Below are 102085 nucleotides of genomic sequence, written 5' to 3' on the forward strand. Positions count from 1 at the left end.
ACAGAAATGTAACTTATCAAAGACTAAGCATGGCAGCCAGGGTTTGAAACCAGGTCTCTCCCACGCTGACCGGCTTCCTTCTACTATCGCAGCAGCAGTTTTAATGCGGCTGTTGGCTGTGCTTCTGCCGCGCGCCACACGCAAGGTGAGATGCTCACATGCATCCTCTCTGACCCTCAGGACTTTTCTTCACTACAACATTCAAAGCACTGACTGCCTTGCTGGGAGTCACACGGCCAGGCCAGCGTTCTAGCCGCACGCACATCCTGGGACCCGGAGCCGCTTTCTTTCTCCTGCCTGCCCTGGGTGTTTGTAAAGCCCTGCCCGCAGCTGACTCACCCAGTAGCCAGGTGCTTCTAAGGTGCTGCTTGTGAGCCCAGAGCTCTACACGGCAGTGACCGAGCAGCAGCAGGCACGCCTTTCTCTCTCTCTCTCTCTCTCTCTCTCTCTCTCTCTCTCTCTCTCTCTCTCTCTCTCTCTCTCTCTGTGTGTGTGTGTGTCTTGGTGGGAAAGGCCGCTGCAGGCTGTTGTCAAGTGGCTGTACTTTCCTGGGAAGAGCTGAGACCTAGAGGCAGGCGCCTGGGCTGGGAGGAGGCAGGCCGAGCTCTGACCTTCGCTTTGACTCCCGCTGAGGCCCGGCAGGCTGCTGGCATCTGTGCAGGACTGACTGGGAGAAGGGGAGGTGCCCGGAGAACTGGAGGGGGGCGGCCTCCTTCGGGGAGGTGTCTGCACACCGCGCAGTGAGAGGCCCCGGGAAAGCGCTCGTCTTCCTGTCACCCTGACCGTAAACCACCCCCTGCCAAGCACCCCGGGCAGCCAGGGCCCTTCCCTGACGCCACGGGGGACCCTTCACTGTCACACCACGGGGTGTGCTGAGGGAGGGCCAGGAGGGGAGGCGCCAGGGTGGGGGGTGCATACGTGGGAGGGAGGGAAGGGTATCTTATGTCCTGTATCAGCTTGAAGTCTGGTTTACGTAGAAACAATGTCTGGGTGTTAGCTTGGCTCTTGGTTGTTCATTAAAGCCTATTCATAATTGTCCCAGGAACGTACTATATTTCATATACAAACAGCACTGCGTTTCATGCCCTTTCGGGTCCAGTAGATTATGAGGAATCAGAGTGGAGGCGTGGCCATCATTTAAAACATTTCTGGGACAAATCTGGGGTCACCACTGGTACTCCAAGAAATCGCTTCTCTCCCCTCCAACTGCCTAGCAGTAGAGTGCCCATTGGGGGCCCAGGGAGGAGAGGAGCAGCTCAAAGCTGGGTGCCCTCTGCTTTGATCACAACTCAGTGCACAGCACGCTGGCAGCCATTTCTTCCCTCCCCTCGTGTCCTCCCCCCCCCCCCCCCAGCAGCCTGCCGTGTGATACGAGCATGTAGGGCCGCTCTCCCACCCATGGGGTAGGGTCCAGTCATGAATGGAAACCGGGACGTTGGTCGCCCACACGCAGTGACAAAACGCTCCCGAGATCACCTCCTGTCTCCGGGATCAGGCGCATTTCAATGACTAGACTTTAGGAGACCAAGTGGCTGTTGCAGGGAAATATCGGGGCGGGAACTTTGCTGTAAGGGCTGTAGGGTGCTTCCGATTACCTGGAAAGCTGACGGGAAGAAAACGATAAACTCCAGCATTTACACTTGCAGCCTAGAGCCCTGTGAGAGTCAGAAGGCTTCCCTGACTCAGGTCTTACATCAACAGGGCTGAGGGACCCCAAAAACAAGCCAGGTTTGATCGCAGCTTTATGCATCACCACGCAGGGCTTCCGGGCATGGTGAGGAGAGTGGGGGCCTGGGTAGGTTGTAACAAGACCAGCTACCTGGAGCCCCCAAATCCCACTGAGTCTTAGTTGTAGCAAAAGCAGTCTGCCTCCTCCGCCTGCTCATCTCAGCCTCCCTTTGCTGGTAACCGGTTTTCATAGAACCTGAGGTTGCCGATTTGACCATGATGAGTCTCCTCAAGGTCAATCCCATGCTCCTCACTGCCTCCAGACCCAGGCCCGTCTCGTGGTAGGTTCAGATCCTGAAAGACTCCAGGGGAGAAGGGGAAAAGAGAAAAACTGGAAAACATGCATGATGAATACAGTCCTCATTTCTGCAGTTCATGGGCCAAAGCTGGTATTTGCCCCACTCCCGTCCCCTCTCCCCTGTGTCCTCAGCTCCCACGGTAGAGGGCTGTGATGGTTAGCAGCCAGGGTGACCAAAGTCCCACTCCCGGGAGATCTGGGCCGTCGGTGGGTCTTTCTTGGCTTGGGTTGCTCTCATCTCCCAGGAGCTGGGAGTCATCCTGAAAGTCGCCCAGAGAGTCCCTGACTCCCAGGCAGTCCTCCCTCCCTTCGCTGTGCAGCACCAGCTCTTTTTCTACTGTATAATCGGGGCCACATGCCCCAGCGAATACAGTAACCCCTTCTTTGCTTGTGCTTCGAGTGGCTGACGAGGCAGCCCCGGCTTCCATTCGGCGAATTCTGGTGTTTTTTAGAGGAAGTTTCCTCCCTAGGGAAGTAAGAGCCCAGCCTTGTGTGGGTGGGAACAGAGGTGTGTGAGGAGGTCATTAGGAACTGCCACGAAGGGTCCAGCGTTACTTCCACATGTTGGCCCGTGGAGCTGTGTTCTGGCCGTGGAAGAAATAACACTATGTCGGAGTTGGCTCAGAGAACATAGTGTTACTGTGTGAGTTCCCGTCCCGCTGGTGTCCATAGAAGCGAGCTGTCAATCAAATCATCCCCCTTCTATCAAGTCAGCTTCTTCCTACGGACACCGAGCATTTATTCACACCTGATTCTCTACAGGGAGCTCCTGAGCCAGACGCTGCATTTGATGGGGACCTCGGGGAGCGAACGCAGCAAGCTGCAGCCATGGGCAGTGGCGCCAGGAGAAACCACCGCAGGTCAGAGGCGCGGCCCTCTTCCGGTCGGTGTCTTTCCTGCAGGATGCGAGGGCTCAGCGTGGCCGCGGCAGCAGGTGGCTGGCGGGCCCTGGGCGGGGTCCTTCAGGAGCCAGTGGGGTCTGGTGGTGGTGAGCGGGCACTCGGCAATGACAGCAGCCACGTGGGCCTGGAGAAAGGGAGGCTGGTGTTCTTAACCCGCTGCTGCCAGGGCCATGGTTCACCGAGCCCATTGTCTGTGTGCCAGGGGAGCTGGGAGAGATGCTGGCGGACATCCACAGGACGGTCCGACCCGGGGAGTCAACCTCGCTGCTGTTATTCCCGTTTTAAAGAGGACAGCGCCGCAGTGGGGAAGGACCAAGAGGCTTTGCCAAAGGTTCCTTCTGCCTGGGAATGTAAGCAGGAGCCAGGATCCTGCCGTGTCCGGTGACTGGAGAATAAATGCCCAAACCCCGGGGTCACGAAGTGCTGGGGAACTCGGATTTATGGAGCAGAGGAGAGGTATTTCTTATCTTTTTTGAGGGTTTTTGTTGTTACTGTTAACCCTCACCCCAGGGTATTTTTCCATTGATTTTTAGAGAGAGTGGGGGGAGGGAGAGAGACAGAGAGAAACATCCATGTGAGAGAGAGACATTGATTGACTGCCTCCCGCACACACCCCGACTGGAGCAAGGCTCGAGCCTGCAACCGAAGTCCGAGCGCTTGACAGGAATCTAACCCGAGATTCAGTCCAGGGCCAGCACTTAACCAGGAGCGCAGCGGCCAGGCAGAGAGGTATTTCCTGGTGGAAGGAGCGGAGAGCGCTCGGCAGCGGGGGAGGAGCGGCCAGGCTTCTCGGAAAACCCAGTAGAAAGGCGTTGCCACCTGTGTGCCCGTTCTCACTGCCGTACCAGGAGCCTTTAGAGGTGGAGAAAGGGAAGGACATCCAAAGCAACTAAACACCAAAGACATATTTCAAAAAGACCAACATCGCAGAGATGGGGCCTTCGGTACCCTAGGAAGGAAGAACCGCTAACAGTCCAAACGCAAGCCGCAGCCTGACGTGAAGTTTGTATAAACTCAGAAGGGCCAAAGGGGGAAGAAAAAGTCAGTGTCATGTGAGTGCCGATTAGAAGATCAGAAATCCCTCTTCTCAGCAAAAGTGAGTCTGAGTCACCAGATCAAGTGGATGGTTTGTTTTAAAACCAGCGCAAGCTCCCGCGCCGCTGCCTGGCCTCACTGCTCCGTGTGTCGCAGATCCTGGCGTTTGTTATGACAGGGAGCCCCACCTGCACAAACAGCCAAGAGCCGGGCAGAGGTCTTCGTTTCCCGGCAACCCCAGGCCTGTGACCTACAGCAGGCACTTCACCTCTTCGGGCCAAAGGCCTGTTCCATCAATTTGAAATCAGAGACAAGGCTAAATGTCCGCTCAGCCTCCTTCCAACTTCCAGACTCAATTATTCTATGGAAACTGCGGTTGCCCTTCCCAAGCCTTTCAGTGGTTCTCAACCTCCCTAATGCTGCGACCCTTTAACACAGCTCCTCATGTTGTGGTGACCCCAATTTCATTGTTACACATTGAACATAATGAAAGCATAGTGATTCATCACAAAACAATGTGTAATTATAGATGTGTGTTCCGACGGTCTTAGGCGACCCCTGTGAAAGGGTCGTTCGACCACCAAAGGGGTCGCGACCCACAGGTTGAGAACCGCTGCTTGTTGTGGGCTCTTGAGTTTATAGATGAAAAGATGGCGCCAGCAGGGGTCACTGCAGGCACGCGGAGCCCTCGGCCGATCTTCCTGTTGCCTGGAATCACAGGGGCCTTTGTCCCGATTCCCCTCAGCGGCTCATAGACCCTGTGTCCCAGGGGTTATCTGACTTGATCTTAAATGCACTCAGAACACCCATCCCAAGTGCTGTCTTAGTCTTGTTTCTTTTCCTTGATTTTATTTATTTTTCTGCCGGGAGATCATTTTCCTCCGTGGACTCTGAGGTCCTCCTGGATAATGTGTTTGTTCAGTTAGCTGTGCTGGCTCTTTCACCTCTGAGAATGGTGGTGGATATTAAATAGTGTCTACGTCTTTAACTGTAGGAGATTATATTCTAACAAACACACAATTCAAGTCTCTCCGGAGGGGGCTTTCTTAAAGCCTCTGAGCACCTCTTAGAGTCGGTCCCCCACCCCTGGGGTTGCTAGCGTTCTCTTCATTGCTCGCACTCCCCAGGCTATTCTGCTGTGTACATGAACTCCCAGGGACTCGGGCATCCATCCACGAGCAGGTGAGGTTTTCAATGACAGTTCTACCTTCAAATATCCGGTCTATTGTCAAATTATACGTTTTTGCTCTGAAAACATAGTAACTATCCATCTAACATAGAGCAAGCCTGTCAAACTCACAGCTCGCGGGCCACATGCGGCCCACAACGAATATTTTTGCAGCCCAGCCAATATGATGGTATGTAAGAAACATTTTAATAAAAATTTCATAACTTCATTTTTACATTATCCTGTTATACATAATTATTTTTTTATTTTTTTTCTTGGAGGAGACGGGGAGGCGATCCTGTTATACATAATTATCAATAATGAACTACAACGCTCGCTAATGACTGATTACTATAATCGTGTTGCATTCATTTCCCTTATGCACAGGTGCACCATTTATCTCCACTAATACTAACAGCGAATATTCTAGCAGCCGATGGCCACATCATTAGTCTTGGACTGACTTGTTTGGTGTGCGCAACAGGAAATATTTCGCTTTTGGAGAACCAGAAAAATAGGTTTATTTGTGTTATGCTTGTTAATTTGTGCAGTTTTTCAGTGCTGGTAAGTTAATGTTCAAGAAAAAGTAATAATTTTTATTAAAATGTCCTATTTATGTTAATGATGACTCATTTATTTCAGCCCTTTGTATTCAGCATGTCGCTATCGAAATAAACCTATGTTTCTATGAAAATGGAAGCTTAAACCTTGTAATTTGGCCCCTGTTAGCCTGCGAGTGTGACATGCTTGATGTAGAGAGTCGGGCTACTGTGTCTATGAGCTGAAAGGTAGGCACCCAGCAAAGTCAGGGTCACCCCAGAAAGTCAGACTCCCCAGAGGCCTGTCTTAGAATTCAGTCCTTAGTCTTGCTTGTTTGTTTTTAAGTCCTTAGTCTTAAATCCTGAATCTTGGGACCCTTTAGAACTCCAAAGAGGTTCCGTCTGCCCCAAAGCCTCTCTCCAAACTCCATCATGTGTTTATACAAAACCTGTCGATGGCTGCATTGTGCCAGGAGCCAAAGAAACGGAACTCTGGTGCCACAAAGAGCAATTTCTCTGGCTCTGTGGCCTGATGGATGTGGCACCCCGTCATGACACTCCATGTCCACAGTGGTGCTTAACAGGCAATGCTCTCTGGACCATGCGTGGACAGAGGCCACAGCCATGGTTGAAAGGATGTAGACAGGACACACATGCACATCAGGGCACTAGAGGAATGTTTACAGTAGAAAAGATCGCTAAATATGAAACTAAACTAATCATACATGAGGCAAGAATAAGGAAATAAATCATCTTGGATGCCTGGTAACATACGTGGGGAAGCCAGAGGGTTTTAAGGTTGTAGAGTGAAGATTTGCACTCGCCACCTCCTATTTTTAAACTGATGCCTGGAGTGGGGTAATGTCTTGTCTCCCTGCCTTCATTTCTTCACCCATGATGTTGCTTCACTTTGGGGTCATTTTTATGTGTGTGATCTCTTCCTTTTCATTATCTTTTGGGAGTAAGTGTCCTGTGATTCCAAGGTCAAGTTTGGCCCCGTGTGTGATGGTTCAAAGGTCGCTAACAGATTCCAAACACAGCAGTCAGGGGTTTCTCCCCTGGGGCTGTCCTCCCTGGCTGGGGAGCCTGACCCTGGGACCTACAGAAGGTGGGGAGGGCGGAGGCCGTCAGAAAGGCAAGCGAGCTACTCACCCCTCACTCCAAGCTCCAAATCGGGCAGGAAGGGCCTGCCCCTGCCCCTGTGTCCTCCAGGGCGGTGGCTGCACGTGGACAGCTCCCACGGCAGCGGCTCTGATGGCGGCTGGGCCTGGCCTGTCTGAGCCTGAAGCCCCCGCAGGAGTTCCCATCCTCCCTCAGCACGAGGAGGGCGCTCCTGGCTGCTCTGGTTGGACCGCAGGCTGTCAGAGGTTTGGAGAAGGCGGGCCTTGTGGCTGGGAAGAGGGAGAGGCCTCAGCCACGGGACCTGTGGCCACACCTGTGGGCTTCCAGGCTGCCTTTCTCAGATGCATTTCTTTTTTCTTTATTCTTCTTTTAAAATATATTTTATTGATTTTTTACAGAGAGGAAGGGAGAGGGATAGAAAGTTAGAACCATCGATGAGAGAGAAACATCGATCAGCCGCCTCCTGCACACCTCCTACTGGGGATGTGCCCGCAACCAAGGTACATGCCCTTGACCAGAATCAAACCTGGGACCTTCCAGTCCGCAGGCCGACGCTCGATCCCCTGAGCCAAACCAGCTAGGGCTCAGATGCGTTTCTTAATGAGCAGGCAGAGGGGACACCTGCGCCCGCCCGTGAGGTGTTCTGCAGTAACAGGGAGCTTGTGTGCAAGGAGGCACGCCCAGGTCAACCGAAACAGTTTGAAGACCAACAATTACAGGCATTGTTGGATGAAGATGCATGTCAAACTCATAAACAACTTGCAGAAAGATTAAATGTTGCTCAGCAATTTCTGATCATTTACAAGCAATGGGAAGGATTTTAAAGGAAGGAAAATGGGTGCCGCATCAACTGAACAAAAGACAAATGGAAAACCGAAAAGTCATCAGTAAAATGTTGCTTCAATGGCACAAAAGAAAGCCTTTTTTGCATCGAATTGTGACTGGCGATGAAAAGTGGATTTATCTGAGAATCCCAAACGCACAAAATCATGGGTTGATCCAGGTCAACCATCAACATCGACTGCAAGGCCAAATGGCTTCAGAAAGAAGACAATGCTCTGCGTTTGGTGGGATGGGGAAGGTGTGTTATGAGCTTCTAAAACCAGGTGAAACCGTTAATACTGATTGCTACCGACAACAAATAATCAATTTGAACCACTGTTTGATGGTGAAATGACCAGAATGTTCCAGAAGACACGGCAAAGTAATTTTGCTTCATGATAACACAATCACACACTTCAAACCAGTTAAAGACAAGTTAAAAGATCTTGCCTGGGAAGCATGAACCCACCCACCGTCTTCACCAGACCTTGTGCCTTCAGATTCCCACTTGTTCCAATCGATGGAACATGCACTTTCTGAGCAGCACTTCACAACGTACGAAGAAGTGGAAAGCTGGGTCCCTGAATGGTTTGCCTCAAAACAAGAAAAGTTCTATTGGGACGGTCTCCACAAATTACCTGGAAGATGGAGGAATGTGTAGCTAGCGATGGACATTACTTTGAACAAAGCACTTTTGGTGTTTCTCTTGAGATTATCGTGTTTTCTTTGATTACAAAATCCGCACTATTAACCGGTCCACCCAGTATATGCTCTCAGCCTATGGACTATGTTCAGCTTCACGGAGTTGCTTTAGCTTCTCCTCTGGGCAAAGCTCCTCCCGCACCTCCAGCCACCGCACCGGTACCCGCGGGCACGCACCTCATCCTGCCTTTGTCCGCTCCCCGTTCGCCTCCCCTCTGCTGGCTGCTCCGGTCCCCGGTGTTGTCCAGCTCTGGAACATGGGGGTTTACCTTTTCCTCGCCTCTCTCCTCATCACTGTTTCCTGTGCTCCGGCCATTCTGAATATGGCGGCCATGAGGTCGCTATCGCTTAGGCCCAGATTAGTTCCTGTCTGAGCACATCCGAGTTCTAGTCCGACTGAGGTGCCGTGACAGCCAGCACCGCCGTCCTAGATGTGCGAGAACCGCAATCAGCTCAGCGAGATGCCGTTCAGGGACCGTGCTCCCTGTCTCTGCCTCAGACAGCAAGTCCTAGCGGCTGATGAACCCTGGCTCCTGGCTCGGGCTCAGACACTCACCCAGCAACTCAAGAGCCTGTCTTTGCTGAGGTCACAGTGAGTGGCGGCCCTCACGGAGGAGAGGTTAGATTCCCCGGCCCGAGAGCTTCTGTTCCCAGGCCCCTGCCCCCCAGCAGGAAGCAGGAGCTGGGAGAGGGGAGGGGACAGGAAGGGTGGCTGAGCAAGCCCTGGCAGGGGGCGGGCTGCGAGGAGGGCCGTCTGGTGGGGTCAGGTCCTCGGCCCACGCGCCTGGCCATGCGCTCAGTGTCCGTGGCCGTGCGCTCGGTGTCTGTGGCCATGCTCCCTGGCCATGCGCTCAGTGTCCATGGCCGTGCGCTCGGTGTCCGTGGCTGTGCTCCCTGGCCGTGCGCTCGGTGTCCATGGCCGTGCGCTCGGTGTCCGTGGCTGTGCACTCAGTGTCCATGGCCGTGCGTTCGGTGTCCGTGGCCATGCTCCCTGGCCGTGCGCTCGGTGTCCATGGCCGTGCGCTCGGTGTCCGTGGCCGTGCACTCAGTGTCCATGGCCGTGCGTTCGGTGTCCGTGGCTGTGCACTCAGTGTCCATGGCCGTGCGTTCGGTGTCCGTGGCCGTGCGCTCGGTGTCCATGGCCGTGCGCTCGGTGTCCGTGGCCGTGCGCTCGGTGTCCATGGCCGTGCGCTCGGTGTCCGTGGCCGTGCACTCAGTGTCCATGGCCGTGCGTTCGGTGTCCGTGGCTGTGCACTCAGTGTCCATGGCCGTGCGCTCGGTGTCCGTGGCCGTGCGCTCAGTGTCCATGGCCGTGCGTTCGGTGTCCGTGGCTGTGCACTCAGTGTCCATGGCCGTGCGTTCGGTGTCCGTGGCCGTGCACTCGGTGTCCGTGGCCGTGCGCTCGGTGTCCGTGGCCGTGTGCTCGGTGTCCATGGCCGTGCGTTCGGTGTCCGTGGCCGTGCGCTCAGTGTCCATGGCCGTGCGCTCAGTGTCCATGGCCGTGTGCTCGGTGTCCATGGCCGTGCTCCATGGCCGTGCGCTCGGTGTCCGTGGCCGTGCGTTCGGTGTCCGTGGCCGTGCACTCAGTGTCCATGGCCGTGCGTTCGGTGTCCGTGGCCGAGCGTTCGGTGTCCGTGGCTGTGCACTCAGTGTCCATGGCCGTGCGTTCGGTGTCCGTGGCCGTGCTCTCGGTGTCCGTGGCCGCGCGTTCGGTGTCCGTGGCCGTGCGTTCGGTGTCCGTGGCCGTGCGCTCGGTGTCCGTGGCCGTGCGCTCGGTGTCCGTGGCCGTGCGCTCGGTGTCCGTGGCCGTGCGCTCGGTGTCCGTGGCCGTGCTCCATGGCCGTGCGCTCGGTGTCCGTGGCCGTGCGCTCAGTGTCCGTGGCCGTGCGCTCAGTGTCCGTGGCCGTGCGCTCGGTGTCCATGGCCGTGCACTCGGTGTCCGTGGCCGTGCTCCCTGGCCGTGTGCTCCGTGTCCATGGCCGTGCTCCGTGTCCATGGCCGTGCTCCCTGGCCGTGCGCTCGGTGTCCGTGCTCCCTGGCCATGTGCTCCGTGTCCATGGCCGTGCTCCCTGGCCGGCATCTACAATGGGAAGAGCGTGAGACTGGCGGGGCCCTGACGGAGTCTGCCACTTCCTGCTGGTGTGGCCTTTGCCGAGTCACCAAGTTTGAGACTGTGTCTCCATCAGTGAAAAGGGAGAATAACACTTACTTCACGGAGCTGTTAAGATAATAAGTCAAAACTGGCACTTACAGTATCTGAGAGCACGTCACACTGCGGGCACTGTTCCCAGGAGTTCTGTTAAAGTTGTTGTTTGTCTCTCATTCTCCACCTGTGCTTGTCCCAGGACTGCGAGCTGGAGAGGCAGTGACTGGGTTTGACCTTCGTTTCAGACACCTGGGGCTCGCCCACAGGACCAGGCTGCCGAGACGCTCTGCCTGGGGCCAGGGTGACCGTCGCCTGGGACCGCCTGTTCCCGGAGCGAGCGCGGTGACACGCAGGCCCCCGGTGGGGCGGGGAAGCGGGCCAGACAGTGAGGGATGCAAAAGAATAGACCACGTTCACCGTCAGCAAACATGTCTGTCCGGGCGAGACCTTGAAGGCTTAGCTGTTACTACAGCCAGAGCAGGGCCTGCATTTCACAGGGCGGAGAAGCCCAGGACCTGCCCGAGCCGCAGGGCGCCCTCCGCCGCTCCCCAGGGCACCTGCCTCCACGCCCTGGGGGCATCGCCGCTGCTGGCTCCTGTTTCTGGCGGCCTTTAGGGAGAAGCTGTCCGCGTTTCCAAACAGATACATTCCCGGCGTGGCTGCTTCCCATGAGGAAGGCTGAAGGTTACATTAAAAACGTCGTGGAGATGCCTGGGACGACAGCGCTGCCCACGGCCTAGACGGCAGTCATGCTTGGTGCCCGCACGGCCCCTCCCGTGGCGTATGGGCCTGGAGGAGAGCCAGCGGGACTGAAGGATGACGGGCCGAGCGGGGAGGGTCGCGAGCCTGGGAGCCTTGTGACCGACGCAGCGTCCGGCATCAGAACACGCGGCCGGGGAGACCTGGCGCTGCCAAGGGCACAGGGCCCACAGTGCTGAGGGGCGCTCAGGACCACCGGGTTCTCCGGAGACGGACGCTGCTGCCCCCCGGAGCTCCGCAGGTCAGTCCCAGGCTATGCTGATGCCTCTGCCAGGAGCCACGTGGTGAAAACAGACAAGGCGATCTGGGGGACTCCAGCAGAACCCGGACCCAGCACCAGGTCTGGCCACGCAGCCGCCCCCAAGGGCCACGTGAGGAGGGCGAGTTCAGACACACACGTTCGGCTACTTTTCAATCAGACAGAAGCCACCTTTATCTAAAAACTGACAACATTCAGGCAGAGTATCGCCTTGTGAGATGGCAGGTCAAGCAGGAAGCTGCAGCCTCGCCTGCCTCACTGTCAGCTCCTCGCGGACCCAGGCGCCCGCTGCCGCTCAGACTCGCACACCCCGCGCACCCCGCACACCCAACACACCCTGCATTCCCCACATCCGTGCCTCCTGTCCAGCCGCGGTTCCCCGGCAGCAGGGAGGGGATTCCGACTTCTCTCCTTCAAACGCCCTTGAAGTCCTTGAAATACTAGCTTTACCGCAGGTGCTGCTCGGTATAAGTTGGTATCAAAGGCACAATAAGGAGAATTGGTAATAATGACATCAAGTGAGGTGCGCGTAGGGCAGAGAGTAATGGAGCAGCATAATGAGAAAATGGCCACTCGTTTCCCGCTCTTGGTGGGACGACCATGAACCTCAGTGACATCACTATTTCCTGTCAGGTTTGCTGGGCTCAGAGGGCCCTGTGAGTGTGAGCAGCGCAGGCGGGAAGACGGCTGGGAATGGAAGGCCCGGCCAGGACTACCCTCCTGCAGGAGCCGGGAGAGGGTGGAGAATGTGGACGACTGAGGCAGGGCACCCCGCGCCCAGGGCCGGCTCTCTGGGTGCAAGGTCAGGGCGATGTCTTCCCGACGCCACCTTCCTGGGATAAGTGTCAGAAGCTGGAAAGCAGTGCTTGTTTAAAGATTTTCATTGCTTTCAGAGAAGGAGGGAGAGGAAGGGAGAGGGAGAGACACCAGTGATGAGAGGGCCATGGACTGGCTGCCTCCTGATCACAGGGGCACAGAGCCCGCAGCCACGTGCCCTGTCGGGAAGGGAAGCGACCTGACCCCCTGGCTCCCTGCGCCCGGGTGGGCGGGAAGCAGCGCTTCTGGCTGTGCGAGGGCAGGGCCTGGGTTGCTCAGGGCGCAGAGGACCCTCAGGGCGCAGGGGAAGGTCTGCCTGGGGGGCAGGCCCGGCACAAAGGTTCCCGGTCTCCCAAAGGCCTGCGGTGGGAACGGGCAGACACAGCCCGGGTCTGAGCGGCGCGGGCGCTTTGCTTCTTTCCACCCAGAAACCCGATCAGATTCCCTCCCGAGGCCGCGTCCCATGGCGGGTCCTCGCATTACCGGGAGAGGCCGAGCCTCAGCGCCGCATCCATTAGCCCCGGGCGGGCGGGGCTGCATTGGGAGCTGGCGAGGTCTGTGTTACTCGGGAGACGCATGCGGGAGGCTTCCATCATCGTCCTCACTCGGGGCCTGGCAGCAGCATCTCCGTCCACCGGGCGCCTCGGAGTCCTCAGGCCCGCGAGGCCGCAGGGGAGTCGCGCGCAGGCAGTCACCACCTGGGTCTCCAACGTTCGCCCCTAAAATGGACGCGCATCAGAGCACATCGCCACCAGGCAACAGACCTCACGCCAGGGTGCGCGCGTGTGTGCGTGTGCATGTGTGCATGTGTGCATGTGTGTGTGTGTCAGTGTGTGTGTGTCCTAAAAATGCGGGGTATAGTTTTTGTGTGTTTATAAATTTTACATAAATGTTACCAATTTAGTTCTGTTGAGTTTTTCACTCGACGCCAGCGGTTCTCAACCTGTGGGTCGCGACCCCTTTGGCAGTTAAACGACCCTTTCACAGGGGTCGCCTAAGACCATCCTGCATATCAGATATTTACATGACGATTCATAACAGCAGCAACATTACAGTTATGAAGTAGCAACGACAATAATTGTATGGTTGGGCCACAAGATGAGGAGCTGTATTTAAAGGGCCAGAAGGTTGGGAACCGCTGTGGACGTGGTTGTAGATCCCATGCCCCTATATTCGAACAACATCTCCTTCTCCCTTTGCGTGAACATGGGACAGCCCTTCCTTGGTCGAGGCCTTGCTGCCACCGTCAGTAGAATTCTGTCACCTTATTGGCAACCTTCCAAGTCCACATTTTCCGTGTGCACTCGCTGCTGGTTTAGGAAGGGGACCTGACATTCTTTTAACGGCTGTGACACCTTATTTTTTTATGTTCATGTCATGATCCTGTTCCTGCTCATGTGCTTGTTGGGGCGCGGCTCTGTGGCCAGGCCTCCGGGGCTGTGTGTCAGCCATGAGGAGGGTCTTTGCGGTCCTGGGTGTAGAGGAAGGCCTCGCCAGCGTTTCCGGAACGACTCCTGCTATGCATTTACACCAGCAGGAGGAGAATTCTTGCTGTTGTGAGAAGATGTACGAAAAGTCATGGAGCAGCTGCAGCTCCCCGTGGGTTCCTAAGCGCTCCTTGCAGGCCCCGCTGGCTCGGCTCCTCACAGGCCCGCCCACCTGCCTGCAGAGGAAGCTGCGTGTGCAGTGCAACCAATGAATGGAAAATGAATGAACAAGTGGAACACCATAGACCTCTCTCCCTTCCTCTCTCTCTCTAAAAATCAGTCAATAAATAAAAATCTCTATATAATGGGCTAATATGCAAAGTGCTCCCTTGGGAGTTCGACTGGGAGAACGGAGTTCGATTGCTCACCATGCAGTGCGCTGACCACCAGGGGGCGGTGCAGAACGTGGTGGGTGTGGGGGGGGTGCTGATAGAGCAAGGGAAGGGGGACACAGGGAGGTGCACAGTGGCGGTGTGCGGGTGGCAAGGGAAGGGGGAGGCAGGGAACCTGATTGGCCCTCATCGCCAGCCAGGCCTAGGGACCCTACCCGTGCACAGATTTCATGCACCGGGCCTCTAGTAAATAAATAAAAAGCTTAATCCTGAATAAAGCCTTCGTTTTCCTATCTGAGAGAAACCTCAGGTTTATTTCCAGGGTCTCAAGGAGCTATGTCATCCGCATTCTGAATATGGCTAAAGGAAATGTAAGGGGTGCATTCTATCTTACGTGCTTCTCTAACAGAAAAAAATCCTCCTTTGGTTGTTAATATTACTTAAAATCCATAATAAAAGTCCCTGGGTACAGAACTATGTGAGGGCACATGAGAATCAGCTACAGAATCAGGGCTGTAGGGCACCTCCAGGCAGGAGGTGGGAGTTCAGAATTGTTTGGTGGGGAACTGACGTTGGAAATGATTCGCGACGAGAGCAGGAAGGCATTGCTTCCGAGCAAGGCCCGGGGGACCAGAGCATGAGGCTCCCGGCAGCTGAGGGCCGAGAGGTGCTGACACTAGATCCTCTGATTCCAGACTAAAAACAAAGTCAGCTTCTGGCAAAGAAACGGAGGCAGCAAGACGATACACGAATGAGAGCGTTGCACAGGCGGGTGCAGAGGACGGAGCGGCAAGGCTGAGGGAGGCGCGTCCGCCCTGGCCGATGCGGGAGAGGCGGTTTGCAGGGGCGTGGACCGGGCTCCGTCCTCAATGGCTGTCACTCCGGCTTCCTGAGCGCAGTGCCAGCACCAAGGCAACACCCAGGTGAGCCCTCCCCGCCTGGAGGGACGCCTTTGCTTTCTCTGTGTCCCACGTTCTCAGGACAAGGCCACTGCATAGTTTAAAGGGAGATTCAAGTGAGTGAGCGGCAGTCGTGCAGGGTGTGGGGGGTGAGTCAGCAGCAGGACTTGGGAGACAATGTGTCTCAGACCCTTATTTCTCTCCGGCCCTGACACCGTTCACCGCGCTCCGAGGACGTGCGCGCTCCCGGCCCTGAGATCCCGGCCCAGAGGCAAAGGGCATCTCATCCAGGAAGCAGCTCCCGGCCCCCAGCTCCGTCCTGAGGCATCGCCCCTCGGAGCTGCTGCCAGCCTCCCGCCGGGAGACCCAGGAGCAGAGAGGGGAGGCGGCCGGCCCGGCCCCGTGTGATCACAATGCTGGTCGCTGGGGGGAGAGCGTTTGTGAGCACATCCAGGCTTGCCTAGCAACCGCCCAGCCAAGGGCCGGGGAGCCACAGCGTCCTGGCATGTCCTAGAGCAGCTGCTTGGGGTTTTCTGGATTCCAGTTTCAGGTACGGTTTGCTCAGCAGCTCTTACTGCGAGATGTTCTGCTTTTTAGTAATGGACTCAGTGAACCTCACGGATGGCTCTTCATCCGTCGCTGAAGGCTCACAGGCGCTCACTGGGCTGGAACTGGCCTGCGGTGGGAGCTTTCATGTTTTCCAAAACCACTGCTGTCCGTTCCCTGTCGGCCCGAGGACTGCACGCATTTCTCCCCACTCCTGAGAGTGCGGGATGTGGGGGTCACCCCCCCAAACTGCCTCCGTTTCGTGCTCCTGAAAGAGCACCCGGCCTCTGTGGCCACTGCCTCCACCTCCAGTGCTGACGGGTTTCTTTTGTCCCCCATCTCCCCCTCCACCCTCACAGCAGGACAGAGGTCAGCAAAGCAGGAGTTTCCAGAGGAGCTGGGAGGGGGGGGGTGCGGGGAGGACCAACCTGATGAGGGAGGCAGGCCTATCCCTGGAGTAGAAGCCTTTCGGGGAGAAGGATGCCCAGAAGGTTCAGGGGAGCGTGGTGAACTCCCCGCTCACAGGGCTGAGTCCTCCTGCTGCTGGAGTAGCTCAGCCCCTCAGCTCTGCCCAGAGCCCCCCGTCCTGCGTCCAGAGCCCCGTCCTGCCCCAGGTGCCCCCTGTCCTGCCCCAGGCGCCCCATCCTGCCCCAGGCGCCCCGTCCTGCCCCAGGTGCCCCCTCGCACTCGCTTGGTCGTCCACTCACTCCTGACCCTCGGCTGCTCGAGTCCTCCCTCCCTCGCTCACTGTCTGTCTCCTGTCCAGTCTCCCCGCTCAGTTCCACGCGACCTGACAGCCTCTTCCCTCGGCCACTTCCAGAGCCTCTCCCGTACCTTGTGGTTTCATTTACTTACATCAGCGGTTCTCAACCTGTGGGTCGCGACACCTTTGGGTGTCGAACGACCCTTTCACAGGGGTCGCCTAAGACCATCGGAAAACACATATATAATTACATATTGTTTGTGTGATTAACCACTATGCTTTAATTATGTTCAATTTGTAACAATGAAAATCCATCCTGCATATCAGATATTTATGATTCATAACAGTAGCAACATTACAGTGATGAAGTAGCCACGAAAATGATTCTATGGTTGGGGGCCACCACACCATGAGGAGCTGTTAAAGGGTCCCGGCATCAGGGAGGCTGAGAACCACTGACTTACACTGAAGTCTTTGGTCCGTGGGGCCGGCCCCCTTCCTGATGTACATACAGCACGGCCCGGAACCGGCTTTGTTTTCCCCGCTCTGCCGGGTCTTCCCGACACCCCCTGTTAGGGCGCCCCCTCTCCCCCTGCTGGCTTGCACGCAGGGGCAGTGCCCTGAACCCCCCACGCAGCGCTCCGGCTGGACCTTGTTAGTTTCACTGGCTAATCCACGTCTAGCCCCTGAGCGGCAGGGCCCTTACTGCTCTTCCTCAGAATTCCCGGCTCCGCTTTCTTCGCTTATGTCCATGGGAACTTCGGATTAATTTACCCAATTCCAGTCTGTACTTCTCTTCTGATAATTTATGAATGTAAAGCACTGCTTTATGATAGTGAGTCTTCCTAGCAGAGAACACAGTGTATCTTTCCATTTATTCAAGCTAATGTTTGAAAAATATTTATTTTATTAAAATATAATTGACATATGAATTATATTAGTTCCATATGAATTATATTAGGCATATAGCATAATGACTTGATATATTGTCTAGTCTCTTTTGAAGAGGGGCAAACTCATGTCTTTTTTATTTTAATTTTTAAATTATAGTTGACATTCAATATTATATTAGTTTCAATGTATACTGTATTTTATAAAATATGTTTTTATTGACTTTAGAGAGAGAGGAAGGGAGAGAGAGAAACATCAGTGATGAGAGAGAATCACTGATGGGCTGCCTCCTGCGCGCCCCACACTGGGCAGGTGCCCTGACCTCCTGGTTCACAGGTCGAGGCTCAACCACTGGCCACCGGCGGCCTGAGAGGAAGGGGCAGAGCGGCCCCTGGCAGCGGACGGCGAGGGACAGGAGGACAGGAGGACAGGAGGACAGGAGGACAGGAGGGGCCTGCCGCGGGCTTGGGGAGGCCGGCAGACTGGTTGCTTCTGCCCTGGGAGCTGGGAGGTGAGTACCCATCTCTAAGCTTCCCCTTCCGGCCCCAGCTCACGCCGGACAGGACAGGGGCCACAGGGCGCGGGGGGGGGGGGGGGGGGGGGGGGGGGGGGGAGCCCGAGGTCCCTGAGCCACTCCAGGAGGGCTGTGCCCTGGAGCTGGAGGGAGGGACTGGGCCTCAGGCGGGGCCTGGCATGGAGCCGATCGGTCAGGTGGTCAGCGCAGCGGACGGCCAGGTCCGGGTGAGTGTGCCCACCTGAGCCCACAGGTGCGCACTGAGGAGGCGCAGGCACGTGGGCGCCCACACCGTGTGGTCGGCGTGCTCCCTCCAGTGCCCTCACCAAGCCCTTCCGGCCCGTCCTCCGTGCGGCGTGCCCATTGCCTGGGTGAGTCCGTCACCGTGAGGAACCGGACGCTCCAGTCCCTGTAAAGTCTCAGGGACCAGCTGGTCTGTCACGTGCACGGCCCAGGCCCTGCCATCTGGCTGCGCTGCACCCTCACACCTGCGGGCTGTGGGCACAGGTCCCAGCCTGGGGGACATCTCTGTGGGGTCAGGGAGGACATCTCTGCGGGGTCAGGGAGGGCATCTCTGCGGGGTCAGGGAGGGCATCTCTGTGGGGTCAGGGAAGGCATCTCTCAGGGTCAGGGAGGGCATCTCTGCGGGGTCAGGGAGGGCATCTCTGCGGGGTCAGGGAGGGCATCTCTGTGGGGTCAGGGAAGGCATCTCTCAGGGTCAGGGAGGGCATCTCTGTGGGGTCAGGGAAGGCATCTCTCAGGGTCAGGGAGGGCATCTCTGCGGGGTCAGGGAAGGCATCTCTCAGGGTCAGGGAGGGCATCTCTGCGGAGTCAGGGAAGGCATCTCTCAGGGTCAGGGAGGGCATCTCTGCGGGGTCAGGGGGGTCATCTCTTTGGGGGTCATCCCTGGGGCGCCCCTGGAGCACCGCGCGCTGAGCGCAGAGCGCACGGGAGGGAGGTCGCCTGTGGATCGGATGCTGTGAGCGGGTTTGTGTCGGAATCTCACTGCTCAGGAGGCGCCGGCTGACGCGTGAGGCGGGGACCTGGGGGGGAGGAGCTTGTTTTAGGGAGAAACAGGCCCGAAAGTGTCTGGAGAGAGGGCGTGGGCGTGTCCTGAGTGCGCGCCGCCCGCACCGTGCTCACCCCACGCGGGCCTGAGCTCAGGGCCGGTGCCGCTCGGCCCTGACCCGACGCGGGGCGCACGGTCCCGGCGGCGGGGCGGGCGGGGCGCGGAGGCCGGGACTTCGGGGTCTTGTTCCCGCTGGGGCGGCGCCCGCAGAGTGTTTGGGGGCGTGAGGGTCCCGGGTCCCGCCCCCCGCTCCCGGCGGTCCGCCCGCCCGCGGCCCAGGCTGCGCGGCCCCGCCCGAGCTCCGTGCGCCCGGCGGCGGGAAGGCGGGGACCCGCGAGGCACGGCGGGCGCGGCGGGAGGAGGGGCCGAGCGCGGCCGAAGGACACCCCGTCCTCCGCTGGCCGCTCCCGGGCTCCCGCCGCCGCCTCCCCGCCCCGCGGCCCGCGCGCAGCTGCGGAGATGCCGGGTAGGTGCACATCTGGGCGCGCGCGTGTCAGGGTGTCGGGTGTCGGGGTGCACCTGCTTGTCCGCTTCGCTGGTGGTTGTTTCCGCGGGAGACGCGGGAGTTGGGGGCGCAGATTCCCGCAGACCCAGGTCGCAGCTGCGCGGACGGAGCCCCTCGCCCGCCGGGATGGAGACCAGCCCCCCTTCCCCGCTCCCCCCGCCCCCAGGACTGAAGGGAGACTCGGGGGAGGCTGCCTGTGCGCATGTCCCTGTCCGCGGGCGCAGGGTGCGATCTGATCCGCAGATGATGGGGTGTCAGGGCTGCGGGGCCGGGGCGGGGAACTGGCTGCCGGGGAACTGGGGTGCAGAGGAACTGGGGTGCAGGGGAACTGGGTGCAGGGGGACTGGGGTGCAGGGGAACCTGGTGCAAGGGAAATGGGCGCCGAGGAACTGGGTGCAGGGGGACTGGGTGCAGGGGAACCTGGTGCAAGGGAACTGGGTGCAGAGGAACTGGGGTGCAGAGGAACTGGGGTGCAGGGACGGACCCGAGCCGCCGGCAAACCCCTGGCCTTGGCGAAGCTACAACCTGAACAGCCGGAGGGAGCGCGGTGGCCCCGGCGCCCCGCCCGCAGGGACCGAGTCCCGCGAACCCCCTCCTCCCGGGCCGGTGCCGGGCGGGCCGGGTAACCGGGGCGGGCGGAGGAGGCGCTTTCAGGAAGGAGCGGAGCGCGCCCCTCCGCCGCCGCTGCCCGTCCCGCACCGGGAGCGCCGCCTCCAGCGTCCGTGTTCGCCACCGAACAGCTGCTACCGATGGAGACAGCCTCGCGGGAAGGGCGCCTCCCACCTCGGCGTCTCCCGACCCAGGTCCGGGCGCGGGAGCCTCCCTCCCCCTCCTCCCTCCCCGCCTCCCCGCAGACCCGTGTCCACAGAACCCACGGCCGCCCCCGGGCACCTGGCCAGCCCACCTGTGGCACCGCGTGCGGGTTCTGCGGGAGCGCTGCCGCCTGGTCCAGGGAGAGTCCGGGGCGAAAACGACAGTCGGACACGGACGCTCCAGCGTGGCCCGAGCCAGCGAGGCCTCCCCACAGCTTCAGGTCCGAGCGGCGGCGGGGAAGGGGGTCTCCGTCAGCTCAGGCGGGGACGGAGCAGCACAGCCCCTGCCTCACTGAGCGGCCTCCGTCTGCCTCCCTCGCTCGGCCCCTCGGAGCTGCAGGCCTCCCCGCTGAGCTCAGCCTCGGCCTCACCCACAGCGGACAGCGGACAGCGGACAGCGGACAGCGGACAGCGGACAGCGGACAGCGCCGAGGGCAGTGGTTCCGGCCTCCGCTCGGAGTCGCCAGTGCAGTGATGCATCTGCCCATTTCTTCAGCGCAAACCTTTTTTCCTGGTATTACGTTCAGCCTCCAATTTCCACTGCCCTGTGCTTGAATCCTGGTGGTGGCATCAGCCACCGTGTTACTCTACGGGCGGCCGTCACCTGCACAGGCGGTGCGGGGCTCAGGACAGCGGGACCGGCCTCTTTGCTGAGCCTCTGGGAGCCCGTGCCCCGCAGTCGGCCCTGACTTTGGGAGCCCAGTTTTGGAGCCTGGCCCTGACCCCTACCAGCTTCGTGACCTTGAGAAACTTCTTTTCCATGTTAATGAAATTAGGTTGGTACCATCTACCTTTCAGGGTGCTTGCTGGGAGTCAGGGTACCATCTACCTTTCAGGGTGCTTGCTGGGAGTCGGGGTACCACCTGCCTTTCGGGGTGCTTGCTGGGAGTCAGGGTACCATGTACCTTTCAGGGTGCTTGCTGGGAGTCAGGGTAACATGTACCTTTCAGGGTGCTTGCTGGGAGTCGGGGTACCGCCTGCCTTTCGGGGTGCTTGCTGGGAGTCGGGGTGCTGAGTGCCGAGTGCAGTACAGGCTGGGAGCCTGGTCAGCGTGGCAGACGGCGCCGAGGGGAACTGGGGGAGCCGCTGAGCTCAGCACTGTGCTCACAGCAGCGGCGGCATAAGGACACGCGAGGACACGTGATCACACCTTGCGGCGAGATCTTGAGTATTCTCTGCCCCGTCCCAGAAGTAAACTGTTTAAAAACCACTGCTTCTTAGCGAACTGCTAGTTCCTGGACATCCCAATCTTTCCCCCAAAATGTTCCCTGTTTACGGGTCAAATTTTGAATTTTGCCAGAGATTGGTATTAAACAACTGGTCTGTAATGCCTAGGAATTCTGATCGTCTGCTACAGCTTTGCTTTATTTTTTTCAAAGATAACTGCTGTTTATCGATCCAGAATTTCTCAAAAGTGTCCTTTTTTTCAATTGCAGTTCACCTTCCTATTACTTTGTATGGGTCTCGGTGTACAGCTGGGGTGGGGGGGGGAGTCTCTGCCTCCTGCTCCGCGTGCCTGCACTGGCTGTCGGATCCTGTGCTCACACGTGGCTCCTCCTGCCCCTCATTGTGTCCAGCGGCCTCTGCTGCTTCTCCCGCCATGAGGGTCCTCTGGCCTTTCAGCTTAAAGAGCACTTGCTTTTAGGAAAGCAAACTAGTGGCCCTGTCTCCTTCCCCTAATTCAGTGGTTCTCAACCTTCCTAACGCCGCGACCCTTTAACACAGTTCCTCATGTTGTGGTGACCCCCAATTTCATTGTTACACACTGAACATAATGAAAGCATCGTGATTCATCACAAAAACAATATGTAATTATGTGTTTTCTGATGGTCTTAGGCAACCCCTGTGAAAGGGTCGTTCGGCCCCCAAAGGGGTCGCGACCCACAGGTTGAGAACTGCTGCTCTAATTAACGTGCACCTGCCCTTGCGCCGGGAGTTTTCAGCTGGAGTTTCCCGCAGGAGGCTGTGCGTGAACACGTGGCAGGTCGGGAGGAGAAACGCCCGCCGCGGCGCGGGGCGTGGGAAGCAGGGGAGTGACGGACACTCCGGGCGGCTCTGAGCTGGGAAGAGCCTGCGTGAAGAGTTGACTGACTCCTCACGGATTCCGAGCTGTGAGAGGCGGTGTTTCACCAGGGCTGACGGTGACGCAGGAGAGCAGCGATGAGTGCCAGGCGCCGGGCAGGAGGGCCTGAGGGCCGAGAACTAATTCAGGACACGTAGCCCGTGCCCTGGTCACGTGACACCCGGGCCACGCTGCTGCCGGCTGTGGCCTGTGCCTGCAGTCCCCTGCAAGAGGGAGAACTGTGTCTATTTCAGTTTCATCCCCAGCATCTCACACTGTGAGCACGTGGGTGTCTGATGAATAGCCAGCCCTTAATTAGCATCGGTTAAGTGCCTCCACACAGGGAACTGTTCTGTGCAAATAGGAGAAAGGACTGCTGCCCTTGAGGAACCTTTCATCTCATTTGGGGAGACAGCATTTATATGTTAAATAGACTTAAATAGCCTGGGTATCTGATTAGGAGGATTCCGAGAGGTTGAGGAATCCCAGGAAGTCTGCCTGGAGGAGGTGGGCTTCCCGTAGCCTGGAAGGTGTGCACATTTGGTTTAGGCAGGGAAGAGGGGGAAAGGGTGCTGGTGGAGCAAAGGGGCAGTGGTGTGTTTCCGCACACGGCAAGGCTAGGAGAAGGGAACCCTAGGAGAAGGAACCGGCTGTGTAAGGAAATGTCTTTGGATTAGTGAGAAATCCAACAGATAAGAAGCAGGGCTGTACAATGTTTAAATTAAATGTACCTCTGCTCCCCCTCACACCCCAAACTACTGCACCATCAGCCACGGAGCGGGAACTCTAGATGCCCCTTAGACCTGGGGGGTGTATCACGAAAGAATTGTTAAATTTTAAATAGCGAACTTCCTGAACTCGGGGTCCTTTGGCCGAGAGTCCATGTGGATTTGGACACTGTGTTCTCATGCCTCCACAGAAGAGTAATGGCTCTTCCAAGTCTCCAGCGTTGTCTGTGCTCCGCCGGGGACTGAATTCTGTGCTCAGCGCTTAGCACTCTTTTCATTTATTATTTACGCCTCCACTCGTTCTAAAACGCTTGAAGCGGTTTTACTACATAACATAGAGACTGATCTTGAGTTTGTAGAGAAGGGAAAAACCCTTCCTCTACCCTTCTAGATTCATTGCTGGGCCTGCAGATGAAGCTGATGATAGATTAACAGGAAGACCCATTGAATTACCTATTTACGCCTGGGGGTCGCAGAGGGAAGGACTTACATGCCATCCTACGAACAGGATCAAGTGTGAAGAGGCTCGGAAAAGGGGTCTGGGCTGGGGGCGGGGGAGGGGTGCTGTGGGAAGGTGGCCAGAAACGTGTCATAAATAGGGTGGTTTAGTGCAGCGCCTGCCAGCTGGGCGTCTGCGGACCAGTGGTGGCCGTGAGGCCTGACAGGCTGGCGGCCGTGGGTCTAGTGCGGTTTGCTCAGGTCTAAGAAAGGGGACCCTTCACAAAAGGTAACGGCACCTGATGCTGGGGAACCAGGGAAAGCAGAAGCCACCCGCCTTCAGCGCCAGTCCCTCAGCCAAGGTGGCGGCCTGGGGGGGGGGGGGGGTTAACCAGCTCTGTCCCTCCCAGCGCTGCTTCTGTGTGCATCTTTATCGCTGACAGCACTGAAGCGTCCCCTGGCCTCCCCTCCCACCCCTGCCGCCCGCCCCCACTGTTCGCTGTGCAGAGGGACGGGCAATGCCTGTGTCAGGTCTTTGGCTGATCTCTTCCTGTCCGCTGCGCCCACCTGCCCTCTGCGATTGGTCTGTCTGCCCCGGGGCCACGCCTGTTCCTGTTCTGTTCTTCAGTTTATTGTGTTCATGGGACCCCACGTGTGCGTGAGATCATGTGATGCATTACTTCGCCCAGCATCCTGCTCTCCAGGGCCTCCGTGCTGTCCCAAAGGCTCAGGGTTCCTTCTTCACAGCTGCATCGCATTCCCTGGTGTGGACGTACCACAGCTTTTTATCCACTCACTGGCTGATGGCATTGGGCTGTTTCCAGATCTTGGCTACTGTAAATTACGCTGCTGTGAACATAGGGGTGCATATATCCTTTCTGATCGGTGTTTCTGGCTTCTTAGATATATTCCTAGGAGTGGGCTCACTGGGCCAAATGGCAGTTCCATATTTAATTTTTTGAGGAAACTCCATACTGTACATACAGCTTGCAGATGAATAAAAAGCTACACTGGTAGGGAAAACGCTGCCCTGACGTGGACAGAGACAGGAATGGAAGAGTGAAGAATATTTAGCCAGGCCGATGTGGCTCAGTGATTGAGCACCAACCCATGAACCAGGAGGTCACAGTGGGGTTCCTGGTCAGGGCACATGCCTGGGTGGCAGGCTTGATCCCCCAGCAGGGGGCATTCAGGAGGCAGCTGATGGGCGACGTTCCTCTCCCATCGATGTTTCCATCTCCCTCTCCCTGCCTCTCTCTCTAAAAAGTCAATGCAAACATAAAAGGAACGTGTAGGTGGATCCCAGAGGATAACGTGGAGTTGACAGGCGATGGGAGCTGCTCAGCTTCTTCCCATCCTCTGCGTGTACAGGCTGCCCTCGGGGGCCAGCACGAGGGCCTCTCCTCACAGCTGCCCCTGCCTGTGGGTCCTGCCCGGGGTGTCTTCCCTGAAACGGACTGAACTGTACCCCGTGAGAATGGGCCCCTTTGTCCGCACTGGTCCGCGTGGCCGTGGCTGGCTGCCTGCTTCCGTAAATGAGGCTTTGTCAGAGCTCAGCCATGGCTCACGCTCACATGTTGTCCATGAGGCCTGTGTGAAACAGCGGGCCGAGCGGTGTGACAGAGCACAGAGCTCACACATTACGTGCTGGTGGCCCCAAGGGAAGGCTGGCCAGCCCTGCAGTGCACCCCGACTCCTAGGGCCCCACTAGCAGGTCGTCGCTAAAGGCCTGATGTGTTTGGAGCCTCTGCTCTGGGGCTGGTGTGAAACCCCCAGGGCGCCCAGCACTGGCCCCTGGTGCGGGGCCCAGCAGTACCGGTGCGCTGGGTCTTACGGACAGACTGACGGACAGAGCCTTCCTGGGCACCCCTCCCAGCCTGCAGGGAAGCCTCTTGATGAGCCCCCTGCCCCTTTCTAAAGTCCTGCTTCGGTCCCCAGCCTCTGCCAGCGTCTGCTCCCATGACCATGCTGGCGCTGCCGGAGCAGATCCGCTGTGGCCTTACAGCTGCCGCCTTCCCTCGGGGTCCCTCGGTGCTGCCCGCTGTGCAGGGCCTGACGAGGCCCGATGTGGGCGAACAGGGGTCCTATGGAAAGGACCCCACAGGGCAGCGTGAACACAAGTTCCCAACTGGGCAGCTCCGGTGGGGAGTCAGGCCCAACTAGTAACCACTTTCCTAAAAGGCTTATCTCTGCCTTCGGCCAGGCCAGGGTGTCTGTGCATCTGGGCTAACACACCTGGAAATGCGAGAGGCCGTCCAGCCCCGCCTGGCTCCCTCCCTCCCTCCCTCGCGGAATCTTCCTTGGCTCCTCCTCCATCTCCGAGGGGAAGAAGCTGGGAGGCGGTCCCTCCCTGGAGCACCTGAGATCTTGCTCCCCAGCACAGTCCTCAGTCTGGCTCAGTAAACGCCGAAGAAGTCTGTAGCTCGGACATTGGTTCTGTCCAGGCTTAACGCTGGTTTTGGTGAGAGGGCAGGCCTGGCACTAGGTCTGATGAAACCGCTTCTGCAAACCTAAGACCCAGAAAGACGCTTCCTGGCCTGCCTGCACCTGGCACTCCTGGGTCCCCAGCATCATCTTCAGGTCAACCAGGTCCAGTCCCCTCAGCCACCCAGGCGCGAAGCAGAGGCCACGTCACCCGTGCTCTCCAGGAAGTCGGGTCTCGTGAATGGGCCGCCACGCTCCCTGCCGGTTCTGCCGTCACCTCGGAGCAGGCACGCGGAGCGGATGCCACAGAGCGGACGGCTGGGCTTCCTCCCAGGGGCCGCAGGGGCACCAGCGTGCGGTGGGAGGAACTGGGGAGACTGTAGAAGCCGACACGCACAGCAGTGAGGCCTGGGCAAGGGCCACCATTCTGGACTTGCATTATGAACTGTTGACAATAATTAAACGCACGCTGATGGCTACTCCTTTCGATCGGGGGGCGCAGACATCCATCAACCCGGCTTATTTTGCGACTTCTTGGAGCCGGGCCTGACCCGACCACTAAGGACGGTGCACAGCCCGCCCGCACTCCGACGGCGCCCGCCCCCAGGAGGCGCCTGTGTAAGAGCTGCATTCAGTGCTCCCGTCGGAAGCTGAGCAGACACATCACAAGGCTGCGGCCCCCTTGCAGCGAGAGAAACGGCCAACCTGCTGCCAAGGGCCGGACAGTCCACAGAACACAGCCGCACTGTCTCTGATGCGCTGAGATGCGGGAGGACGGAAGGGAGAAAGCCAGGCGAGCGCACCTTCCTGGGCGCCACTCGGCATTTCAGGCGCGCGCCCACACGCACAGCCGCAAGGGACGGGCTCCTTAAACCCCTCAATGGGACGGACGCCCACCTACCTCCCAGGAGGAGTGGTGGTTTGTTGGAGCCCCCTTTTTGGTCAGCATCCCAAATAAGAGTAAGAATGAGATATTCAGGTAAGGAACCTCTAACCTTATTTTAAGTTAATCTGAGCTTTTCACAGGGATATCCAATTCAGCAGAAAACCAGGTGCACATATGCATCACCCATGGACACGGATAGTAAGGTGGTGAAGGCTAGGAGGGGGTGGGGGGAGGGGACATATCTAAGTTTCAACAATAAAGCCTTTTAAAAAGATTGTGTATTTGTGGTGTGTGTTGACCCCTGGCTTGCGGTCACCCTGTGTGAGACCCCTGCAGAGTGAGGAGTTAACAACACCCACCCGAGTACTCGCAGGAAGTGAAGTTACATCGATGGGGTGTGAGCAGTGGGCACGCCGTGTCCCGGGAGCTTCCTGCACCAGCAGGCGGCGATGGGGCCCAGAGACCAGCGTCGTCGTCCCGGCCTCCACAGTGGATCTCAGCTAGAGGGGTTGAACTGTGTTTTCCAGGTCGTAAACTTTTCCTGACCTTGAACAAACGTGTTCCTCTCTGGTCACTGGCCACGTTCCCCGAGCGGCTCTCCTGGTTTCTGCTGATGAGACAGAGCTGGCGTCTGGCCCCCGGAGGACGTGGGAGCTGAGGGATAAGGGCGGAGTGATGGCGCCCAGTCCGCGTGCCAGGCCTTCACCGTGAAACTCCTCTCTCTCCACAGGCAGACGCCCCATGTGAAGAGGAAGGGGCGCCATCCAGGTGCTGGGGCGCGGTCAGCATCCCGTGGACAGGCGTTTCCCAAGATGCTGCTGAGGTAGCCTCCGGGCCGGTCACGGTCACGGCGTCCGCGCAGCATGGGCTGCATGAAGTCCAAGGAGACCTTCCCCTTCCCCTCCACCATCGAGAGGTGTGAGCCGCGGGTGCCGACGCCCGTCACGCAGGACGGGGAGGACGTGGAGGACGTGGAGGACGTGGAGGAGGTGGAGGGCGTGGAGGAGGTGGTGGAGGTGGAGGAGGCGGAGGTGGAGAAGGTGCAGGCGGTGGAGGAGGCGGAGGAGCCCGCACAGCCCGCAGAGCCCAAAGTCGTGGTGTCCGAGTTCGCGCACCGCCTGTCGCAGGAGATCCTGAGCGGCGCCCTGCAGCAGTGGGCGGACGGCAACGCCAAGTACGCGGACATCCCGTTCATCGAGAGCGACGGCCTCGGCGTGGCCCAGCGATGACGCGGCGGGGCTGTGGGCAGAGTCGGTGCTGGTTCACATACGTGAAACAGAAGCAAAGCGTTGTATGAATAAACACATGTGACTCCTTCTAAGTAAAGGCCAGTCTGTGACAATCGCCACAGCACAGGCCCCAGGTGAAATGTGTCTGCAGCAGGTGCTCCCCGTGGTGGGAGTTCAGCGGAGAGGGCGAGCCACAGGCCTGTGGTCCCGCCGCCATCAGGGTGCCCGAGACAGGACAGCAGCGCCATCAATAAAAACGCAATAGTGCCCGAGGCTCCAAGCGGCCTAGAGACACCCCTAAACTAACTAGTACCTGTTGCTCGTTTACACCGAAACCCCACGGCACGGAGAGGATTTTTCGGGAAATGCCGTGGCAGTGGTGGTGCTCGAGCCACAGGGATTCGCAGTGGGTTCTGTTTGTCAGAACCATGTGCGTCCAGGATCCCCATCTCCTACCCCAATGGCCCCGCTTTAGGAATCAGCTCTGAGGAGAGAGCCCCCGGGAGCCTGTCCTTCGGACACGTACGCTGCCCTGGCCAGGGCTCGGGGGTGGGAGTGGGGTCCGTACACCCAAAGGCTGTGGCTTGATTCCCGTCAGGGTCCATACCGAGGTTGTGGGTTCAATCCCCGATTGGGGCAACCAATCGATGTTTCTCTCTTCCACCTCCTCTCTCTCAAAACAATAAAAACATCCTGGAGTGAGGGTTAGAGAGACAAGAGTGCTATGCTTTCACCTGTGACATGTTCCGCCGTGAACCTCAGGACCCTCGGCAGCGCCGTGAGCAGATGACCCAGACTCTCCGCGGAAGGCACTTCCTAAGACAGTTGATGAAGTCCTGGCAGTAACGTTTAGTGCAGGAACCAAGGCCCGGGGACAGAACCGCACGAGAACACCAGCGGGTGCCGGTAGGAACAGCGACGGCCGGCGGCAGGGCCTGGGCGTGGTGCTGAGCGTGCGCCAGGCTTTGCTCCCTGCGAGGTGCAGGGCTCGAGGCTGCTGCTTATTGTGACACTGTCCCAGGGCATTACCGCCATACACGGTGCTGTCCTCATAAAGCTGACTTTCCAGGAAGCTTCTTTAAAGGACTTTAGGACCGTCTGAGGTCGCTAGTGGCAGAACATGTAGAGGGAAAGGAAGGTGCTGATATAACTTGTAGGAAGACTGGGACTGAGTCTCTGGGATGGTCTTTCCAGGACCTGCCCCCGTTGAGTTTAACTGGAAAGAGCTAAGCCCGTGTGAGAGCCTTTCGTTAAGGAATGGGCTCGTCACGGAAGCCTCTGGAAGCTGAGACAGGCGTGGCCTCTCGTGAGGTAGCATGCAGCGGGCCTTGCAGCAGGCGAAGTGCCACCGCTCACTTCACAGCCGTGCGGAGCCTCCGGCGAGCACAGGGGTCCGAGTCACGGGCTGAGGAGGTCTGCGACGCGCGTGACGGGCCCCCCCCCACTGCCCGGGACGCCTGTCACTCACCTTCCTTCCACTGGTCCCGGCCGTCCTAGCAGCTCAGGAAACCCCTCGAATATGAGGAACCGAGTCTCAGGCTGAGGCAGACACCCTCCCGACACGGCAGGTGCTTCCACGGAAGGAAATGCAGGTTTCTGAGTGTTTACACGACTCAGACGGGAGCCCGGGCCGAAGCCCGGAAGCTGCCGCTCTCACTCGCTCCACACCTCCGCCTCGGGACCCTGCACAAGGCCATGTGCTGGAAGACAAGTTACATGAACAGCACATGCGAGGGGAACAGAGCCACACGCCAGCCGCACACGGAGGCCGCAGGCTGCTCGCTGGCTTATGCCAAGTGTTTAACCTCCGCTCCTGCTCTGCTCAGGGGTCACGGAAAGCCACCTGGTCCCCGTCGCTGCGTGTGACCCTGACACGGCGCACCTCCCTGACCCCGCGGCCGGGCGCCCTGGCTCCCGAGCCCTTCCTCGGGGTGTGCTGTCCTGCGACACACAGCCTGGACATGCACCTGCGTCGGGAGCAGGCGGAGGGAGCCGCCGACACGCTGAGGTGCACGTGGTTGGCGCCAATGCCGAGATGCAGGAGGCCCTCTTTAATGGGACAGCTCAGGCTCCCTCAGGCCTTACTTTTAAATATTAGGTTTACTTCCTTTTAAAGGGGAAAGGACTGTTGGAGGGAGGAGACATACAACAGGGAAAACATCTGCTCCAACTTGTGTCACACGCAGATGAACTAAATGGCCAGTGAGGGAGGAGAGCGGGGCAGTGTGAGGCGCAGCACGAACGCCAGCTCCCCAGAAACACGTTCCCCACTGAGGACAGGCCAGCGCCCCACACAACACCAGCCCGGGGCCAGCACGGGCCACAACCCCCTGCAGGCGGCAGAGGGAATGTGCCCACCTCCGTTAGGCACGTGACCTCCCGGACCGCTGGGCCTGGCCTCCTGCCAGGTCAGGTCACCGCGGGCAGCACAGGCCTGGGTGCGAGCTCCCTCCGCTCTCAGAGGTTCTCTGCCAACTCCCCATTTTATTATTAGCTCTGAATGCACAGGGGTGAAGGGGATGGAAATGACTCCGGTCCCAAGGAATCCTTTGTCAAATTGCCTTATTGGCACTAAAAATAGGCACAGTAAAGGCACAAAGCATGATATCCTGCATCCTAGTCAATATCACGGACATTTACGAAATGGAGAGACTGTACTTGTATAATGTGAGAAATCTGGAGGTAAGACACGCTGTAAATCCCGTCAGCAGTCATTTAAAACAAAGCCCTCACACAGGTCTACTTCCTCCTGCCTGTGTGTGACCACGTGGGACACGCACAGCTCAGAGGCACTCTCTCCCTCTCATTTGGCAAAACTGACATTTTATCAGCCAGTTCCCTTCCCTCTAAGTCTTAGCTATGAAATGGAATATTTTTTCCAAATATTTTTGTGGAAACACTTCTTTGTACAATAAAGGTCTAGTTGCAACTAACTAGCTATGAGTTCCTATTTAATTCCAGGAAGCAAATGCTTTTAACACGGCGCACTTACAGCTTTAACACAGAGGTCTTAGTATTTCCTGTGTTTCTCACAAACACAAAGTGAGCAGAACCCACTAATGCACGTGGCTGCGTGGCTGCGTGGCTGCGTGGGCCATTCGGTCCGACTCAGAGCGTTGAGAACAGAATGGTCAGTGTGCTCCTTATTGGGGCACCTTTATTCCTACTCTGCTCCTGAAGTTTCTGGAAGCTCCTTCCTGCTGCATAGACTAAGAACAGAATGGAAAGCCAGTCCTCTGGGCTGCAGCTCCCCACCTATGGAAGGTCCAGGATAAAACCTTTGATGTCATTTTCAGTTCTACCACTTTCCTTTAAAAAAATTTTTTTTTTAAATTAATTTCAGAGAGGAAGGGAGAGGGGGAGAGCCAGAAACATCCATGATGAGAGAGCCATGGATCGCTGCCACTCTTCTGTTCTCAGGGACCTGCGGGAGGGTCAGCCCTCCGCTGACCAGGTCTGTTCTTAGGACCCTGACATTCTTAGTTTCTGAGGGTTTCCCCACGCAGGAAAAACTGTACGGGTTACAACATAAACAAGAAGCTGACCTTTAACTTATTCTCACCTGGACTTGCAGGTCCCTGTGGCTTCTGGTGCCCTGAACACCCTCGTTTTGTCAACAGGACCAGTTACTGAAGGGATTTCTATTCTAAGTGGAAGTCCCGTGTTCACGTCTCCCTCCTGACTGAACTGGGTAAGGACCAATGGCAATGCCCACACGGACGCTGGATGCCAACTGCAGGCACCAGGGCGTCCCCATCTCGGAGCCTGGACTCCCAGCTCCCACCTGCCGGTCAGCGGGTGCTGCGGAGGGAAGTGAGGCCCCACTCTCCCAGGCAGGGGAGGGTTAACTTCAGAAAAGCCGAGGCTGAGTGACTAACACTGGGCAGACAACTTCACGAGAACTTTCTCTTTGCCTGAGATCTCTAATGCTATAAAAGGAACACTTCTGTCACAGTTACTCATAATCATTTTAAAATAGACTTATACATGGAGAAAACTCTATGAAGCATTAGCACAGTATCCAAAAACATGATTTTATTTTTTATCATCTGTACATAATCTACTTAATCAACATATGAACGCCTTCCCAAAGCCGGACATTAAGCTCCCATTCCCACCAGCTCTCCCACCCAGTCTCTGAGGACCTCCGTGTCCCATCTCCAGTCAGGGCGGAGAGCAAACAGCTTGGGCGTGGCAGGCCTCGTCTGGGCTGTGATCTCCCGAGGGGAAGTGCACACAGGCGAGTCCAGCTACGCTCCAACGCTTTCCTTGCGGACACCGGTGGTTCATGAAATGCCCGTCTCTGCTCTCCTTCCCCCCAGTAACAGCAGAAGCCGCCCAGCTCGCGGGCATGTAAAGCAGCAGCCGACTCGGGCACGAGCCTCCGTTTGCCAGCCTCTGTTCCAACTGCCTCCCAAACCCAGGCACTTCACAACTTCAAATCGTTGCTCCCCAGAGACTTGAAGTAACTGCTCACAGCCTCATCAGTCACTTCCGCCAGGCTGGCCGGCTTCCACTTGGGACTCTGGTCTTTATCTATTAAAACTGAAGTGAAGAACAAGAAACGTCAGTTCATTCCTTGCTGAGTCACGATTCTAATTACCGAATGACACACGCCTGGTACGAGGCGTGGCTTTCCAGCACGTGTCTTTCTGCAAAGCGTGAATTTGTGTGTGTCTGTTCCTCTTACAAGTGAAGCCCCACAGATTCCGGAGGGGCGGCCACGTGCTGATGAGGACCGTGTGGCAGCCGCCAGCCCAGGCCTCCGAGCGGAGCCAGGGTCCGGGGCTAGAAGCCTCGTCGTCTTCCGGCAAAGCCGTGAAGGAAGCCTCCTGTTATAAAGCAGCTGGACCAGCGCTGGGGTGACGGGGAGGACAGCAGGAGGGAGAGGGCCTCCCTCACCCAGCTGAGGTGAGGGAAGATGACTGAAGGGAGAGGAAGGGGCTTACGCATAACTCAGCGTGGACCCTGCCTTCTGCTGAGCCCTCCGCTCACAGCCCCGAGTCAGAGCGCCGACGCCACCGGCATCATGAGAAGCCCCTCCAGCCTCAGTGGTGTCATCACTGAGTGCAGCCAGACAGACCCCACAGGAGGGTGAGCGCAAGGCGCCTGTAAGGCCCCTTTAAGGGGGGGTGTCAGCTTCTGGCTGACAGTGCGCAGCTACCGATGCTGCCACTGGGGACTGACGGCAGGCAGGGCCGCTCTGTGGGGTTTCTTACGTTGTCGCAAAGCCGTGAAGGGAAGGGGCCGCGCTCACATGGCTGTGGCGGGCGGTCTGAACCATGCTTACTAGTAAAACGTGCACAGTCCCTGTGAAGAGTGGAAACATATCAACAGACAAACCCTACATGAACCAGACACCGCCTTTAGGGTTCAAGGTAAATGACGAGAGCAGCCACCTGGGACAAGGAAGCAGGCTGCCTGGGGGGTGGGGGTGGATGCAGAGTTAAGTGTGGACACCGGGGTGCAGTTCAGCTGCCTGGCTGAGGCCCCAGCATCAGCATCAGGTTCAGCATCAGCCCAGTGAGGGTGCTGACCATGATGTCATCCTCCCAGCCAACCTGAGCTGCACATCCGGGGCAGTGCCCGTGCAAGCAGCCCTGGGACAGGCTTTCCGCCAGGACCCCCGGGCCCCCTGCCAATGCCGTCTGCCGCCCGGACGTCCCCTCAAGGGCAGAAGAAAGAGTGATCAACTCGGAGTCTATTTTATTCCCAACGAGCACTTTGTCAGCATACAGGCAGCCTGCATGGAGGCAGCTCCGCCCGCAGGTCCCTGAGACGTGGTCCAGTCCGCCCGCCGCTGCTCTGCTAGAATGACCTGCTTTGCTTTCCCTGACGCCCAGAAGTCTGCTCTACATGCTGACAACAAACACCTCTGACAACCACTCCCCTAATTTGCTACTTTACTTAATTTGATGACATATTTTATAATTAGCAAATTAACGCAAACATTTGATTATGCAAAAACACCGACCAGTTTTCCTGAGAACAGATGCTACTTTCCGAATAAAAAGGTTATGCTGGTTAACGAGGGGCTATCCTTTCTCCTCAGTAAAAAGCAGCCTGATAAGAACCTGCATTGTAATCAGAAGTTAATGCAGCTCGGTTTCAACTCTTTTTCCTTAAAATCATGACAGTGTATCTAGAAACAACACCTGTCTTTTTTAAGTTTAAGAAGGGTTGCTCTCACATAAAATGAAGGTTTGGCAGCAGAACCCAAGTATCACATGGATCCTCCTAAAATCAGAAGTCTAGGCTCTGATCCCACGTTGCTGGGAATTAGTGGGGGAAATGCCTATTTTACTGGTTTCTGTATGACCTATGGCCCCCTCCGACGCAGCGCCATGTGCCTCTGAGAGGGTCTGAGCCCAGGCTCACTTCAGATAGGAGATCAGGCCATAAGCTCAGAAGTTCCCCACGCAGTGCCCGGTGTTGACCGAAGCTCTATTCAGGCAGAGCGCACCCGGTCTTACTACATGAAAGTGATCAATAAAAACATGAGGAAACCAGACATGCAAAGTGCAGGCAGAGGGACACTCACAGAAGTAACAGCTATGTTTTTAGGGAGATGGGCATATGCATAAAAATTATTGCAAATTTGCTAGGAATGAAAAAAATCAACCACTTGCTTCTTCTAAATATACTGGCTTTGAAGATAAGCAAAAATATAAATAAAAACATTCCCGTATTTTACTAATTATGTATATGGTTTTTCTCCTGCATTGTGCGGAATAAACGTCTCTCTCTGAGGCTTCAGCAACAGCATGAGTGACAAGCTCACACTGCCTCTGCCCGCGACTTTAAAAGCAGGGTGACCTCTTACATATAAATTAGGGAGCAGTGAGCAGTCATGTAAGTTTTTAAAACAATATTGGACGCAATGACTTATCTCCCCTATATGCCAGTTGGTAATTTTTTAACACTTTGCAATCTGTATAAAAGTCTAGTTTTCACTAATTACACAGCAACCATCTTGGATGAACAGTGTGCACTCACACGTTCTGCTCCCATGAGAGCCGAAGGAGCCAGCTGTCACTCACCTGCCCGGACGCCTTCGGGAAAGTCATGGCCCCCCTGGAAGACACGAGAGGAGAGAGAGCTTGTGAGCGCCCTTGCTCTCGGCGACCTCTCTCTACACCCGCTGAGCTCCCACTCCCACGGCCACTGCTGCCACAGCATCAGAGACGGACCGACGGGTCCCCACTCCACCACCACCCATCCCCTCTGCTCAAGTGTCTCCACGGCACCTGAGCTAACTGGCCCACTGTGTTTCTACAGAGACATCCACGGCCGTTTTCCTATCGGTGGCTCCGTGTTTTGCACGCTCTACAATGACCATACGTTAGCTCGTAGCTCTGAAATGGTAACACTTAGACCAATGCTCACCACACAAGCTTGGCTCAGCCGGTACTCCATGGTCAGCACGTCCTTCAGGCTCTTTGAGGACCCCTCTGTGAGCTGCCGCAGGGTGATCTTGAGAGACGTTGGAGACATCTTCTGAATTACCTGTTAGGAAAAAGCATTTGCTCGTTTTATACCAATAGTTCCTCTACTGTCTATAACAGGGGTGGGCAAACTTTTTTACTTGAGGGCCACAATGGGTTCTTAAACTGGACCGGAGGGCCGGAACAAAAGCATGGATGGAGTGTTTGTGTGAACTAATATAAATTCAAAGTAAACATCATTACATAAAAGGGTACAGTCTTTTTTTTGAATAGTTTTATTCATTTCAAACGGGCCGGATCCGGCCCGCGGGCCGTAGTTTGCCCACGCCTGGTCTATAACAAACCAGCTGAGTTTTGGTATTAATCATGTTAAAATGTGCTCCTTCATACAGCACTTTCAGATGACAAAGTCCTAGCAAAGTTAGGCTACACTTTAGGCCAGTGATGGCAAACCTTTTGAGCTTGGCGTGCCAGCATTTTGAAAACCCCTAACTTAACTCTGGTGCCATGTCACAAATAGGAATTTTTTGATATTTGCAACCATAGTAAAACAAAGACTTCTATTTTTGATATTTATTTTATATATTTAAATGCCATTTAACAAAGAAAAATCAACCAAAAAAATGAGTTCTTGTGTCACCTGACACGCGTGTCATAGGTTCGCCATCACTGCTTTAGGCTAATCCGGCCCAAGCACCAAGCAAACGTTGCCTAATCCATGACAGTCAGGAAAAGTCCATCCCTCCAACTGCTGAGACGGACTCAGCGGGAGCCCATCAGCACGTGTGTAACGTGCCATCACTGGGTGTGCACCCAACACTATGTTTCTATTCAACGATTAGTAAGGATGTTGAAGAAATGATGTCTCTCTCACAGTCAACCCTGGAGAGAAAGGGACCCCGAGATGTAGAGGCCGTGGTGGCACTTGGACAGGAACGCGGCTAAACCCCTGGGACCCGCAGGAAGAGCACAGGGACCCGAGGACACCGGGGCGAGGAGCCACAAGAGGCTCGCCGAGACAGGCACTGGGGCCCTCCGAAAATCCGTCCAGCATTTCTCTCGTCTGCAAACGTTTCACCTGACACCAAGGGCTATCTTCTCCTTCAGGTGGTTCTGGGTAATTCTGGGGTGTCTATCTCGGCCAGGAAGCCTCAGCGGGAGTTTGATCCCACGTCACGTCATGTCATGTCACATCCCTCCCAGCAGAGATGGGCATTCTGGAGCCGCGTTCATTCACCAGAGCTCCAGGTGAGCCGAGTGGGAAGGAAACTCGCACTTCCTGTGAGTGTGTGTGTGGCCTCGCGGGATGGGCTTGCCAGAACCCCTTTCTGTGTGTGGGACGATCACACACGAGAGGGACAGAGGCAGCGGGAGGGCGTCCAGCACCCCCTCAGCCAGGGGGGCAGTGCTCTCAAGGGAGGTGGTCCCTGCACGTCTGAGCTGCTGTAAAGTGACAGCAGATCGCCTGTCAGGCAAAGTGCTGCGTGGCTGTTTGCAAATAGAGCTGCTAATCACACTTAGCCACGCTGCTGAGAACAGTGATAACAGGAATACTAGTTTTTATGTTGCTCTGGAACAAGAGAACCAACGTGAAGTCAGAACCCCTGAAACAGAAAACCATCATCTACATTTATGCAAACATTCCTAAAAGCTGGAATAACGTTAATGACTTTGTGAGTCAGGGAGAGAGACCACTGTCCCACCTGCTCTGATGCGTGCCTGCCGCGTCTAGGAGTCTGAAAGCTGTCTCAGGGGTCTAACCTGCCGGCACGGCACTCCCACAAAGCGGCGCCTCCCGCTGTCGCCAGCCGAGCTGGCGGTGGAAGATCGTGTCCCTGAGACTGAGAAACTGCTGAGGCTCAGCGGGGGCTGGAGACGGAGCCCCGTGCTAGTTTGATCAGTTGACTGCCACGCGTCCAAGGCGGAAACCATCCCCACACGCCACGATATTTTGAATTTAATTTAAAAAATCAATGTGCAATGAGTACTATAAAAATAAATATATTACTCACAATCCGGGTGTTCTTGAATATTTCCAGCTGAAAATTCTCATGAAAAATGATTTTTTTTTTAATATATTTTATTGATTTTTTACAGAGAGGAAGGGAGAGAGATAGAGAGTTAGAAACATCGATGGGAGAGAAACATCGATCAGCCGCCTCCTGCACATCTCCTACTGGGTATGTGCCCGCAACCGAGGTACATGCCCTTGACCGGAATCGAACCTGGGACCTTTCAGTCCGCAAGCCGACGCTCTATCCACTGAGCCAAACCGGTTCTGGCACGAAAAATGATTTTAAGTTGATCAGAGCTGCCACTTAAGGAAAACGTTTTTTTATAGACGCTCGAGGCGTGTGGGGAAGGTTCGTGCTTGCGCACAAAGGGTTTTAAAAGATTTTTCTTTTTTTTATTAAACCTACTGCTTAGAAAGACCATATATTGAGCTGCTGCTCATTAAACAGAACTTACCGATCAGTGTCACACCTGCAACCTGCTGCAAGGTGACCGTCCCTGCTGCCCAACCTTCTAATACACACGCCCTGGTGCTTCCCCGGGACCGGAGGGCCCTGCAGGGGAAGCGTGCCCGGGCTCCCTGTGATGGCCAAGGGCTTGGTGACCGGCACCTGGGTTTGGTAAGGTTTTGTGGGAACAACAACAGTGGGCTATGCCACCCCCACAGAAACCTGCCCCCTCGCGGCCTCCCGCCCGAGAGCCCACATCGCTCGGGCAGAAGTGACCCAGGCGTTACCTTCAGCTGCTCCAGGGCGAAAGGCGAGCCGTCTCGCTGTAAGTTTTCAATAATCTGCTCCACGGTGTTGGCGGAGAAGCAGCTGTAGGAAAGGAGACACATGATGTCACATGACGATCCCGTCCTCCTGCGACAGCCAGAGCCCAGCGCAGGCTTCCCTCCGACAGGCGCAGGCACTAACGCTGCTCCGCTCTTGGTGATGCAGAGCAGAGCCCAAGTCTTCTCTGTGGGCCTCCTGCACCGTTATTTGTAAGTAAATGACATCAACACTGAAAAACTGGTGCTTCTAACTGCAGACGGCTGTCTTATTTTCCAGTAGTTTCCTCCTCCTGTGTTCCTAAGCCAGTCTGTTCATCTCTCAGATCACGACACTAAACCACTGGCCGAGGGGTTCGATACATCAGACCTTCAGGGAAGAGGACTTTACAAAGATAAAAGGTAAGTTAACTCATTTATTTCTAGCCTCTCTTTCCCACTTAAAAAAAAAATGTTTTTCAATAACATGCGTCGATGCACCTAAATCAATGGGTTGGTCTCCCCCAGTAGGAGCTGTTTCAAAGGTGAGTGAAATAAAAGCACTGTGCTCTCCAGCTGCAGCATTAGGTGCGTCCTCAACACAATGGCATTCCACTAGCAGGTCCCATTTCCCAGCCCCCAGGGGCAGGGGCACCCGGGCTCGAGTACCTGTTTATCCTGCCCAGGTGCTCCTCCAGGGCGAACGCCTTGCCCTCATCAGCTTTGGACTGTTTGAAAAGAAAAATATTGACATTCATTTGAAGTAACTCAAATCCTTAAAAATCTTCAATCAGTTCATACTGAAGGATACACTATGTGACAGATTATCGCTTTCAATCCAATTCCATCCAACCATCTCCTGACTGCCTACCACTGTGTTCAAAACTCAGACGTGCCTATTCCAGGCCAGCACCTGACAGGGTCGAAGGCCAAGTGCTCCTGTACTTTTATGTCACATCATCTCTGTGACACGTGTCCGTCACAGTGTGTCAGGAAGTTCAAGGACTGTGAGGACCGAGAAGTCGCCCTGCCCAACGCCACGTGACACAGGCATCCCGCCAGCTCCCTGCAGCCGCAGAGATAGAATAGCGCCCCGAGTGCGGGGCAGCTGTGGCTAGAGCTTGTGTTTAATTCTGGGCCAAAAATAAGCCCTCATGTTTCTAGCTCTAATTCACCCTCTTCCACCTTCATCGTTCCTCACTGCAGGGTCCTCACAACCCAGGGCCCTCGAATGCACCAATTCCAGTTTATCCAGGTCATTCATTTTTCTTTAATATGCTTTCATTGATTTTAGAGAGAGAGGAAGAGAGAGGGAGAGAGAGAGACACATCGATGATGAGAAACATCGATTGGCTGCCGCCTGCACGCCCCCTACTGGGGATCAAGCCCAGCACCCGGGCATGTGCCCTGACGGGGAATAGAACGGGTGGCCTCTTGGTGCGGGTGAGCCCCATCAGTGAGGTGCATCGGTCGGGCTCAAGGTCCTTCCTAAAGTGTGAACACACACCTTCGCTGGTGTAGCTGAGTCCTAGCAAAGCACAGCACGACGCCACGGGCCCGTCTGCTTTGGATACGAGGCTTTTATGAGAGGACCAGCTGGGGCAGTCCGGGCAGTCCTTCCGGGCTGTGCAGTCACACTCAGCACTAAAGCTTTTTTTTCCCTCAAAGTAAACAAAATGTGGATTACAATATTATTCTAGAAATATAGTCCACACACTCAAGATTTATTTAAGACTGGTCTGGGGGTGATCATGTGGTTTAAGCCAATATTAAAAATTGACTCCTATAGCCCTAATCGGTTTGACTCAGTGGATAGAGCGTCAGCCTGCGGACTCAAGGGTCCCAGGTTTGATTCCGGTCAAGGGCATGTACGTTGGTTGCGGGCACATCCCCAGTAGGGAGTGTGCAGGAGGCAGCTGATCGATGCTTCTCTCTCATCGACGTTTCTAACTCTCTATCCCTCTCCCTTCCTTTCTGTAAAAAATCAATAAAATATATTTTTTAAAAAATTGACTCCTGTAAATCTTGGTAGAAGAGATATAAGGAATGAAAAGATGACTGGTTTTTGTTCTCTTTTATGGATGAAAAGTCCAGAATCTCTTAGACCTCACAGAAAATTCACAAGTGCTACTGGTTTATTCCACACATCTGTACTTTCCTACATAAAATAGTTATATTATCACGTGCCCTGTTTTCTGCGTGTGTCACAAAGGCCTGAGGACTGATCACTGGGTTTCTGAAACAGGCTCCGTGTTTATGAAGTTTCTCCTCCTGGAGCAGATATGCTCCGTTCAGTGCCCTCAGCTGGGGAGCGCTCTATTTCTGCACTGTACAGCCCCCTTCAGTGCTCACAGCCCAAGGGTAAGGAGGCTGGGCAATGGTTTGAGGCTGCAACTTCCTCTGGCATGGGTCCACTACGAGAGGCCCACAGACAAGGGCCCTCCATAAATCATGACCATGCATAGCACTAAAGCTTTTACCCCCTGCCACCTCGGCTGCATTCTCCGTCCCGCGTAACTTAAAATGCACAGAGGCTGTCTCACTCATGGCTCACGGCTGCCCACAGCCTGGAAACATAAGCAAGCACCTTTTGTGTGAATATCTGGTCTTTTGTCTTCAGTTCCCAAAATAAAGGTGAGACGGGTGTCTTGTTTTCGTAACAAGTCCCTCTCGGCCACAGCACTGATGCTGCTAATGAGGGGACTCTGGAAAGCCCCGAGGATGGGAGGGCTGGTTGCTGGGGGAACGGCCTTGGATTTGAGTTGGACTCGGTCCCCACCCTGACAGCTCTGCAGACGCTTCCTCTGTGGCTTTCAGAAGGCTGCGCACATTCATCCACACCCACGCACCACGGCGCTCATCACCGCTCTCGTCACTCGCCCTTCCCCGGAATTAAAACCTGAGGTTAGAATACTGACAAGGTTACCTTTGCATGATACGTTTCTAAGACATCTGCAATCTTTTCTTTGGAAGGAGATTTCAGGGATAATAAATCTTCTTCTAACAGGTTCAACTAAAGGTAAAAAATAACAATAATAAGGGGGACAGGAAACAGACTTGAAACACCACGGGAACACAAAATACTTCAGAAACCTTCTATTCTTTTTTGAAATTCCTGCCTTAAAATGATGATGCCCCTCTCTTCGGCTGAGCTACTGAGGGAGGTTGTCACTGACGTTGTGCACACACGTTCCCACAGCAGGTGTTGTCTTGCGAGGAATGAGTGAAGGTGGGGGAACTGAAGAGGAGGGATCGAGACACTCATCTTTGTTCCCCTCTGCCTACGGAGCAGGTGAAATGCGGTACCACAACCAAAGATCTGAACTGTACACTGTAACTGACTTGAACTAAAATGATCCCACTGAACTGTGGCCGCTATAGTAACCGTAGGCTCTGTAACACAGCCACACCGAGCTCTCCCCTGGCCCCTCACACACCTCCCGTGCTCCATCAAATGGGGCTTTTCACTGTCTCCAAAAAACATAGCGGTGCTTGCTACCCGAGTACCCATGTCCCACCTGTTTATTAAATGTTTCCTCCACCCAGAAGGCCTCCCCTGACCATGCTCTCTCAAACCCAGCGGGGCTGCGCTCCACGAGCAAACTCCGGTCCTTCTGTACAGGGAGCCCTTCTTCCTGACCCAGTGACCTGCATCTGGGGAGCTGAGACCCTTCCCGGCGGTCACAGAGCTGTAAGCAGGAGGTCCAGGATTCAGACCTCCGGCTACCGAAGCCTAAGACCTCAGCCGCCCACTGCCTCCCATGCAATGAGTTCTTCCAACAACACAAGATGCAATTTTCAAGTACTCACCTTTTCAGAATCTACAAAGTGTGTAGCAATTCCTGCTCTGTACACATCTCTTCCTTTCAGCCTGAATCCTGTTAACGCAAGGAAGTAACCCAGTCTTCCTTGAAGTCTTGGCAAGAAATAGCCTCCGCCCACATCAGGGAATAGTCCTGTAATTAAATAACAAAGAGAGACAGCAGGGGTTCAAATGAGAGATGCATGTAACTTTCTCTGCGCTAGGTAAGACCAGCACTGAGCAGTACTCGTGTATGAATAAACCACCGTGGCTAGGGCAAGAACCCTAAGAAAGGGTTACACAGCCTGGCCAGTGTGGCTCAGCGGGTTGCACATCACCAAACGGTTGCCAGTTCAATTCCCGGTCAGGGCACATGCTCAGGTTGTGGGTTCTATCCCTGGTCGGGGTGTATATGGGAGGCAACCAATCAAAACATCAATATTTCGCTCCCCCCCCCCCTTTCCTCTCTCTCTAAAAAATCAATAAATAAAAAAGGGGAAAAAGAAAACAAAACCAAAACAAACAAACAAAAAGAGGACATCGTAATTTTCAATAATAAAGATAAATTTTAAAAAAATGGTTCTACCAGATTACGCATAGCAGACACAAGATGAAAACCACCCAATGTTTGCCAGTGAGTGAACGGATGAGCAAACTGAACTCTGTTCATGAGATGAAGTGTTATCTGACAATAAAAAATGGACAGTCTAAAGAAAGAGGGAAGAAAGGATTACACAGACCAGCACCGGGACCCGCACCAAGCTGGAAGAGTGCCTGTTCCCGCCAGTCAGATGAGAAAGCACATGATGCATGGAGCACTGAGCAGAATACAAAGAGGAAAGTAAGTAGCACTCGCCTGGGCAACTGCTCAGCTCCTGCACCAAATCATCCAAAATCTTGCAAGACTTACAAGGATCAAACTGTTTGCAAATGACTTTAGTCCTCCCAGAAGCAAGCTCACGAATATTTATAAGAAAACAAAACATCCAGCGCCCAACAAGGTGAAGTTTACAATGTCTGGAGTCCAATTAGAAACTGCCAAGCATCTTAAAAAGCAGGAAGATGCTGCCCATAGTGAGATGATAAACAACCAATCAGAATGGACCCAGAACTGCCCTGGCTGGGGCGCTCAGCTGGTCGGAGCACTGTCCAGTTTATTAGCATAACATTGTTCATAATAACCCCTATTTCCTAATAGTTCAGATTACATTGTTGTTGAAGAAATTAACCAACTCTCGTGTGACATACAGTGCAGTCAAAATAAGTTGAAATAAAAGTAATTATGAAAATTTTGGGTTTGTTTTTTACCTATTGCAGTTTCTGGCATTGCAAAAAGAGACTTTTCAGTAGCCACTCGGAATAGCCCATGAACGGAGAGTCCGACTCCCTAGGCAAATAAGGCAAAACATGTTTTAAAATACTATAAGAGAATAAAAACAAATGCGTACACTCAGAATATTATGAGCAAATAATCATCTTTCTATTCCACGAGACGTGCCTTCAGGAGACAGACTGAGGGAAACCCTGAACCACACAACTTGAGAAGACCTGACTGGGTGACAAGTACCCAGGCCTCCCTGTGTCTGCGATGGGTTTGTTTTGGCGAAGGTGTTTTTGCTCCCACTCTGTGCCATGCTTCACGTCCTCCCCCCGCAGCCCCCCAAAGCCCTCTCATTCCAAAAAGAAGAACTGCGGAACTGACTACCCAGACCACTGAGTGTCTTCGTGGGACCAAGGTCAGAAAAGCACCATCAAGCTACTCTAGGAAACTTCCGCAGCTTTAAGTAGAATGTTAGCACATCTGACTTATTCATGGTTCATCAGATAAAATTAGCAATACCATTTTTCTCAGATACCATGGGGCCAACCATGTAACTCTTTAAAAATGGTTACTAAGACACAAGTTTTAGAAAATAAAAAGGCTGGCCAGAAGCCTCTGATTTGGTGAAGGTCACTGAGAAGGGCAAACTTAATAGTCATCTCTGAATAAACATAGTTGAATGAACAGATATTTGAATAAAATAAATAAGGAGTATACACGTGATGACAAAGTATCATAAAATTTATGTCAGTGTTCACACTGTAACATACATTTCCTATTTTATATTCTCTTCACATTGTTCAAAACTTCTATTACATTTAGTTCTCATTCTTAATCCTTTCTAACCGGTGTACCCTATCTTTGACATCACACAGTTAATTGAGTTAAAACATGTAAATTATTTGAAACAATGTCAAGCACTCAGAGTTCTATCAGTGTGAACGCATTAGAAAGGGGCTCATTTCTATCTGATTATTCTAACTTCTCATTACATTTCCTCAGTTCAAGTTCAGCCATTTAAAAGCTCTTGAAACTTTTAAACCTTTTTCAGAAAATATTAAAAAACACATGCAATTTCCTATAAATTCTATGTACTATATGCCAATCTTATATTTTAAGACAATGGAAATGAATAAAATCCTTCAGTTATTACCTATATCCTTCGATGTCAACGTTTATAAAGTCAATCACAATGTTTGATACTCTCTGTAAAAGCCAATATCATGTTATAGGTGTTCTATTAAGACACAGTCAGACACCTAAGCTAAAGAAGCACCATCATTCAGAACTGCCTGAAATCAGGCTGTTAGGGATTGAAAGCAGCAGCCACCCCAGGCTGGTAGGAAAGGCAGAGACGCAGACCTGGCTGGTCCCACACCCACGTGTGGGGATGAAAATGGGAGCGATGTCTTGGCTGCAGAGGTCTACCCTGAGGAGCAAGGGGTCCCAAGCCCACACCAGACCCCCGCCCAGGGTTCCAGGACTGGGAAGAGACGGCCCCATAAGCTCTGGCTGTAAAAACCAGTGGGGGCTGTGGCTGGTGACACAGAGGCTGCTGGAGTCCCAGGCAGTTCCTCCTAAAGGTTTGAGAGTTTTTAGTTTTTACTTAAATAAAAGAAAATAATCTGTAATTATATCATTTCTGTTGCAACTATTGGATTTACACTCCATGGAGTATTTATCATTCCTTTGTGGGGTTTCCGGTATCTTTCACATTCACCACCTCACCCTCTGGCCTCCTACCACCTACCGGAAGCCTACCTTTTCCTGCCATGGAGACTCCCTCGGACCTCCCACTTGTTGAAACGTTTGTCTTTGCTATTGTCAGTGCCATACAATTTACCACTTGCTAATTATCTTACGTTTTCTCCAACTCCACATCAAGTTATTCAAGGCCAGGGACCTGTAAGACTTCTTTGTAAGAGCGTAGACTCAAAGTAAAGATTTCAACTGACAAACGCCACTTCAGAGAACGTCACAGAACAGCCACTGTCACTGAGGGAAGTTTGTGCCACAGACAAGCCCGACCCCACATCCCCACTACTCGGAGGCAACACACTAACAGCCCAGGTTCTCTCCCGACGCTGTTGGGAGCGGTCGGTTACTTATAGTAGAAAAGGGCCCTACGTTTTTAAAAACAAGATTCAGTGAGTTCTATTGGTTAAAAAATCTGTTAATTCCAGACGCTAACACAGCATAAAACATAAGACCATTTTCTTTTGGGTGGAGATAGTGTAAACGTGATAAAAGTGTATCCCAAACTTGCAAGGCTCTACAATCCAAACATAACTTTGTTTCAACAAGTTTTATTGTGTTATATTCATCGCTTCATTTCTGGTTTGTTTGGGTTTTTTTTTAATCATTTTTGGAGAGAGAGAGAGAGAGAGAGAGAGAGAGAGAGAGAGAGAAACATCGATTTGTTGTTCAGTTTATTGATGCATTCACTGGTTGCTTCTTGTATGCGCCCTGACTGAAGGCCGAACCTGAAACTTTGGTATATCAGGACGGTGCTCTAAGCAGTGACCTACCTGGCCAGGACCTATTTCTGTTTAATAACTAACTTATTTCTAATACAACTCACATAGTAATGATGAGAGTAAAACAGTCTACTTACTCCACCCATTGTAATTCCATGAATAAATGCAACATACGGTTTCTGGCAAGAATCTAAAAGAGAAAGAATTGTAATTAATTGCAATGTTTAAAAAAATTTTCCCCCTAAAAAAACCACGTTATATGAACTATTTTCCCAAGGAAATTTTTGCAAGAAATATCAAGGTAGACTAAATGTGTGGCCTGTAAAATGTTCTTCTTAAAATGACAATCCATAAACAATCCTGATCATCTGTTCATAATCACTTAACAACTCAACCCTGCAATTTGAAACAAATGGAAGCTTTGTTTAATTCAGCTACTGAGAAATATGACTAACAACTGCCTTACAAGCCACTGATGTTTATAGACACAGCTATATTTTAAAGACCATAACTTGTTTTCTATAAATCTCAAGTAACTGGATACAAAGAGAAGTGAAGCATAAAGGAAAAAGCACGGCCCAGAAGTCGGAAGGCACAGATTGTAGTCTCAGCTCCGTCATTAACTGCCAATCCAACTATGTTCAATAGACATACTGACTTTAGGCGTAAATATACTTACACGTTACATGCATATCTTATGTGTATATCATATAGGGTGTTCCAAAAAATGTATATACGCTTTGAATGATTATAAAGTCAGTGTCTATTAATACAGTTCATTTTCAAAAGTTAAAAAAACTACAGATATGAGTAAGTTTTTTGCCAATGCCTGTTTTCAAACTGATGACTATTCTGGTCCAGGCACAGCTGAAAACGCAAAGCAATGGGATCGCAGACATCAAGGGTCATTTCGTTCAGCATTTGTGTGCCCTCAATTTGTCAGCTGTCACCAGATTTGTACCATAAACTTTATCTTTTATGTATCTCCATAAAAAAAAGTCTGGTGGCACTTTAGGATACATTTTCTTTGCTCAAAGATGAGTCTGGCTTCAGCCATTATCTCAAATCTGTTAAACCTGAAAAGGAGTGAAAATTAACTGAGTTATCAGCTGCTGAAGCATGTATACACTTTTTGGACACCCTCTATATAATACATAGGTAACCAACAAACAGGTAAGCATGTAGTAAAATCTAGTGTGGTCTGGGAGGGTAAACTACGAATTAACGACAGCGGTGCTCTGCGGACGGGTAGCGGCTGCCTCTGGGGAGAGAGGAAAGCAACAAGGCAGATGGAGCTGTAATGTTAAAATGTGTAGAATCTTATTTCTTTTACATAAATTGTAAAACATCAAGCAAAATAAAGTACTGATGCCTGCTCCCTCTGGGCTGGTGAGCACACAAGCACTTACTGTATTATTCCCTGTAGTTTAACATCTAAACCCAGGCTCTGGAACATCAACTAGAGACGTTTCATCCCAAATTCTTCAAGACTTAGCAAATGATACCTCTTTGTACAGAGAATACTGGGACTCACGTCTTTTGTTTTCCAAGAAAGCCAGCCCTATGATCAGAATCATGTTTTCATATCAACTGAATGACAAATAGGTGAGTACAGCCTACTAATATGAAAGTGTGGTTTCGGAATGAGCAGTCCGAATAGTTTAATCAAATTTACTTATGACTGACACATAGCATATAAAAGATTAAATAAGATTATCTACTGATTACATTTTTAATAATTCATACTTTAATGCTGCTTTTGTTGATTCCATTTTCAAAGCTCTCAGCAAAGCACATACCAATGGCATTGTTTAGCACATATTCTTCTCTGAAGAAATCCTGACTTATCTTCCGGTCTCCCTTTACAACTTCTGAGATTGTTACAAAAAAAAAAGAAAGAACAAAAGATTACAAATTTTTTAAAAAGTGTTTTCTAGACAATAGAATCAAATAAAATAAATTTAAAATACTGTAATACTCAGTCCTGGGGAAAACTCTAGAATGATTTGTTAACATTTTGAAATTGACCATGCCACAGACATGTTATAGGTAGCCCCAGATCCATAGTCCCATGTCAACTCCAAGGGAAAAATTCTTAAGAATTTCCTACAAAATGTTTCACTTAAATTTAGAAGTTATATATTGCTACAAAATGCACTTTCTTTTGATTGTTTTCTGTAGCACCTGAGTGAATATTTGGTGGACATACATTTCTTTTGATAATATATATATTTTTTAAGTTATTGATTTGAGAGAAAGAGAGAAAGAGGAGAGGGAGAGAGAGAGAACACACATGGATTTGTTGTTCCACTTATTTGTGCATTCATTGGTTGTCTCTTGTATGTGGTCCTGACCAGGATCAAACTCACAACCCTGGCACATTGGGACGATGCTCTAAACAAAGAAGCTACCTGACAGGGTGGTAATATATATCGCAAGTATACTATACATACACACACAGAGAAATAAATATATATATCTCCCATCTAATTCAATATTTCTGCCACTTTCACTTCCCCACGAAACATTTACTGAGCATCCACCGAGTACCACGCACTGTTTTAGGTGCTGCAGTTATGAAGACAGCAATGTAAGAGTCTGCCCTGAATGCAGACCAGAGAGAAGATACTACAATACAGTGCCGGTGCGATGCTCACTCTAAGGCAGGTGCTGCAGGAGCGGGAGCAGGAGGTGCCATGGAAAGACGGCTTCCCAGAAGGCACAGTCTGAGCCAAGTTTGAACAATAGATGGGGATTTCCTAGAAAGCGATGGGGGGAGGAGGGGGGCGCTTGGGGCGGAGTTCTGAGTAGAGGAAGGAGTACCTACAAAGGCACACAGGCCAGAAAGAACAAAATCAAGAAAGAAGTCGTTTTAAAAGACTGAAGGAGAAACATAAAAGGAGAAGCTAGAGAGGGAAATGAGATAGTAAGGCCCTTATTTATTAACACATTGTTTGCGGGTAGTTTTTATTGCGCGCTAACAGGTGGCGCGGGCCATTTTTGCTAATTTTTTGCGCAAATGGCAACGTTCAGTAAAATTACTATAACTTTAGTTCACGTATTTATACGTTACCCGCATTCTACCGCTAGTCTATAAAAAACGTATTAATACGTGTCCCGCGCTCTACTACACTGGTAGAACGTATAAATACGTAAAACGTGTAAACACGTTTCCCGCATACAATGTGTTAATAATACAAAAGGAAATACATCTTCCCAAAGATGCTGCTACGGCATACTGCTGCCTGGCATAATACAAAGGTGCACAGTAAATGCCTGAATTATAAACACTACCAGTGGTTTCCTTTCTATTGCAATTGCCTATCATCCAAGCTCACACCCACTGTGTTTTCTGCAGTCACTGTCAATACCACTATGAGACCCTTCTCTCTCTCACGCACACTGAGAGAGCACATGCCTCTTCCTGCCGTCAAGGCCTATGAGACTCACCTACTAGCACACAAATTAAATGTATGCTAGGTATGTTTCTTCTGTTACGGGAAAGTCACACAAAACCTGTTGACTGTTTATAGTTTTAAACTAACTCTAATGTAATCTTCCTTTAAAATGCTCCAAATCTGACTTCTTTTCGTGGCTCTTAAAGGACATTTTACCATTCTTGTCATTCTGAAGCTTTCCCTGGTTTATGCCCCAAACGCTCCTCTACCGTCTCGGCGCGGTGCCGACCACTCCTCGCCATTCTCAGCGGAAAGGAGGGCACCCTGCACTGCATGCTGAAGCTCTTCCTCCTCCAAGACCTGCCATCTCCTTCCAGTCTTACTCTGATCAATTACTCCATATAAAATAATTAAGTGACGTTCACAATATCATTTAAAAACTTTTCTGAGTGCCCACTTCTCGTTCTGAACTATGATCTTTCAAGAAGCTAAATTTCTTGGAATTGAAATCCCTGTTTTATTTCATGTAAACTAGAATAATTCTACAATTTGTACTGTATTTCCAAACAACAATATCAAGGTAGGCTTTTATGCAAAAATAGTCTAAAGAAGCTAAAAATCAATACATAAGGCTCCACCCATCTTTAAACTGACAAGTTAACTAGCTGCGAATATATTAACTTTTTAAAAATTCTAACAAGTAACACACGTGACGAAGTAGTAGGAAAGCTTGCTAGCACTTCATCCGCTCTGTCGAGGGAGCACTCAGGGCGAGGAGGGGCTGGTACCTCTGATGTCTCCCCCAGCACAGAAAGCCTTCTCCCCGGCGCCCTTTATGATGATCAGGAAGGTTTCGGGATCTTGTTCCCACTTCTAAAAAGACGACAGAATAAGCACATTACGACCACAAACTCATTAAAGATGCATGCACTTGCACAGACACACACACTTACATGTGTACAGGCATACAGTGTATGGAGAGACTACTTCTGCCCCACCCTGTGTATATATCCATACATGATATATAGCAGAACCTTTATAAAGTATATCCAGAAGAATGGATCCCAACTTTTCATGATGGCATGTGACATCTTTGCCATGACTTTTAGACAAAGGTTAAAATATATAAATATAAATATTAATACACACACACACACATACACTAGAGGCCCGATGCACAAAATTCGTGCAAGAGTAGGCCTTCCTTCCCCTGGCTGCTGGCACCAGCTTCCCTCTGGCACCCAGAACCCGGGCTTCCCTCGCAGCCCCAACTTAGTCCAGAAGGTGGCCCAGAAGGAAGTCTGGTCTAATTAGCATATTATGCCATATATATATATATATATATATATATATATATATATATAGGCTTAATACTACTACATGTTACGTTAGTTTAGTAATCTAGTGAACAAATCCATCCAAAGGTTGTTGATAACAGAGCAATTACCTTTCTAGTGTGTTGCTATGGGGCTCCGTCCTACTGACAAATTTGTGACAGAGCGAAAACACACAGACCAAATCTGAAAGTGGGGGCAGGTAAGGCCAGCTAAAAATGAAGTGGGATAAACAATCAAGAGCCAATGTAAACTCAAAAGACTAGAACAATGGACCGATAAAATATGAGTTAAGGAGACAGAAAAATTAACAGAGGCTCCATACAGTCTACACCTGAGAGTAAAAGTACAAATGCCCAAGGCAGAGGCGGAGCTGGACAGTTAGTGGAAACGTGGTGTTCTACAAGGAGTTCTCTTCTTGCTTTCACTCTGCCCACTCTGACCTGGAACACTGGCTTATTTCTGTGTCACATTTAAGAACACATTACAAGGTATTCCAACAGACAGCAAAATGGAAGAGACTCGTCAAATGAAGAATGAAGAACAGGTGGCCAGGGAGAGCTAGCATTTGTGGAACCCCATGTGGCTGACTGTACAAGCCAGGTACACTGCTTGGCTTCTCTCCACAGCAATCCTGAGGTGCGAGCACCCTACTTCACAGCTGAGCAGAGGGAGGTACACACGACTGGCACTCTCCATCGACACAGTTAGTAAACAGAAGCCCAGGTTTCAAGCACAAGCGGTCCGACTTTAGTGATGATTTCGCTGCACCCGCAGTTCACTTAGAATAGAAAAGCTTATGTATGACCTTCCCCAGTAAAGGCTGGCCACGCAGTTAGAAACAGTGGTCTTCAAATCAAAAGGCTGCTATCATGTGGAAGCAGAGTAGATCTGTACCTTCACACGGGCCCTACGAGGCAGACCCAGGATCACGGGGTAAAAGGGGGGAGGAAGAAAGAGCGGCAGGACAAAGAAGAGACTTAGAGCCACAGAAGAGGAGGGGCTCTCCTGGGGCAACCCCTCCCGGCCTGGGTGCTTCAGGCGAACGCAGGGCCAGCACTGAAGCTAGGAGTCATGGGCTTGGGCGCCGACCCCAGGCAGGCCAATGACTCCATGGGAAAGAATGCCAGAAATGTACTATAAGGTGCACTTTTAAGGCAATCGATACAGTGGCTGTAAGAAAATGACCAACCTTCAGCTGTGGGTAGATCTGCCGGATCATGCTCAGGTTCAGCGCGTTGAGGGCCTTGGGCCTGTTCAGGGTGATCACCCCTGCGCAGCCCCGCCTCTCCAGCAGCACCTCTCCCGCTGCATCCGTGTGGGCGGACAGCCTCTGTGTAAGCACGTGAGAGCTTTACACCGAAACAGCTACAGCAAATCAAAGCCTTCACCCAGTGCCAAGGTAACCGATCACACGCGTAACTGAGCACATCTGACAAAGATTGCTAAAATTAAAACAACCATACCTACCTCTTACATCTTTTAAATTTTACTTCTACGTGAAATGAGTCAACTTGGACGATGAAATATTCTTTAATCTTTTATTACTGTATACCAACCAATATATTAGCTACTTATAAAGCAAAGATGAATACAGAGGGCAAATAATTCAGACTACAGTGGCTACCAACAACTTGGAAACAGTTGTTATTTGAGCTGGGCCTTCATATATGCTAAGAAAAAAGGGGGGGTGAGAATGCTACAGAATAGTACATGCAAAAACGTAGCAATTATTATTTGAAAATATTCACTGAAAATAAACCTGTGCAGAATAAAGGCTGGTTGAAGAAATGAGTGCTGGGAAAACAGGAAGGAGCAGTGTGAAGCCAGATTATAAAATGACAGGCTCACATGTCATAGTTATGAAGAACTTGCCCATGTGCTCACATAAGGGCCTCACACACCGTGACTTAATCACCAGGTCTCACGGCTCATGTGATAGAGGACTAACTAATGTAACACCTGGAATTAACGTTTCCAACTACATAGCAATTCCCAGGTCTCCGCTACACACCACTATCAAGGCTAATGGCACCGCCCACTTCATACATTCCTTTAAGGACAGTGCTTGAAACTTCACATGGGAACAAAGTGCAATATGAAACTGAGAGTCAGCTTAAGCTGGGAAGTTTTAACTGGAGAATGAATCCTTACTAACAAAAATCTAATAAAACCCAGAAACCCGTATTTTGACAGTATTAGGCAATATCTCTTTTTAAAATATATTTTTATTGATTTCAGAGAGGAAGGGGAGGGAGAGAAACATCAATGATGAGAGAGAATCACTGATTGGCTGCCTCCTGCACACCCCCTACTGGGCATCGAGCCTGTAAACCTGAGCATGTGCCCTTGACTGGAATTGAACCTGGGACCCTTCAGTCTGCAGGCTGCTGCTCTATCCACTGAGCCACACCAGCGAGGGCTCACACAATGTTTAAGTCCTCCTTTATAAAATCTTGTTGTATATTTCATGTTGGACTTGGCTGCACAGGATGCCTATTTATTTTTGACAGTTATGCAGTCTTACATGTCAATTTCTCAGTCCCATACTGAAAAGCATTGGGTAATTTCCACCTTCTACTATTACAATGATGCAGGGATATCTTTAAGCATGGATCTTCAAGCACTTGGTCCAAGCATTTTTGGCGGACAGTTACAGAGGGTGAGACTTTGAGCAAAGAATATTACAGAATCTTCTACCGTTAATGCCACTAGAATGATATAAAGAAGTGAATGATTTTTTTCCCGCTTGAAAAGTTCCTGTCTTTTTAAAAACCTGAAAACTACTGGTTCATTATACGCCAAGCATTAGGCTAGTTTTTCAAATGAAGTATAGTATTTATTATCCATAAGCACGCTACGGTGGATACCATTATCCACAGTTTATATATGGTCAAGAGGAGGCTGAGAGACCAAGTGCTCTGCCCACGATTAAGTGGGGGCCCATGAAACCCAGGCCTTCCAACGCGAAGAGCCGTGCTCTTATCCACAGCCTGCCTCAGGCCACCTCCTGCAAGCTATGCTGGTCACGTCTTGACACTGTATGACTGGGAACCAGGGTGTACCAAGGTCAAAGGCACCTGCCAGTACTTCTCTTCTGCCCGAACAATGGCATCCTAAGTTACACCTCAAATCTAATAATGCCAGCAAAGCCAAGTCCAAACTTACCAAATGTTGCAGGATGACATTAGTCCTTTTGAATGAGTTAAACCTGAAACAAATGTAGAGTACAATGAACACAATAATGTGAGAAGTCACATTTCAATGTATAAATACTACACACATTGCTTTAGTCTCTTTTCTGAAACGTATAAAAACAAAAAGTGTTTTGTTTTTTTTAAAGATTTAGGTAGAAGAAGTCAAACGGGGGGGTAAATGTGACCAAAGTGGACCTGACTTGGGACTTGGGATGGTGAACACACAGTACAATATACAGATGATGTATTAAAGAATTGTACACCTGAAGCCTATGTCACCCCAATAAATTCAATAAAAAATAAAAAAAGGCTTAAGCCTCATTCATTGATGGTAGAAACAAATGTATGGCCACTTTGTAAGACAGTTTGGCAGTTTCTACAAAACTAAACATACTCCACCATACGATCCAGCAATTCCACTCCCTGTATTTACCCAGATGAGTTGGTAACATTTTCACAATAAAACCAGCGCCTAAGTGTTTATGGTAGCTTTATTCACAAGAGCCTAAGCATGGATGTAACCAGAGGTCCTTCAATAGATAAAAGGATAAACAAACTGTCATTCCACAAAAAGGCACAGAGGAACCTTAAATTCATACTGCTAAGCAAAAGAAGTCTTTCTGAAAAGATACGTACTGTATTGTATATTCCACTTTACTGCCACTATGGCGACAGTAAAAAGACCAGAGGCTGCCGGCAAGAGGGGAGAAGAGGTGGAATACCTGGGATGCCTGGGCAGTGAAAGGAGTCTGTGTGACTGCAGTGGTGGAGAGCAGCTGGACTTTAAATGAAACCAAGATGGAACTCATCCACTAGGACACACTGTTCAACTGATTCGGAAAAATGTCCTCTGCATCCAGATAGGCCCAGATGTCCAGCAGCGAACATTTCATCATCACGAAAATACTGACTCGTTCATCAGAAAGACAGAATGCAGTGAGGAATCTGAGTGAGGGGGCCTGGAGGCTGAGGGTTAGCCCCTGCACAGCTAAGAAAACAGTGCCAATTCTTTAATCAAAAATTACTTTTCTGCCCTAGGTCCAGTGTCATTCCCAGAGACACACTGCACAGAGGCCCAACAGCAGGCATCACAGAAGGAACCCGACCTGCACGTCAGTCTGTTTGCTCTTTGTAGCTGTGTTAGGAGCTGTGAGGGGCTAGAAATACCAGAGGAACTAAAAGTGAAGGACCCTGCCTTTTTGAACTTTGCCAAAGCACAAGGCTGGACCCTACCCTACCACTCTTGCATGGTCCCCACCTCAAGGTGGTGGATGTGGTGTCTCGGGGCACCCACTTGGCCAGTGCCAGTAGGATGAGCGGACGCAGACCACCTGCGGCAAGTCCCCGACCGAAGGCTGTGGGCCGTACAACTGGAGGTGGAGAAGGCAGGCACACTTACCATCAATGAGTGTGAAAACAGAACTTGTCCCAGGGACTCTAGAGGACAATGTCCACGCACTCACAGATCCCCAAAGGGCATGAGCACGCTCTCTTGTGCGGGGCAAGGTGGGGATGTGGGGTCTGTGGGGCCTGGGACCAGCGCTGGGTCTCTTAGGGGGTTACCATTTCTCCTTTGTACCACAGCCGTGGACGCCAAGGTTGTGGAGCTGCCCCTGGATGAGTGATGAAGGCTGGGATATGTATGTCTGCTTCCCCTCAACCACGTGCCAGGTTTGGAGCCAACGGGAAGGAAGAAGACCATAAACTCAGAGTTATTTGGGGACTCTGAATCCTTGAATACGAGTATGAATCGGAAGAGAAGGAATATGATGAAAAGTCTGGTGAGGAACTTAGTGGTAGGTTGGTTTGTTTGCTTTCTGCTTTGGCCGATTTCTGTGACCTATGAATGCAGTGCTCACTGAGTTACACTTGCATTTGTAGGTTTTTATTAACTTCCTATGAATGAAATAAAATTCTCTCACAAATAAAACTGGGACTTGACGCTAGACCTGCTCTCGCTGTTTCCTCTCCGGCTGCAGGAAGTATTTGAGCTGTTACGTAAAACTTGCCCATCTGGCAGCACATCTTTAACCTTGGGCGGGCATTTGGATACTGGCCTCATTAAGGAATTCACAGTTGTCCTGACTTAAGGAAGAGAGCACTTATGTTTTCTGCTGGTAAAACAGGTTCCAAAGGACAGAATTAGTTTTTAAAAAACGTTAGAAATGGTGCTCCCGGGTAAATGTAGTTCAGATTTTAAATGTCCATATGAAAACCCTACTTAGAAAATGTCCTGAGAGAGGCTAGGCCAGGGGTGGGCAAACTTTGTGACTCGAGGGCCACAGTGGGCTCTTAAACTGGACCGGAGGCCGGAACAAAAGCATGGATGGAGTGTTTGTGTGAACTAATATAAATTCAAAGTAAACATCATTTCATAAAAGGGTACGGTCTTTTTTTTTTTTTAGTTTTATTCATTTCAAACGGGCCGGATCCGGCCCGCGGGCCGTAGTTTGCCCACGGCTGGGCTAGGGTCTGTCGCTTCAGCCTGAACTCTGGGAATGACACGTTTTTAAAAGCACTGATTTTAATGACAACTTGTCAGCGCTTTGGGACCAAACACCTCTGCCTGTGCCCACCTCCAGAGTGTATGGCCTCACTGGTCTTGGCTGTGTGCAAGTCTCCAGGTGATTCTAATGTGCATACAAGTCCTGGCGCCACCGGGTCAATTGCGGTCAAGGGCACGCACCTCCATTGCCCTGGTGGGGGCGCATGCACGAGGCAACCAGTCAGTGTGTCTCTCCCACATTGATGTTTCTCTGTCTTTACCCCTCCCTCCCAGGCCCCCCCCCCCAAAAAAAATCAATGAAAAAAATATCCTTGGGTGAGGATTAACAACAACAAAAGAATATCCAGTAATCCAGGTGGGCCAGGGGATAGCAACAGAACCCAGAAGAGTGCCTCTCAGAAACTAGAACGTAACAGTAAGTGCTGAATTCATGAAGCAAATTGGGGCCAAATCTTGAAGCCCAGGCGGGGACGCCCTAGCTCATTCCAAAGGCAGGAGCGCGCCTCTCGCGAGCTTCCGAGCAGAGGACCGGCAGGCGCCCAAGGACACGTGAGCAAGTTGCTAAGGGAGGCGGTGGGTGCGGACTCGGCATGGGAAGAGGCCCGGCCAGCAGCCAGGTTTCTGTAACGGGGAACTAGTGACACATTTGCGAGCACTGCCTGCGCTCCAATCGGCAGGAAGAGGCCAGAAGTGGGGATGTGGGAGAGCTCCCACCGCTTCGGGAATCTAGGAGGAAGGTGCCCAGGAACTGAAAGTGCGGGTGCCAAGTAAAGGTTGCAACGCGAGATGGTGTGACTAGCACGGGTGCTCAGGATACACTAAGGTTTACAGAAATAAAAAGCTGAAGTTATCATCAGAGAGAGGTGCTTTATTTGGGAACAAGACCAGGAATGTTCCAGGGCTGAAGTGGCACCAAGGCTCCCCCAGCAGGGCAGTAGGGTAGGAAATCCGGAGGCCCCCGGACATGGGGGAGGCCCCCGGGCATCGAGAAGGTCCCCAGACATCGGGGAGGCCCCCAGCATCGGGGAGACCCCAGGGCATCGGGGAGGCCCCCAGCATCGGGGAGACCCCAGGGCATCGGGGAGGCCGGAGGTCGCGGGAAACCACCCAACCACAGCAGAGCCCTGGCTCCTCTGGGGAGCGCGCCTGTGGCCCCCGCTCTGAATGCATCTGGGGGTCAGGATGTGGCCTTGGGCTCCGGCCTCCGCTCTGCTAGGGCCCCACCCGGAGCCCTCCCACTGCCCAGAGCTCACCTGGCCAGTCTGCCCTGACATGGGGGTGGGACACAGCCCACCTGACCGCTGGGAAGGACAAACTCCCTCCCAGGCCGTTCACTTTGTCAAGAACAGTCCCCCACCACCACCCCCTCGCCTTGGCCGGCAAGTGCAGGGGGGTCTGCCCGCGCTCAGGGCGCCAGCAGCGCGGACAGCACGGGCTGGAGGCTCAGAGCCGCCAACCCGCTGCGAGCGGCTCGGAGGCGGGGCCGCAGATTTCAGGGCATTTAACCACAAAGAGCGGTTCCTCGGGCATCTTCCAACAGATGTTGCAGAGCAACGCCCTTCCCCAAGCCAAGAGCACGCCCCCGCCCGGCCCCGGGCGGCGCCAAGGCCGAAGAACCCGAGCTCCGAGCTCCGCTGTCCGGTCCACGAGCCGGTTCTCCCGGGGGAGCGGGGCCGGAGGGCGCAGCCCACCCGCTGAGACGCCTGCTCCCCCCGGGCTCCCGGGCACCGAGGGGCGCCCGGAACCACCGGCCGCTGAGCCAAGTCCCGCCTCGCGCCCGGGGCGCCCCGGCCAAGCACACGCGAGTGCGGCCTGCGCGCCCCGGCCCCGTTCCTCCGGGCGGACATGTTCGGACAGGGAGGAGCGCGGGCCAGGGAAGGAGGTGCTGCAGGCTCAGGGCGGGGTCCAGGTGATGCCTCAACAAGGGGCCAGGGGCGCGAAGGCGGCCGGGGCGCCCGCGACGGGACGGGGCCGAGTGGCGTCCCCGCGGGCGACTCGGAACCTCAGGCCGCAGGGCCCAGGCCGACACGTTCCTCCCGCGAGCGCGCCGCCCGCCGCCCGCTCACCTTGACGCGAGGCCCGACATCTCCCGCAGCCTGAGCTCCAAAAACACCAGCGAGCACACGGCCGGGGCGGCGCTCCCACAGGCTCCTCCGCCCCGTCGGGCCCGCCCCCGCCGCCCCGGCCGCCCCGCGACCCGGAAGCAGATGACAGTCCTCCAGGGGGCAGAGCGGCCTCGGGGATCTCGCGTGACGCGACGCTGAGGGCGGGGCGAGAAAAGCTGCATGAGAGAGAGTGGGGGCGGGAGGAGGGGGCGGGGGCGGGGACTGGGTGGCCGGGGGGCGGGGCGAAGCGGGACCTGGGTCTCGGACGGCGAGGGGCGGGGCCGGTGGCCGAGGGGGGCGGGGCGGGACCTGGGGCGGGGCGTCGTCTCGGACAGCCAGGGGGCGGGGCGAAGGCTGGGGGCAGGGGCAGGAATGGGCGGGGTCTAGGGCGGCCTATGGGCGGTGGAGGGGCGGTGGAGGGGCGGAGGCGGGGCGGAGAGCAGACGCGGGGTGATTGGCAGGAGAGAGGTTCTCTCCCAGAGGCTCTGGAGCGGGGGGTGGGGGAAAGCCCACGTGGTCGAGGCTTGGTATGTTCCCTTTCACTAGCAGAATTCGACATGGAAAGCTTTTCTGGAACTTTAACCTTTTTAAAAAGGTCAGTTTCATAGTCTTTTCTTTGAGGACTCAAGCAGATGAAATGCCTCCGTAACATTCCTAATCCAACACAACTTTCGCGGAGGAAGTCGCTTAATGAGTTAAAAACGCAGCATAATGAGATGTGCTCTCCTCTCGCCTGTCCACTCTCCTGTGGCCTAAGGTTTCACCAGAATGGCTTGGTGATGTGAGGCGTGGAGATACAACGGGTGTGGTTTAGAAAACATGGATTTTTGTGTATCACAAATTTTAGGGAAGCCTCTAAATGTTGTATTTTGAATGCTTAAGAAATTAAAAGCCCTTAGTACACTATTCCCTGTTTAATTTCCTTTTCACATTGGTCTCGTGGTATCCAAAAGACATTATGAAAGTGTTAACAGTTCTGAACATAAGGCTAGGCAAACATTCCAAAACAAAATACACAAAAGGAATAAGCAATCAGGATGTAACGTTTGAGATAAGAAAGTATGCAATAGAATGATTTTACAAATGGGAGTCATCAGGCAGGATCCAACAATAAGTTGATTCTAAGGTCTTCCATAGATCGCTAAACAAGAAAATATTCAGGAAAGCTTAAGAATGGAAGGAAATGACTCATTGATAATGTGCCTGCTCCCAAGGGTAACCTTCATACCAACAGCTCAGAGCTGTACGCCCACCCAGCAGGGGCTGGGCGGGGAGTTTACTAAGAATGTTCAGATGAAGGGCCGGGATCGGCCCTTCCCTGACCTCTTTGCTCCCGGATTCCAGCCTTCAATTCACCCGAATTAGGGGAAAACTCAGATCCTAAGGATCCATGTACTTCCAGGCTTGTGTTATACTTCATACTATCTGGGAAAAGATAAGTGGGGGAAAAGATAGCTCGAATTGTATGAAGTTTAACATATATACACTGTGTGTGCGCGCGTGTGTGGTGGGGAGTGACAGACTAAAGAAAATGACTCAGGTCCAGTGAAAACTTGTGAGAGAGAAGCTTATAGTCCCACACCTTGCAAAGTGACTGTAAATATATCTGCATGACTTGTTCTAGAAATGTCCATTCGATTTAAACACCTCGGCTACCTGTGGTCCTCTATGCCACATGCAACTCCCCCTAGTTTATATAATTTAGTAAACTTGCACTCTATCTTAAGAAAATGTTTTCTTAAAAATTCCAAAATTTGAACACCATTGTCCTGTAGTGTATGAATAAATAAAGTGCAATGGAGAAGTGAAGAACATGCATAGCATGTTCCATTCCCAAACTCTGGCCTCGCAGTAACTCAAATGCCTGCTCAGGACACTTGTAAATCACTCTACAATTCCCTTGTAAGTAGTCACAGCCTCAGGCATAAAATCTGAGAATATCCAGGGCCTGCTGCACAATAAAGAAAAAATGTGTGTTCTAGGATGGCTGCCAGGCTCTTCAATCTCTCCATCTCTCCTAACGAGAACCCATGTCCACTCAGATGTTTCAACAAAAGAGATTTTAAAAAATATATATTTTTATTGATTTTAGAGAAGAAGCGAGGAGAGAGAGTCAGAAACATCAATGATGAGGATAATCATGGATGGGCTGCCTCCCGCACGCCCCCCAGTGGGGACCAAGACCACAACCCGGGCATGGGCCCTGACCAGGAATCAAACTTTGACCTCCTGGTTCATAGTCAATGCTCAGTCACTGAGCCACACTGGCCGGGCTCAGCAGAATAAATTTTATTGAAGGGACTACTTACAGAAATTTTGGTTAGATTCGGGGTTTGGGTTGGGTGAAGGGAAACAACTCCACATGGAGGTGGCAGGAGACACGGAGGTGTTCGGGCTCTCACAACAGTAAGAAGCTGTTACCAACACGAGGGCCGAAGGCTCAGGACGAGGGAGTCAAATCAGCGAGTCGTACAGGGGATGCTGCCCGTGGCTTCAGGGTGGAATGAGAGCAGGAGGAAAGGTGGGAAGGAATAGCCGACTTTTCTCCTTCACCCTCCAGCCTCCTGTTGGTGGCTCCCCCTGGCCAGTCCTACCTGAGAGCCAGCTGGCGAGAGCCCAGAGACTAATCCACGCAGCTCTGCCCTGGGGGCCAGTCTAACAGGAAGGACGGAAACCAGTTCTGGTGAAGAGCAGGTTGGAAAGACCAGCATGTTTATAACACGCAGTAGTGGGGCCCACAGGCTCCAAACTAGAGGCAAGCTTAACCACATGAGGGCATTCATCATTCCCCAATTACGCACACAATGGTGCTCACAAGACCTGCGCCTGCTTGGGGAACGCAGAAGGGAGCGGGACCAACTCCGTCTGGGGGAGTAGATTCAGAAAAGGTTTTCTCAGACTGAAAACTAGGGTGCTTCGTTGTCGCCCAAGCAAAGTGTCTTGTATTTTTGCTTGAATGCAAAAACAATACGTAGTCCCGCTAAGAAATGCACACACACAACAAAAAAACAAATATTTATAGTCTCGCTCCAGCCTGAGCCCTCGGTCAACATCTTTCTTTTTAACATATTTTTTTTTTTATTGATTTTTTACAGAGAGGAAGGGAGAGGGATAGAGAGTTAGAAACATCGATCAGCCGCCTTCTGCACACGCCCCACTGGGGATGTGCCCGCAACCCAGGTACATGCCCTTGACCGGAATAGAACCTGGGACCCTTGAGTCCGCAGGCCAACGCTCTATCCACTGAGCCAAACCGGTTAGGGCTCAATCAACAACTTAATGTGTTTATATCCTTTAGCTCTTATTCCATGCATATACAGTATACACATACGATTATGCGGTCTTTGGGATGACAATACAGACATTTGTTGGTAAACTGTCTTTTCCCACTCAAATCATAAATTCTCATGCAATAAACATCATCTGTAACTTGTTAAAACTTTAAAAAAAACTTGTTTCCATTCGGCTGACATGACTCAGTGGCTGAGCGTCAAACTATGAACCAGGAGGTCACTGTTCCATTCCGGGTCAGGGCACATGCCAGGGTTCGGGGCTCCATCCCCAGTAGAGGGCATGCAGGAGGCAGCCCATCAATGGTTCTCATCATTGATGTTTCTATCTCTCTCCCCCTCTCCCTTCCTCTCTGAAATAAAACAAACAAACAAACAAACTTTGTTCCTCCTCTCTGGTAACTCATTTGTGTCTTCAGACACTTAGCTTGCTCTCTCTCCGGGCAATTACCTAACGCACTGTGGGCGCGCGTGTTCCTGTGGTCTCTCTACTCTTTGCACACACTCTGCCCACAGGCCATTTCAGACCACAGCCCTCGAGCTGCTAATAGCTTTCATAATTTTTAAAGATTAAAAAAAAAAAAAAAGGACACACATAAAGAAGAAAAGTAATAAAGACATAGGTGGCCTGCAAAAGGTTAAAGTATTTACTATCTGGGCTTTTATAGAAAACATTTGTCAATTCCTGCATTATGAATTCCAAGAAATGCTATTTTTGAGTCAAAGAATGTGAACATTTTTTGAGGCTTTGACTGCACTCTGCCAAATTGAGGAAACATTGAAGCAACTTCTGTCCTGCTCAGGACTGGAGTGGCCATTCCCCAGGCACCTGCCTGGGGGTGGGGGTGGGGGTGGGGGTGGGGGCACTGCCCCAGAGGTTAGCTAGCTCTGCGAGTTCTTTTGTTCTCAGCCTGAAGCTGCATGAGCAGTTTAAGTTGTCACTTCCCTTAAAAACAGGGTTGGCCATTTTCTTTCTTGATTTAACTAATGGACATTTTTGCCCATTAAAACACACAGGATATTTCTTTCTTTGTAAGACCTCTTCATTAAATAAGGATGTCACTCTCTTATCTTTTATATATATTGGGAAATTTTGATGATTTTTTTACTTATCTTTTAATTTTATTTAATGGGTCTTTTTGATGAAAGAAGTTAAAAATTCTATAGTCGTCTGCCACTTTTTTTTTTTGTAATTTTGCCCTTAATGTCATGCTTACTTTGAGATTAAGAGCAATTCACTTATATTTTCTTTCTTTTTTTAAAAAAACGTTTTTTTATTGATTTCAGAGAGGAAAGGAGAGGGAAAGAGAGACAGAAACATCCAGGATGAGAGAGAATCACGGATCTGCTGCCTCCTGCACGCCCCCCTACTGGAAATGGAGTCTGCAGGGGGCATGCGCCCTGACCGGGAATGGAACCCTGACCTCGGGGTGCATCGGTGGCCGCTCAACCACGGAGCCAGTGGTCCAGTTTTCAGCAACATCTCCGGCGACAGGCCCCTGGCCCGGGCTCCCTCGGGGCTCCTCGCTGCTCCGGGGACCGCGGGCGGACATCCAGGAGGCGGCTGTGGCGGTCTGGAGCCGCACAGGTAAGAAGCCTGCAGCCCGAGCGGCACAGCAGCTCTCCCCGTGCCCGCCGCGGAGGGGCTGCAGGCAGGGGTCCTCTCCCCGCCGCTCCCGCAGTAGCCCCCCCGCTCCTGGCTGCGCCTGCGGACACTGCCGTTTCCTGCGCGTGGCCCGGGGCGGCCCCTGCGCCCCAGGCAGCCCCCGGCACCTGCCCCAGCCTGGCCCCGCCCTCTCAACACTCGGTTGCCCTTTAAAAATGTCTACTGCTCCGCCCACCCAGCATCGCCCAATCCGAGCCTCGCCCCGGTTTAAGGCCATCTTCCAGGTGTACCGAGCGCCACCGGTGACAGGGTTCAAGAGGGGGTTCCAACCCGGGGCGCGCTCCCTGGCGGGGGGCGAGGCCCGCACCTTAGGGGCGAGCACCCAGGAGACGCCGCCACCAGCGCACCCCGCGTTTCCATTCGAACCGGGGACCCTCTTCCCAGCGGCCCACCCCGTCAGGCCCACAATCCCCCCAAAGCGCCCAGAAGAAGGGGGGAGGCTTGTAGCAGCGGCTCAGGGGTTGAGCATCCACCGATGACCCAGGAGGTCCCGGTTCCGTTCCCGCTCAGGGCGCAGGCCCGGGTGGCGGGCTCCATCCCCAGCGTGGGGCGTGCAGGGGGCAGCCGGTCCATGACTCTCTCTCGTCGTTGATGTTTCTCTCTCCCTTCCCCCTCCCTTCCCCTCTGAGATCAATAAACACATAGATAAAAAAATAAAATAAAGCGAACTGGGGGCAGCCCCGAGGGCAAACGCGGTGGATCGGTGACTGGAGTCCCCCCCCCCCAACCCCGGCGCTCCCCGCTGGCCCCGCGCCCCGCTTGTGACGCCTGCGGGCGTGGGTGCTACCCGTCCGGGGAGCCTGGGCGGCGCCACGCGGTTCCCGGCCGCGGCCCGGGGACGGGGGACGGGGGGAGCGGGAAGGCGGCCCAGCGGAGGCGGAGGCTGGCGAGCAGCGCCCGCGAGGCGGCGGCCGGGTGCCTCCCTCCGCGCCCTCCGCGCCCGCCCTCCCGGCCGACCCCGCGCCCCCAGGCCGGCCTCCCGCCGCCGCCCCTCGCCCCTCCTCCTCCTCCCCCGCCCCTTCCGTTTCTCGGGGTAAGGCTGCAGCCTCCCCGGCTCCGCATCCCCGCGTTGGTAGCGCGGTTTCCTCCTGCGCCCTCGCCCGGCGCCACGACTCCCGGCCCCGAGCCTCTGCGTCCCGAGCCGGCGGGCGGCGCGCTCCCGATCGCCCGCGGACCGCAGGTGAGTGGCGCGGCCTGGAGGGCTCCTGGGTGCCCGCCCGGCCCGCGATGCCCCACCAGGGCCCTGGGGTCCCTGCAGCGAGGCCGCCGCCCGGCCCGGGAGACCCGGGTCCCTGCAGCCGCCGGGCGGAGGAGCTCGCGGTCCCCGGGCCCTGGCTCTGCGGCCGCCGGGAGAGGTCGAGCGGGAGGACAGGGGAGCAAACCGCCTCTGTTTAACGGGGGAGTCACTCGCGTTTCCAGGGGAGAGGCTGCGAGCGGAGGCCCCGGCTGGTCGGCAGGTCGGTGGCGCGGCTGTCAGGCGCCCTGGCCCTCGCGTTGCCCGATGCCCATGTCCAGGCCCCGGCCCCGGTCCTGACCCCCCGGAGGGTGTCACGGGGACACGACGGGCCTGGGTTTAGGGGAGTCGTGCCCCCGGCTTGCGGTTCTCTGCCTGTGGAAGGCGGTTTGTGCGACGTGCAGCTGGTGGGGCCGGGCCGTGGGTGGGAGAACATAGTTGTCCTGGGCGCGGACGCATCCCGGGCGCTGTCACCACGCAGAGCTCGCGAGCCCCGGGTTAGCGATGCCCCTGCGAGGAAGACGCGTAAGCCAGCAGCCGGGGGTAGGGCCGAACGTCCACTTTTAAAGCTCGTTTTGAAGCTGGTCCTGAAGTTGCCCACAGGGAGGGGCATCTCATGCAGAAGGACAGCGGGCTGGGCTGCGTGGACGGTCCGCGACCTGCGTCCCTCAGGCCGAAGGAGACGTTTCTGGCCCCTTTCTGCGGCGCGCAGCTTTGAACCCCAAGAAACGCATAGGGACGGGTGCCCCGCAGTGACAGCGGTCGGTGGAAGGATGACAGTGGTCCCCCACCTGCGGTGGACGGCGACCTCATCCTCGCCTTCTAAGCAGGGACTATAGGGACACAGAGACAATGGAAGTTCATTGTTTCAGTGCATTCGTATTCAGAACCCCTTTCACTTTAAAAAATACATATTTTTATTGATTTCAGAGAGGAAGGGGGAGGGAGGGAGAGAAATATCAGTGGTGAGAGAGAATCACTGATCCGCTGCCTCCTGCAGGCCCCACACTGGGGATTAAGCCCGTAGCCCAGGCCTGTGCCCTGACCCTGACCAGGAATTGAACTCGTTACCTCCTGGTTCATAAGTTGACACTCAACCACTGAGCCACGCCAGCCGGGCCCTCGTAAAGATTTTTTTTTTTAAATATATTTTATTGATTTTTTACAGAGAGGAAGGGAGAGAGATAGAGAGTTAGAAACATCGATGAGAGAGAAACATCGATCAGCTGCCTCCTGCACATCTCCTACTGGGGATGTGCCCGCCACCCAGGTACATGCCCTTGACCAGAATCAAACCTGGGACCCTTCAGTCCGCAGGCCGACGCTCTATCCACTGAGCCATGCCGGCCGGGCCCTCGTAAAGATTTTTAAAAAAATATACAAAGCAGGTGGTACTGTGCTTCCCTTCATACGCTCCATAGTTACTTGAACAGGCAACACCCTGATTTACAACAACATAGTAAGACCAGCTCCCAGCCACCAGGACAACATGTCCAGTTCAGTGCAAAGGCAGGAAAACCAAACAAAACCCATAACCCCAATGGTCACTCCAAGCTCCTGATGCCAGGCGGGCCTCGGCGAGGCTGACCACCATCAGGACGGCCGAGCTCTTTCTTCCAGACCTTCCAGAGAGACTTCCCGGTGAATCTTAGGGTCCTCCCTTCAACGCCCTCCCCGAGGAAGCCCACTCAGGACCCCCTCCAGCACGGCCGTGGGTTAGCGCGGCCTCGGACTCGATGTGCTGCTTCTTTAGAGCCTTAGCTTTGCCTGGTTTTGAAGGTCAAATAAATGACATTGCCCAGCACATTTCTCTCGCTGGGCGGCATGTTTCCCGTGAGGTTCGTCCATGTCGCTGCCCAGGGCAGGAATTCTTTGGTTTTCACTGTTAATTCCGTGTTATTATTGACGGTTATGTGGGCTACTTCTAGGGTTGGGTTACTGCCGACGCTGCTCGTAATGTCTGTGCCTGCTTTTCATGCACATGTGCATCGGTTTCTGCCCGGCCCGGATCCGCAAGGGAAGCTGCTGGGCCGCGGTGATGCCCATATTCCACACAGTGCACATCGATCCCCAAGGGGCTGTGCTGGTTTGACTGCCAGCAGTGCCTCCTCCCCCACGCTTGGAGTTTTCAGTCTGAAATCCAGTTGTGATTTCCAGTTGCGTTTCCCTCATTCCTAAGGAGGTAGGCTCTCTCTCCCTCCGCTTCCCGGTCATCCGCATGCCCGCCTTTGTGAAGAGCTTGTTCGAGTTTCTTGCCCTCGAGCTGACCCTGAGAGGGGAACGGACGTGCGGTGTAGACGGCAGAGGGAAGGCACGCCGACCAGACGGGACAGCACGTGCGAGTGAATGGCGTGTACGGAGCGTGGGAGGACATGGACAAATAGTGGGAAATCAGCTACTACTAGTAAAACGCTAAATTCAATCGGAGCCTGGGCCGTGATGACAGCCATCTCACACAGATCAGAGTAAGGCAGCGGTTCTCAACCTGTGGGTCGCGACCCCTTTGGGCGTCGAACAACCCTTTCACAGGGGTCGCCTAAGACCATCGGAAAACACATATATAATTACATATTGTTTTGTGATTCATCACTATGCTGTCATTATGTTCAATGTGTAGCAATGAAAAGACATCCTGCATATCAGATATTTACATGATGATTCATCACAGTAGCAACATTACAGTTATGAAGTAGCAACGAAAATAATTTTATGGTTGGGGGTCACCACATGAGGCACTGTATTACAGGGTCGCGGCAATAGGAAGGTTGAGAACCACTGGTTATATATGTGTTTTCTGATGGTCTTGGGTGACCCCTGTGAAAGGGTCATTCAACCCCAAAGGGGTCGCAACCCACAGGTTGGCGACCCACAGGTTGAGAACCGCTGGAGTAAGGTAACACCCGAAAGTCAGGCAGCCCGCAGGGCGCTGCTTGTGGTTCTGAGATGTTTGACAGCCACACTCTGAAAGCCGAGCAGGGTTTGTTCACGGGAAGGACTGCGTCTCCAATGAGCTAAAAGGAGCTAAAAGGCGCCGTTTGGGAAATGCTGGTGACGCTCAGGTGACAGTGTCCCTCTGGCTGGGGAGCGCGTGGCTGGGGCGTCCTGGAAGCGTCTGCTGGCCAGTTGCACCTCACCAACCCTGGTCACTGCGGAAGTTGAGCAGCCCGAACCCCCACAGATCTCACCTGTGCCCACGCCTGCTCCCCGCCCCTCCTGCCTCCGTCCCTCGCCCACTCCCTGAAGCAGCCCTAAGATGGGGCCACGGGGAAGGAGGCCGAGGCCTGGGAGGACCCTCCCGGGCAGGGGGAGCTAAATCCAGCCTTGGGCCAGCCCCTCAGCACCTGCCCCGGAGAGAGGGCACAGACACCTTCGTGTGAGACAGACACCCAGCGGTTTCCTGGGTGCGGCCTTTCCTCTCCAACAGGGCCGCCTACAGCAGCGTCAGGGCCACGCCTAGGCCCTTGGGCTTAGCAGGTGGGAGGAAGGCCGGGTTCAGGAGGCGAACCGTGGAGGGGCTGCTGGAATCCAGGCGGCCTGTGGGCTGCAGAGGCCGTGGTTCTCCGGCTGGAGGGATGCCCACGGGCGCCTGACGCCCTTCCCTGCTCCTAGAGAGAGCTGCTCGCCGGCGCGCCCGTCCTCATGCCCCTGTCCCTGCGCAGAGGGCCAGGCTGGCCCTGGCCCACCGCTCTCCATGCACTGGGCACCCCGGGCCTGACAGAACATCCCCCAACAGGACAATGGCCCTCCAGATCCCACGGAGGCCTCGCCTGCCTCCTCCACCCGGGGAGTCACCGCTCCCCGAGCCAAGTTTCCGCCCGACGCCCAGAAGCTGCGCAATCAGATCTGGCCGCACCAAGGAACTTCGTTCCGGCCGCTCAGAATCACCAGCGGTGCCCAGCCTGTGGGATTCAGTGGGCGAGTGACTGTTCCAGAGAGCGGGCAGTGACCACGGACGGCTGCAGGCCTCGGGCTCCTCACGGAGGGCGTGGGGCTGGTCTCGGTGCTTCTCAGCCGCCGCTGTCACTTGTGGGCTCTGGCGAGGCTCTGGGCGGGTCCTTTCCCAGAAATGTCTCACTTGGCCTCCACAGAGTCTCTGCAAGGTGCGTATTCTCTCCATTTCACAGATGAGGAGGGAGGCCCAGAGAGGGCAAGTCAGTTACCTGGTGCCACACAGCTCCTTAATGGCGGGGCCTGGGTTTGAACCCAGGTTTATCGGATCCCAAAGCCTACGCCTCCCCCCCTCTGCTGTTGCTCACACCTGAAGTGCGTGTAAGCGATCCGGAGATGACTTTTAAACCTCTGGTGTTCGGGCGAGATGTTAGGATGGTCAGAAATTAGAAGAGTTTTATCTGTGTAGAGCAGTGGTTCTCAACCTTGGCTGCACATTAGAATCACCTGGGATTCCCTTTGGGGTCGAACGACCCTTTCACAGGGGTTGCCCAAGACCATCGGAAAACATATATATAAACAGTGGTTCTCAACCTTCCTATTGTCGCGACCCTTTAATATAGTTCCTCATGTTGTGGTGACCCCCAACCATAAAATTATTTTCGTTGCTACTTCATCACTGTAATTTTGCTACTGTTATGAATCGTCATGTAACTATCTGATGTGCAGGATGTCTTTTCATTGTTACAAATTGAACATAATGAAAGCCTGGGTGGGGTGGCCTCACCCCATAACAAAGAAACAGAATTTCCGGAGGATGAGGCCCAGAAATCAGGATTTTAAAAAGAGTCCCAGGTGATTCTAATCATTAGAATGTACAGCCAAGGTTGGGAACCACTGGTATAGAGAGATTGGGCTTTCCGGAAGAGTCTTAAGGGCCCCCCTCCCCACCCCTTTTTCACTGACCTACTTCAGCTCAGTGACCATGTCTCCACTTGGACATGGAAGTCCCACAGAAGCTGGAGACTCTTGCTATGTGACGTTGTGACGGGTGCACATGTGGTCTCTGATGGGGAGGATGTGACTTATTTCGACCTGTGCTGCTCAGAGCCGATTTGAAAGAGGTTGTCACAAAGTAAGGCTGACAGGAGGTGACTTCGGTGTTTGCTGCATCCGTGACGACTTGGCTGCTAGAGAGAGTAGTTCCACGCGGGGAAAGCCGCCTCCCGGAATTAGACTTACTGACCACCTACTCGGGGAAGAGAACCCTGCCGAGCTCACTGCTTGGCCAGAGGAGCGGCTCTGCTGGCTTGCGAAGGTTCTCAGGCCTCTGGGTCAGGAGAAGTGTGTTCCCCTAGAGTTCGTCTGTGGAAGCCCCGAGCCCAGAACTTCAGAAGGCGACTGAATGTGGAGACAGGGCCTTTGGGAAGCAACTCGTTAAGTGGGGCCACGTGAGTGAGCCCTGGTCCCCCGCCTGGTGTCTTTATAAGCAGAGGAGACACACCAGAGCTGTGAGCGCAGCGCGGAGAGGCCACAGTGGGCCACGGCGAGAAGGTGGCCAAGCCCCAGGAGAGGCTCAGGAGACACCACCCCCAGCGCGTTGGTCCCGGACCTCCGGCCTCCAGATCCGTGAGACGCAGATCCTGGAGTTTACCCGGTGGTGGCATTGTGTTGGGCAGCCCAGGAGCGATGGAAGGGAACTGGGGACTTGGCAGAGCTGAGCCCTCCCTTGCCCGAGGCCCCACAGCCAGAGGCCAGAGAGAGGGGCGGGGTGGGGGGGGACACGTCAGTAGGTCTGCAGTGAGGCCCAGGATCCGCTGGGAAAGGTTTCCCTGGGAGGACAAGGGAGTCAGGTGTCAAGCAGCGAGTTCCAGCAGTCAGACTGGCAACAGCTGCTAGGTGTGCGCTCCATGCACCTGGGCCAGGGCTCGAACCGAACCTGGGATGTGCCTTGACCAGGAATCAAACCCAGCACCTTCCGGTGGATGGGACGATGCTCCCAGCGACCGCGCTGCTGGGCCAGGGCCAGGAATCAGTCTTAGGCTGTTTTCCTCTGAGCATGATGGCGTGGACACAGTTCCAGGTGACCTGTTCTTCAAGAACAGGGGTGGGCAAACTTTTTGACTGGAGGGCGACAATGGGTTCTTAAACTGGACCGGAGGGCCGGAACAAAAGCATGGATGGAGTGTTTGTGTGAACTAATATAAATTCAAAGTAAACATCATTACATAAAAGGGTACGGTCTTTTTTTTCAATAGTTTTATTCATTTCAAACGGGCCGGATCCGGCCCGCGGGCCGTAGTTTGCCCACGGCTGTTCAAGAACGTGCGTCTAAGGACCACACAGTAGTCCATCTCACACGTCACCGTGTTTAAGGCTATTTGCCACTTGCTGCTGTGACCAGCCATCCTTCCTGCCCTGAAGTAGGCTCACTCCACTCCGACTTCCTCACACGCCGTAGGGCAGGCCTGGAGCTGCCGGCTGCCCAGGCAGGGCCCGACCGCACCCTCCGGACCCGGCTGCTTCCCGCCGCTTCTGCAAGGACGTGAGCTTCACAGGCAGCTCGGCCGCGGCCTCCGCTCACTCTCCTCTTACTACTGTTGAGGCTGGACATATTTCTCGGGGTGGTGACCCACACTCTTAAGAAAATAGCATTTAAAAAATTCGTTTAGCAAACGTGTTTAACTCAACCCAGCCGTGGCAACTACCCATGGCCCCCGCCCCTGACGGCTCCTCTGATGGCCAGGGAGGACTTTTAAAAGAGAGAGTGAGTGTTTGTGATGATGGCAGAGAACACGGCTGCCCCGCCTGGCCTGCCGGTGAGCCTTGTGTAACCTGCAGTTACTTAACCCTCCCTAAGCTCCAGCTCCCTCAACTTAAAGGGGCCTGGCAATCCCCCCACCATCGGCACAATAGTGAGAGCGATTACTGACGCTCCCGATCAGACGTGGCTCCTACTGAGGGGGGGGGGCGGGCGCTGCCTGTCCTGCAACCTGTGTGCACCCCGAGGCAGACGTCCTCTCAGCCTGGAAGCCAGAACCCCTTAAGTCCCAGCAACGAGCATGGTCTAGGGCGCTGTGTTCTCTAAACGCCTTCTCGCTGGAAGAGCAGCACAGATAGACACAGTGGGACTTCTTTAGCTGGGGGGGGGGGGGGGGGGGGGAAGACTGCCCTGGTCGCTGGCCCGGGCGTGGCTCAGTCTTGCAGGACACACAGTGCTCACGGGTGCTCGGTGTTTTAGGAAGTTGCCCCAGAACTGGTAGGACACATCCTCTCCAACTCCCCCTCCCCCGCGGGTAAACGCGAGAACCCTGCTTCCATCCCGCAGTGGGCATCCTAGTCCCTGCGAGAACTTGGCCTTCGTCCAGCTCCGTGCCCACGCGCTCACCTGTCTGTCTGCTGGGGGTTCATACATAGAATGTAGATCCCCATTCAAACGCCTTCTGGCACCGGGAAGCCAATCCTTTGCCTAATGGATTTTTGAGACTAACAATATTTTTTTTAAAGATTTAGAAACCAAGTTCCCGCCCGGCTGGTGTGGCTCAGTGGTTGGGTGTTGACCTAGGAACCAGGGGGTCAGGGTTCGATTCCCTGTCAGGGCACAGGCCCGGGTTGTGGGTTCCATCACCAATGGGGAGTGCGGGGCGTGCAGGAGGCAGCCCATCCACGATTCTCTCTCATCATTGATGTTTCTCTCTCTCTCTCCCTCTCCCTTCCTGTCTCTAAAAACCAATAAAATATACATAAACAAGCAAAAACCAGTTTCCCCGTTGGGTGATGCCCAGTCTTCCAGCTGCAGCAGGACTGGTCTCCGGTGGGGCGGCAGGGGCAGTGGTGGCAGGGGTGCCCCTGGGCTAGTACCTGTTTACTGGTGATTTTCCCCGCGAGCTAGACCTGCAGTGCCCACCCTGCAGCGGCCGGACTGAGGGCATCGCTGCTGAGCAGCCTTCTCCTTTGCACCCGTGTCTCTGCAGCTGCCAGCGGGTGGGCGCCCTCCCGGCCGGGCGGCGGGGCTCAGGGCCCAGCCATGTCCGCCATCCTGCAGGAGCTGCTGCGCGTCTCCGAGAAGGCGGCCCACATCGCCCGCGCCTGCCGCCAGCAGGACGCCCTCTTCCAGCTGCTCATCGAGGAGAAGAAGGGCGGCGAGAAGAACAAGAAGTTCGCCGTGGACTTCAAGACGCTGGCCGACGTGCTGGTGCAGGAAGTCATAAAGCGGCACATGGAGAGCAAGGTAGGCGGGCCCGGACCGCGGCCTGGACCGCAGGGTGCCTGCCGGGGCTGTGGCTGTGTGAGCACAGCCTCCCGCCCCTGCCTTTCCCCAGAGGACCAGCACCTCAGATTCAAGTAAACACACAACTCTGGGTCTGACTTCCCTTGTTCTGACTAGAATAGTTCTAGAATGTTCACTGCAGACCAGTTTGAAAATACAGGAAAACAAATAAGGAAATAAAAATCACCCTTCTCAGAGCTAGAGAGGAACATGTTGGTCTAGACCAGTGGTTCTCAACCTTCCTCACGCCGCGACCCTTTCATACGGTTCCTCATGCCGTGGGGACCCCCAACCATAACATCATTTTCGTGGCTACTTCATAACTGTCATTTTGCTACTGTTATGAATCGTCATGTAACTATCTGATAGGCAGGATGTCTTTTCATTGTTACACATTGAACATAATGAAAGCATAGTGATGAATCACAAAAACAATATGTAATTATATATGCGTTTTCCGATGGTCTTAGGCGACCCCTGTGAAAGGGTCGTTCGACGCCCAAAGGGGTCGGGGACCCACAGGTTGGCGACCCACAGGTTGAGAACCGCTGGTATAGACCTTCTCACTTATTGAGTTTCTTTTTGAATAAGTAGGACACGTTCTCGGGAAAATAAGCAAATATCATCCCCCCACTCGAGAAAACCACAGCTGTGTTTGGCTACGTGTTGTTGGAATGTTTTTCTTCTATGTGTAGGTGTGTGCATGGCACATATCATTTATTTCAATAGAAATGAGAAAATACTATTTGGTAACTTTAAAAAATGGTTTCATTTGTTAAGTCTCACTTTCTGACATAATCGTGTATCTAATGCCTGTAGAGTTCTGGAGACTTACAGTCCCCCCTTATTCTAGTAGAAAAATATTTTTTATAACTATCAATGATTGTGATTCTAGTTATTTTAAACTGATTGGGGGGAACTGTATTCATAAGTAGTAATAATAACAACACTAACAGACACTTATAAATGCTTATTGCATGCCAGACACTGCTCTAAAGGCTTACTTAACTTTTCAACTCTTATAACAATTTTATGAAGAACTAGTAATCCCGGGGAGTGGGTGAGGAAAGACCAGCACAGAGAGGTTAAGTCACTTGCCTGAGGTAACACAGCAAGCGAATGGCCAGGCCAGTTTTGAGCACAGGCCACCTGGCTGCAGAGTCTGTGCTCTTTGCATCGCTGTGCGGCCCTCTATATGATCTAATAATTACATATTCAGGAGGACAGACCTTTTTGAGAGAAGGCACTATAAAGTACTGGAATAGTTCTCTATGAAATGCTCAAAATATAGGAATCAATCAGAATCATTTCACTCTCTCATCATTGATGTTCCTATCTCTCTCTCCCTCTCCCTTCCCCTCTCTCTAAAAATCAATAAAAACATTAAAAAAAGAGAATCATTTAAGTGAATTCCTGACCACAGGAAGGAAGAATCAACAACCCTTTGAAACCTCTACAACAGCGATTCTCAACCTGTGGGTCGCGACCTCTTTGCGGTCGAACGACCCTTTCACAGGGGTCGCCTAAGACCATCCTGCATATCAGATATTTACATGACGGTTCACAACAGTAGCAACATTACTGTTATGAAGTAGCAACGAAAATAATGTTATGGTTGGGTCACAACATGAGGAACTGTATTTAAAGGTTGAGAACCACTGCTCTGCAAGCTACACTTCTCTGTGCCCTGTGATACCTGCCCCAGTGCGCTAAATGGAGCAAGTTCATTTCTGATCCTGATCGAGATAGTTGGTTGCAACTGGATTAGCAATGTACCGACATTAAAATTGATGAGTTAATGTTTGCCCAGAGCATTATAACAAGTCCAGGCTGGGTTCACGGAGGAGGTAGATGCCGGGACTTGGGGACGGATAAGTGAGGTTCACCTTTGGCGAGAAGAAATAGCTGTGTTTCCTGACTCACTCCCCGCAGCCTCAGGAACAGGCTTTAAGCAGGCGGGGCACTGGGCCCCAGCCCTGGCTGACTGCGCCCTGTTCTTCAGAATTGGATGCCAAGCGGTGGTGGGCGTTATTAAGCTATTGGCTGCCTGCGAATGGCTGAGGGCACATATCTGAAGCATTTCCTTGCCTTCGTTCCCTGAGAACATCACACAGATCAGAATTCAGCACATATGTTGAGGGAAACGTATCTTTACTGGAGAAGCAGAATGTATCTGAAAGCTTCATTTCCTACAAAGATGAGAGAAGATTCTTAGCTCTATATTTTAAAAAATATTTTTTATTGATTTCAGAGAGGAAGGGAGAGGGAGAGAGAGAAACATCCATGATGAGAGAGAATCATTGATCGGCTGCCTCCTGCATGCCCCCTACTGGGGATTGAGCCTGCAACCCAGGTATGTGCCCTTGACTGGAATCGAACCCAGGACCCTTCAGTCCACAGGCTGACACTCTATCCACAAGCCAAACCAGCCAGGGCAGCTCTATTTTTTTTTAATTCTATATTGATGCATAAATTACTGGTTCATAAAATATTTCCCTTGTTTGGTTGTATCACTTTCCTACCCTGAAGGTGAACGTTACCTCCAACAGGTGCAGAAAACACACTTGAAAATGAGGGGGTGGGGGGGGGGAAGTAATGTTATCTTCTAACCCAGTGGTTCTCAACCTTCCTAACGCCGCGACCCTTTAATACAGTTCCTCATGTTGTGGTGACCCCCAATTTCATTGTTACAAATTGAACATAATTAAAGCACAGTGATTCATCACAAAAATAATATGTAATTATATATGTGTTTTGCGATGGTCCTAGGCGACCCCTGTGAAAGGGTCGTTCGACCCTCAAAGGGGTCACAACCCACAGGTTGGGAACCGCTGTTCTAACCCCTTCTATCCAGGCTCAAGTAAAACCTGCGGTACTTGATCAATAACGTTAACTCATATAAGTGACGAGGGTGCTGTTTAAGAGCAAGAGTTAAAATATTTCCTTTGGAAGCATCCTAATCCTATGGTCCTTAAGGAGATAGATGAAGTTTCTAGAAATACTTCTGCAAACTCACCAGGACAGCAGGCAGCCAGACTTCTCCATGACTTGCACTTTTTATAAGGGCCAAGGAGTCGGAAAGTCTCCGAAAGCTAGGTACTGAGCCACGCTGACCTCACGGTGTTATGCTGAGGTGGGTTTCTGGGATGGTACATTTCTGAATTTCAGATCTAGTTGTGCTATTTAATTTGAAACAGAAAATGGAAGCCTGTTCAGAATTGAACATACGTGTGGGTTTTCCTTTATTGTTCTTGCTTTGGTTTGTTGTCATACCTGCATTCTTCAGTTTCCAGGCTTGGAGGACAAAATTTTTGGAGAAGAATCGAACGAGTTCACTAATGCTCTGGGTAAGTACACAGATCCTGACGTGGTGTTGTCACTGTCAGGGACCACATCCTATTCTAATTTCCAACTTACATCTTAAGTGGATGTTTGGGAGCCTTTCATGTAAACGACAATATATTCAAATGTTAAGCTTCACTCAGAACTTCAGGCCATTTAACTTAGGGAAATGTGGTATCTTAGACGTAAATCTGTGGCATTTAAATAATGGATGACTTAACCTTTTTTTTTTTTTTAATATATCTTGATTTCAGAGAGGAAGGGAAAGGGAGATAGAAACATCAATGATGAGAGAGAATCAGTGATTGGCTGCCTCCTGCACGCCCCCTTCTGGGGATCGAGCCTGAAACCCGGGCATGTGCCCTCGACCTGGGACCCTTCAGTCCGCAGGCCGACGCTCTATCCACTGAGCAACACCGGCCAGGGCTTGACTTAACCTTTTGGAAAGTTGAGTGGTCCTTTGGGATTCTAATGGAAGTGACAGATGCCCCAGAAAGATGTGCTTCCTCACAACTGGGCAGACCATCTCAGGTCCACGGTTTAAACTCCAAACCCATCCGTGGACCTTGTGCGATTCTGGCCGGGGGCCAGGTCCGGGACCACGGATACGGGTCTGTTGCCCTCCCTGCACCCGGGTGCCCAGCCTTGCTCCCCCACCCCCATGTGGTCCTTCCCCCCGACTCTCTTGAGATGCCGCGACTCTGTGTGTGTCTTCCCACCAGGGGAAATGATCGTCTTGCGACTGTGCCCGACAGAGGGGGAGACGGCGGAGCTTCTGAGCAAAGTCCTGAACGGGAACCAGCTGGCGGCCGGGGCACTGGCCAAGGTCGTTCACGAGGACGTTGCCTTCGCCGACCCGGCCCTGGATTCAGTCCAGGTCACCATTCCTCACGACACTTTGGGAATCTGGGTGGATCCCATAGGTCAGTGGAGGGTTTGCTTTCACCCATTTGTTATTACTGGTCATTGGTTTTTTTTTTGGTTTGTGTGTGTGTGTGTTTTGTGGGGGGAAGGGGCTTAGAAAAATACCAATTGAGTATAGTTTAACTCTCCTGGAAGTTTAAGCAGTTTTACAGTTTGAAAGGGATCAGGAAGAGTCGGGTGTGTATTATGACATGTTGTTAGAAACAGATGTGCATCCGTCACCTGTAACAGACATGCATGCGTGTTTGTGGGTCTGTGTGGGGGCATGCACACACACGCGGGCACACGTGCAGAGCTGAGTTCACTCGTCTCTGAAGGACGCCAGGGTCCAGGCTGTAAACATGAGGGAAGCATGAGTGGGAGCAGCTACACGCCACCGGGCACACAGGCCAGTCACGGCACACGGCTCCGGCGGGCACGTGCACGTGGCACCACACGCCAGGCCCTCGGCTTCTCCGAGGGAAACACAAACCCGGTTTCGGTGAGATCTCCCCCGTCCCACCGCTTCCTGCGAATTCAACGAAACGAGCAGTGAGCACCCGGTACAGGCAAGCAGAGCCCCGCTAGGGAGGACCCCTGAGCGGGCAGCGTGGAGGGCCTGCGGAAGCTTCCCCTGTAGTATTTCTTTGGGTCATGACTGTGATAGGACCAAAATCTGCAGCTCGTTGTTGGTTTGTGTGTGTGTGTGTGTCTTTTTTCCCCCCAATATATTTGTATTGATTCCAGAGAGGAAGGAAGCGAGAGAAAGAGAGAGAAACATCAATGATGAGAGCGAATCATGGATCGGCTGCCTCCGGCACGCCCCCTACTGAGGATCGAGCCCACAACCCGGGCCTGTGCCCTGACCAGGAATTGAGCCCTGACCTCCTGGTTCCTAGGTTGATGCTCAACCACTGAGCCACGCCAACTGGGCAAGGCCCCGTCTCTTTTGAGGGTTAGAATTGGGGGGGGGGGGCACAAACATTCAGGCTGTCGCAGTTATTAAATGAGAAGAAAGAAACGCTGTAGGACAGAGTTCACAGATGCATTCATCCTCATTTTCTCCATAATCGCGACCTGAACCCAAACGAGCACGCTTCCCTTTCAGATTCCACGCATCAGTACATCCAAGGCTCTGCCGACGTGGAGCCCAGCCACGGAGTCTTCCCCCGGGGGCTCCCGTGCGTCACCATCCTCATCGGCGTCTATGACCTGCGGACGGGGCTGCCCCTGATGGGGGTCATCAACCAGCCTTTCGTGTCGCAGGACCCCAACACCCTCAGGTAGGAGGGGCACTTGGGGTGCGTCACGGTTCGTAGAATTTGCAACCTTAGCTTTGCTTTTTGTCAAGATGGTCACTCCATGTGGCATTCCCAGGACGCGAGATACCGGGCCGTTCCCGCTAGAAGTCTGCGTGTTTGAGTTCACGTTCTGTTATTTGGCCTCATTTTATTGGCCCAGTTTGAGTGGGGGCTGATAGAAGCTTTGAACAGAAACGGCATGTTGCGGAGACCTGCTGCATTTGGAAGGGAGCGGTCCTGTTCCCTATTCCTCGAATCCTTTCGAAACCAGATTGATAGCACGGAGCCCCCCCTGCTTCTCACACGTTCGGAATGAGATAGGCGCTGTGGTTATGCAGCCGGCTGAACTGGGACACAATTTTAGAAGAAATTCAAAACCAAAATGGGAAAATTATCCAAGGAAAAGATAAGTAGTTATGGCCAGGATTAGAACCTGCCCCTGGGGTGCTGTCCCTATAAATGTGAGGGCCGCCACGCTCTCCACCCTCCCCTGACTCCGGCAGGCGGGGGGGGGAAGCGGCCGGTGGCGCCTCCAATTGGCCTGCGCTTTAGGGTGGGGGGGGCGGGGGGGGGGGGAGGAGGGGGCGGCGGGTGGCGCCTCCAATTGGCCTGCGCTTTGGGGTCGACTCTAGGGCACAGCAGGGTCCAGGGGGAAGCAAACTGCTTTTCTCCTGGGGGTTCAGTTTTGATTTGTGTTTTCTTTTAAAATCTATTTTTATTGATTTCAGAGAGAGGAAGGGAGAGGGAGAGAGAGAGAGAAACATCAATGATGAGAATCACTCATCAGCTGCCTCCTGCCCGCCCCACACTGGGGATGGGGCCTGCAACCCGGGCCTGTGCCCTGACGGGAATCGAACCCTGACCCCCTGGTTCACAGGCCCACGCTCAGCCACTGAGCCACACTAGCCGGTGGTTCAGTGTTCGCGCTGAAGTAGGTCAGACTGTTAGTGCAGGACGACAGGTTCTTTCTTGAGCTTTGAGTTGCTTGGGCAACTAAGAATTGTTAGCGCTGTAATAGTCATGAACTGCACCTCTGGGATTTTGTCATTTCCCCTCTGCCCCTGCCTTCCTCCCCGCGAAATGTGCTTGTTCTCTTTCCAAGGTCACGGCGGAATGAAAAGGCGCTGGGCCGGGGTGCAGGCGTAACCCCGGCCTAGACGTGCTTCCCAAGCAGTTAGTGGCTCGGACACTGCAGATGGCGTAGGGCACCCAGCACAGACAGGGCTCACAGATCGAGGAAGGACAGACAGGTGCTGTGATTGTTTCTGTTGCCAAAAATAACACGTCCATCTTTCTTGGCGTTGAAGTCGAGGTGAGCTTTCGAATAAGCCAGAGAAGAGGGTGAAACAATGAGAAGGAGTTTCCAAGGGAAGGACCATGTGTAAGGATCGTAAACGAGATGCAGATGGAAAGACAGACGGCCTGTTTGTTCATCTTTCCCTCTTAAACTTGAGATGCCCACGTGGCAGTAAAGCTCTGCCATGTTACTAGGGACCCCGAACCCCACAGATACGTTAGGGTCTCCCGGGGTCGCTGTGCTGAGGCCCGAGACAGAGCCGCCCCATCGGCAGCCGCGCAGGCAGCTGGGCGGAGAGGTGACTTTCAGAAATGAATGAGCCGCGTGGGGTCTGTTTCTGGGCTGAAGGCACGGAGACTCGTTACGTTAAATATACTTTTTTCACATCGTGGGGTTGAAGGCAACACGAATACTGAAAAGCAAATGTGAGCCCGGCCTGCGTGGCTCAGTGGTTGAGCGTGGCCCTGTGAACCCCGAGGTCAGGGTTCCGTCCTGGTCGGGGCGCATGCCGGGTTGTGGGCTCCATGCCCAGTGGGGAGCGGGCAGGAGGCAGCCGGCCCAAGATGCTCTCTCATCATGGCCGTTTCTCCCTCCCTCTCCCTCCCTCTCTGAGATCAATACACACATTCACACATTTAAAAAGCGAATGGGATCTCCGCCTGCGCTCACGGAAACCTCTCTCCCGCAGGTGGGAAGGACGGCGCTACTGGGGCCTCTCCTACATGGGCACCAACATCCACTCCCTGCTGCCCCCGGTCTCCGAGCCGCAGGGCGCGCGGACTGGCCACCCCGGCGCCGAGGCCGCGGACACGGGCGCCCAGGCCCAGGGCACCCACCGGTTCTCCGCCGTCATCAGCGCCAGCGAGCAGGAGCCGGTCCGGGCGGCGCTGGCGCGCGTCTGCGGGGGCCGCGTGTTCCGCGCCGCGGGGGCCGGGTACAAGGGCCTGTGCGTGGTCCAGGGCCTCGTGGACCTGTACGTCTTCTCCTACGACACCACCTTCAAGTGGGACTCGTGCGCGCCCCACGCCATCCTGCGGGCCATGGGCGGCGGCATGGTGGACTTCCAGGGCTGCCTGGCCGGGCGCCCCGCCGCGGGCCGGGAGTGGCCACAGCTGCTGTACCACGTGGGCCACGAAGGCGCCAGCGGCGTGGATCGCTGGGCCAACAGGGGCGGGCTCATCGCGTACAGGTCGCGCCAGCAGCTGGAGACGTTCCTGAGCCTCCTCGCCCCGCACCTGGCGCCTGCGGACGCGCGCGCATAGACGGCCTTCTCCCGCCCGTGGAACCAAGCTGTGACCCTGGGCCCGCGCCCGTCCCGGAAGATAGCTTTGTCCTGTGGGCGGTCAGCGGTCATCTCCCTCTGCGGAGGAGTATTTTCCGTTCTGTGTTCATATGATGTTAATTTCTGTAAATAAACGTGGACATGTGAACGCCTGCGGGGGGATTGCGCTGTCGGTGCCGCCTGCAGCCTGTCAGTCCGGCGCCGAATGAAGAGGCGGAGGGAACCCGCCCGGCCAGTGGCGCTGAGTGTCTCAGCCAGCGGCTCTCGGGCAGGAGGGGCTGCGCGGCGGCTCCTTCTCCCGGGAGTCGCTGGGGCGCTCAGACCTGGAAATGATGCATCATTTAGCCAAGTTCATGTGCTTCCTACAGCGTTCCTGTCATAGAACGAGAGCCGGAGCCTCCCCTCCGCACCTCCACACACACTCACACACACACACGCACTCACACACACTCTCACACTCACACACTCACACACACACACACGCACACACACTCACACACACACTCACACACACACACTCACACACACACTCACACACACACACACACACACTCACACACACACACGCACTCACACACACTCACACACACTCTCACACTCACACACTCACACACACACACGCACACACACTCACACACTCACACACACACACGCACTCACACACACTCACACACACTCTCACACACACACTCTCACACACGCACACTCACACACGCACACACACTCACACACTCTCACACACACACTCTCACACACACACTCACACACGCACACACACTCACACACTCACACACACACTCACACACGCGCGCACACTCACACACACGCGCACACTCACACACTCACACACTCTCACACTCACACACACTCTCACACACACACTCTCACACTCTCACACACACTCACACACACACACACACACTCACTCACACACACACGCGCGCACACTCACACTCACACACTCACACACACACTCTCACACTCACACACACTCACACACACACGCGTGCACACTCACACTCTCACACACTCACACACACTCTCACACACACTCACACACACTCACACTCACACACACACACGCTCACACTCACACACTCACACTCACACTCTCACACACTCACACACACACTCTCACACACTCACACACACATACACTCTCACACACTCTCACACACACACTCACACACACACTCACACACACTCACACTCACACACATACTCCTACACTCTCACACACACATACTCTAAACTCTTATACTCTAATACACACACACATGCACACACACGCTCACACGCACACACACACTCAATTCACACACACCCTAATACTCTTACACACACACCCTCCCTCTCTCCACTCCTCCCCTTGCACACTGTTGGGCAGGTGAGAGGAGGGACGGAGCAGCGGTTTCTGCCATGTTCCCTGTGCCACACTTTGAGCCAGAGGGAGACACAGCACCAGCTGCTTCTGGGCCCTCAGTGCCCGCGGAACCATGTCCTGGGACCCGAGCCTGCGCTCCCCACCCCGCACCCCACACACATCCGACAACAGAGCGCGGTCCTGGAGCACGTGGGAGGCCAGCCTCTGCTCGCCTGCCACACGCCTGGTGACCTCCTCAGCCCTCTGCTCAGCTCTGGCCAGCACCCCCCCACCCCCAAATGACAAGGGATCTTTTCTTAAGCAAAAATGGACATGGATCTTTAAAAAAACAAAACAGACAGCCTTTTCCCGCCCTAGAAACCAAATACACATGGTCCCTGGTGGGCTGGCACCCCTCCCAGACTCCCCTGGTCTCCAGCAGCCTGGAGAGGAGGCAGAGCTGCCCTCCACAGGCCGCCATCTCAGCCCGCGCTCCTGCCACCCGGCGCCCCCTGGCGGCCAAAGTCGATTTCTGCAGCATTTTCTTTTACAACACAAACCAATGAGAAGAACCACCTCTTTCTAACAGTACTTTGTTGCACACATCAATTTATTTAGTGACAGGGCTATCGTTTCTAGAGCCCGAATTGTGCTCTGTGGTTGACTGTGGACTCTTCCGCTGTACAGGAATGGGTAAAAGTAGGTTTACAGTTGTGAGTGTGCAAAACAGAATTTATTCTTGTATTATTTATTAATTGTTTGATTTATTCGAATTACAACTGCAAATCTACTTTCCCCCGCTCTGTGTGTTCTCACCATTTAATGTTGAATCTTACAGGTTGGTTTTTAAGTCACTGAGTTCATGCCTCACAAAACACACGATGAAGGAGCAGAAACGGGTCACGCTCCTTTATACGCACCAGAATGGAGAACTGGAACGCGGCTCAGGAAAAAGCCTTTGGTGGCTGGCCGGGCAGCTCAGCTGGTTAGATCATCCTCCTGGTGCACCAAGGTTGCGGGTTCGAGCTCAGGTCAGGGCACAGACAAGAGCCAACCCATGGGTGCATCAATACGTGGAACAACAAACGGATGTTTCTCTGTCTCCCTCTTGCAAGTCAGTCAGTAAAAGTTTAAGAAAAAGCTCTTGTCCATATGAACATTTTAGAATATGTAAATTATCGATAAAATGCAGTGAAAACAGTCATCTTCGGTGCGATATAAACAGGCAGTTTGTTAACTTACTGGGATGTGGGGGGAGGATGGGGAGCTGGATAGAACAGAGACTCAGATATACTCTGTGAACATCTCTCACACACTGTCGGCCTCTGCAGGGAGGCCAGGGCTGCCTTTAAGTGCAGCTGCAGGGAGGCCTGCATCGATTCTCTTGCATGACCCACGCCAGCGTGCGTGTGAGCTCTAACTTTCATTTCTTTAGAAAAATATTTGCAAAGTAATCTGAGAGCATAATCATTCTGGATTTAAAAAATTTTCCCTCTGTTTTTACAATTGCCTTATACTCCAGTAATTGTTTAATCATGATATATGTGTGTGTGTGTGTGTGTGTGTGTGTGTGTGTGTGTATTGATTTCAGAAAGGAAGGGAGAGGGAGAGAGAGAAATTTCAATGATGAGAGAAAATCATGGATCGGCTGCCTCCTGCACACCCCCACTGGGGATCGAGCCTACAACCCGGACATGTGCCCTGACAGGGAATCGAACCATGACCTACTGGTTCTTAGGTCGACACCCAACCACTGAGCAACACAGGCCGGCTAATTTTACTTCTTAATTTTTACAGGGGTTATTTGAGGCAAACGGGTGACTGCCGGGGAGCAAGGAAGATGGCCAGCGCTCTCTCCTGTGAGCTTCCAAGTCTCCACCAGGTGTCCCTAGCAAACTTGCAGAGTCACCTAGCAGACATTAAAGGCAAACTACCGCCAAGTTCTTGTCTTGGCTAACTTCTTGCAATGGGTCACTTTTAAACTACATCATCGCATTTTAAACACCCCATTTCCCTTAAATAACTCATTCCTTTTATTGTGTTTTAAACTTTCATGACCTGCTTTTTACTGGAAAACATGGGGAAGTAAACAGGAGGAAAACCCACCATCCAAACACCACTGCTGTTGATATTTAGTCAATGTCCCTAAAATTGTCTTTCCTCTAAGCATAACAGAATGACAATGTGAGCCACGGAGTGGGAGGAAATGCTTATAGTCTGGCAAAGGACCTGCATCCAGAAGATACAAAAGACTTCTTCAAGTCAACAAGAAAAAGACAGAAAGCCCAACTGAAAAACGGCCAAAGACTCCTTACAAACGAGAGTATTTAAATGGGAAGGTGGTCAACATCACTAGTCATTGGGGAAATGCATTAAAACCACCTAAGGCGGTGGTCGGCAAACTCATTAGTCCACAGAGCCAAATATCAACAGGACAACGATTGAAGTTTCTTTTGAGAGCCAAATTTTTTAAACCTAAACTATATAGGTAGGTACATTGTTATTAACTTAATTAGGGTACTCCTAAGGCTTAGGAAGAGCCACACTCAAGGGGCCAAAGAGCTGCATGTGGCTCGCGAGCCGCAGTTTGCCGACCACGGACCTGAGGGTACCACTGCCCCTCCCCCACCCCCCAGAATAGCTCAGACCCAATCAATATCATCTTGGTGAGAATTTGGAGCAACAAACAGTCTCTTACAATGCTGGTGAGAGCGTAAGTTTATATCATTTAGGAAACATCTGGCAATATTTCATAAAGCTGAATATGCTTATTCTACGACCCTTTTCTAGGTACGTACCCAACAGAAATGCATGTACGTATCCATCCAAAGACGTGCACAAGACTGTCCACAGCAACACTGTTCACAATAGACAAAACCTAAACACCAAGCAAAGGCTCAGCTGCAGCGGGGTGAGCAGGTGTGTCACGGTCCACGGAAAAGGAAGGAAACCACGTGGGTTCACCTCCCATGCATGATGGTGAGTGAAAGAAGAACACACCACCCATACTGTGTGCTGCCGCGTACACGATGCTCAGAACCAAGCCGAACTAACGGAATGAGCCACCGAGGTCCCCTTCAGAAATGTGCTGCTTAGGAAGTGTCCAGCTGAAGAGAGCTGCCTGGCCCAAGGTGACACCCCTAATCCCGGGCTGGGTATTGGAGCCCTCGCCCCAACGCGGGGGAATTCTGAAGGGTCATGCTAGCCCGAGCTCACCATAGGGATAGGTGGAGACGGCAGTTCAGCCCAGCTTCAGCCTCTGCCCAATCACGTTTCTTTACTGTCTTCTCCCCTCCCTTCGCCTTCCCTCCTCTTCTCTCCTCTCCCCCGTGGATGGGTCCCAGCTGCCTGGTAACCCTGGAGTCGGCTTCTGTGGGAACCTCCTCTTCCAAGTCAGAGTAGTCATGCTTTTGGGGAGGTAGTGAGTGGAAAAGGGCAGAAGAGAACTTTCAGGGGTGCCAGTATAATGTTCTATATCTTGACGGCAGACACACAAGTGTGTGTACTGTGTAATAGTTCATTTTGTTTACTTACTGTTGGTATGTTCTACTTTAATGAAAACATTTACAATACACCCTGGCCGGTGTGGCTCAGTTGGTTGAACATGGTCTTGAACACGAGTCCCAGTCAGGGCACATGTCCGGGTTGTGGGCTCCATCCCCAGCAGGGGGCGTGCAGGAGGCAGCCAATAGATGATTCTCTCTCTCATGGATGTTTCTCTCTCTCCCTCTCCCTTCCTCTCTGAAATCAATAAAAACATATTTTTAAGAGAAAGACCACTATTGGCGGTTTTGATTTAAAAAAAAACCCACTACACTGAAGGTCATTCTACCAACTGCCTGACTTGCATCCTGTAAAAGTGTTAAGGTTGAAGACAAGGAAAGGCTGAAGGCCTGTCAGAGGTTGGCGGGAGTTCAGGAGACGTACGTGTCACAAGGAGGCCTGGATTAGATCCTGGAATAGAAAGACGTGGGCGGGAGACGGGTGAGATCTAAGTCAGGTCTGTGTGAGGGTTCAGTGAGGTACTGACAGCGATGCCAACTTCTCCCTTTTGATCATTGTACTATGGCTGCGTAGGACGTTAACATCAGAGGAAGCTGGGGTGGGGAGCTCTCTGTTCTATCTTTGTAACTTCTCTCTAAGTATGAAATTATTTCTAAGTAAAAGATTGGAAAAAAAAGAAGACTGACAATATCAAGTGAGGGCAAGGAGATGAAACAAGAGAACTGACAGGAGTGTATAAATTCTTGCAGCCACTTTGGAAAACTGTTTGGCATCAACTAATAAAGGTGAAAGCGTGTATAGCCTGTGATTTAGCAACGACACTTGCTCCTAAGTATACACGACAGAAATTCACACGTGTGTGAGCCAGAGAATATAAATCATCCAAATGTCCATCCACAGAAGAATTTAAAAAATACGTATTGGAAATGAAATAACTACAACAGCAACGTCATTTTTTAGCAAAAGAAATCAAACACAATATACTGTTTGATTCCAATTAAAGTTCAAACACAGGCAAAACTATGCTGAGGGGTTAGAAATCAGAATGAAATTTACCTCTGGGTAGAGGGGAGGAGCCGTAATTTGTCAGGGTCACAAAGGAACTTTTTGGGGTGCTCTAATGCTCAATTTTCTTGGTATTAGAGTTTTAATACATACAGTTTTTTAAGTATTTATTATAACTCATTGATTTTACCCTTATGACTTATACAGTTTTCTGAATGTATTTATACTCTATAAACATTTTATAAATTAGAAAACAAGTGTATTTTAAAAATCGTGTAACTGGGTTCCATCCCCAGTGCCTTGGTTTGTATTGGATGCATGTGCAAAGAGGGAAGCCATCATGGAGGCTGCTGCATGGGGCTTAGAGGAGCGTGCGGAGGGATGGGCCGGGCGAAACGCATTAGAGAGATACCCAGGAGATAACACTGGCAAGACTTCAGGGCTCAGTGGAAGGTGGTTAACGACCTGAAACTATGCATTAGGCCAGTAGTTGGCAAACTCATTAGTCAACAGAGCCAAATATCAACAGTACAATGATTGAAATTTCTTTTGAGAGCCAAATTTTTTAAACTTAAGCTATATAGGTAGGTACATTCAACTTTAAATTCACGGTTTTCATCTTCCGTTTTTCTTTGCTTCTTCTTTGTAGCCATCTCAAACAGGGCACCTAAAAAATGTTTCATTTTATAATAATAAAGGCACCAACATAAAAGAATTACAATTCTTAACTTGATGACAAAAATACCTGTAGGATTTGCAGCTGGTTGGAAAAATACAGGTAACTTTATGCTTCGAGTGGGTACTTTTGTCACCTGCGCGCGATTTGCGGACGCGACTAGCACTAACCACTGCACAATGAGACTGCGGACTGACTGGCTCACTCAACTCGAGCATGAATTGCACGTGCCTCCCCCACGCTGCGTCTCCTGTCGCCCGACCGACCCACACCCCCCACTTCTAATGCCACTTCTTCAAAACAGACTCCCCCAGGCCGAAAACCGACTTCTGCGCATGGGCCATGAAGTTTCAATCGCACTGTACGTGTGTTCCTGCACGTGGTATTTTGTGGAAGAGCCACACTCAAGGGGCCAAAGAGCCGCATGTGGCTCGCGAGCCGCGGTTGGCCGACCACTGCATTAGGCCATAAGGATCGGATGAATTTTTCTTAGGTGGAGAGGAGCATAATGAAAAGTGATGTTTTTTAAAAGTTAACTTGTGTTCCCCTGATAGCATATGCTACCTTCTACGTGGTCAACCTACTTAGAGCCGTGTGCTTGCTGGTGAATTACCAGCCTCTTGATGGAAGGGCCCTGATTTCATACTCTTCTTTTTTGTAATCCTCACCCGAGGATATTTTCCCATTGATTTTTAGGGAGAGTGGAAGAGAGAGGGAAAGACAGAGAGAAACATCGATGTGGGAGAAACACATCCATTGGTTGCCTCCTGCACGAGCCCCGACCAGGGCCCAGGCTGGGGAAGAGCCTGCAACCGAGGTGCGTGCCCTTGACCAGAATCGGACCCGAAACCCTTCAGTCCGCAAGCCGACGCTCTATCCACTGAGCCACACCGACCGGGGCTGAGGTTATACTCTTTCTACCTCTACTCTCCAGGTTCTGAGACGATCTTCTCCCGGGTCTCCTCCTCCTGCTTCTGTGGCGGGTCCTGCCTCGCTCCTGCCCCTAGACCAGCGGGTAAACGTGGCCTTGCTCAGAGCCCCTCAGCCCAGCTCTCTCTGGGCCAGGGGTGAGTCTGTCCGGCCTTCGGGCGCATCAGGCCCAAGAACTCACTTGGCCTGGCCCCGCCCAGGCTTGGGGGGGGGGGGGCGAGCTGACGGACTGTTTCCCCGCACACAGCAGGCTCATTTCTAAGTGGCTAACTCTGTGCGGCCGGAGATAATGTGGTGAAGAGCCAAGCCGGCCTTGGCAGAGAAAGGTCCCCCACCTGTCCAGGCGAGGCCCTTCGCCTCCAGGTTGGAAACAGCCTCAATGGCGACGGCTGCCAAGCCCAGCCCTCTCTGCTGAGCCTCTCCCAGCCCCACCTGCAAGTCTCACAGGCCTCGCAGACACTGTGCCAAACGCGGGCTCCCTTCCTCCCCCCAGGCCTCCTCCCACGGTCCTCTCCCTCTCGCAAAGGCTACCACCCATCCAGCCGTGTGGAGCCAGGACCTTGTGAGTCATTCTCCCGCCTCCGTCCCAGCCTGGCACCCAGGATACCGCCCGGGGTGTGGCACACTCCCCACAGCACTCTCCATCCCCGTCCTCTCCATCCCGTGTCCTCTGTCCCTGCTGCTCCAGGGCCCCCCCCAGCCCGAGCCTCACCTCTCTCCTTCCTACACGGCCACTCCCACTCCCACTCGCGCCCTCGCCACGCGCTCTCCACGCTGCAGCCGCAAAGGCACACAGCCTTCCCGCACACCCTCCCACGGGCCGCACGGGGGCGAGTCCACACTCCGTGCTGCCACGGAGCACAGGTATCTGTCTGGCTGCTCCTGCCTCCTCTCCAACCTCCTCCCTGCCTCCCCCTTCGCCAGCTCCTCACTCGGCTCCACTCGATGCCAACCCGGCTGCTCTGTGGTGGGAAGGCCTCCCGGAGCCTTCCCTGGCCTCTGCTCCCGCCTCAGGGTCTCCTGCTCCTTCCTCAGGGGCCTCCCAGCCTCTGATGGGAACCGGGTCCCCTCGTCTTCTCCTGCTCAGAGCACCGGGCCCTGCCCTGTGGATGGGGCTGACTGCCTCCCGCCTCCGTCCTCCTGCCTCTGTGGGGAGAGGACGCAGCTGGCACGCAGCCTCGGCTGAGGACGGGCTCAGCTCCCCATCCATGTAGGGGCGTGTTTGTTCCAGTCGGAGGGGTGAATGGGCAGAGGGGGCAAGGCTAGGGTTTCCCCCAGGAGCCAGGGCCCGGGGGCGGGGGGCGGGGCCGGCCAGGAGTGCAGGCGGCTCCATCACTGACGCGTCCGAGGAACCTGGTGGTCCCTTCACGTTTACACACGTCAGGTTCCTCCTGCGTAACGGGGGGTGACAGTATGTGCCTGCATGTGACTTCTTAAAAGGGTTCAATGAATAACTGTCTGGAAGGTGTGTGACAGCGCCTGGCACAGGGAAGTCCTATGTAAGTGTGAGCTGCTGTTATCATGGCCGACGGCAATGTGTTTGCCTTGGTATATAACAAGGATCGATTCAGCTGGCAGCCCGGAGGGGCTCAGGTCGCTGAGAATCCTCCCAGGCATCGCAGGGTTGCCAGTTCGATTCCCCGTCAGGGCACACACCTGGGTTGTGGGCTTGATCCCTCCTTGAGGAGCTACCGATGACCTGTTTCTCTCTCTCACTGGCACTTCCCTTTCTCCCTTCCTCTCTCTAAGCGTGTCCTTGGGTGAGGATTAAAGAAAAGAAGAATCGATTCTGCCAAAGGAGATAAGATAACGAACATTAGGAGGAGAAATGAAGCTAAGGAAGCAAGGGGTTCCTGAGCTACAGGAAGGCTGGCAGGTCCAAGGGCACCAGAGTCTCCGCCCAGGAGGGATGCAGGAAGCACATCCGGCACAGCGCTCGGAGGCCAAGCAGCCGCCCTGGCCACACCCGCCCTGGCCACACCCCTACACGCTGTCCCGTGGCCCCGCCCTGGCCACACACCTACACGGCACGCTGTCCTCGGCTGAGACGTGCAGATGGAGGCCCTAGCACTCGAGGTGACCTGGGGACCCAGAGCTGTGGGCAAGCCCGCGCCCCGTCTCCCAGCACCGAAGCTCACCTGGGCTGTGGCACCAGGCGCCCTCATCTGCCGAGTCCCCTCGTGCAGCCTCAACTCTGGTCCTTGCAGCCACACCACCAGCTCAGGGAAGGGGATGCAGGGGGGAGAGAGAGAGGGAGAGAGAGAGAGAGGAGAGAGGGAGGAAGAAGGGAAGGAGAAAGGCACAGGCCCCTGCATTTTTCAGGAACTACCCCGCCTGCGGTGCTTAGCTACCCTAAGTGTGTGCATCTACTCCTCCCCCCGCCCCCCCCCCCCCCCGCCGCGTCGGCCTCTGCATTTTAACCGGACCCAATCTGCCCTGTGCTTTCAGCAGCTCAGTTTTGCCTTTGAGCCTTTCTGGGCGATGACCGCTGGGACCTTCAGCAGCCCGGCAACTAGGAAGCTCATTCCCACACCACACCCACCAGTGACCTCACGGTGGGCGGGGAGACCCGGGGCGTGGCAGGTCGCCTTGTCTGTCTGTCTGTCTGCGTCTTCTCTTAGTTTCACTGGGAGGAGAGCCTGCGGGGAACCAGCAAGGCCCATTAGAACAGGCCTGCGGTGTGGCCTGGAGGCTTTCCTGTCCTATTTGAAACCATTGCCAGCTCCACGCTGGGCAGGTCTGGTTCCCTTCCCAGCATGGAGCTGAACGACCCCCCCAAGAAAACCTCACCCCCCAATCCTTCCAGCTCCCTGCCCCACCCTCCACCTGCAGGACAGAGGGAGCGTGCCAGACCTGCAGTGGGCTCAGTCTTGCCTCCCTTTGCCTTTCGTTTTAAACAAGGTGCCTGGCTAAGGTCCGGATAGATGAGAAGGAAGATAATTTCTATTGTGACGGCTACTGACCGGGTCTGTTCAGCTTCAACTTATGCAGCTGGAAGCGCCCAGCCCCAACCGGCCAGCCCGAGTCCCGCAACCACCCAGCGCCTCTGAGGAACTGCGGCCCTCGCCCCTTCCCGGCTTCGCTGCGTCAGCGCTGGCTTCGGGGCCCTACTCGGGCCACCTTGTCCTTCGTTTCCTCCTTTCGAAAGAGAGACCCCAAGCCCTGAAGCTCTCAGGCGAGGAGCTCAGCCCGAGATAAGGGAAGGCTCTGCCCTCTGCCTGCAGGCACCGGTTCCGTTAAGGGTCAGCCTGCTTTCCCCGGGACAGAGGAGTCCACTGCCTCTGCCCTTGGGGCTGTGGGCACCGTCCCCGCGTCCCACCCAGACCTGCTCCTGCGCCTCTGCCTATTGCTGCTGTCACTGCGGCCGGCCCAGCCTGCCCGGGGCCATCGCCCGCAGCCCACCTCTCTCCCTCTCCCTCTCTCATTCTCTCTCTCTTTTCTCTCTCTCTCTCTCTCTCTCTCTCTCTCTCTCTCTCTCTCTCTCTCTCTCTCTCTCTCTCTCGCCTGCTGAAGGGAGGGCACCTTCCCATCCGCACTCCGCGTCGGACCAGAAACACAACCTCATTAGGTTCTGGGCGCAGCTCCAGGCCGCCGCCCCCGCCAGGCGCCAGGCAGATGCGCCCGGCAGCGCCTTCCCCCTGGAGAGGGGCCGGCCCGGCACCGCCTCCGGGGAGCCCGCCAGCCCCGCGTCCCCCGGCCCCGCCCCGGTGCCCTCTCCTGGGCCCGGCGAGGGCGCCCGCGAGGCCGGGACAGACGCGGGGAGCGCGTCCGTGGAGTGAGCGCTGCGCCCGGCCCTGCGCCAGCGCCGGGACCGTGGCTGTCATCGCGGCTGCGACTCCCAGCCGGGCCCCCGCCCTCCGTCCCCCTGCCCCCCCCCGCCTACTCCCCCTGCCCCCCGGGAGCCCGCCCGCCTCCTTCCCCGGGGCCGGGACACCGCCCCTCCGCCCGCCGCTCCCCGGCGCATCCCCGCAGCGGGTCCCGCGTCCCGGGCGCAGGGGGCGGAGGCGGGAGGCGCGGCGCCGACGCACCCGCCGCAGGAGGCGGAGCGCGCACCTGGCGGGCCGGGCGGGGCCTGAGCGGTGCGGCGGCGGCGGGAGGAGGAGGAGGAGGAGGCCCGGGAGGAGGGGAAGGCGCCGGGCAGCACAGGGCTCGCCGCTCCCGCCCCGCATCCGCGCCGCGCCCGCCCCGCCCTGTCGCCCCCGCGGAGTCGCGACCGCAGGAGATGGTGCGCGCCGCCCCGACGGTCGCCGCCCCGGGGCCCCTCGCCGCCCCGCGCCCCCCGCAGCTGAGCGCCGCCGCTCCGCCCGCAGCAGGTGAGTCCGGGCCCGCGCGGGAGGGACGCGCTCGGGGGGCGCGGGCGCCGCACCCAGGCCTCCCCGCGGGGACCAGCCGCGCGGCCCCGGGACTCCCCACCCCCCCGCCCCACGGCGCGCACCTGCTGCCGGGGGAGGGGGGGGGCCCAGCGCGGAGCGGGCGGGCGTCTCCTCTACCGCCCCCGGCCGCCGCTCCCTCCCTCCCTCCCGGCCTTGGCCTCGGCGGGCTGTCCCCTTTGCGGGGTGCTGGGGGGCTCGGCCCGCACCCCCCGGCGCTGGGCGCGGGCGGCACTTCCGCAAACGTAACCGGAGCCGGGAAAACAAGGCGCAGCGCGGGGCCTGGCGGCGGGCGGCCGGGAGGGGAGGGCGGCGGCGGAGCAGCTGGGCCCCGGGATCCAGGCCCTGGGCGGGCGGCCCGCTGCCCGGTGAACACCCCGGGGAGGGGGAGGCAGCCACGGCCCAGGGATCCGGGCCCCCTGTGCGTCAGGGGAGGGACCTGACAGCGTCTGCTTCCCGGGTGCATACCTGCAAAACGATCATGATGATGATGATAACAACAACAATAATAATAACAACAATAATAGTACCTCTCCCCTGCCGAATGCCGCCCTGGCAGCAGTGCCCACCTGTGCTCCAGCTGGTCTCGCGTCCTCAGAGCCCTGAGAGGGTGACGGGCCCCTGCACCCAAGCAGGTGGTGGGGCATCGGAGCGCAGCTCCCGCAGCTACGGCCCCTGGTGGGCACAGGTGCATCCATGCCCGAGGGCCGCACTCGTGCGCTCCGCCTCGCCCACACACACTGGCAGCCACAGCATTTCCTTTCACCCAAAATGTTCACTAGAACCTCACAGAGCTGCTGGGACAGGTGGGCCTCGCCTGTCTGCGGGCGGAGAGAAGCCAGGATTCAAGAGCGGAGGTTGGATCCCAGTTGGTCAACAGTGGTCTGCCCAGGGCCCCGCCTGGCCTGTGCCTGCCTCAGTTTCCCCCTCGCTGTTCTGGAAGTTTAGGCTGCTGTAGAAATCCAACCCCATCGGATCTCAGTCTTCAGGATAGATGAATGTCCAGGGGGTGACCGTGCGATTGACCGGTAACATGTGACGAGAGCAGACGCGCCTTTAGTAGATCCTGTCTGCAGAGCATTCCCTCCCAGGACAGGGCACCTGGCCAGCTGGAGGGGCACATCGCCGAGGGCCGCTGGCCAGTTAGGGGGGCATCACGGAGGCCGCTGGCCAGGGAAAGGGGGGCAGGAGGCCTCCTCGTGGGGAGGGTCAGCTGTGACGCTGCAGCTGCCGGTCATAGCGGACATGGAGATACTTTCAGTTATTCGGGCACCAGACGGTTTGTGCGCATCACACGCTGTAAGGTGCAGGCTGCGTGGCAAGTGGGAGGGGAGTCGGAGTGGGAGGGTCGCAGCTCGGTAATTAAAGCAGTAAAGCATGTTTACAGTGATTACTTTTAAGCCCTTTATGTGTCTATACAAATAAGGCGAATATAAAAACACGAAGGTAAACAAGAGAGAGAGGTTGGCGGGTCCGGGTACGGTCACCGTCTGTCTCAGTGTAGGGATTAGTCATGGTCACCGGGCACTTGTGTGAGCCCTGCTCTGTGGGTGGCACCTTCTTCAACACGCGACTTCTCAGCCTCTGTTCTGTGGGCGCCGACAGGGAAGCTCAGCAGGAAGGAACTTACACAAACCTCACAATCAGTGAGAGGTGGGGTTTGATTGGAGCCCGCGGTTCTGGTGCCAGAGCCCAGGAGGGTCCCACCCGCTGCCCTCGCGACTCAGGGCCCATGAGCCTCGCCACCTACTCAGGTGCCACCCTGTGCTTCTTGTCTTTGAAAATCAACTTCACTGCAACGTCCGTGTGTTGCATAAGGTGACACTTATCTCTGTTAGATTTGACATATTGAAAGTGCATCTCTATTCATGCACATAGGTGTTTCCCCGTGTGATCTCACCATTTCTTAGGTCGAAGGCGAGTGTGGAAACTAATGCAACCAAAGGTAGAGGTGGAATCAGGCTTGTTTTGATAGTGCATCTTGTTTCGCAACCTCAGGTAGGGAGGAGAAGCAGCCATGTGCCGGTGTCTGCGAGCCGCTGGGGTAGTGTCTGGGGCGAAAGCAAGGTGCGGTCACTGGGAAAGGAGACTGCAGGAGAGACTCGTGCACCCACTCTGACACCTGCACACGGCACCCCTGCACCTCCCTGTCCCCGCAGCTGCCCCCCCGGGGCTGCCTGGAGGGGGCGGGCGGGGTGGCGAGTGGAGGGAGCTCTCACGTCGCACCTTTCAAAGTTATATTCGGGCTTTTTAGAAACTTTGCAACAGGCACGTGTTCTTTTATTATCTAAACTAAAAAGAGAAATATGCAGCGTGGAATGGATTCGCTTCACAGAAATCCAAAATAAGAAGAAAAACGAATGTGCCTGAACTCCGTAATGTCGGGACAGCGAAATGGGGCTCAGATCAGAGAGCCGGCGGGCGGTAGTCTAGGCATCTGGGGGTGGGAAGGAAAGGTGGAGAGTCCCCGTGACCGTTCCCCACAGCACCCCCTTTCCCTCCTCAGTCAGGAGGCGCTGATGCACACACAGTGTGTCTGCGAGGCCGAGCGGTCGGCATTGCCCGCTGGTCTCGCGGGTGAGTGCTGGCCGCCGTGGAGGCATAAATATGGAGGGTGTCCGTTCTGCAGAGGCGGGGGGAGGAGGAGGAAATCCACCTGCCGGTCATCTCATGACATGCCGGCCTTTGCGTGACTCAGGTGTCATTAATGTGGTGACATCATTGAGGAGCAGCAAGCTGTCATCGAGCTCATCTCGTCTGATGCACAGACGGAGGGTGTCCCCCCAAAATGTAAACACACTTTTCTCCTGGCGGTTCAGTCGGTGTTTCCTTCTTTTCAGATTTAACCCGTTGGAATGAATAATTATTCAAAAGTGTGTCTGCATTTTGGGGGGACATCTTCCCTATTTATGACCTGTAACCCCACAGTGATGCTCAGTTCTCTGTAAGACGAACAATAACGATTGCTTAGGATCCTTAAAAGTTAATACATTTCCCTGCTGAGACTTAGAAATCCAGAGCCAAATACCTCCAGACCTTTCGGAATCAAGAAAACGCTCTTGTGTTTTGTACGCGGAAGGAAGCGGGTGAAGTTTAGTTTCCTTTGAATCTGATGGAGAGTCCTGAGGAGCTGGGGAAGGTAAGCGTTTTCTCCAGAAGAGCGTTCTGACCGTTCCGGTGCCGTCCGGCATTACGTGTCAGGTCCCGCTAGTTCGGGCTGAGGGCAGTGTCAGGCTCTTGACTGAAGCAGCTCTGTGCTCACCAGCTTCTCCGGAAACCGCGAGATCAAGGGCACAGCCCTCCCTGGCACAGAGCCGGCTCAGAGCAGGGCGAGCGTGGCATCTCCCGGGCACAGCACCTGGGTTCCTGGGAAAGGCAGGCAGGTGCCTCTGATGGGGAGTATGTGTGCGGCGATGGAAACACCCTCACGCCCGCATCCAGAACAGTCCGTCTGGGCGTGGTTCCGCAGTGTCATCGGCATCGGCGGGCAGGGGCCACGCGCGGCCTTTTCCTGCACGTGGAGGTGCGAAGGCCGGTGTCGGCCGGATGTGGGGCCCTGCGCCCCGAATGGCAGCTCGTCCGAGACAGCCTGGCCGGGATTTCGGCCACGTTTGCTCTGTAGCTGTGTTCTGCGCTCCGTGTGACAGATCGTTGTTTACTGTTTGGGGGAATGGCAGCGTCTAAATTAAGTGAGTTGGCCAGGCAGCTTTTGGAAGCCATCAGAGTCATTTGCTGAGACAATGATTTATTGGTGCCGAGCCCGAAACAGAAAACCCGGCCAAACCCAAACAAAAAAGAAAACAAATGTGAAACGCATGGACCTAGAGCCTGGAGCCCGTATCTGAACATAGGTCGGCTGTGGAGGTTGCAGCTTTGGTGGTTAGTTCTCGGCTCTTATCAGCACACAGTACACCCCCCTGCTCAGCACCCACAGACCTGCCGGTGTTGTCTTCTAAGCGTCGCCCTCTGCGCTGTGGGGCGCTGTGGGGTGCTGTGGGGTGCTGAGGGCTGTTAAGACTTGGAAATGCGGATGAGAAGCTGTTGTGCCCGGTGTGCTTCTGCGTGTAGGATGTGGGGTGGGGTGAAAGGTCATGGCGCGGGTGGCAAGAAATCCAGGCTCTCAGGAAAACCATGTCCCAGCCCTGGCTGGCCGCTCGGTCGGTTAGAGTGTCATCCAGGTTTCAGGTTCGGTCCCCGGTCAGGGCACAGGCAGGAATCGACCAGTGATGCATACACCAGCGGAACAACGACGCTCTCCGTCTCTCCCTCCGCCTCCCTCTCCCCCTTCCTCTCTCCAAAATCATTGAAAAGACCAGCCGTCCTCCAGAGGCGCGACAGGGGCTGCCTCCTCTGTGGCATCCGTTCTGGCTGCACTGAGGAGAGAGACAGTCAGGAAGCACCCTGCCCTGGAACCCAGGGAAGGCCAACCTGGAGTGACCGAGGACACGTGTGATCTGAGGCCGAGGGGGGCTGAGGGTGAGAAGGAGACGGGGAGTGAGTCATTGTGGCCGGAGGAGCCCAGGGTGGCTCCCGGGGAATAAAAGGGGAACTGGAAAGAGGAACCGCCGCCGCATCGGCCTGATTTGTGGGTCACTGTGCCGAGGGAAAGCGGCGAGGCCTGGGCCGGAGCCCCTCCCTGCGGTCAGTGCTGAGCAGTCCCAGGCCAGCGGCCGGGGCTCCCGGAGGACTCCGAGCCCGGCACGCGGGGGGCAGGTCCCCCATTCTGTGGAGGACTCACCCCTCACAGCTGCTCGGGGACGTGTGGGGACCAGGTGAGGGTGGACACACCAGGGCCCGGGATCAACGGGCCTCTCTCAGCAAAGCCCACAGCCCACGTTGCACACAGAGCAGCAGCTCGCAGGGACGTGGCCCCGGCTCCGACTGTTAGAGGAATGCGGTCCCGGCCGCAGACCGGGCGCCTGGGCTGTTCCGGTGCCTTCCTGCCTCTGCTGGGAGCGTCCGTGGACTTGTCCCTGATGCGCAGGTGGAACCCTTTGGGAGGGAGTTGGAATAAAAGAGCTTGTTGTTAAGCTTTCAGAAGGGTGACAGGGACACCTGTTAATTTTCTTTCCCATATAATGAGGCGCCCCTGTATTTGGAAGGTGTAATGGTGAGCGGATAAAAAAGCTGTGGTACGTGTACCCGTGGAATACTATGCAGCTGTGAAAAAGGAGGCGCTCTGACCCTTTGAGACAGCATGGAGGGGCCTGGGGAGCATTGTGAAATAAGCCAGGCAGGAAAGACAAGCATCACATGATCTCACTCACATGTGGCCTCTAATGAACATGATAAGCTGAGCAACACCACAGGCTCAGAGGCATGGAGGCTTGGGACAGACTGACAGGTCTCAGCGGGGAGGGGCGGGAGACAGGAAGAGGTGAACCAGAGCTTGGACGCGTATATGCACAGCCCATGGACACAGACAAGGGTGTGGTGAAGGCCTGGGTGGGCGGGGGCTGGGAGGAGGCGGCTAGTGGGTGGGAATTGGGAGACATCTGTAATACTGTCAACAATTAAAAAAAGAAAAGCCCTTACAGCAGGTTCCTTCAGCTGTTTCTACTGGCGGACAGGGTCGGTAGACTTCAGCTTAGCAACCCCAGGCCTTTCAGGAACTTCAGGGTCCAGGGCGCCCCGACGGTCACCCAGATGCCTGGTACCTGCAGCAGTGCTCTTGACACAGCAGACCTCGGAGATGCTGCGGGCTGGCCCGAGGCCTCTGCAGCGAGGCGAGTGTCACCATAAAGCACGTCTCAGGTTGTTTGCTGGTGGAGGGTCTTGCCTTCAATTTATTAAAAAAAAAAAAGGCAGTGTCGTAGGCACAGTAGATGGAAGCGCAGTAACAGGAGGCAGGCCTGTATGTATTTTAACAGTGATCAACGTTCACTGAAAAGTTATCCAGGAAAGTAGCAGGAAAAAATTGAAGTAACTCCTACACTTACTTCTCAGAGAGAACCCCTAGTAACATTTTGGTGTTGTTTTCTTCAAGTCTTTTGAAAAAGTGTATCTGGTATGAAGGACATAGATTTACACACGTAGACGCTTACGTTGCCTAGAAGTCTGGGCCCTGCTTGTTTTCACTGAATGGGGTACAGAGAGCATGAGGACTCCCCCTGTTCCGTCAATTCGTTTACGCTCCCAAGTTCTGTTCGCTCAGCTTGGTTTTTCTGTCCCATGCGTTAAGTTCTCTCATACGGGTAGAACGTGATTTAGGCGCCGCTATTACTGATTGCTTCCTTTTAGCTGTGGCTGTTACGAAAACTCCTGAAATAAACGTCCTTGCACTGAAGTCTCTGCCGTCTAGAAAGGTGGTACTGCTCTCTGGAATGAGAGCACCTGTCAGCCTTCCCCACCAGCCAGCACTGCTGCTTTCATTTCATTGGGATGGCGTGCACAGGAAATCTTTTGTCTTCAGTGAGCTCGGTAATAAATATTTTTCTGAAAGAAATTGATAGCACACTCAGTTTATTAGAGCTCCTGAGATGATAGGAAACAATGTTAGGTTACGTATACCGGCATGTGCGTAGGCTATACATTGTTTGAAGCTGTAGTGTATTTGGGGGGCATAAGTAAAAGCAATCGGTGGTCGCTACAGATTTGTAGAAAAGGTGTGTTTTAACCCGAGGTCTGTATTTTGACGTAAATGGTAAACTCACAGAGGATGTGTCTGAGCAGTCCCGTCGCCCTGTCTGCTGCTGGCCGTCGCTGGGAGCGGGGACTGGGCCCCGGTTCTCCTGGGCAGCCCCCCGCGGCCTCTCTAAGCCCCTCCATCCTGTCCCTTCTGCACAGATAAACGCAGAGCGCCGACGGCAGCGTCGCCAGCTCATCCTCTCCCTGTTCTGAACATCTCCTGGATTTTGTGGAGAAACCTCACGAGATGGAATCTGTGACTCCTCTTTCTGTGCTGCCCTGGGAGCTGCCACGGTCGCTGGCCCGGAGCTCGCTCTGCGACAGGAAATCAGTCGGAGAGAGAGAAGCGTGTGAGGTCCCGGCCTCCTCCCGCGTGTGCGTCAGCTGTCGGCAGTGTTTCATCAGGAGCCCCACACGGATACCTAGGAACCTATTTCCATGTGGGTCGCCAAGGGCTCAGGGCCTAAATTGCACAATTTTTTATTGACGTTTAGTTTCACAAAGTGAAAGTGAAGGCCACTTGGCTTTTATTACGGGAGCCATGTTCAGGGTCAAACAGATGAAAGTAACTTGCTCCTTTTGCCTTCTGAGCGGGTTGAAGGGAAGTGCGTTAGAGAGGATCTCAGCCCTTTTTACTCGCGTTTATTATGTTACAAGTAAAATCCACACAGTGTTCCCGCAGGGACTGTATTGAATGAATAGTCATTCCCTGCCTGGAGGTGCGCCTTCCAGTCCATGGCCCTGCACTGTGGACATGGACGTGGACATGGATGTGGATGTGGACGTGGACGTGAATCCACGCGCATCGCTAGGTAAACTCGGGGGGTGCCAGGGAACCCCAGGACACAGGCAGGGAAGAACGCCCTAGAACACTTGCAGAAGGAGGCCCAGGGTGTTCATGAAAAAGTCTAAGACCACGACCACCACGAACAGCAGACGTTCATCCATGAGCAAACTCCTGCGTTAGGGAAGACCTGGACCCCTCTGCGAGTCAGTCCCCTCGGGTTTGTGTTTTATCCCCGTTTTACAAAAAAAGAGGCTCAGAAAGGCACTGGTTTGTCAGAGCCAAGAGAGCAACGGGAACTTCTCTCTGTGCTTCTGAAAGTCAGTTCCCCTCTGGGCACATTAACCTCGAGTGACTCCTTATATGTTTGTCGTCATCAGTGCTGGTCAGTATTTCTCGGGAGCTTATACGAGCAGAGAGCAGTATCCTAAGTGCTAGATCCTCCCGGAAGGGGCGTATGATCCAGCTGGGCAGGCAGGAAGTAACTATAAAAAGAGCAATAAATTCCCTTCAGCCCCACAACAGCTCGGGCGGAGGGCACCTGCGGAAGGAGAGGGAGGAGTCCCTCCCACCGTGCTCTCTAGGTGTCGGGAGGATGTGTAATGAGCAAAGCCCTGTCGGGGTTTATCACAGGACGTTAGCGTGGACAGTTCGTGTTAAGACTCTACACCAAGGAAACGGCCAAATGTCCGGGAATCCTTAGGGGGATGCGGCCGCTAAACCTGCCCATCCGCCCCCACACTGAAGTCAGAATCATCTTCGTGAAACACAAACGTGACCCTTACGCTTTGCTATTTAATTCTCCTCAGTGGCTTCATTGGGCCAAAAAGAAATGGTACCCACACGTTTTTAGTGTCTGCCAGGCACTGTGCTGAGCAGGACCTCCCCGAGGGAAACGATGACGGTGTCCCTCCACTCCCTGCGATCACCTGTCTTCTCTCCAGTTCCGTCACTGTGTCACCCCAAAATGCTATGTGATGGGGCCAGGCCGTACGTGATGCTTTGAGACTTTGTCCATGATTCTTTTGAGATTCATTCAGGTCACTGTATGGGGTAGTCGTTGGTTCCTTTCTATTGCTGCGGAATATTCCATGGTGTGGCTGCACCACAGTTTGTTTAACCATTCATCCATTGGAGGACACCTGGGCTGTTTCCATTTTGGGCAGGGGTCCTCAAACTACGGCCCGCGGGCCACATGCGGCCGCCGAAAACATTTATCCGGCCCGCCGGGTGTTTTTGCCGCCGCCGCCTGTCCTGCTTAGCAGCCGACTCGTCCCGGGCCCGCAGTGCGCATGTGTGGAATGTCTGAGGGACAGGGAACTGGCCCCCCATTTAAAAAGTTTGAGGACCTCTGATTTTGGGGCTATGTTAGGAATACAGGTGCTGTAAACGTGTGTGTTTTTATATGAAGTAAGTGACCCTTCCTCTGGGATAAATATTGCTGGGTCCTGTGGTAGCCACGGGCTTAGATTTATAAGAAACGGCCCCACTTTACAGCCCCACCAGCAATGAGCAGGGAGCGTGATCCTCGGCATCCGTGTCGGAATTTGGCGTTGTCACGATTTTTACTTTCGCCGTTCGCACCGGTGTGCGGCAACACGTCATATTTTTAGTTTACATTTCCTTAATGATGCTGAACATTTTCATCTGTATATCCTGTGTGTCCTCTTGGTGAAATGTCTCTTCATGTCTTGGGTCCGTTTTCTAATTGGCTTTTTTATTGTCGAGTTTTGAGAGTGCTTTATATATTGTGGGTAATAATTCTTTGTGGAATATGCGGCTTTCAAATAGTTTCCCACCTGTAGGTCCATCCTCTTAGCAGGGTCGTCTGCAGAGCAAAAGTTTAAATTTTGACAAAGTCTGAGATTGTGATAGGGATGGTGTTAAACCTGTAGACAAATTTGAGGAGAATGGAACATGTCATGTCTCTCCATTGACTTAGACCTGTGTTTCTTTCACCAGCATTTTGCAGTTTTCAACATACAGCCCTGTAGGTTTTGCTAACCTCAATCTTTTAGCAGTTGTAAGTGGGATTATATTTTAAAGGTTGGTGTCCGGGGGCCATTGCTGGTCTACAGACACACAAGTGGATTTTTTTGTGTGCTTGTCTTGTATCCTGTGAACTTGTTGAACTCAATTCCTGGTTCTAGAAGGTTTTGGAGATTTCTTGGGATTTCCTCCCT

At 53.8% G+C, this 102085-nt stretch overlaps 3 protein-coding genes across 6 annotated transcripts; 2 read left to right on the plus strand and 1 right to left on the minus strand.

The window, feature by feature from the left end:
* The first annotated feature begins 19069 nt into the window (after positions 1-19069).
* On the plus strand, positions 19070-30752 carry LOC308522175 (small membrane A-kinase anchor protein). Of its 2 annotated transcripts, none has more exons than XM_081095406.1 (2): positions 19070-19203; positions 27323-30752. In XM_081095406.1, exon 2 carries the CDS (start codon positions 27456-27458, stop codon positions 27819-27821), a length of 366 nt encoding a protein of 121 aa, XP_080951532.1. In that variant the 5' UTR covers positions 19070-19203; positions 27323-27455; the 3' UTR covers positions 27822-30752. The 2 variants fall into 2 exon arrangements, with proteins under 2 accessions (XP_080951532.1, XP_080951533.1); XM_081095407.1 differs by lacking the exon at positions 19070-19203 and adding an exon at positions 19974-20830 and having other exon boundaries at positions 27323-30746.
* A 1082-nt stretch (positions 30753-31834) lies between these two features.
* HIBCH (3-hydroxyisobutyryl-CoA hydrolase) lies at positions 31835-58248 on the minus strand. Of its 2 annotated transcripts, none has more exons than XM_081095405.1 (14): positions 58132-58248; positions 53531-53573; positions 51555-51730; positions 49817-49901; positions 47430-47501; positions 45768-45820; positions 43141-43219; positions 41841-41986; positions 40957-41043; positions 38700-38758; positions 38016-38097; positions 35208-35327; positions 34862-34895; positions 31835-32366 (listed from the first exon to the last, which is right to left on the minus strand). In XM_081095405.1, exons 3-14 carry the CDS (start codon positions 51582-51584, stop codon positions 32251-32253), a joined length of 963 nt encoding a protein of 320 aa, XP_080951531.1. In that variant the 5' UTR covers positions 51585-51730; positions 53531-53573; positions 58132-58248; the 3' UTR covers positions 31835-32250. The 2 variants fall into 2 exon arrangements, with proteins under 2 accessions (XP_080951531.1, XP_080951530.1); XM_081095404.1 differs by having other exon boundaries at positions 51555-51695; positions 58132-58242.
* A 4479-nt stretch (positions 58249-62727) lies between these two features.
* INPP1 (inositol polyphosphate-1-phosphatase) lies at positions 62728-80797 on the plus strand. Of its 2 annotated transcripts, none has more exons than XM_081095115.1 (6): positions 62728-63048; positions 72223-72479; positions 75805-75865; positions 76583-76783; positions 77872-78046; positions 80050-80797. In XM_081095115.1, the coding sequence occupies exons 1-6, from the start codon at positions 62787-62789 to the stop codon at positions 80621-80623; spliced, it is 1530 nt and encodes a 509-aa protein (XP_080951241.1). In that variant the 5' UTR covers positions 62728-62786; the 3' UTR covers positions 80624-80797. The 2 variants fall into 2 exon arrangements, with proteins under 2 accessions (XP_080951241.1, XP_080951242.1); XM_081095116.1 differs by lacking the exon at positions 62728-63048 and adding an exon at positions 63942-64306.
* The last annotated feature ends 21288 nt before the right edge of the window (positions 80798-102085 follow it).

Source organism: Myotis nattereri (assembly GCF_964212035.1).
Source record: "Myotis nattereri genome assembly, chromosome: 7".
NCBI classification, from domain to species: domain Eukaryota; kingdom Metazoa; phylum Chordata; class Mammalia; order Chiroptera; family Vespertilionidae; genus Myotis; species Myotis nattereri.

Bases quoted from the DNA above. Each gene is read 5' to 3' on its own strand.
- HIBCH (XM_081095404.1), bottom strand. From the start codon at position 58,151: ATGTCGGGCCTCGCGTCAAG. The intron at 45,821-47,429 runs GTATGTGCTTTG...TTTCTCTTTTAG, and splicing joins TGTGCTAAACAATGCCATTG to ATTCTTGCCAGAAACCGTAT. The intron at 43,220-45,767 runs GTAAGTAGACTG...TTATTTGCCTAG, and splicing joins ATGGAATTACAATGGGTGGA to GGAGTCGGACTCTCCGTTCA.
- LOC308522175 (XM_081095406.1), top strand. From the start codon at position 27,456: ATGGGCTGCATGAAGTCCAAGGAGACCTTCCCCTTCCCCTCCACCATC.
- INPP1 (XM_081095115.1), top strand. From the start codon at position 62,787: ATGAGAGAGAATCACGGATCTGCTGCCTCCTGCACGCCCCCCTACTGG. The intron at 72,480-75,804 runs GTAGGCGGGCCC...TGCATTCTTCAG, and splicing joins AGCGGCACATGGAGAGCAAG to TTTCCAGGCTTGGAGGACAA. The intron at 76,784-77,871 runs GTCAGTGGAGGG...CTTCCCTTTCAG, and splicing joins AATCTGGGTGGATCCCATAG to ATTCCACGCATCAGTACATC.